The following is a 144,179-nucleotide window of genomic DNA, read 5'->3' as shown; positions in this document are numbered from 1 at the left end:
TCCCTTTGAGTTCCACTCTATGGCAAATAGGTGTACAGACAGAATCAAGTTGCTACACCTGAAGAATCTAATAGTGAGCTTAGCTTCAGGGATCGACACTAAGCTTTTCCTGCTCCCGGCCTGCCTTTTTTTTTTTTTTTTTTTTTTTAATGTCATACTTCAATTCTTCACGTACACACAAACAGAAGTTATTGTAGGTCAGTACTCACAGCAGTGCAGAATGTATTGTGAGAATTGATGATTTTGGAATCCATTTGTAGTTCATCTCTTCGCTTGAGACTGAGGAAAGTCTGGAAGAGCGTTCTTCTCTTATTGCTGTAGCAAAAATACTGCAGAAGGAGAAAAAACTACCCATGCAAAAACATTACCTTGACATTCTGAAGAGAGATGATTTACAGGTTAAGCAATTCATATACATGCTAAATCTGACAGAAAAAATAAGATCTACTAATTAAATTGGGTCTATTCCTACAGCATCTGTAGTAGTTGTGGGCATGGCTTTGATGTAAGTAGTGAGAATATCAATAGATCTCTGCACATGGCCACCATAGTATATATCCACCTGATTCTTCCACAGAGATAAAAGATCTTATCAAAAAGCACCAAAGTCTAGAAAAACTGTAGAGACATATTGTGAAAACACTTGCTTACTCTTGATCAGAAACAGCCTTCACTATTTAAGCTGGATTTAAAACCCTTTTTTGTTGATTCTTTTTTAATGTTCTACTCTTATCATGTGCATTAGCTACTTTCTCACATTAACACACTATGCTGTTCCAATACCTATGCCAGCGCAAACATCAGTCCTGTATTCTGCTGTCAAACCAAGAAGCTTCCTCAAAAAATAGAGAAATAGTTATAGATATTATATAACTTTATATAATTATATAATAACACATTAGCCTGAAACATTAGCACAATTGGTGTACAGGACTAGTCAGTATCAGTAGCATTAAAGGGAACTTCCATCAAAGCTTATTAAAACTATATCAAATCAAATTATGTGCAAATGTGTGTGCATGGCTGAAGGTACTACATGTCTGTCGCACACATGCAGGTCTCTTTTTTTTCTGTAAGTGTACATCCAACTGGGTATATTGGAAGCACTGGTCGAAACATATAAATACCTGGATATAAGTAGGTATATTTAATCTCCCCATCTTTGTAATATGTCAGTTTTCCTTAAGCATAACACTAGCTACAGTTGTGTCATGCTATCTAGTAGCCTCTCCTTTGGGGAGGAACTACCTAATCATAATCTTCCATATACAATTCAGGATGAAGAGTTCATAGGTTTGGAGTTATATTTTTTTTCAGATTTATCTATTTGTTAATCATACATCAATGACGAACAGGAAAATTATATTCTTAGATTCATGCAAAGTAAAGTACAATAAACTTTTTGAGATGCAAAAATCACGCTGGTAAAGAATGCACGGAATAATTTAATTTTCTGAATACAATTTATGAAGGTAAATTTGTGATTTTAAAATTAACCATCTGTCATTCTGCATGAGGCATGGATGTGCACTAGGACTACGAAGAGAACTAACACTGAACAGCAAAGGTGACCTTTATTACATCTCTTCAAAGTTTCATCACACAAGAGGACTAGATCAGAGAGCATAATCTAAGTAATGCAAAGTATTTCCCTTCTTCTACAGTAAATACTATTGGCCTCTATATATTCACCTTATTGATTTTTTAATGATATGCACAGAAAAGTGATTCCCAAATGTTCACTCTGTCACTGTGACTAATCATTTTCTCCCTTGTCTAGATTTTACACCTTGAGGAAACAGTTGCATCAATGATGCTTTCCATTAAAGTGTCCTGCAGATGTCAAGAGGTACGCATTAATGGCCAGATAAACCTTATAAATAGCAAGATGCTATTTAAATACTAAATAAAACAAATAGTCAATGAAGAAGCTGGAAGTAGAGTATAAATTTGCCTATTTTAAATAATTCCCTGCAGCCATATAAAATGCAATGGTGACTTATTAGTCTCATTTTTTCCTAAGTCCTTGAGTGAAAACTTTTTTATGTCTTCCTCCTTATCACTTCCTTCTTATGGGTCATTCTAACGTTCATACAAATGTAGTTCATACAAATGTAGCTTTTTTGAATGTGAAGTATTAAAATGTTAGCTAAAATGATATTTGAAGTATGGTGTGCATCCTTAAAAGTAAATAGCGTAGGAAGAAATAGTGTAGGAAGATCTCTGAAAAGCAGCTTGTTTCCAGATTATTGGAATGTGCTCAGTTTTATTCTAAGATACTTAAAGAATTGGCTATAGTAATTTCTGAGTTCTTTATAGTTAACTCTGAGGACTTGCAATGTTGCCAGAAAACAGAAAATGGGAGAACAGAGTGACAGAGTGCTTGTGTTAAAAAAAAAAAAAAACACCCAAAAACCAAAAAAACAAAAAAAAAAAAAACCCAACAAAAAAAAAAGAAGTGAGAAAGAGAGAAAGGAAATGAAAAATTATAGGCCAGGCAGTTAACTTCAGTTTCCCCAAAATTTTTTGCAATAAATTACCCACCTACTTGTAGCCATCTAGGAAGTACTACAGAAAAATTACAGACAGTATAGATATGTCAACACCAAAAAACTCAAACCAATTTAATTTCCTTTTCCAACAGGCCAGCAGATCTTCTGTGTTTAAGAGACAGGAAATAAATCCTCTTACATCCTGATTTTAGGGAAGCTTTGACAGCATCTCACTTGACATTCTCATCAGCACTTGATGAGCACACTGGCCAGGTAAAACAGAAAAAAAACCACATGCAAAACCTGACTGAGCAACTATAGCCCAAAACAAGTTTTCCATAATTTGTTACCAAAATCAAAGGACAATTATCTGGCAGAAACCTTTTGGGGTTTGTATTTGTCTGTCATTTTCTTTAATAATACTGACTTAGCTAAGTGTGTACTTGCCACAGTTGAGGGTAGCATGAGGCTGGGAAGGACTGCAAATATATGGTAGAATTAAAAATTATCTTTGCAAACTGAAGGTTTGCATAAATTGGGGTAAAAAATTAGGCTAAGTATAAAATATGATGCGTGAGAAGAAACATCAGCTGCACAAATAAATCTCTGCATAAGAGTTCTTAAAGTATCTCTAAGGGGAAACAACAATGGTAATGGTGAGTACTCACTTCTGAAATTCCTGTTCATACTTTCAAGCCATAATAGCTATATATATACTAAAATCTAGCAGATGGGTATGGAGTAGTGCACGGAAAGAAAAAAGAGAGGAGAAAGCCCCTTAATACTTTTGTAAGCGATAATTTGAAAGCTTTTGGATTAAATTATTCAGAACTCTTTCATAAAAAAAATTAAGACATTCTTCTGTTCATTGTCAGTCAGCTGCTGCCAAATTAAAAGCTTGTTCAAATAGAAATTATTTTGATCTATGGTGGCAGCCAAAATATAATAAGCAACATTCCTCAGACTTCAAAGATAAAATTACAAATGTATATAAAATACAGGAAAAAGTATCTGAACACCAAGATGCATTACTATCAGTTATTGAGAGAACACGTGTATTTTCCAGCAGAATGCTGACAGCACTCAAAGAACAGCAAGCATATTCATTCCAGAAATAACCACTGAAGAAAAAAAGCAAAAGAGCAAAAAAGGCATGAAAAGAATCAGAATACTGTATTCACTGGGCAGAATTTTCACCAGCCTTTGCAAGGGTATTACTACTAGGACCCTGCTGGGTAAGTGGCATGTTATACTTGGCATATAGCAATTATGAGAAACAGCTTGATATGAGATATTCAGAAACTAACTCTTTAATGCAAATGATCATAGCTTATTTGCAAATCAGGTTATTTGCAGAGCTGCTGAAAGTATAGCGTGTAAATGGACTGGCCCATGGCGAGTTCCTGAAAGTACTATGATTTACATACTCCTATAGTCCACAATACTTATTTTAGCAACTTTCATTGATTTATCACTAGATGCAACAGCCCTCAACCAAATGTAACTCCAGGTCTAGAAAGGGCTGAAAATTGGAGCCATGGCATTCTGTTCATGCCAACACTGTCAACGTATTTTCTCCAATATATAAATAGATGTGTAAACCTGCAGCAGCACAGGACCACTTTTCCACCATCATGTGAGCTCCTTCCCGCCCAAGTTTTCAGTTAGTGAATTTGTATTCTTGACCACTGCTTAGCTCACATTCCATGAATAAGGTTGCCACAAGCAACTACAATTGAGCTTCATTTACCTGGCAGAACTATGTCCACTCCACATCCAAAACAACCCCTGACACTACATTCTATTTTCTTTTACTAGAAGGGTTTGGTAATTTTAAATATTTTCTCCTGTAAAGATTAACATAAAGTGATTCTCTTGTCCCCTTTCCTGATTCCTTTCCTTTAGCTACTAGACTTCAAGGGTGCACCTACACTGGGAATTTCATTGGGGTCAGGAGTGTATTTTTTAAGTGCATCTCTAAACTGTCCCTGCTTGGTATGCTACTTGTTTTGCACTGTGAAGAGGGCTTTCAGATGAAACCGAGGTGATAAAAGGATCCCAACTTCTAACTGGCATTCAGCCCACAATAACAGGCTAAGCAAGTCCGAAGCAAAACTCTGCAAAATGACGGTGTGGATGTCAGGTTCTCTGCCCCATCTGATCAGCTCTACAGACCAACAGAGAAGTTCATACAGATCACCTTTGTTGAAATCACATTACTTGCTAATGTAGACATAGTCATACAGTCTGGGAAAGAAAATCCCACAGAATTCATTAATTGTTTTGGGTCTTTGTTGTCATCCATACCAAAGCTGAATTCAAAGAAATTTTTTGGAGTTCCATCACTACAGACCACACCAGGGGAAAAACGCTAGCATTATTCAATATATTGCAAGACTTTCAACAATTCACTTGCAGTCAGTTCCATGTTTTTCATCTGGTCTTTAAAAGGTACTTGAAACATCTTCAAATATTTAACTCTGGGGAAAAAAAAAACCAAACACCAAAACAAAAAAAAACAACAACAAATAACCAAACAGCAAACATCTTGACCAAGCTACTATTTCTTATGGAAAGTTTTGAGCTGCATTGTGATTTTGTCAAGGTGATTTGGGTCTCGCATGTGAAATACAGTTTCAATAAGAGAGGTAGCTACAGAAAAATATGTGCTGGAAAAAAAAAAAAGCTATCTAGTATTTCTTCATGTTATTGAAGTTGTAAAATATTTAACATTATTCATTTGATTTTAGGCATAACAATTGATCTGCAGCCAACAGAAGAAGAGAAAGTTTTTAGTAGAATTCTGTCCTTAACTCTTCAAAACCTAATAGAGTTCTCTCTTTATGAGGAATGGGATGTATGTTCTTTCATACATTCTATTCCTACAATTTTTCTTCTCTTATAATTGAACTAGGTATTACACCCTACAAATAGACTTTGTATGCTTATATTTGAAATCCAGAGAAATATATTCAGAGCAGCTGTACCATGTATGAGAAAAAAGATGAGGGTGAAAAGGCATCTGTTAGAGAAGGAAAATATAAAATCAGTGTTCAGAGTCAATTACTGGGTGTGAAAAACCAACAAACAAAACCAGAAAAATAATAACAAAAAATAAGTCAGGCAAAGGACATACAATATATTAAGAAGAGCTAACTCTCAGCTTCACTGAAGTAATTTGGAGTTTTCTCATACACCTCAAGGTTTCTAAGGTGAAGATGTGTTTTTTGAAAGCACAATTACACACACAAGCTATTCTCAATTTAAATCCCTTTTCTGGGGAGCTAATGATTTTTAAGAAAGACCTGGTCCCTAAACAGGTTCTCTCGTGGACATTTAATTACCAGTCACTTCTTCCTGTTGTTCTCATTCCAAGTATTACTATTTACTATGAATAATCTATCACCCTCTAAGGAGTCAAAATGGGTCACACATTTATGTTTGTGCTCTCAGATCCAATTGAGCTACAGTAATACAAATAATAATAATTATTCAAAAGGCATTATATGATTTTTAAGGCTGATATAATTATTAATCATTTAATCCAACTTTGCTGTGCACAGTCTCAAGATCAGTTTAAGTATAGATGTCTAAACTAATGCACCTTTGCTTTGTTTGTAAAGACAGAAGCCTAGCAGCAATTGAAATACCTAACAAAAGGTGATCTGGTTCCAGAGAAACAATCATACACGGGGGAAAAAAAACCAGTAGGGTTTGCTGGTAGGAGTGCAATAGAAAGGTTCTGAAACACGATTCTCATTCTTAATCACCAGGGCTTTTAGATTATCCACAGTCCACAAATAACTAATACTTCTTCAAACAATTTTTCTAGGGTTATTACCTTATGAACTGCACCACAGTTAACTTTATAAATGAGAATTTGCCATCAGAAAGTGACAAGCTAAGGACAAAAAGTAATCTTTTGCTAGTCATATGTGGGACTGAGCAGTATAAATGACCTTTTACTCCTGTTTAGAAAGTTTGAAGAAACATTTTTTTCAAGTCTTAGAAGAATTTTCCTTTAGCTCCGTGTAGTTTTTCCTGGGGTCTTAATGGTTCGTTTTCCTGTGTACACAACACCATGATTCACTCATTAACTGGTTCACTAAGGTTAACTAAAGACTAATGTCTTATTTAAAAATATTCTGTCATTACCCTGCACCCACATACTGCAGCTCAACAGTAGTAGAAGGTGTTTGGCTTCCTGCAGTGTCATTTGAAGACTTGTAGAAATAGGCATAATTTTATCCTACGCCTTTTATTCACCATTTTAGTGTGGGCTTCCAGCTTTTTTTTCTTTTTTTGAATGTACTGGTAATTAAATAACTTACTCATTTTAAATAAAGACTATGACAGGATTTATTTTAGGTAACAAATCCAAGCTTTTCTTGTTTTATTTTGAGAACTATAACATGAAAAATTTTTAGTCTTAGTCTTTATTTTTAAAAAAATGAAATGCAAAAATCTTTATTTATAACAGCTTTAAGTCACAAGAAAAATGTCACAAATATCTCAGTCATAGAATCACAAGGGAATAGGGGCCCCATTCAGCCTGTTTTGATAACATTGCATTTCCAATCTTTTTCACTTTTTAAATATTTTTTTTAAAAAAAAACCTTTGACTTAGAATATCCAGGCAAACAGTGTGCTTGTAATCACAGGAAAAAATATTTTCTACTGGTCTTTTTCCCTTTAATTTCCAGATAGATAATTATAATTCTAGATTTAGATCTCTACATGTAATATTTTTTTATTCCAGTCTCAACAAAAATAAGCAAGAGGAATCTGTAAAGATTGGAATATACAGGGTCTTATAGATCATGAATCAATTTCCAGATTACGGTTTACTTTGACATAGGCAAATCAGAGGGCAATATACACTTAAATGAAAACAATTAAATAATACTACACCAATAGAAAACCTATTTTCTGTGTTATAAACAATTTATATTAGGGGAAAATTACACAAAGTGTTTTTGTAAGTATTGTGCTACAGGATTAAAAAAAAGAAAAAAGTTTGTGGAAAGTAGAAGACTAAATCTTGTAGCTGTTTGCTTATTAGGTCCTTAGCCGAAGAGATGCTGGTGAGCTGATAAAGGTTTTGACCTTAACTTTATCTTGCACTTGCATTCTGTTTCCAATTCTAGAACAAATAAAAGGTACTGAAAAGATTCCTGGGGCAACTGGCATCCCATCAGAACTTTTTGGCAGATTAGAAACTGCTGGACTTGCCAAAAGGCTGTTTGTCTTCCACAGGGAAAGCCTTTCCTCTCAGGAACAGAAAATGCTTCTACTTGGATTACAGGAAAAACCCAAGCCATAAACCTGCACAAAATAACCTGTGGCAGATGCACACTAAGAGGCCAGTTAATCATTGGAAAGCAGAAGAAATGAACATGCACTGAAAGGTAAGTGGATATATGAAAATCCAGTTCGTTCATATTATTTAGGAACTGCACTATATGTACAGATATTTTTTTTTAAAGCCAATATCTAAACTTTCCACAGCTCATGCATATGTTCCTGTATCAACAGCATCTGATCTTCAAGGATCAGAATGGCAACTGGTCAGGCTGTGGAACAATGTGTGGAAAGCATTCAGTATAGTTCATTAAGTAGCAGATACAATCTCCTGTCTCAAAGACATTATAATCTCAACTCCATTGCACAAATCTGAATCCCAGCTGTAAATCATTTGGATCTCTCATTCACAGTCATTTCTAATATGGAATAAAATACAACAAGACATATTTGGTGCCCTGGAACTATGCCATACTTAAAAACACTGAACATCTAGGACACACTGTCTTGTGGGGGAAAAAATAAAGAAAAAAAAAGTGCAGTAATTTTTTCCTCAAAAAGCTAGGAGTTCCTTTTTCTTCCACAATTCACACCTCCTTAATAAATAGTTTGCAAAACTGATTAGCTGAGCATAAATAAAAGAGGATTTCATACATTTCCAAGCTATAACTTAACTTGAAAAGAGCATTTTTTTTAAACAAACAATGGAAATCATGTGAAAGTAGGGCATGACTGTTATATGCATCAAAATAAACAATACTAATATCACTGTGAAACAGTTCTTCACTGTTTCAGATGCTCTATTTTTATTTCACTGTTTTGGTATTCTTTTTCAACATGCGAGACAAATCTAAGAATATGGACAATACTACACCTAGACTACAAATAACTGCCACTGGCATTTTTTAACCACATCGTGGAAAGACGTGATACTGACTGTGTATGGAAGGGACCAAAAAAACTTTACGAGTGCCCTTAGCTGAAATTCACCATAGCCCTGGAAGCATCTCACCCAAGGAAAAGTAAGTGTAATGTACCAGCACATCTAAATATTAATATTATATGCCCAATTTTCATTATATAAAATAATCGCATGTTGTGCAGGACATCCGTTAAACCAAACTTATGAAATGATCAGGCTTAGAAAATCACACAAGGTTGAAAATGGGTAGTTAGTCACTGGTTTTGTTAACAGTACAGAATATGTTCCCAAAGCAATGGAAGTTCAATAATTTTAGTACTTTGGTGGGTGAGGATTTGTTGTTTTTGTTGGGGGTTTTTTTGTTAGTTGGTTGGTTTGGATGTTTGTGTTTTGGGGTTTTTTATTATTATTTTTAATAATTCCCAGTATCCTGTTAAGTTTCCAGTCTGTTGAATAAAAGATAAACGACTGAAACTATAAAAGCAGACTGTGTCTTTAATTTTTGCCTGCTGATTCACTAGGTTTAGAAATCACAGGAAATTGTGTTTATCTCTTGCCTATGAGCCGTTATTCCTGATGTCTAAACTGTTTGTTGGGAGTACAAGACTAACATGTGTATCTGTCAACAAAATGGGTCACCTCTATACTCTTCTATATTTTCTTTAGTTGAAATCAATAAAGAAGAAATCAGAAATATCAGACACTGGAGGGCAGGAATGATGAAGTGCTTAATATTGCTCCCTGATGTCTGTATCCCAAGACACATGGCTGGTTCACAACTATTTTAGCAGTTTTCTTTTACCTGTTTGTGCGTACTCTAGCCCTTCTAACTCTTTTGCATGCCAAGACGTTTTTGTCTTTGTCATAAGGTTATGAACAATAAAGCTGAAACAGATGATTAATTTAATTTGAATGCTTTGCATAACATTAATATGCAAAGAACATACCTTTAGATTACAACTCCCATGACATATCACACATACACAAATCATGTTGCAGTAAAAACCCCCACACTGTCAGCAAAATAGTGTTAGTACTATTATAACTAATGTGCATAATTTTCATTGACATGCAAATGAAGGATGGGTTATAATTATTTCACTGTGAAAATAATTATCTTCAATAATTTATATTTTTCTAATCATTTAACAAAGAATCCTTTATAACATAAAGTAAAAGCCGTGTTTGGCCTTCCAGCGTCAGTATCATATCACATACAGGGGAGTGAAATATAAATCAATATTAATGCAAATTAGACAAAGCAGCAGCAAAATCACATAAACAGTAAAGGAGAACAAATTTTCCCCCTGCCAGAATGCATCTCCTGAGTATGCCTTGAGTGCAAGGTCAACAACTCCAGATATATAACCTTAAAGTATTAATAATTGGCAGTGATGTCACTACAGATGTTTAACCTATTAACAGATTATGACACTTGGTAAGGAACAGAGGTAAATTTCAAATTTACTAGGTGACTAAAATGGAGTATTTATGGGAGCTCTTCAAAAATCCAGCAGAAAACTGCACGCATTAAGATGCTTCAATAAAATGAGAACAATAGAACATGTACAGAGAACATTTTCTGGCTTACTACTAATTTTGTCCTAGATTTTTACCATAGGAGAAAACCCACAAGAAAATAAAAGGTCAGTCCTGGTGGAGAGGCAAGTTCATATATTTAAATTTGATATATTTGGGTATATGAAATATATAAATAAAAAGTTTTGTTCAATATATATTCAGGATCAAAATCTCAGTTTCAATCAGTGATTCTAAAATCTGGACCTGGATTTCAAACTAGTCCAAATGTCAGAGGGATTTAGATATATGCATTTTGATTTAGGGTCATCTCAATGCATGCTGAAAACATGGGGAAACAAAGCAAGATGTATAAAGTGTGCAGCCTGGAGCACACAGAGCTCTGAGGGGCTGTGATTTGCAGTATACAGCTTACAATGTCCAGTCATATTTTGAAAAGGCAGTCGGTAGGGGCAACCTCCACCTACACAGGATCGTAATTCAAGTCAGGATTGGGCATTACAGTCAAAACCTGCAATCCTGGTAATACAAACAGTTGTATTTTATTTTAAAAGAGTCATAAGATATTTACACATTTCTGACAAAAGTCAGAGCACAGCAAAACGCGTCTGTATTTTTGATATTGTAGTGAGGTACATTCAGTCCCCTTTGGTGAATGTGACGGCAATCCTCAAACACCATTAGCATTACGTAAGTATGTGCATAGGAAATAAACTTCTTATAAGCAGGAAGCAATAACAACAAGCTGTTGTGATGCCAGCACTGTTTAAACACAAGAACAAAAGCAGAAGGTGTCACAGAGCCTACTGAGCACCTAGGACTGTGGCTCTGCTACAAAGGACCGATGCACAGGTTTCTAGGCATATTTTTCTTAAGACTGAAAGAAATACAAATTTACCACTAAATAGGAAAGTCTCAAAATTACATGATAGATATCTTTTTTCTATTCAGTTTTTACCATGAAAGCAAGGTATCAGCACTATTATATTGTAAGCGATGGCAACTGCCACATTGGATGGTTTTTCCTCCTCTAATCCAAACTTTCATTTATGTTTGAAAGGGACAGATTTTAAAATATTCCATGTAATATACATGCAGCTTAGCAAACTCCTCTGGAGAAAGTCACACACATAGTCTTCCTGAGACAAGGGGATATAATGGAGGATCTAATAAGATACAGCTGGCTACAACCAGATCTCAATTTTTAAGCGCAAAACCCAGGATGATGGTGACTGCCAAGTCTCTGCTTACTTTCTGATTGCCCCCATGTATTTTCTTGAAGAATCTGGGAAAACTGAAAGCAGCAATTGCTTCTGTTAATACTTTCAAACTGGTCAATATAGTAAACACCATCTGAACAGGTTGTGCTGTGAACCTTTTAGAGTATATTTGGCTAGATTCCTACCCAAATTCTGTCATACTTTCAGCTATTTGAAAAATCTTGGCAAAATAACACGATCATCATCTCATGGAGATCCAGCGTTGTTTGTTTCCACAGAAAATCTCTAAAAGAGAATGTAAGATTTATCTGCTTCTCACAGACATATAATGAAGAGTTGAAATTTTAATTTCCTGTTGTTACTAATAGCTTAGCTGAGGGAGGAAGATTTAAATATTATCAAAGGAAGATTTTTGGCAACTACTTTAAGGAATGTCTGCTACTTGCTAAAAGGCCTTAAAACAATGAAGTTGGCAGTGGTCAATTAGTCATCCATGGACTTTAAGATCAGCCTGAGATACATTTGTTTGAACTGTAAACCAGTAGTTCTACATGATAGAGCCTTAACTTCTCACAGTCTTCAGGCAGTCCGAAAAAGATGATTTTACCAAAAGTAGAGAGCCATTACTTCTTTCATTAGGCAGTGGTAATTGCATTTTCTTGTGGACTAAAACCAGTTCTTGTATAAGAAATTGCCTGTTTCTATAATTTGAGCAGTTTACAGGATGTTAAAAATGGCATTCTGCATGGCCTACCCTTTCGTTATCTTTGTATGCTCCTTTGTTTCTCTTAGAATCTGTTGAGGTGTCAAGAAAGGAACTATTGCCAGTCTGATGTCCATATAATTAGTCTACTTAATGTAGATTAATACTGTTCATTTCAGTAAAAAAGATGCACTTAAGAGTTGTGGTAGGGTTGAGTAGGTGTTTGTTTATTTCCCTGACAAACCAGTGCCTTACCAATACAGTACACTCTACTCTATTTCTCACATTCTTTTTGGGGGTAAGGACTGTCAAAACTTTGGGGCAAGCATTTTGATCCCATTACATGCACACACACCCCTAATCTTATTCTCCAACTAATTACCATGGGGATGGCATCCACAGCATCCATCAGACCTGCTCCATAAAAATATCACTGTAATAGCTGTTCATTTAAAAGAGGAATAAAGTATTGTGTAAGTTGACTTCTTTAGCAACAGATATATCTACAGAGGGCAGTGGAGCACAGATGAGCGTTGCTGGGCTTCCTCCAACATGCTGCTCTGACTCACACTTTGCATTACTATGTAAAGGTATCATCCTGCGCCCTGAAGGAGTCCAGGTACACAGCCATAGCTTTGAACTGGAGCTCTTCAGCCCTTCTGCTCTTTTTTCAGGTGTCCCCACAATATATTTTTGAAGGGACATGACCAATATTGTTAATATTTGTCATTGAACTTGACTAAAAACTACCTTTGCAAAAATTTTTATATATGAGTTGGCCATGTTGGACATGTGCACCAAGATGAAATTAATTGTCAAAAAACTTAATGGCAAAAGTTTAGGTTTTGAAAGAAATCTCACAAAATTTTTAAAAACAGCAAAATATTTTAAAAAAATATTTAAAAGATATTTTGAAGTAAATAAAAATATTTTTTTACATATTTTAAAGATAAAACTAAAGCTAAAAAGTTCCTGCAGAATCAGACTGGTGTTGCCTTTTTCATTCTTGAACTTTCAATAAAATCTATGTGAACTTGTATTTAAATTTTGAAATCTTTGTGCCTAATATCTCAGTATCTGTCAGAAATAAAGAATTCTTCTGAAACATCTCTCAGTTTTGCTAGCAACTTTCATATGTAAAGGCAAAAAATTTCCTTTAACATATCCCTATTGCTAGTACTCATCACCAGTTACCAGGGGATCAAAACAGAAACCACAGAGAATGCCAAGGGAGAGCATTTAATAGTTTAGAAATTTGTTTAGTCTAGTGGGAATTTTAACACCAAAATATGTAATTCCCTGCTGCCCAGATGTATTTGAAAATCCTTCTGAGGGTTCAGAACTAAGTACTTAAACAACTTCAATAGATCAGTCTTAATGCTGGAAACCTCAGTACACTGAAAAAAAAAACCCAACCCCACAATTCAAAGCACATTGCAGTGTGCTTTTCATCTGACAACAAAAGTGGTTAAAATATCTCAAAAAGATGCAGATGTCAAACATTAATCATAACCATAACACACTGCTATGGTCCAGTAACTGTTGGTACTTAATTTCAACAAAATCACAATCCTCTCTCAACCTTTTCTACGTGGCTGTGTAAACATGACAGCAACTTTAAATCTTGTTGACAGTGACTTCCATACCTGTCAGCGGGCAGGCAGCTGTGGTGCAACCAGTGCTGCACAGGGAAGCACTTCCAAATTCCCACCCTGAGCTCCAAACTCAGCAATGTATTTTGGGACACAGTTGAATGCTAAGTCAAAAATGTCACTGCTTTACAAGCAATTAAACAATTAAAAAGTACAGCTATGAAGCAGGGGACAAAGGTTAATTAGAAAGGAAAATCAACCGGAATTTGAAGTAGGACAGAATATTTTTTCAGCTACCTTTGGAGATAATTAAATCAAACTTGTAAACCTCACAAATGTATGCAAAGGATATATTCAGCAATATACCCAGATTATCATAACAAATAGGAATATGATAGACAGATAACTACTTCCATGTATATTACACATACCGGACTACACGCATAACAGTTATCACCCAAACTCCCTGTTAGTAAGTGAACTGGAATTCAATCATTATTTCAACTGCTTTTACTAGACAGGTTGATTCAAGAAGGCTGGGAAGAGTCAAAAGACTAGAAATAAATGGTGCATGAATTCACTAGCCATCCTATGAAGTTCTGTTCCTTAATTATTTTCTTTAGTAATATATCTTACATTGTTTCACTGAATACAATCAGGATTTTATTATTTCTTAGGTCATGTATTTTTTCCTTAGCAATATTCTGTTGATTCAAGTCATTCCAAATAACACCACACACAATAATGGGTTCAAATAGAATGACCAGAAGGACTTCTGGATTCTACAAAAACATGTGACTTTGTCCGCAGGCAGAACAGGATTATATGATAAAAGATTTCAGAAGAAATGTTAGATGAAGAGGATACATCTCCTAAGATGGTCAAAACAACATATTTCATTTTGAAGCCTGACTTTTCTGTGTATTTTGGTGCTCGGGTTTTTAATATTTGTAATATTTATCAATGTGAATAACATGAAAGATCAAACTGAAGTAGTAGTTCTGTTTGTCTTTTAATATCTCAGCTCTGCTGTATTTTAATATTCATCCATCCCCGCAGAGCAATTTCAGCCACCAAAAGCACCAGTGCCCACAGGCTTCTGTTTTAGAGAATTTCTATTGAAAAAATTTGGCATATTTCTAATTATATTCCAATCCTCTGGAGAGAATCTCTGCATTGTAACTACAGCCTGGTGTTACTGTCTGCAGTTTCCTGAACTAAATAAAAAAAGCTTTAGCGATTTGATTAGTAGAACCTGATTGCTTTCCCTGAACATTACAGTATGTTAAATGAGAAGCTGTATAAAATAAATAAATGAAGCAGGTGCATGTCAGATTCTGATTTGGAAGACTGCCAATTGATCAACTTCACCAAGGTTTTATTATCTAACCAGAAACACATTTTGTTGATGCTTAGATTTTTCCCTCAAGAATAACTTCTGCCAACACTGGAAACAGCTCAATGAACAAAATTCTGTAACTATTGAAGATTCAGGTAAATGCTCTGTAGGAAGCATTGTGCCCAGCAGGCTCTTATCCCTCTGTATATGCATACAGACACATGTGCAGGCTCGTCTGAAAATATATTCTGATCTTTATGCCAACAAAAAAGCACAAAAATGACTACAGGACATCAAAAAGAGAGACCGTGTTTTTCCATGGTCTTTGTGATAAACATTAAAACAACGATTGAACATAAATTCTCATATTTGGTAACTTGGAGGGCATATTTTCCAACTGGATAGCTTCCTTTGGAACCTACTAAACAGCTGGAAGGGATGGATAGAATATTTGGTAATATTGCCTGCTTGGCTTTTCTTCTCCTTTCATCAAACTTTTAAATGGTTTGCAGTGGAAAAGCATGACCATAACATTTTATATTTATGCCCAGTGCATATCATTTGCAAGAAAGTCAGACAAAGTGACCTGCCACACATTCATTCCACGACAAGAATGTTAACAATTTTAATTGACATTTTAATGCTGCCTCTAGTTCTCGTAAATTACGTATTGCAGTCCTGTCTAGGTCTACACTTGCACTGCATCTCAGCCCCTGGGCAATGTTTTTTTTTGCACCCCCCCTGCTTATAGGAAAGATGTAAATCCTGCTGCTAATACAGATGCTCAAGAATTTGCTGTCTTTATAGTAGCTGTGGATTTACAGAAACATATTTTTAAAACACCAAAATTGCTAGCTTCAAGAGTATTTAAATCAGCTCAAATGCTGAGATATTTCTTCCACTCTGCATTATAAAACATTTCAACCTGTTTATTGCTCCTGTTCTCAACTCAAGGATAGCACTCATCACACACTAGCACCTAATAGTACCCTTCCCTTTGGGGAAAGATTCCGTGAATACTGATTAAACATAGATTTTAATATATATATATCAAGGGGAAAATTCACAAAAAACTGTTTATAGTAGAAGCCTAAACTGAATTGTCCTTCAGCAAGGTACACATATTTTGCAAACTCTATGTCAGATTTGATAGTGGAACCCATGTGTTTTTTATCATTCCCAGAAAGTTTATAAAAAAGAAATCTATAGCTTTTCAGGGAGAAAAATGCTCAGTCCTGAGTGTTTTGTTATTGTATGGGTAATATTTGCAGAAAATAATAGAAAAAATAGTTGGAAGAGACTTCAAGCAGTCCCCTACTCTCAGACTGCTACCACATCAAAGGATTAAAAACACCTAACCCATTTTTGGAAAATAATTGTACATCTTGTTCATAAAAACCCTTAGTGATGGAGATTTCACTGAATTCTATGAAACTTATACAAGAGAGTATCTCCTACTGCCCTTACTTCGGGAAGTTTTTATTAAGACTTTATATAAATCTCACTTTCTGCAACAGAAGCTCAGCTGTCCCTGGGGGGTGGGGGGTTTCTTGCTTTTCTCTTCAGTTTTCTTTAAAGCGTTTGAAGACCTACCATGTCTCAAGTCCTCTCTTCTCTATTCTTAACACCCACAATAACCCTCCATTTCTTTTTTCATAAGTTACATTTTCTAAACTTTGGATCCTTCCTTCTCTGCATCACTCGATTCTCCCCAGTTGGTCCCTACATTTCTTGAAGTTTATGTCAAAAAGTGGCAAAAGGACTCCAACAGAGGCTTTATTAACACTGAGTAGAGCACAAGGATTACTTCGTATTTCAGAATACACTCCTGCTTTCACACCCCAGGGTGAGGCCTGCTTGTTTCCACAATGGCAGAACATTACTGATTCATATTCAGTTTACGATTCGCAAAGGGGGACTTGTAAACCACTAGGTTTATGATAGGAATATTGTTATCCTACAGATAGTTCTTTAACTTTTATACATGAATTTTCTCCCCTAAGAATAGTACTTTGAATTCTCCTTAATCAACTATAGCTTTTCATATCAGACCCTTTGTTCAATTGGACAAAAAAGTTTTGGACTGCCATTCTGTCCTACAAAGTGCTTGGATCCCCTCCCAGCCTAGTCCTGTCTGGAAATTTAGCAAGCAATTCTCTATGTCTTCAAAGCCATAAATAAAAACATCTATCACTTGAAATATCTGTGTGATGCCAATTTATATATATAGATATAGATATATAATTTGTTTATTTTTCCCCAAGGACAGACTACAAGGCTTCCAAAAGAACTTTTGGAAGGAAAAGTTCTGATCAGTCAGGTTAAAGAGGAAGATACTGCAACTTATTTTCAGAGGGTAATGTAAATTATGAGACCAGTTCACATTAAGTTCTAAATTTTTACGATGGTGTTTTAGTGTTTCCTTATTGGTGCAACTATTATGTGAGAAGAAAATTGAAGGTACAGCAAATCACACAGTACTGTCTTTGCAAATACCCCCACAGCATGCTATGCAAGATGCAGCTCAGGCTCTGTTCATCCATCACAGAAAAAGTCTCTTCTATCATTCACCACACTGCTCCCTCTAATTTTTATTATGTAAACTGCCTTAGACACAGGATTAATCCCAAATCCCAGCTATAACCGCAGATTAGGGAATTACCCAGCAGACTAGCTCCTTTATATACCATGATCTGATTCCTCTTCTATGTAATTAACTAGTACTGTCCATTATTAAGATACATTAAAATTATTCAGGAGTTTAAAAAAGTCATCAATATACTACTCTGATTAAAATTCTTAATAAGTTGCTAATATTCTTGAAGACCTGGAAATTATTAAATTACTATCTGTATATGATAATAATTCTTAAACAAGAAAATCCTCCTGTGAAGAGCTCTTCAGAGATATATTCTGGAAAAACCCACAATCTTACTGACAGCATATGAGATGAAATGAAATTAAATCAAATAAGAACATAAGACCAGCTGTGCTGGGTCAGAACAAAGCTCCATATAGCCTGTATCCTCTCTCTGACAATGGCCAAAAGTAGACTGTCAGGAAAGGCAAGTGCGTAGTGATATTTCTTTCAAATTCTCTTATGCTTTAGCAATACAGTTCTCAGAAAGTTCTTGAGGCACGGGTTGTATCTTTTTGTCCCTCGGTGGATTTTTCTTCCATGGATTTGACTAGTCACCATCTCTCTCTGTACACTCCTGCTCTAAAGCAATACAATAAAAACCACACACCTTTAAGTATTTATTCTAACTTATATTCCCATTATATCTCAGGCTGAACCATTTCCCCCATCCTTTGAAGCCAAATGTATTCCAGTCACAAGAATAGATAGATGGAAAGACAAATGAATTAATTACACTCCCAGAAAAATCTTTGCTTCATTTTTACTCCAGCTCTATCTAGCAAGAAACACAATTTAAATATATATATATATATATATAATTTTAAAAAATCTTACAACTTCAGACCCAAAGGGTTTTAGAGGGACAAAATGCATGTGTTTTGCAGCTGGTATACTCTTGCTTCTTGGGCCAGGCCCTTTTCTGAGTATGCATGCATTGGCCAGCTGCCTCATTTTCTCCACTGAGATCTGATTGTTTACTCTGTAAGAGAGAAATACAGTAAACTGCATTTGAATAAAACTGATATTAGCAATGGAAGACTGGGTCATCTCGTTATCACCTTTCTCCATAGGGCTGGTCTTTACCATACAGTGTCTCTCTGTCCTTTGCCATTCCAGTCTTAACTGATGGAAGAATTGAAACATCTACAAACAGTGACAGAAAAACATCTCCTACGTTAACAGAACCATTTTTTTTTTGCTTGTCTTGTGGAATTCCAGCTTCACATTTGTGTATGGACAGTCCTCACTGCTCACTACGCCACAGCTCTCCCAGCAGTCTGCATAAAGGCAAGAGTCACTGTCAGAAATGCCAGTAACATGCTACATCAAAGGCGTCCCTCAGCTAGGGAGGCTTGCTTGTGAGCCTGCTTATATGAGGTTTACTTTGGGGTGGAGGAAGAAACCCTATCATTTTCTCACTTTCTAAAGCATTAAATTAATAAGAGGAGATGCTGCTACAGAGACAATGTCCTGGGGTGTCCCTCTGAAAACGGTCCTAGAAAATCAGTCCCAGCAGCCTGAACTGCTGAAACAGCACGACGCCTTGAGCAGCTGCTGTTTTTTTGTCACGTCATTTGCTGGCTGGCAGTCTTTTTTAAAAATGCAAGAAATGCAGTCAACACCCACTCCTAAAATCTTAAAGCTACTGCCTAAAATAATACTTTCACAGCGAGACCAGTGCTGTTAACACCTTTATGTAAAAGATACCTGCCCTGCATCAGCTCACCCCTCCATGCAGGTTGAAAGGAATCTTGCACACCTGAACATTCTGCAGTAAAGATCAAGCAAGATGCTTTCATTTGTAACTGAAGCCTGATTTAAAATAGCATGGCACAAATTGTACCTTCAGCTAGAGTTGTAATGCATGGATATAGCTTTGTTTGAAAGACGTAATTTCGCCTCAACAAAATGGGGGTGGGGGCGGAGTGTGGCGGCAGGAGGCAGGAGACAGACTCATGCAGAACATATATAACTCAAGGTGAACTTTACCTGGTACACACTTCCTAGTAGAAGAAAGTGAAATATGAGCAAGCTCACAGGTAAGTTGGGAAAGATCCATAACAAAGGATAACCTGGTTGTGGGGCTCAGGTTTTCCTGTTACAATCTACGTATGACTTGAGGAGTGTGACCACACTTGAGAATTACACTCCTTATTTTTCTGCATTAAGCAGAAGGAAAGAAAACATAGGGAAAGAAAACCTTTACCATACCTTAGATTTAATACAAATGACTTAAAACTTCACTCTCTAGATAGAAATAGATCATTTCTAAGAGGCTTCCTGAAACTGAACTTTTCAAACAGTTGGAGAGAGAAATCCTACTGAGAGCCAATTTCCTTTGGCTTAATAAATACAAGTTTGTAGTTTTGGAACACAAGATTTAGGATTTTTCCACGGTCTCTAACTGCCATAACGCAGATTATATTTTTGCGGTTTTGCTTTTCATGACACTCAGCACAGAAACACCGTTTTTCCAGTAAAGTCCTGAACACTGAATACTCAGTCAGAGGCACAAACATTGAAAGAACCCTGAGGAGTGACTCCTTACCTAATTTTGACTTGAAGAGAAGGTATGTAGGCTCAGTTCAGCCTGTTTAACACTTCTGTGTCAAGCAAAAGGTTAACAAATATTCTCATACTTAAAAAAAAGTTCAACAAATGGGGTCATAAAACCCAGATACAATAAAACCAACAGCTTTGCTTGTGCTTTTTTTTTTTTTTTTTTTTTTTGGGGGGGGGGGGCGGGGGGTGGACTGGAGAAGTATGCAGCAACATTTAGAAAAAAACCCAAAACATTTATTTCTCTTGTACCAGTACAATAGACTGAACTGACTCAATGTAAACATACAAAGAACATAAATGGCAAGTACAGCTCCCTACTGATCTAGGATATTAGCATACCCTCCACTCAATGAAATTCATTTCAGCAATTAGGCCAGGGGATTTATTCTGAACTCCCAAATAACGAAATCTAATAAGATGAAACACACTTGATGTCACAACAGTTGCACTTATTTACACAAATGACACTCCATGTCCTTTACTGACTTTGTAAATGCGAAAACTGCTTACCTGAAATTACAAACTACTCACTAGGATATCTAAATTAAAAGGATGTCAGTATCACATGATATTGAATATTATATATCCAAAGAGAATACAAAAAAACCCTCATCATCATACAAGCAAGATACTGTTACTGAGTAACATCTGTGCACTGCCAGAAATTTGACTGCTTCCAAACGCTTATGGTAATGGAAGTGAATAGTAAGGGTGACTGCAAACCATATGATGCATTCATATTAAACTACCCCATTATAATACTTATGGCCACATTGTCTAGTGAGTCCCATATACCACAGACATGCAGCCAGCAGCAGCTGCCACACCATATCCCACAGTGTTTGATATCAAATGATGTGCTACTGCCATCAGAGCAGCAGACACTGTGAATATGCAGTGTGGATTGAAACAGCAAGTCACATGCTTCTGGTGTGACTCCTCACACGCCAGGCTAAGCAAAACCAATTTATAATTCATGACTTCCCTAAAGTCTAAGGGATCCAGGATTCACCTCCAACAAAAATCATTGCAGTTTGGCTTAAGGGCACACAAACTTTTGCAAACACAAAAATTAGAGGGATAATTTAAAGCATAAAAGATCAAAGGGATAAGAGGCAAAAAATGAAAAACATTAAATAAGATAATCTCTAACTCCCAATTACAAAAGTGCAGTAATGATAAAAGAGTCTTTTCAAAGATATTTTCCTTCAATATTCTGGCTAACAGTTTCCTTAACACGACTTTAAATCAGGACATGAATATGCTGCTTGCAACCTTTGTAATGACCTAGTGGCTGCTGTACTTGGTCTGTTCCAGAGGTACTCCAAGATAATTTTTTACACAACCACAACTTCCTCAGGGAAAGAATCTATCAGTTGTTAGACAGTAAAAAACAATTTACTGCCTTCTTCATCCTCCTCTTCACAGGACATCACCATTAGATGCTAATTCAGGTAAACTTTTTCTGTATGGCCCTGAGGGGCAATGAAATCAAGCCAGCCACGAATCCCAGTAATTCGTAGAGCATAAACAGGCTTCAGTCTTGAGAAGTTTGCCTGGTTTTGAGATGCCGGACTGGAAGTTTGCACTGCCTTATTCTGCCCCCACCATTCACCCCCTCTTCTCCCCTAAACTGAGAAAACGTAACCTGTGCTTTATGCTTGCTGCTCCAAGTGCTTTACGCCACATTGGCTTTGCCATTTGAAACATGAAACTGTGTTAGGGCATTGGTTCTGCGGTGTCTCTGAAAGGATAAAACTGTCTGCTGAATCAAAATGTATTTTTCTATATGAATAATAGCAGAATTTACAGACATCACCACATCTCCTCTCTTTTCTATTTATGGCAGTGACCACAAAGACAATATCTGCTTTGCATAATCAAACTCTTTATGCTTGACTGGCCCCATTGTAAGAAAAAAAGGGATCTGGGCTTGTGAAGATAGTGATTTGTTAAGTAACTTGCTTAGCTGTGGTTCGTTTTAAGACATATTAAGGCATCTAGAAAGGGTTGCTTTTTCAGAATACAGCTCATTTCCACAGTGCATTCCTAAAGCATGGTTTCATTTGGGATTTTACCCCAGGAGTGAGTTAAGCCAAGAGATCTAGTGAAGGCAGCCCAAAGATACGCATTTATTAAGTAGCAAAAATTGCAGTGGAGGGGAAAAAACATGTATCTTTATATAGACAAGAAAACCTATTGCTCAGGAAATAAGTTTATGAAGATAAAGGTAACTATTATGATAATCGAGGGAGAAAAGCTTAATAAACCTAACTGGCAAACAGAACAAACACACTGGTCATCTTCTTACACAAGTTCAGTAGGAAAAATGTTTCTAAGCTTTATAAATGACTGAAGTAGACCAGGAATGGGATGATATTCTAAAAACTGGGCTGCCTATTGTTTCTGTTGCAAATCATATGTATTAACCCAAGAAGCAACAGAGAGCAATGCAAGTGTCACTCTGACTTTTGTATTTGCAAAGATGATTTTACATATGAAACATTGGCATTTGAAAGCCATAAGCACCATAAATTTAAGAGCTTGGACAATTTGCAGGGCTGGTTTAATCCACTGGGAAAGAAATGGCAAGCCTTGCTCTTCCTCTTTTAGCAAGACCACAAGCAAGACAGAATGAAAAAAGCCAGGTGGATGACTGAGAGGAAGGAAAGGTAGTAATGTACTCTTTGTATCAGAGACACACATCCCTATCCTAAAACATGAAAACCTGATAGACATTTTAACATCAAACTGAAGTCTCCTGAGTCACTCCTGTCCCACTTCTTGCAGATACTACATCCCACAAGCCATTTAATAAGATTCTGTAAACTTGTGTTAAAATAGTGAGCTCTGCCACATGTGTTTATCTACTTGTCAAGTTACAACATCTAAATTCCATAACTCCTGCCATGATTATTTATTTGCTCTGTGCAATCTTGGGAATGAGAGATGTTAATTGTAGTGAATGAGGAGAGAAACGCAGCTATTTTAAAAGCTACTTTCCAGAGGCTGAGCTGTGCCACTGAAAATTGCTTGGTGATAAAAGAACTGGATAAGTATGTATACAAACGCATTATCATCATTCCAGCATATATAGAAACACCATCTTCTGAAGCAAGAATGTCTTTTAACTATCAAACCTTAAACTCACCCAAACAAATAGACCCCCTCCTCAAGTAACCTACAGTAATGTCAAAAATTAAAAGAAGAAAATTAGAAGCTTATAGCTACGTTTTAGAATTTTCAACCTTTAACCTTTTCAACCAACACCATCTTCTAGTACAGGAATATTAAGGAAGAACATCTGTTTTGCAAACATAAGCTGAGTTTTTCTAAACATGAACTTGCTATAAACAACATGCCCCAAAGTACACTTAGAATAACACACATAAACACATTGTGTTTGTACTTTTATATAACTCCATAGAGTTCTAAAAAGGAGAAAATACATCACCTACTGTAAAGTGATCAACCACCTTCCGTCTATCTGACTGTTTTTCTATTATGAAAACTCCACTCCGTTTTATAAAGAGGTATAACATCTCTGGAGTTTGTAGCATGAGTACTAGGTTTGTAAACAGGAGGCAGGGCATAGCAGTGGGAAACAAGGGCCAGGGACTAAACCTGTGATAGATCTGTTCCTGTATGAGAAACTTTCCTTCTCCACCCTATATTTTGGTCAGTATAAGTACTTTAGTTTACTGCCAGATCCCTGCACATACTGGGAGTACTTCTTTCCAGACTTGTGTTGCAATATAGTTCTGCAAACATGAAGCATGCATAAAAACAGACAAATGAAAAGCAGGGTCCTTAAAACTCTAAAAATAATATAAACCAGTGACTACAAATACCACCATCTAGGTTTCTTTTTGTTTCTAAGCATAAAGAGAAACTTCTGGTTTCTGAGCATATAGAGAATCCTCAGGGTTTTTTTCTACACAATGCATTTATATCAAAATATATTCATGTAACACCAGAAACCTGATGTACTTTTACAATCACGTTCTAGCATTCAAAACCACCTACATTCAGCAACAATGGTGAGAACTGGAAACTTGCAAACACCTTCACACTTGAAAGTTTTGATTAAAAACACTGTCCTTCCTGAAGGCACAGAAGGTTCAACTGATTCAATTAGAACATATTTTATTCAAGGGGAAAAAAAAAGGTAAAGAATAAGCCTTATTTTTCTCATTTTTAATAGAGCAAATAAAGAAGAGAGGTTCAGAGGACCAGATCTACTAGTGCTGCAGCTCTGATCTGAGTAGCTCAGCATTTTAACTGTACAATATAACCCCTGCATAACAAATCATTTGGCATAAATTTGTTAAATTTCCTTAAACAATTCTATGAACACATGTAAACTTTTATAACTAATAAAACAAAGCACAAAATAATTCCATAATTCCATCTTAATTTCCATTCAAATTCTAATAAAAGAGCAATTAAAAAAGACTTCCGCCAACAGTAAACAGCAGGAAGGTAAAGCATATATAAAGGCAAAATTGCTTAGAAAGACAAAAACTGAAGTAGTGCAGTCTCCTAGGCAGCAAAAAAATTCTGTTTGGTTTAAATGCAACAATCAACTGAAAATTTATGTACCGGAAGGTTCTAAAAAGAATAAGAACCTAAAATTACTGCAGAGAAGAAAAAAAAAAAAAAAAGCAAGCTACAGTTAAAGAAAAAGGCCAAATACATTATTAAAAATCAAATTCCACATTACTTCTGTAAAACATGACTAGACCTGATGATTTCAACCAGTCCTCCTTTAACAGCTTAATATATAAGACCGCTTTTAAAGGACAATTAGTAGAGAATCAAGCACTCAAAGGTTAATAAAAACTTCTGTACACAAGGAAAGACAAACATGTGAGTGCTCTAACATAATATTTAGACTTTAAGTCCCACAAGCAAGACAATGCCAGCCTGCAGATGGAACGCAAGATCTTGAAAGTACTGATGCATACAACAGAGATTTGTCATGCTCCTGAACTGTATGAAGACAGCTTTTTCTTCAAAGAACAGCACTAGCCCTATGCTTTCCCTCAATTGAAAATCCCAGCTCATAAAACCAGAGTATTTCCAACTGCATAGATTACATATTTCAGCCCATGGATAGACACATAACGTTTAGTAGCACCTTCATTGTAAGCTTACTATGAAGATAATCTTAAAAACTAAAATGAACGCCTTAATTTAGACTAATAAAAGCAGCCAGGCACAGTAATGAGTAGATTTCTAATGGTACTGAGTACTCAAAAGAAGAGATTAAAATAAAAGAAGCTGGTCTGGTCTGCACAGGTCAGGCAACGGTATATTGATATTAATTTGCTATAGAACCCTCTTGCCATGAAAGCCATCCACATGGACAATGACTGAAGAGTTAACGAGCATCTACCACGCTGCTTTGTTCAGTGACTCTTTTTAATTCATCACCCACTTAGTCTGGCAGCTGTAGGTCAAGGCTAGCTTGGCTGTGAAGAAGCCAGGGAGCTCTGTAGCGTTAGCGGCTGCTGTGGGTGCCGGCAGATGTCACTGGCGCTCAGAGGCTGCGGTGCGGCAGCGGGACGGGGAGCGCCCGCTGCCTTCCTCCGCCGGGCAGGGGCTTCCCCTGACCCCCCCGCTCGCCTTGCCACTGGCTTCACACACAGTAACGACAGCGTAGTGTAAGTGACAACTGTAGGATGCCCTGCCTCTATCGCCCAAAGATATTTGGTCTGAGTATAATTGATGGTCAGTGCTTACACAAGAAGCATTGCCAAATTTCAGTAATTATTAGAGAACTAGCTAGACATGGAAAATAAAAGTTTCTATGCATTTAAACAGTGCTCTGACATTACAATAATTAGGTTAGTGATTCACAGCAATTTAGTCTCTTCAAAGTTTCTCATAATGGCAGCAGAAGTGAATTTCTTTTTTTTTTTTTAATTTAAATGAAATAAAATACTGGCATTTAAATGTGCTTTCAGCTATCAGAGTTGCTGCTGGATGCTATCCATTTTTTTTATTTAAAGAGTGACAAATGTTATAAAGCCACGTGCTTTATACTGTGCAGGAGTGAACTTTTACTTTAATCAACAAAACAATAGTATGTTGAAGAATTTATTTAATACTGTGCTTATTTTGAGAGTATAATGCATAAAAATACAATCAGGCAATATTAATTATTTCCTTGAAACTTTAAGAAGAAAAAAGCACTGTATCAACTGTTTCTGATGATTTTGGCAAGCCAAAAGTGGTTTAAGGTTTGCTTTTTCCTTTCATATGTGGGTGTATATTGCTGAACATCTTGTAAAATCAGCTGCTAACCACGAACACAATGTACTAGTACCCACAAACAATGTTAAAAGCCATGTAAGAAAGTGCATTTAGATGCTCACTGGACAAACTACATCATCTTGTCATTTTTTGCTATGATGACTTCAGAAAGCTCCCAACTTGGACTGTGAAGATAACACAAACTGAGAGGTACTTACCTTTAAGTTTCAGTGAAGTCACTGGCCAGGTAAACCGTTTAGCAGACATCTAGATGCTGCTCTTTTCAGCACTGAGCTGTATGTGAGACAGACAGAAGGCTGCCAGACTTTGCGCTGCTGGTGAATGTTTCCACCAAAACTGAAGCCATTTTTGTTAGAATTCTACATAAACCCCCAACCACTATTAAAAGGTTGTGATTGTTCACACTTCATACAGATTTTCAGAATATTCATTTAGATTTGATATGGCCTGGCCATTGTTTCCCTATGCACAAAGATGGCACTAACTCCACAAATGTGCTCATCCCAAGGTTCTTGATGCTAAACCACTGCACCCTGGCAAACAGGCTGGTGTAACAGAGGAAACCAAGCAGTAAGTGCTTCTGGTGGAGCTTGGGGCTGCAATGCAGTAACTGCTTCCAGACACAGAGCAGAGTACACACCAACATGCATTTTAGAGCAAATCTACCAGGTCATGTAGTAAATCTAGCTGTGCAGAAGTAACAATGGAGTCAGCTTCCGCTTTATGCAGACATTAGTCAGCACCAAGTCGTTGCGCTGCCATTCTCCATTCCAACAACGAAAGACCCACCAGAATCTGCTGTTTGTATCCCTTTCTCTTTGCTCCTCTGTGGGAACCATCCCCTGTTGGGGCCCCCACCTCCTTCATTCTGTGCAAAACAGCTCCTCTTTGAGCAAAGTGCTGACTGACACTCGTTTAACCTGTCTTTAAGTCAATGAGCAAGCAGAAACCCATTTGTCAGAATAAGTGAACTAAAATAGACTCAAAAAAAGTTGTGATGTGTGCCAGAAATGATGCAAGGGAGAGGAAGCATGTGGCAGGAGGAAGGGATACACCTTGAGGCAGTGAAGCCTCACTGGCTAGGCGAGCACTCAACAAGGACTACTAGCTCTATTTAAAGTCCATTGAGGTTATGCATTAAACCACAAAGATTTAAATCTAGATGCCATGTATACAAGCAAGTGCTTTGAATCACATACTCATTTCAGAGCTAACATCACACACTTTTGGTTTGTTTTTGCACTCATTTATGATTGGCTTTAGGTTAGGCTGCAGACTTGCTTCTCACTTTACCCAGCGTTTCATTCCTTCTACTTAGAGTAACTCAAGGGCAAATTCTGATCTGTCCCGTCATCTTCACGGCAATAGCTATGCTTCATAGATAGGTATACACACAATCAATATGAAGATGTGCAGATCCTTACTGGAGCTTTCCTTCAGCTTTACAGGGCTTGAACTTTACAAACATTAATTGAACCAGAAAAATTATGTAAGCTTAATATAACTTGCTTCTTTACTGACTTTAACTTTGCAAAGTAATTTATGTCTGCTCCAAATGGGTTCAGAGTACTACCACATCCTCATGGGGTAACGATTTATGAAATGTTAGCACACAGGTGAATATGTGTAGTGCAAGAACTTGCAGATTCAAATCCTTTGTTTCCCTTTGTTGCTATTTAATTATGAGTGAAGTGGAGGCAAAGAGTTTAAATAAACCTAGTCAAGTTTACATTGCCAAAGAAACACTAGAGAATTCAAGAACTTAGTATAACTTCCCCTGTACTTGGGCTTTGTTGCTTTTTCTATTTGGGTATAGCCCAAATCTTGTAACTTCTCCCACGTTCATTTCACTCTACCCTTTATCAGATTATTTCCTATTTATTTTGCAATTATGCATTTTATTCCAGGAATTGTTTGCTCACTAGCACACTTCTGAAGCCAGGCTCAGAATAAAGGGCCTTACAGTCTTTCTTACTAAGCAATGTTTCCTTTCCTTGGTTTTCATTCTTGAATGGAAAACACAGTTTCGAACAGCATTCATTAAGAAATCAAGAAGCTAAACGGTCTAAAGACAACTTATAGCTTGTCTAGTTACTGTTGGTCTCCAAATTAATGAAACTGCTGCCTTATCCTGTTGAAATAATGGGACATGCACCACTGCTCTGCTCTGCTAATAAGCAGATTTTACAGTAATTTGTCTTATAACTAACCAGTAATGGATATCTCAAACTTTCAATAAGATTTTCATACATGTCAAAATAATCCATTCCATACATGTTAAAAAGAGAACAGTTTTAATAAATAATAATAAAAAACCAAACAAACAAACAAAATTGAACATGACAAACAACACTGGCAATATCATTACATGCTTTATTCCTGCAAGATAAAAGGTTTGCATGTTAGATGATCTGTCTTTAAAATATTATGGTGAAATATAAACCTAAATCATATTTTCTTATAAAGGAATAAATTAATTGTTACCATCAGTATAAAAATTTGTATCAATCAATCCAAATTCTCTATTCCATGGCATTATCTAGGATATAAAGCTGTTTTCATGTTAGCCTATGATTTTATATTCCAACAAATGCTATTTGGGAAATAAGATTGAAAGATGAAGCATGGAAGAAAATGACATTTTGTGTACCATCTAATTACCAATTATGTGCCAGTGGAACTAATCAAATTGTATAAATTTAGACTGCAGATTCATCAACCAGTTACCTTAGAGAACATGTTATGCCCCTCATCAGCAATTCAACCAACAGTCCAAGTATTAAACAACTTACAATGGATATTATAGGGATCTATTTTATTCAGGCAAACACATCCCCAAGCACAGTAATTAAAAGCTGCTGTGAGTTATAATATTGCTAAAATATCACTATTGATGTAAATGTATTTTAAAAGTCTCTAATATTAATTTAAGTTTGTTACTTAAGCTACAAGAGATGAGTAATTTATGATACCAAATTAAAGCAAATTGAAACCAATGTGCTATATTCTACAAAATCACAGTTTTCCTAACCTATGTTTATGACACAGTACAATAAAGTGATGAAATACAGATAGCAACTGGCTTCTAAAAAAGCTTTCATGCATTAATTTAGGTGCTTAATTTAGATTTAGAAGAAATTATTTGGAAATACAGTATGTTGACTCTTACCTGTGCGTCATTTTTCTTTACACATAAAACATCTTGATTAAAGGTAATTTTATTTTCATATCCCAAGAACTTTACTTGAATTAATGGCAGACATCAGTTTGAAAACACATCATCTGCTGGTGAATGACTTTCAGAATGTATCTCAAAAGAAGAAAAAGAGGAATATGTTTTCTTTCTATTCATCAAACTCCTCACAAAAATATACTCTAGTTAAAAGCACTACATGTTTACCCATGATAATACCATCTGAACTTTCCATCATTTTGCCTGACCATTCTTATGGAATCAATTTCTAAATATGGTTACAGCACTATCCCCAACTTTTCTGAGAATTACTATTTCCATTAATGAAAACATTAATAATCTCTAGATGCTCAAACAAACAATTGAAGATTTTGCAGAAAAAAGTTTTTAACTCATACAGCACTTCTTTCTTTGTGCAAGCCACTAACTGAATTACATGTGGATAATTCAAATATTTCTTATTTGATGGGATATCGAGTATTGTACTAAATATACATATATATTGGTTTATGTTCAATCTTTATTCGATTAATGTTTAAAAAAGCCAGCCACACACCTTTGCAGACTGCTGTGTGCACTGCATTAGGAAAGAAAGTCCCATTCAGCCAGGGTGCAGCTCACAGATTTCCCCAGCCAGGACTATCCTACCTTGCTCTTGAATCTCATCTATGGCCCCAGGACTATCAACAGAAATTAATGAAAATTACTCTGCCATAATTCGGACCTGTACTGTGGCTGCATACTGTAGGCCATCGGCACAGGCTTTGTGATTAGCTAACAATAGAGGCTGCAAGAATTGCCAGACTTGCTTTGCCTGGACTTGGCTTGCCAAGAGCTTTGGTTTAGCTTTAGCTGTAATGACAAGCTTCTAATGAGCAGGTTGCTATTGCCTAATTCATTTTAGTTTTACTTCGCTTCATGTGGTTGCCTATCATAATAGACACATTATTAATAATTCTGATACAGATAAGAATAATAAGGAATTATCCTCTGTACAATGAATTATCTCAGGCACTAAAATTATGCTGCTGCATTAAGAAGCGCAGCCTGTGGCGGAGGCAGGGGTCTTGGAGATGCAGCAGCCAAAGGACGAGACCTGCAGCTGTGAACAGCTCGGCAGTGGTAAGTTACTGGTCATGCATGCTTCAGAGCTGGACAAAACCAGTTTTAGGGGTAAGGGAAAGGACACAGAACAACAACTGAGCATACTCAAAAATACATATAGCAAAGTCAGGTAGAATGTGGAGCTGCAGGCCAATGAAAAGTGGGGTGTAGAGTTTTTCAAAAAACACAGAAATGACCAGACCTTTGGAGAGGAGAGTAAATGTTCACGTGATTCTCCCAGCAAAGAGGAGGAGGAAGAAACCTCCATCAGTAACATGATTCCCTGCAGGGCCCCCAAAGGCTGCTGACAAAGCAATGCGATCCTGAAATGGCCTCCAGACCGGGAACAGCAGCAGCAGGTTGAGCACAATACCAAAAAGCAGAAATGTTCAATAATTCATGAGGTTGTTTTTCTTCTAACTTTTAAACATAACTAAATTATCTATATTAACAATAACACTGTGCATAGTAGTGTCGTTCTAACTGAACTAGCAATCACTGTTTGTTGTATTTTGGTCACACTCTTAATCAAAATGAAAATAAATTCTTAGCTTCATATACCTGATGTGTTTCCCCTTGCTCAAAACAAGCCATTGAGCACAGGAATACATAGATGCAGAGAGGATATTTGTCCTGTCCTGTTTTAATCCACTAAATTTCAATATGTTGCATACAATTAAGTCCATATGTTCCCAGAATCCATTTGGAAATAGCTGCTTCCTCCGAGTGCTCATTATACCCAGACAAACTGTTTCCTACAAACATCCTAATCAGGCAGTGGTTATCCAGTTCCCTGACGCCTCTCGAAATATCACTCCTTTCTCCAGCAGACAAGCAAAACTATAGCAAAGCTAGGTCTAATTTCCCAAAGCTAGGAATACAACCAAGGAATTAGGTTTCTAAAGTCTCATTCTGTTGTTTTTTTTTTTTTTTTTATGGAAAAGCTCACTTTTTTAAATATAACTTTTGCTGTCTTCCTTTATGAAAAACGTGCATGTTTTGGGTAAGAAGCAGTTACCAGAAGCGGTGGTAGCTGTACCTGCCCGGCACACGGTATCAGCCCCCCATGGCCTCAGACTGAAGGCTGCAGACCACCGTGTTTTCCATAGAGCTGACAGAGAGAAGGTTTGGTGCGCCTATGAAATCAGACCAAATTAACTCGTACTGTCATTCTCTTTACCCAAAAGAAGAATTGAGCTATGGGCCCTGCAGTCTGAATGGGAATGGCATACACATTAAAAGTCAGCTTTGGGAATTCCTTTTCTATTATTACCCTGAACATAATATCTCCACATCTCTCTTCTGACAATATTGTCAGTAATAGTTTGTCTAGCTATAATTCCTCCTTTGGGAACCAAGTACACAAAGATGACAGCTTTACAATTTAATTAAAGGCAACAATGGAGAAAATATAATAATAAAGTGAGTTTAACATTTCATGAGAGTCAGATACAAAGGCAGAGATTGTCGAGTATCTCATCAAAAAAGCACTGAAACACTTTTTACAAATTACTCTAGAATAGCAGCCCTAGAGGTTCATGCTGATATGTTGAAGGTCCCAGCTTGTAGGGTGTCTTTACAGTTTTGTACTGTGTATATATACAGCTAGAAAGGAGATAATAAACATAATGCCTGTACATCTAAGAACAGCATAAGGTGCATCCTACTGGTAGATAAGCATTAGTGATATTGCAGAATCTAACTATATGAGAAATTTTTTGGTAACATCTATCTGCTGAGAATTTCTGACTTTTGGCTGCAATTCCAGCCAGAAGAGAGGATTTTTGGCAATGAGGAAAGGTGCTTGGTCTTTAGAGTATGTATTCTTTCTATTTAACTACAGCCGAAAGCCATGAGACTATGTATACTGTTCCCTAAAAAATTACTCAGGAAACCATTTCTCTGAGACAGGTCCAGTTTCCAAGTAGAAGGCTTGGCAATGATGCACAAAAGAGGGAAACAAGGACAACAGACAATTTAGGCTAGTGCATTTTACAGGGGAAAGCAGCTTAGTTCTGAGATGCAGTCATCAACTGTAAAGTGATTTTAGATAAAACAAATAAGCACAAGCTAGAGGAGGAGGCTGTACCATGGGCTTCCTCATAGGCAAGTAGGCAGTGCATCCACTTCCCGTTCAGTTACCTTTCCTAGCTCCTTCTCCATGCAGGTACAGAGCCTTCAGACAGCTTGTTTCAATGTCTTGAGAACTCTATCACAATAAGTTTATTTATCTTTACAGGGTTCACAGATTTTCAGTTATTCCTCTTCTGTCACCTGATCACTTCTTGCTACCTTTGGGCCATATCATCCTATCAGTCTGTGGGTCTTGGAAACAGAAACAAACAGCACAAAAAAACCTCCCCACTTTTTCCTTTCAGAAGGAAGATGTTTAGAGTCTCCTTCCACTCTGGATGATCACATGAAATAGAGTTTTTTCTAGCTCTTCCTTGTCAGGTGAGCAAGGACTCAGTGTGGGTGCACACCACCTCTTGTGACTAAGGACCAGTTCCCTGGGCTGCTGCAGGCTAGTCCCTGCCCTACACTGTTTACCAGATGCCTTTGTGAACAGCCCCTGGAATGTGCTAGCTGTCACTGCTGAAGTGCGTGGTGCCGCAGGGCAGGCAGCCAGCAGGACACAGGGCTGCACCGGGCTCTTTGCGTGGGGAACACAGAGATGTGCAGATGCAGGTGCATCACAAACCTGTACAGCATCACTAAACCTGACTGTGCGGACATGGAGACACACATGCATGGGACTTGCAAAACCAAGGTTTGGAGATAGGAGATCAGTTTCAAGCACTAGCATTTCTGCAAGAGCGACATTTTACACTGTAAATAGTAAGAAAATAAACAGAGCATCCATGTTTCCTTGCCTTTTATTTCACATTGAAGGCTGTTACACCTTCTGTGCCTAAGACATACTAATGTATCAAAAAGCTCATCAGACATTGCCTCCATCAATACCACTATGTCATCAATGATGGGAATAACATCACCAGACGAAAGCAGCTCCAGGATACAAATTGTACCTTAATTTATGTTTGTTTATTTTTTTAGAGCTGTGGAAAATGTTATCCTGAGATTCCATCAACTATGGTAACTAATTAAAAATTATACAAATATGTATGATTAAAGTGAATATTTTCCAACCAGTATTTTTCACACACCTGTTCTTTCCCAGCTATGAGATGCAGCAGCTGGCAGCAAAAGAAAGCAGAGAGAGGAAAAAAGTCCTCCTGTGTAACAGAAGGAATGTCCATTAGCTAAATGGAAAAAAACAAGATGACAAAGGGGAAATTACAGACTAGAAAGTTCAAGAATCCAAATTAGTGTTAACAGTTCAATTTATCTTGCATAATATTACAGTAATTGGATTTTGTCTATCATACTGCTGTTGTGACACACTTGGTTTGCTCTCTTTGTTCCTGACAGTTTCCCACAGAGACCACTGTGTGATGGAGATCCCTTTTTCAAACTCCAGCATCTCTGTTCTCCTTGCTGCCATAGCTGAAACGCATGTGGCAGGCTGCACTTACACCACCACTCAGAAGTCATGCATACCTGTGTGATCTGGATGGCTGCTCTTCACTACAGCAACATTATGTATACAAGATGAAAAAGTTCTTATATATTAATACTTTAAGACTTAAGGCAGCTGCTAAGAGTGTCAATGCATATTTCTTTTTTTGGTGGTTTAGTCATCAGCAGTGAAAGGTAAAGGAGTAATTTTCATCAGCCACAGAAGACTGAATATAGGTCACGGTGAGTTCAAAGACAAATAATTTAAGAATCAGAGCCTCAGTGGAATGCATCAGAGGTAGTGCCAAGTAAATCACTGTGTCAGTATGATTGATTAAATATTAGCAAAAAATGTGAATTGATCTTAAAAAAGAAAAAAATAAGCTTTTTTTTTATTATGCTATAAATATTTTTTCCTGCCATGCTACCATTACCTTTTCCATTTATTATATTGGCCTATTATAAAACTATAATGTTTGCTTCAATAAAGTTAAGCAAATTTTAATTTAAAATCTGTAAAGGTGAATCTCAAGTAGAAACAATGCGCAGCTAGCCAACATTGTATAATACTAATTTAAAACACTGTAGTCTTTTCACATAACTAACAGAATAAATTCTGCAACTCATCCTAAATCTCAAAAATAAGCACTTAATTTCATGTGATTAATGTTAAGCAAATTATACTGTTTCAAACGTAACAAGGAAATCTCCAATCTCATTGTCTCAATATCACAGATCAGTTTAAAAAATGAACAAAAGTGTGCTAAAAATAGCAGGTAAGAAATGTTGATATAGAAAAAGAAAAATACATCCCTTACCACATAATGCATAAAAATACAGTTGATATTTCTCTGGTTTTGCAAATTTTTCAAAATTCTAAGACATCCCTTCTAAACATTAAATCTCAGTAAGCAACATCTTTTAAAGTTACCGATTTAAATTGTAAACATACTGGGATTTAGTAGAAATGTCGTCTTGTGACATCAGGGAATAAAAGAAAACTGTCCAGTCTGTAACTAAAATAACAGCACTAGAGTCACTGCAGAAACTGGTTAAAGGGAAAAATACCATGACAAATATTAAGAAATTCTTTCAAGATATACTCTATTATTCTAAAGACTGCATGTACATATAAGAGAATGTAGTGAACTACCACATTTTCAGAGTTTTAAAAGTGCTGTAGAGGGCTAGTGTTGAAAACCCTGACTTGCAGTTAGTTCGGGGCCCAAATGAGGCCAAAGATGTTCCCCTCTGAGCAATACTTAGTCTTGGGAAGAGCAGGGATGTCTTGCCTAAAACTCAGTCTGGGCTTTGAGATAGGACAGTGAGCAAAGGAGCAGTGGTCCAACACCAGAGCTGTCTGAGGAACGTTGCAGCTCTTGTGGGGCAGAAAACACAGCAATGTTGCGGCAGAGGAGGCCACATTATAGAGCAGGGTCTGGGAAGACCATGAAGGGAGATTTGGGCAATATGGGGAATTGAGAAAGAAAGTGCCTGTGTACTTCTCCACTCCTCCCTTCTAACTGATGAGAGCAGAAGAAGAGAAGGAAAAAGAGGAGAGGAGGAAAGTGAGAGAGCAGTGGACAATCTTTTTTACCTAGAAATACCAAACATTTCAGAATCTCCTGGAGGAGGACTGCTTCTTACCCACCTAGTATCAACTTGTTCCGACCAATGACTCCATGCTAGGATACAACAAATCTTATTTCAAAAGCAGCAGCAGAAAAAGAAAGGCAATACAGGCATCCAATACATGAAGAATATTCCAGGAATGAAGTCAACACATCAGATATATTAGGAAGGTCAATGCTGAGACACAATGCAGAAGAGAGGGCAAGAATAAGAACAAGAATGGTGGAGCTCAGGAAAAAAAAAAAAAAAAAAAAGCAAAGCAAAAAAAAAAAAGCAAAAGAAGAATGGGATGAGTGGGTATCTCAGTATAAATGAGAGGTTCTGTCTGCACCACTAGGGAGCAGAGCATACTGCACTGCTATATGTGAGTTGAAGGAAGGGTGAGAGAAAAAAGAGAGAGAATGGTAGACAAAGGTAGGACTGATATCACAAAGGTAAAGAGCAAGAACAATTCCAGAGGAGATGAATGGGAAATGTTCAGACAATTATTACATTGATTTAGAGTAGAATGCTTTTCCTCATCTTGCACAATTGATCATAGTAAAAATTCCTGGTTTTTTTCTTGAAAGAAGAGACAGGTTGGCCATTTATAAGTGATGATCTGTCCACTGTAAACAAATTGCTTTTTCTTATACTAGCATCTTCATTACTTAGCTAAGCAAGTAAGTCAAAGGGAATATTACCAGAAAACATCCTTCTGTGAATTTCTATAGCTTAGGAAACAAGATATTTAGGCAGACCTCTCCTACAATAGAGATATTTAGAGATCTAGAAATAGCAAGCTTACCGGCTACACAAAGGACCACTTTAATGTCCAAGTAAATGTAGACTCCTTTTGTTCAGCAGCATTTAGGCTGGAAAAAGCATCAAAATTCCTCTCACTCTTTGGACATCTCATGAGGTTTCTCCTGCCTCAGGGCTGCAGGAGCTAACTCTTTGCTTGAAGGTGGAGGTGCACATTAAAAATATGAACTGAACAATGAGAGAACTGGAAAGTTTATCTAAACTGCTCTTAAAATTATCCTGTAACTCCTGCATCTGTATTGCTTTTATATTTTTATATTAATATATATTAAACATATCCATACATATTTAATATATGTATTAAACTTATATTAATTTATATAAATTTATTTATATAGGCTGACCTGTTTGGTTACTTCAAGTCAAATGCCCTCTGGACATTTGTCGATATACCCAAGCTGAACTATTAACCTCAGCTATTTGGGCAATATCTTGACAAACCAAACCTCTAAAGTCTAATTCAATATACAATGCTATAGTAATAATAGATGAATTAATTTCACTAAAATTTCACTCATTATCAACCTACATCCACAGCCTGAACACTCATGAAAAGGCAAGGTTACTACAGTACTACCTTTTATATCTTCCCTGATTGTTAGCATGTCAACATCTGTGAGAGAGATCTTTGCCATATTTGAAATCAAATACGAAATCAAATTTGATTTTCATGCAAATTGTTTATCTCATCATGTGATACTTCAGGGAATGATTCTAATTTGAACTGAGGTACTTTTAAGAAGCATTTTTAACGTCTAGCTAACTTAGGTCACATACGAAGACTATGTAGTCGTTGAAATGTTTATACTTTATGTAAATAAATCGTGCAAATGTACCTTGCAATGATTTAACATTCTGGTATAATCATTCAAATAAAAGATACATTCAGTTATAACGTTTGCATAGCAATTATTTCACCTTGGATAACTACAAATTCTGCATTCTTCATTTAATTGTATGTTAGTCCTCTAGATCTCATAAATGGTATGCAGATATCCTTTTTACTATCTAATATTTATTTTTCCCTGTGCTGTGTTTAATCTCTGCTTCATGTTTTTCTTCTAGATTTCCTTTAACACAGCAGCACATGATAGCTTTGTATCCCAGCAGAAAAAATAAAAAAAGTATACAAAGGAATATTTTTGTCCAACCATAAAACGATGCCAGAAACCCAACAGGGGCCAAACACCATGTTGGAACAAAAATAGTCCAGAGATACATTTTCAAAGTTGAGCACCTGCTGTAAAATAACCATCTGTGTTTAACTGTAATTTAATTATAGGTTCATTCCTTTTGTGTACACTGGAAGGGTCTCATAGGTCTTCCCCAGTTGGTCTGAAATCAACTTCTGGCATTTTGCAAAAGCAACAGACATGTTCTCTTAATAACACCTGCTAAATTTTTTCATTCCCGTTTCAGTAAAAGTCATCTGGGATTTTACAATGGTGTTCAGAAACAAAATAAAAATTATTAAATCTGAAACAAAACCCAGCATTAATTAATCGCCTGACCTAAAAAGCCATAATTATTGGCTATCAGATATACCACTTCCCTTTCCACCAAAGCAACCCAAGTATCACAGAACTAAAAGATTATTTATTAGTATTTTTGAGGAGAAAATAAAATCAGTATTCTCCAAAGTTCCCCAAGGTACCATGGCAATCTATATTAATTGAAAACGGCAGCGTTCTGCACAATACCTCAAAGCAAAATAAAGTGCATAGGCATTAATACCCGCTGAAGCTAAGCCTGTCTACAAGAGCTTTGTTGCAACTAGAACAAAAAAGCAGCACAGCACCTTCTCATGGGTAAAGGATCCAGTCAGAGACCCCAAATTTAATCTTAGCATGGACACTTTATAACTGTGATCACCTCATTAGGACAAATTCTTCAAATTAACTACCTAATACAAGCTTGATTGCAGATTTTTTTTTAAAAAAAGCTATTGAATTGATTATTTCAAATAATTAATTACAAGATAAGGGATTAAAATGTCTTACATTTTCAGTGTATTTTTATATATTACTTAAAATGCAAATAAATTGTTACCTGGTGACTTAAGTCCTATAGATGAACCTTAGCAGCAAGCAGCACTGAAGCCCTTTAGGAGTATTTTAATACAGAGTCTAATAATAAATTGAACATTCAGCCACTAGCAGGCCCATTACTGAGCTTTTACATAGATAAGAATAATGGCAAAGATACATCTTCTGTTAACAGTGGCTGACAGAAATATCAGCATTAGCATGGTACAGAAAGTTTCATAAAACATTAACTATTAAAAACTATTTAAAAAACGTAAACTATTAAAAACTATTTTAAAAACAATATTTTTTCCCCACTCTGCCAAAGTGAGAGAGGTATTCTATAAACTCAGGGATGATGCACAAGAAAAAGACAACAGTGAACCTGGAGCTGGGAATACCACTTTTGTGATTTTTGTGTTTATGTGTTGCATGATGTCTCCTGGTGCAAAGCGGTGATTGCCTTTGCATCACTTGTTTTTTTATGTGGGTTTTTTTCTTCTCTTATTAACATGTCTTTATCTTGACCCACAATTATTTTATTTTTTTTTTTTTTAACTTTTCTGATTGCCTACCCTATCTTTTGGGGGGCAGGCAGGCAGGGGGCCATGGGGCAGTAGGTGAGCAACTGGGAGGAGTCTTTGCTGCTGGTGAGGGTCAACTCACCACAGAGCTCCTGTTGTTATACCTAGCAGTTTTCCCAGTGACTGCCATCTCAGTGCAACAAAGTATTTTTCTATGCACCTTCTGGAATATGAGTATTTTGAAAAGTAACCTACACTCTGCACCTTAGTAAAGCCTCTGACACCGTCTCCCACAGCATTCTCCTGGAGAAACGGGCTGCTCATGGCTTGGATGGGTGTACTCCATGCTGGGTTAAAAGCTGGCTGGACGGCCAAGCCCAAAGCATGGTAGTCAATGGAGTCCCATTCAGCTCACGAGTGATGTTCCCCAGAGCTCGGTACTGGGGCCAGCTCTATCTAATATCTTTATCAACAACCTGGATGAGGGGATAGAGTGCACCCTCAGTAAGTCTGCAGACCACACCAGGCTGAGTGGGAATGTTGATTTGCTTGAGGGTGGGAAGGCTCTGCAGAGGGATCTGGACAGTCTGGACTGATGGGCCAGGGCCAACTACAGGGCCACTTCTACAAGAAGTGTCAGGTCCTGCACTTGGGTCACAACAGCCCCACACAACATTACAGGCTTGGGGAAAAGTGGCTGGGAAGCTGGAAAAGGGCCTGGGGGTGTTTTTTGATGACCAACTGAATAGGAGTCAGCAATGTGCCCAGGTGGCCAATGCAGCATACTGCATCCTGGCTTGTATCAGAAACGGTGTGGCCAGCAGGACAAGGGCAGTGACTGTCCCCCTGTGCTCGGCATTGGTGAGGCTGCATCTGGAATACCGTGTTCAGTTGTGGGTCCCTCACTGCAGGAGGGACACAGAGGGGCTGGAGCGCGTCCAGAGAAAGACAACGAGGCTGGTGAAGGGACTGGAGCACAAGTCTGATGAGGAGCGGCTGAGGGAGATGGGGCTGTTTAGCCTGGAGAAAAGGAAGCTCAGGGGGGATCTTATTGCTCTCTACAGCTACCTGAAGGGAGATTGTAGGCAGGTAGGGGTAGGTCTCTTCTCCCAGATAACAAGTGACAAGACAAAAGTTACCCCAAGGGAGATTTAGATTGGATATTAGGAAAAAAAAAAAAATCATTGAAAGGGTGGTCAAGTATTGGAGGTGGTGGAATCACCATCCCTGGAGCTGTTTAGTTCTAAATGCATAGATGCGGCGCTTAGGGCCATGGTTTAGTGGTGGACTTGGTAGTTCTGGGTTAATGGTTGGACTTGATGGTGTCAGAGGTATTTTCCAATCTAGATGATTCTATGATTCTATGTTTCTATGATTCTAAGAGGAGACAATGCTGTCTTGGCAAAATACGTTAAGAACAGGTTAGCCATATGGAGCAGCATCTAAGATGAGCCTACAGGCAAGTGCAGGAGGACACGGCCCTAAGACAAAAGGAACAAGAGTACAATTTACCAAAGCTAAAAAAAAAAAAAAAAGTTACAGAAAGATAAAAACAGTGGCTCTCAAGCAGAGGAAAAGCAGTTAGAGGGCAAGCAGGACTCTCATCTCTTTTGTGAGTGTTTTTTATGCATCTCTGTCTAAAGAGACCAAAGGAAACTGAGTAACATGATTGATTGACTGATTAACATGTGGCTGGGCACATGACTTCCAGAGTTTTCTCAGGATAAGGAGGCTCACTTGCAACTGCATTGCAGTAGCAACACTTCCATCCTGTTTTGTGAATCCCAACACATCTCTAACACAGATTAGGGCAAATTCTTACATTCAGGGCATAGAGTTTCAAAGAAGGGTAAAAAAAGAAAAAAAAAAAGTAGATAATTTCAAATGTGCAAGATGAGACCCCACCCATAAAGACCATGAATTTGGTCCCTGCTGTGGAGAACCAGAAATTTTATTGCATTTGAGACATTCACACTCTGCAAATACTGAGAGAGGGACTCATTAGCTAGGTGGTGAATGTCACTCAGTTCAAGGGCTCCCCTGCCCCTAGCCAGTTCAGCTAGTAGTTTGTAGGACTGCAAAAAACAGAGAGATGAAGTTCTAGAAACAGGTGCTGTTTGCATGGTCAAGGTCAAGGAATAAGCAATCTTAGAGAGTGGAAGGAGAACGAAAACCCTGAGGAGAGGTAGATATGGGTGCAGGGTCTGTGACTGGGCTCACACAGGGGGGAGAATTGTAACGGAAAGGAAGGATTTGGCTCTTGGCCACCTGAAATGGCTAATTCTTGCACAGGATCTAATTTAACAGGTCGGTTGGAGCCACTCTGTACTTTTTCTAAGTTGTTAGACCACTATTCAGAATATACTAAGCTGAACCCAGAATCCCATCTACTAAGAGGAAACTGCAGGAGATGAAAAGGACCTCCTGGACCACCAAGTCTATTCCCATGTTATCACAGGCAGCTGTTTTCATCGCTCCAGTAAAAAGCCATGCAGTTTTTGCTGCATGTGTTAATACCATGTATAGCAAGCCTAGCAAGCAGAATTACAGGGTGGGAAAGGCCGGACAACCAGAACTGCCAAGGGATGTGTCAGATCAGACATTTTACAGGTCGGGACATGAGTAAAGTCTATCTGACAGACTTGCTGGCTGCTGCTGCTGACACCTCTGGCATTTACTACTTTCTGCGTGGCTATAAGCTATCAGGGGACCATTAGAATAAATAAATCTTACTCTGAAAGAGCGTTGAAGACACAGAGAGGGAGTCTGAAGTATTTTTTACATTTAATGCACACACACACACACCCCCTATTGTCTGACACCATAATTGAGGGGGAGTTACTTGTTTTCTTCTCATTGTCCTCCTAATATGTATGGGCTAAACTTGGGCCATACCACAGAATACAAATATAACTTAATTTTCCAGCAATTATAGAATGTTAAACTTCACAGTTCCATGTTTCATTTATTTCTTCTGCTATTTAGTTAATCCTGCTCCTTGCGTGAATGATATCTGTGCTAAGGTCTGCCTTTCACATTTGCATATTTGAAAAATACAGTTCTATCAAAAAATATTTTTTAAAGAAGTCTTGTCTCTTTTTCTGGTAACAGAAACTTTACTATTAATTAAAAGCAAGGAACTGGGAAGATATAAATAAATTATGCCATTACTCAAAGAAGTAGTAAGCACATCACCACAAGTCTGCTAAAGAATCTGAGCTCATGAAAGATATGTTGGTACAATACAGATAATCAATCTTAGGGAGGCATCCACCAAAGACGTAGTTGTAGACAAGATGAAGAAAGTAATGAGACCCATCCTTCTTCAATCAAGTGAGCATGGTTCTAACATGGCACACTTAAATATTACTAAAAAAATCTCACTTTGGCCAGTTCTTTCTCCATAAACATATATACACACAAATATAACCAATTACAGAAAGTAAGTTAACACTACTTGCATTTGTAAGAGGGTAACATTAACAAAAAAAAAGAGTGAAATGAAAATTCAGTGGTGGTCCAAATAAAAACCAGAGAAAACCAACAAAAATGAGAACCAGGACAACTTCTGTAACAAATGTCCTGCTGTATCAGCTGAAGTGTTTTTCCATGGTTTAGGAAAAGTAAGGGTATTACTATCAATACATTTCCTCTATTTTAGAACATTGTTCTCCATTCAGAAGAAAGAAAATCATTTAATGCTTGGTAAAAAAAAGTAGTGGGTAGTAAGACACCACACACCCTAGTTCATGATTTCTAAGTGGAAACATGCACAAAACTATTATCAGTAAAAAGTCATACTGAAATTTTGGGTTACAATAAAATTCTGCTGTATGACATTGTACAAACCCTTCCTCAAAAAGTGAAACCAGTATGCCACTTTTTTTTTTTTTTTTTGCATACAACAAAGTCAGCAAAATCTAATATTCACACTGAAGACTTCTGTAAGTCTGTGGGGGCAAGTACGTTATGTCATATACTGTTCAAAAGTTAATACCACTCAGAAAAATCTATAATTTTTTGATAACATTGATACTTATGAAAACCTCAGGGAATTCATTGATTGCCCCAGAAACACTGCTAGGAAACTTGTTACACTCTTTTCTGAAAGATGTACAGAGTTGTGAAATAAGAATGAATGTTTTAAGGAATGGATTTTTCAGATATATGTGATTAATCGTGCTATAGAAAGCAGTACTTTGTCAGGAAAAAAAAAAAATAATGTAATGAGCTTGCATGAATGTTAAGCTTACCAGGCAATACAGGTTTCACAGTGTTAAGGACACAATTTATGTGATAAAACTGTGAAGTTGCAGAATACATGGTTAAAAGTGCACAAGTTTCTTGAGTACTTAGGAACAGTCTCAAAATTGCATATGGATTTGGGATAATTGTGAGGTATGCATGAAAGAGTAAAGATTTACTGCTGCTTTGGAAGATATTAAAAATCCCTCAGATAAAGATTTGCATTACTTGGCTGTAGGTTACATATATTTATTTTAAATTAAAGAAAAAAGTACAACCATCGGACCTTTGACTTCTGATTGGTTTCAAGTTTGACTGGCATGTTTATAAGGGACTTTAATGAAGTTATATACTTCAAATGTGGTAAAAAAAAAATCTTCAGAATGAAAAATGATAAAAAATGCACTGTTTTCTGACAAAATTAATTCCTTCTTCTCCAAACTTCCATCCATTTAAAATTATTTATAACCATAGCTATTAAGCTTTAATTTAATTAAAAACTCAATCCATGCAAATTGACTTTGCCCCTTGTACTGACCACCATTCCAGCTATAATTGGGATGCAGCAGAGGAGCCACAGAGAAGAAAAAGTCAAAACATATCTTAAAGAGTTAAATACAACAGCATGTAGCTGTAGCTGATTGGCACTGAAGGGGATATGAACACACAACAATTTGCAGTATACATCTGTGCAGAGAACTGAGGAAGATATCAATTACTTGTACTTTTTTTTTTTTTTTAACTTGTTGATAGACAATAGCTGCCACAACCGTGCCATGGCACCTTCTCACTCCCAGGTAAGCACACACAGAGGGAACAGGTTGGCAGCAAAACCAGCTGAAGTCATGGTTATATCCTCCCAGTATATGGCTCGAAAGAGCAGAATCCCCCATGTCCCCTGTAGGTCCAAGCTACACTTCCAAAGGCAACATAAATAGGTCCTGCTTTTACTCCGGGTCTTTTCAGAACTGCCAACTGAACACCGAGTGTTCATCATTTGTGTTGTATTAGTATTCATTATATTGATGTTTTCACAGTGTTTTACTGCTGTGGTTTTCCTCAGAAGGGCTACTGACGGGCAGAGATTTCTCACCTGCTATTCCCCCTCTAGACAAAATTGTACTCTAAAGTTACCTGAAGAAAAGCAATATTACTTATTATATACCTGTGGAAGTTGAACTTGCACGTAATGATGAGGTATTTAAGTTTCACAATGCTCTTCCCCACAGTATACAACAAATCCCTGTTTTTATGTTAGTTTATGATTAGCTAGGTGTGGATTAAATTGCTTCTGAAACCACTTTTTGTTTGTCTAAACATAGATGCATACTGCTATGCTTCAAGCAGAACACTTGCCTCAGCTTTCAGTAGTTATTCACGGGCTGCTTACCCAGTGACATCCAGCAGATATTTCAAAATCATTTGCTAGAGAAAGTAATTGAAACAAATCAGTAAATGAAACTGCATATAATTGTTAGACACTCTGTCCTAACAGTTCCTAATTTGCTTTTCATCATGGATCAGAAGGGATACCTGAGAAGGAGCAAATACCAAATCTAGTTTCTTCGCATTCTGAAGAACAGCGGACATTAAACAGATTCACAGTTTAGCTGCTAAACAATGAAAGAATACTCCAAACACATAGATCTGTCCTTTGATTGTCATTCACTTTCGTACCATTTCAATTTTAGTAATAAATCCATTGTAATCTTATTTTAAGCTATTTTTATTTTGCATTTCGCCACCTCCTGCTTCCTCACTACTCCCTGGTCACACAATACTTTTATTTTTATTGTCTTTGCTGCTACTCATTTTCTGTTTTATTAGAAAGAGCTTGTTCACACTTTTCCCCGGTGATAAAGTCAAGAGTAAATACTAACTAAAATTTACTCATTTGTAACGTAGGCAGTGAAGAACCCCTTCTTTCAACCCAGCATGTACTACCTGACAAGTGAGTTTACTTTTTACTTACCATGAAAACGCAGCTTTCTGTTATGATCAAAGGTGTTACATATTTCTATGTAGTATAAATGGCAGCCTTGCTTAGCCAAGCCACTGCCTGCACCCACTGATTGCCAACAAAGATGTGTACTCAGACTTAAATAAAGCAATAGTTTCCTCAAGACCCTAAATTGTATCTCGGCCCTTCTCAAGCCTTACTTTTTTTTTTAGCTTTGCAAATCCCTAGTTACTTTAAGCTCAGACATACATTAAGCAAACATCTGAAAGTGAAAACCTATACTTTTCAGGCAACATAACAGCGCCAACCGCCATTCAAATCAGATGCCCACAGTATTTCCCGTCAATATTTCAGTGCAATCTTCTAATCCTGAAGTGGATTTGATGTAGTGGAGAACAGTGGCCAAACCCAAATTCATATCTAAACCCAGATGTCATTGCAAAAATCCTTCACTTTGTTCACTGAGTTGAGTGAGGCATATTGTTGAATATTACTCTATCCTGTGTGAAGCAAAAATACATTCATCAAGTCCTCTTCTCCATTTGGCTGAAATATCTTCCACAATACTCTTATGGAAATGAGACTGGAATTAAAGTATTCCACAGGTTCGTTTTTAGTTCATTCTTTTCAAGTTAAAATAGTACAGAACTGTACAGGACAATTTTTACTGGGCTGTTAACATTTTCCTTAATTTGTCCTGAATTTCTGGCATCGGCAAGCTATACTAACTTCCTCAGTGTCACTTTCTTGTAAATCTAGCACAAAATACCTCTGATGTCTCTCAAATGTCTCAATTTCTACTTGTACCCCTCACAGATCCATAATAATATTTCAAAAACTCATTAAGAAATGCCATTCAGGTGGCATATGTGCAATCCTACCTACAGGTAGAGGGGTTCCTCCTTGAATTGGTAACAAAAGTGGGGATCACACCATGCAAGCAAAGTACAGATAGGATTCAAATGAAGGAAAAAAAGCACCTTGACTAAGACTTTTACATGTCATCAAAAAAACCAAGCAAACGGATGCAACTTTGCTTTCTTCCTCTTTTTTTTTTTTTTCCTGCAACAGCTGAGAACAAACAGCTCTAGACTCGCTTGATAGCAATTCCATACTCATAAGCAGCTGTATATATGATAGATTTAGTCCAGTTGCTAAACTAGTAGAAAACAGGTATTTTATTGTAAGTCTGTCTGAATAATGTAGTAAATACGTTTTTAATAATAACTGAAAATTTAACATGTTTTCACCTTACCATTCTTTGAATAATCAGCATTTCTTAGAGAAAGAAAAAACTGAAAGAAACCCTCACAAGTTTAGGAAAGCTGGAACTGCAGTAACATCATCTGCAAACCAGGAAAACTATGTTTTACTATTTTCTTAGTACCAATCTTTTTCTCGCAAGACAACCCTGACCTATGGATCCACAGGTCTAACACCTGCAGCTGTTTCAAGGTGGTCTTGGCTGAAGGAGCCATAAGCTTACAAAATTGAGCATGCACACTTTAGGGACCACAACAAAAGCCACCCCAACAGCCTTCCCTTGTCTGGCTGCACACGTTTTCCAGGACAGTCTCTATATTACACAGTTCCATACCTTATTTTCCACAGACATGGTGTGTATTTCACAGTGACTCAGGTCACATCTTACAGGAGGTTAATTTTGTACAGAAGATATTACAAGCCTCTCTTTACTATAGAATGTGGTGGAAGATCAGTTAAAGTCTGCTACTACAGGCTTAAGGGAAGAAGCATAAAATCAGTGTCGAAATGACTGTGGGGAGACAACAATATATATACAGGGATGAGAGCAATGCTACAGGAGTCAGAAATCCAGAAGACAGTAAAGGAGGAGCCAGGAGAACACCTACTGCTCTGCAGAGGTGTCTAAAATTCTGTTTTCATCACTACTCATTAGGTTCCTTCCCCAAAAGGATTTTTTTTCCTCTGGTGAGGAAATATTTACTCTAGTCAGGATTTTTACGAGTAAATATAAGGTGCAGATGAAAATGCCTTTACAACTTCACAAATTACCCAGTAAATGAAAAAGTGAAATTATAGTCTCAGGCTTGCAGCACTTCAGTAGTATCCAGGAAAACACAGTTACACAATTTTACAAAGCCGAGATGGTGTTTACACTGCACCTTTTTTCCCAACTAATTATAGCCTCTTCATTTTCTGGGTGCCCAGCAAGCAATACCTGGGCTATATGTACAGCCTTTCTAGATGCAGTGTTTAGCTTCATAATGTAATTTTTAATTTTTCTGTTCGATCGAAGGGCTAGAGGTCTTTTTGGCTGTAATAAAATATTACTTGTAGATAATCACTTCCCCCTCCTTCCCTCTCAATTCCAACAAAGGAAAGTTTTTGTAAACCTTTTAAAAGCTCAGTTATTTGTAATTCTCTCTTTTTGCCTTTAAGAAAGAACTGTGTTTTCTTCAGTTTACAATATTCACTTAATTTCCTTACAGCTAGGATTGATTAAACACATAATAACTAAACCTTCTCTTGAAAGGCAATTTGCAATGGCTATGCTGCCATGCATTTCAGATTATATTTTTAAAATAACTGTTTCCCCAAGGGTATTACCTAATCTCTAATACCACTAAAAATTTAAAGGTTTGCATTTAAGAATTCAATTTCATATACAAAAATAGCTGTTTATTACAAACCCACTCTTCGCATTTCAGTCAAAACTGTTCAGACTCTACCTCTAACATGTACTCCCCACTCTGTGATCATGAAGTTATTTTTTAACCTCAGTGGCTTTGATGAAATACCAGATTGAATAAGACCTCCCAAAGTCTTTCAATACTATTCTTAAACTATTTCAACAGAACTTTTCCAGGCTTTTCATTCACAACAGATGTTAACTGGTCAAATTGCTTCCATAGATATAATCTGTCACTTATTGCATGTTACTCTCACTTCCAATGACAGCCTTAGCTAAATTACGTTTATTTACATTTTGCCTGAATGCTCAAACATATAATTTCTTAATGAAAAGTCATATGTAAAAAGCTGACAAAATAAAAATGAATCAATCCCTGTAGTCACACATAAGAGTATATTAGATATTAAGTATTTTAATTCAAAATTTTACAAATGCACTTCTTTTATTTCATGCAATACTGCATACATGCATTAGGAATGGTTTATTTAATTGTTTGGCATTTTCACAATTTTTGGTGAGTTTTAATTACTAAAGCAATTAAGAAGAACCTAGAAAATACTTATAATGAGCTGAAGTCATATGCTTTAGTGTCACCCTGGAGTTTTAAGGCACCTGCCATATGTTCTCTTTAATAATTGCTACTTTTGCTTTCAGTAAGTAAGAGAATTATTAACTTGTAGAAGCTTTTGAGATATATGCACTTGTGACTAGAAATGTCACAAGAAATAACGTGAAAATGTTATTTCAGTCTTAAGCAGTCTGAGTTAATACAAGGTTATACTTAAGGACAGGGGCTAAATTGACACATTTCCATGAAAAAGCAGACACCAGATGAAAAATCACTGTTTTAAAAATGTATATGAAAAATTAAGGAAATTCTTCTGAATTTATCAGTCATGGGGATTACCAGATCTAGTATGTCTGATTGGGTTGAATTACACCCCTAACACATTTCTGAGTTGTGTTTTCTCTAGTACTACTTTATTTATCAGTATTCACTCATTAAACAACAGAGTTTGCTATGCTTTACATTTGCATGTTGCAACAAGCTATATACGAATGTATGAAATTGATACTTGTATTTTTGAGCAGAATTTCTATCAGATTTATACCTGACATTTAAAAAAAGATCCCTACACATTATATATGCTTAAATGCTTCAATTTAAACAAAAAACAAAAAACAAAAAAGTCATATGACAAAGAAACAGATAGCTGTCACACTTATTAGGGAAGTAACTGATGACTAAAAGCTATCCCATACTACTCATATCCACCACATAAAAGAAATGTATTGTTTTATATAATGACATATGTAATTTATTGCATATCCCGTCATCCAAAACTAAAGCTTTAGAGAGATTGGTTCTAAATTAATTGCTAATATAGCAATTTCCTTTTACTTACTTTGCTGCCCAATAAACACAGCAAACAAAGTTTTTAGTACATCATATTTTAATATTTTGGAATTGAAATTAGCATCAGCTATTCATTTTAAAGCCATGATGAAATATTTCAGCAAAACCATATGCATTTTCTTGTGCTGAAATCTGGATTGTACTGAAGTAAATGAAGGGTTTGCCATTTACCTCAATGGAGCTGGAATTTCATGCTAACATTTAAGGAAAGAAGCCATCAATCATGACATATTAAAAAGGAAAAGTCCAATTTATGATTGTTTTTCTCATCAGAGGCCTCATCACAGAGTCTGTTAAAGCAATTGGCTTTAAATGATTTTAAATCCTGCTCTTCTTCAGGAGCTTCACTGAGGAAAAAACATTCAGCATATCTTAGTATTATTGGAGAAACAGCAGGCTCAATTGCCCTTGTTAAGTACAAAACAGGGGTTAACAACAGATCACCCATGGATCTATATATCTAATCTACATTTTTATGTACACCTATTTATCTTTGTGTCTCTCTATGCATAAATATTTGAAGACAGCAACAGAAGGAAAAGTTAGTATTTCTTTGTACAAAGTTTAAAGCTTTCATCAGTGAAAACTGCTAGAGTTGATCCATTCTGATAATTAGATGAATATTAAATAGGGCATTCCTTCAGCAAAGCAAAAGTGCCTCTATCCCAACCAAGCAAAAACATCACAGAAGCAACATTTCTAGCATCTTCATATTGTGATGTGCTTTAAAAATATTCTTTTAGCTTGATGTTATAAGAGACAATCCAATTCCCAAGGCTTTGACACCTGCACTCTTAGCAAACCTTTGCCCAATGTTTTTATTAACTCAATTTAATGGAACCTTTTTTATGGTGACCTTAAGAATTTAATAACTCCTCAATGCAAGGACAATACCACCTGCAGGCTCCTCTGGGATTAAACTGTGGTAGTTCAATATGTCTGCAGGAACACATAGAAGAAAAGCAGAAGAAAAATATTCGAGAACTACACAAATCAGTCACTCATTGCTGAGGTTGGGTATTATGCCTGGTTATGATGTCTGCTCCAAGACATGTGACATGAAACTCTGCATCAGATATATGCTGCAGCCTACTTATTGCTGCTTAATAGTATTAATCTGGCTTTGATCATGTCAGATGTGCTAGCAATTTTCAATTCCAGAGTGTCTTCCTTTCTGACAGACACTATGCATATCTTACAGATACGATCAATACGTTATTAGTCAACAACCTGACAAGAGGCACATAAATTAATCCCTTTCTGTCAACCCAGCAGTTTGTACTCTAGTGAAACCTCACCCTTGCAGTATGCATGAGACTTATCTTAATCCAATTAGGGTAAAATGAACTTTTTTTTTCCTATGGCTCTCTCCATCTATGTTAATTCCAACCTCTGAAGACAGCTGCTCTGAGGAAATAATTTTATGCTTGACCTGTTATGGGCAAGGTTAAAATCAGTATAGATACATATATATGCAAGGAAAGTCAATGAGCTCTCTCTCTTACTTCCCCCTTTAACCTCCACTAGCATCTGTAAAATAATGCCAGGGAACACTGCTGATTTCAAAGTGACAGGGATGTATTTATTTTAGTTGCATAAAGGACTCTGTCACTTTGGCTTTACACTTGGTACAACATGTACCTTTGTTTTGCTGAGGGGGAAATTAATATGGAATGACAGCCCTGTCTGTTGTATTGCAGAATTTGACAAGCAAGGGGTGTTAACAGCCTAGAATATGCAATACAAATAATTTCTTCTCTTTGTGATAGTTATCATATGTAATGACAACCACCATTAAGGAAGGAAGATTTGTTCAGTACTATTATTTCTCCAGCAGAAAATACTTCAGATTGCATTTGAACTCTTTTTGGTGGTAACAGAGAGGGGTGCAGTTCTGTAAATAATGATACAGTGCATGTCGAGGAGTCTTTAGTAAGGCAGTACTGACTGATGTCTTTCTTTACTCAGTTTCTCTTACAAGAATACATAATATGACCAATGTGGGCCATGACTGTTCTTCTTTCACCTACACTTCCACTAAATATCTCCCCTACCCATACCTAACTGCCCTGGGCTATTTTACATGGCTAAACTCCACCCCATCCCACTGCCTAGGCAGCGGAAGGAGGGTGCCTAGAAGATGGCTGCAACTACAGTGTTGCATTTGTGTTGCAGGGGTCCTGTGCTGCTCAGTCAGCTTGGCTGCATGATTGAAACCAGGGACAGGAAAAGACAGAGAAAAATGGCTGCTGCAAACTACAGTAACAGCCTTCTCATGGGAGCACCTGGGGATACCCTACTTGTGCCCATTTTCCTTACTGTACCATCCCACAGCTGTGCAGAATGGAGAGACTTTGTTTTGCACTAGTTTGGACTACTACAGGTTGTGGAAAGCACCATTTGCATACATGTTGTGACAAGAGGCAGGTGTGTAACCACACTGCCCTATATTCTTTGGTCCTATCTAGATAAGATGTATTCATATAAAATGCTAGCATATGATAACATTACCTAACAGCTGAACCAAAACCTTTAGGTTTTGCAGCACAAAGGGCACCAGACTCTTTTCCAATCTGGATTGTTTACATATAACATTATCCCACTAACAGACAAAAGACCCCACAAAAAAACCTGGTCTCTGAAAACTCCCTGAGGCAAAGAAGATGAAGCAAAGACTGCTATTTCTGTATCTAGAAAAGAATGATTTTTAATGCCATTTATGGGGCACTGCAAAACAGACTGTAATCATCTTAAAATCAGCCCAAAGGTTTTCTGAACTGCAGCTTTTAGCCTCTGCTTAGTCAGACATAATTGTAAGACTCATGCCTTACTTAAATCTTTCCCAATTTTATTCACACTAAGAATTTAGTCCTAAGGTTTGTTCCACTTTAATATTATGTTTTTTCTATCTGAAACAAGCAGCTGCATTAAATCAGGAAATCCTTATTTTCCAGCATAATTAAAAAAATAAAAGAATTTTCTCAAACACTTAAAAGTAAAAATCTCAGCTCTGAGAAAGGACAAGCAAAGAAATCTGCAGATCAAAAGTCTGAGGAGTTATGGATGTGTAACCCCTATGCTTATGTCTCATCATAGTATCTCAATACCCAATTCCAAACCTTTGAAACTTTCAACATTATTGTAGCATATCTGTACTATGAAAGGATAATAGGCATTCTGGGTTTGAGCAAAATATTTCTCCAGCTAATAAACATTTACCTTTCTTCATTAAAAGTATATCAACATGCATAATTATATCAAATGCCATCTCACAGCACCCTTTCTAAGCAAAACTATGTGTCAAATTCAGTTCTCAAAAAAACCTAGCTGAAAAAGAATCACATGCCCCTGGCACTAAGTGTCACACCATGAAGGATAGGAAAACAAAGAGGTGAGATGAAAGGAAGTCTCTTTGAAGAAACATTTCCTAAAGGTAAAACTGCATTCCTCTCTTTTTCCTGTACTTAATTCCAGAAAACTTCTTGGCAAGTTGCTCTGTAGATGTTCCTGAACAAGAAGCACCAAGTTCACTGTCAAAGCATAATTCTAGTTATCCTCAATGCCAAAAGATTTAGCCATATCCAAAACCTGTAAGTTCAGGGAAGAAATTATTATTGTTTGGGAATGTTCTAGACAGATTAAAATGAGGTAGGAGCTTCATAACCAAAACCTTTATGTATAACAAATGGTCAGAAGTACTGCTGAAAGTTTTTTCTAATTAGTGGTGGCAGATAGCTATATTTGTCTGACTTTGTAGATTGCTCAATTCCCAACATATTTGATCATATTCATTGATATGTCATCTTGCAAACAGGGAGCTAAAGCAGAGTTTCCAAGAGTCTGCCACAGGACAAAATATTATCTGCATACAGATTTTTACATACTGATTGATATTCACGGGGCTAACATCTGGATTTACACAGAAATGCACCTATGTAGATAACTTATCAGGCCAACGTTCCAGCTAGCAAAACAGAAGTGGTCAACAGCCCACTGTTCGGAAGGACACTGCATCCAGTTAAGAATACTTACACATACAGCAAGATGTTTCATTCATAATGCCTTTCCTTGATAGTGGGATGCCAATGGAATATACCATAAACACGGTGTCAACATTTTAAAATACGATGTGAATAAGCACACGAAAATTAAGGAATCACCACAAACCTAAATAAAGCCAAATCAAACCATTATTTCTCTAACCTGAATCAAATCCTGAAAGAGCTTGTGTCCCAGCTTGGATTTTGCTTCTTCTTCCATAAAAGTGTGAAAGTACCTCAGCAGAGATCCTGATACCTGGATTTGTTGGTCTGGCTCATGTTGGAGTGAGCAATGCTGTCAGGAAAGGCTGCCTCTCCCCACAGCAGGCACTAGTCTGCACACTCACTTCACAGATGTATGACAAGTGGAGCTGTGGCCATTGTGCTAAGCCCAAGTAACATCCAACATTGCTAAAGCCTGCAGCGAATACTGCCTTTTAGTGTCCTCTCATTCCTTTATCTCATTTGTACACTTTATTGTTCAGACATGCACTACTGTATGTATATGCCTGTTTCCATACATTTGCATATACAAAGCATTTAATGGTGGAGAAGTATTCAAAACATCTCATTTCTTTTCTGTCACCTGAAAAGGTACCATCTCCCTTTTCCTTACCATTGTACACTACCATTTGTTTTGGGTAAAGTATGATTTTGCAACTTGTCTCTAAATCCATGATCTTACCAGAAAAGTTCAGAGAGATGGATGAACTGACAGTGGTGATTACACCCTAGTGAAAATTCAAAAGTGGGGACTAAATCTGCACCTTCACAGCTTTCTCCATCTCGGATGTTACATTTTCTGATGCAGATAGATTACACCACAGCAACTTGAAAGTGTCCGGGTAAAACTGAAACTGGCTTGGACCGGCACTGAACCTAAGTAGTTTATAGCATAGTTGAATCTGAATCAGAACTGAACTGAAAAAATTAGTCACTTGACTCCCTGTCAAGAAGCCCAAACAAATATTTTTCCCAAATACTTTCCCTATAACTTAAGTACACTATGATCAGCAGAGAGGTGGTTTTGTTTCATTTTACATATTCATTGTATTGTAATACAAAGTTTAATTATAGTCTATTGCCCCCAACACATTCTGAGTTCTATTTGTGAATGTCCAGTGTTGTTTAAGATTTATGCAAGACCACTTGAAATACCCCTACATACAATCCTTCTGAACACTGTAATATTCTGTCTCATAGATGGCTGGCATTCACCTTCCCAAGGAGAAAATTTTCTCCCATTGTAACATTCATGTTTTGTGCGTGGATGGGATGCTTGAGTCAACCTGTTCAGTGATAAATTCTGAAGGAAAAGGAAAAAAAAAAAAAAGTCTTCATATTGTATTAATTTAGAGAAAGAGACTGTTAATCCACTTAGAGGCATTTTTTTAACCTTTCTGAAAAGGTCTCAGTTGCCCTTCCCTCAGTCCAAGTGCCATCTTCATTACCCTATTTCTGCTGCTCTGATACACATCAAAGTGGGTAGTACTCACTGAGAGTTGAGCATACAATGCAGACCCCCCAGTAAGAGGATAACTGGCACATGTCTTCAAGTAACAGTGACACCTGAGGCCAAGAAGCAGTGGAAGTTCAACTGGACTACTTTTGGAGGCTGGATATTGATGGGATATTAATGTTCCTTATTTATCTGAACTGCTATATTCTCTAAAGCACATACAAATATTAGCACAAGACACTGAAGTAAAACAAGTTCATTCTCCTCAAGATGCAGTTTCTGAGGGAGGAGCCTGAGTATTCTATCTTTACTGCTTTCCAGGAGGTAAGATGGTATGAAACCTGAAGGCAATGGAAGAAAGCAGTCAATGCATAATTTTTTTAATTGCTATAGTTTCCTGTTTATTGTTTGAAGAATGACTTTGACTGTAAATATTCTGTATTTTCATACAACAGAGGTACACAGTCTCTCAGCGCCAAAACATTCTGCTGCCTGTGTCACAGCAGGAACTCACCAAAACGTATGTTCCAGTACCAAAAGATGTTTGTGGTTTGTTTTGGTTTTTTCCTACAGAAGATGCTTTCCTCTATCATTTCATGCTCCTCTGCCTAGAATTGAGAGTGTTTTTCTAATTGGAATAGAGACTGAGAAATCCTGTCATGCACTGAACAGAAGTAAGAATCTCAAGTGCTTTAAAGTCAAGAGCAAATTTCAATAACATATAAATTAAAATATCCTACTAAAAATATCCTAGTAACAAATTTTAGCAATCATAGGGAATTAAATACATTGGTAGCAAGTAGTAGCCATGAAATGAATTTCAGATACTGGCTATTTCTGAACTAATAAATGGAATGACAAAGGAGGCCTCTCAGTACTACAGCCTGAAACGTATTATAGCAAACAATTTCATAGCTGCATTTTTTAAAAGCACTATTCACAATGGTAGAATTGTTGCATTTCTTAAAAGATTTCAGCAGTCTTGGGTGTCTCACTAGATACTTTCTCTGTCTTATATTTTAAAAAGTTAAGTATTCCAAATCTTAGAAAAGGACAGGCCATTGTTACTCATGTACACTTGAGAGCTATTTAATACATCACTTTACAGAGGAGGGGGAAAAAAAAGGAAACTCAGAACCATGTCTGCATCTCCTTGGAGATAGCCAAGGCACAATAGACCAGGTCTCAGAAAGGGCAACTAACACATTATCGCAGGCTTCAAAACTCAACAATTACTTTTTTTTTTTTTTTTTAAATCATTTCAAATCTTTTCTGAAGTTTTTTTTTGTCAAGAATAAAAACAATTAAGCTCTCACCATCTTTTCCCTAATGGCATCTTGAACTTTTACTGGAAATTTCTGATTTTTCTGTGTGCCCAGTTAAAAGGAAAATACAAAGAAATTAATTTAACCTTTTCTTTCATTTCAGTTCACAGCTTCTATAACAAGGTCACTGGGAGAAGCGTTCTTGTGCTGGTTTTGGCTGGGATAGAGTTAATTTTCTTCACAGTAGCTAGTATGGGGCTATGTTTTGGATTTGTGCTGAAAACACTGTCAATAATGCAGAGACATTTCTGTTATGGCTGAGCAGCGCTGACACAGAGCCCAGGCCTTTTCTGCTTCTCACCCACCCCACCAGTGAGTAGGCTGGGGGTGCACAAGAAGTTGTGAGGGGACACAGCTGGGACAGCTGATCCCAACTGACCAAAGGGATGTTTCATACCATATGACATCATGCTCAGCATGTACAGCTGGGTGAAGAAGAAGGAAAGGGAGGAGACATTCAGAGCAATGGCATTTGTCTTCCTAAGTAACCATTACTTACGCTGGAGCCCTGCTTGCCTGATGGTGGCTGAACACCTGCCTGCTGATGGGAAGTGATGAATGAGTTCCTTGCTTTGATTTGCTTGTGTGCATGGCTTTTGCTTTACTTACTACATTGTTCATATCTCAGCCCTGGAGTTTCACCTTTCTCCCTAGTGCTCCTCCCCATCCTGCTGGGGAGGGGAGAGGGGGGTCAGTGAGTGAGCAGCTTTGTAATACTTAGTTGACAGCTGGGGCTAAATTACAACAGTTCTCATTTCTAAGCCTATGCCACTGACATACAACATTGAAGTATTTTGTTTGTATGCTACCTGAACCCAAGTAGCTACATAGAAGAAAAGAAATCACAGTTCAGCCAGCTCATCTCTCCTTTTTTTAGCTTAGTTTGACATCCACCTAACGATGTCCCATTGGAGCAGTCAGAAGTTTCATGAGCATTTAATCAATCTCAGACAGATTTTCCAAAGATCAACATGCTGATTTTTACAGTAAACACAGTTGGGAGGGATGACACAGTCTTAATTCTTCCTTTTCTTTTACCCTACTGCAAGGAAGCAGTTTAAGATGCCCTTCTTTTTCCCTATCCCTTTTTTCTCCCTTTCTTTTAAAATAGACTAATAGAAAATATATTGTAATATTGAAAAAGAAAGTAAACCAAAAAAGTGGGAAGTGGGGTGGGGGGTGGGGAGGAAAACACACCAGACCCAAGAAAAGCAAATTATTTCGCATGGGAAAGTTTATTTACATTTATCGTCACCTTACTTTTAAGAAAACTGATATTTCCCATCAAACTGTCCTCTAGTCAAATTCCAAAGGGCTTACCATGTGAGCAAAATAATCCAAACTTATTTCACTACCAACTAACTATATTACTAATCAAAATACAGTGAACCTGTAGCTGCAGTAGGCTTTGGAATCAGCATGGTGAAAACATGAAGATTATTGGCTAATAATAGATACATTTTAGCATGTCATTATATTTTATTAGCTACCCAGGATATAAACAAAAACATGCTTGTTGCAAAGCCAAGGAGATTTCACAGGTCACATTGAAAGCAAAGCCCAGTTGCCAATCAGGTAAAATGTGCTCCTTCACATCATATTAAAAAAAAAATAAAAAAAAGACTCAAACCTGGATACTGACATATCTTTCATTCCCAGTCAGTCATAATGAAATATAATCTTGATAAAGATGATATTTTAAAATCACAGAATATGGCATTTCAAAAATGAATAGTATTGTTTGATTTAAAATGCAGTAGCACTGCCTCAAGCAAAAGTAAATCTACTTCCAACCACAAGTATAAAGGAAAAAATATTAGTTTATGTAAACAATACTCATTAATGAATTTCTTCTTAATAGCAGCATTCCAAGGAGTTTAAACTATTTGCTAAAAAATAATAAACTGGTGAATGGTATCTGGTATCTGGCCTTCCTCATGAGTTGTACTAAGTACATTAAAAAGGAATAAATAGACTCTAGAAACTTTGGAAAAAAAACCCAAGCATTGTCAGGTAACTAGTAACTAGTAATTAAACCAGTTTTCAGTCTTGTTAAAAATCTTAATGATTTTCCACTCTGAAATGATATTACTTTATCATTGGTAATAAAAATTCTTAAAAAATAAATACTAAAACTCTTGATAGAAACTGAAGTAAAGGAAGATTAATTTTGATCCAAAATGGGGAAGAGAAAGAAAGAAAGAAAACTGGCTGGTCTTCTCTATCTGCACGGACCATGTAAGCCCATGAAGGGCAGAAAACAGGTAAGAACAAATATTTTTCACCTTTCCCTTCCACTTATCTTTCCTATCTGATACAGAGGTTCATACTTCATGCTCTTCTGAGGCTAACAAAATTTCAATTTCTGGGTACTTCTAATGAATTTAACATGGCATCATCACACCAGAACTCCAATATTTTCTGCTGTGGTGTGCATTTTTCCCAGGAATGATTCTCAAGGTTAGGTCAAAACCACAAGATTTCATCAAGTTCTCTCAGCAGAAATGTCAGCATATTATTACTGACCAAGAAAATTTATAGCAAAATAAATATCTCAAGGGTAATTTCTTGTTCTATTAACCAAGAGAATATTATTACCAACAAGAAGGCTGATGTGATAGAATACAGTTATGGAATTACAAAATGAATGATACAAAGTCTCCAGAAAGATTTTTTTTAAAAGTGATTCAACTATTGGTGTTCTTGATATTCCAGAGAAAACTCCAGAGCACCATCTGATATGCCAACATGTTTAAAAATAATTTTTTGTATGTTTTATATTATTATTTACAACTAGAAGCCAATTAGTATTGAATACAATGAGGAACAAATTCCCATCTTCCTGGCAAAACAGAATTATTACTTTTCTATATTCCTTTCTAGGAAGCATATCACAATAAAAAAGGGAAAAATCTACCCTCACGTTTAAAGCATTCTGCAACAAACTGTGAACAGCTCAACGTCTCCTAAAAAAGAAAAATAAATATTTTATGATAGAACTCAAATAATATGTAAGTTTATATTACTTCTGTATACATGCAAATCATGCAGAAAAACAAATTATTATTGTTATATGTATATTACAGGCTTATCATAAAGCATTTCTGCACTGTTTTGTGGACCCCATTAATAGACACAAAAATAAGTGTTCCTTTGATCATATTACTTGTCATCCATCTGTTTAACCGAGACCTTTGCAACAACAGCTTAAACATGACAACCCCATTTCTCAGATGCTTCTACAAAGTCTTCAGTAAATGAGCAACACAGAAAGGAATTATTGTTCAAAATCTTAAGGGCAGATTTTATGCTTTAAATAAGTGGAAAAGTTTAAGTTGGAAGGCACATCTGAAGGCCTGCTTAAAGCAGCTTCAAAGTGTTATCAGGTTGCTTAAGGCCTTGCTCTGGCAAGTTTATTCAATCTCTAGGGATGGACATTCCACATTCTCTCTGGGCAACCTGTTCCAGTGCATGAGCTAATTGCTACTTTGCCTCATACTTTAAAGAATTTCCAGTAATTTTCCTTTATTTATAACTGTGTATTTTACAATTTTCTAGCACTACTGAAGAAAGAAATCTAAAAATATGCTGATAAAAGTGATTGTGATAACATAGATAAGTGTGAAAAACTTAAGTATAAAATATACATCAGAAAACCTGGGTTTATTAACTTAATTTCAACACGCTGTTATTGCGGTGTCCTATGCTGATCTTTACCATGCCAGTTACTTGTTGCAAATGTCAGATATTGCAGTGCATAGAATTTAGGTAATTTATTAGTTTGGCAGACACCGGAAAGAAATACAGTAAATGGACAGTTGACTATTTACAAAGATAAAAAGAGTTTCCAATCTTTATGTGTTTGAGAGTGTCTCTGATAACCAAAGTTTAGCAGGATGATACAATTTCTCTGATGGTGACCTAGTAACATGTATAAGTCTGCTGTGAGGGAGTGCTCACAAGAGCAGCATGCAAGGTCAGCATGCAACTTGAAACGTTCCTTCTATAGCCACGTGTCCAGTATGCTTTATACTCTGTGTCCTCTTAGAACCTGCTTTCCTTCAGTGCATTCTCCTGCTCAGTTCAGAAAACATAAGGGCACTGAGGAAATGAGATTGTGTTATAAGTCCCTACAAAAGGGGCAGTGCAGAAAGCAGGAAGCTGACAATGATGCACGTTACATTGGGAAGCACAGCAGGTCTCTCATCTCCTGCAGAGTAAAGCATCTTTAAAAGGAAGAAGATGTACAAATTTACTGGTTGCTACAGAGAAGGGTAAGAAAATGGCCTCATCTCCTTCCCTTGGAAGACCCCGGTATAAAAAAGTTCAGTAGCCCTTAAAATTAAAGGCAGGCATTTAAAATACTGTCCTTTGTGTTCTGAAAGTGAGACAATATCTAAAGTTCTTATTTCTTCTGAGTTGTCAGAAACTAATCACCTCTTTCCAAATTTTCTTCATGAAATGAGTTCCTCTTTTGCAGTTGGTTTCATTTTATTTTGAAATGGTAGGTTCTTCAATGAACTAAAGTGTGTACAACAAGGTAAACAAATGCTAATCTTTATCAGAATAGCAAAGCACCTAGCCTAATAACTAACCACAAATACTTCTGAATAAGTCATAACAAATGCTGAAATTACCCAGCTACCCAGCACATGCTCCTGTATTCTACTCTTTTCAATTATTCCAGATGATATCCTTAACACCATCAAATGCTGAAAGACACCGCCTTCCCCAGATAGGAGATATCCTCTAAACAGGAAATGTTTGTAGTATTAATTTGGGTTTGTTTGAGTTTTTAAAGTTTTCCAGCAATAGTGATGCCTTGTCTAGTACTGCCAGCCATGGGATCCCTATATACACAGAACTGTTTTTCTGCGGTGTCAGAATGAGACAAAGTGACAGTTAAAATGTGAAGGGATGCTCAGGTCATGAGTCTTCACATGTTGCAGTGTGATCAATGGTACATGACAATGTGCTTGATTTAAACAAAACCCAAACCCACAGTCTCTAGAAACCTGGTTTTGTATTCTTATGGCTCCTAGGTTTTGTTGTTGGTTTTTTGTTTTGGGTTTATTTTTTTGTTGTTGTTGTAGGTTTTTTTTTTTTTTATCTAAATTAATTTGTGATTTAGGAAATCACCTGATTTTAAAAGTCTTTGCTGTTTTCAAAGCCATCTCTCACACTTACCCTTCTAACTCTCTCTCACCTTCCTGTCATACCATACACATAGTTTTTACAAACTCGCCTTCATTTATGTATCTTCTAACAGCTTCTGAATTGATTAGTAATATTAATTGACTGCCAGAATCTGCATGAATAGTCTCATTCTTTCTCCCTGCCTCTTTTTAACAGTTCAATGTTCTTTTTACTTTGTTTTACACTGATTTAAAATAGCTTTTAGTACAATCCTTTGGCAATAACTCTTTCACATTTAGTCAAGGGTCAACAAACGTTGGCACAGAACTGCTTTCAAACCAGAAAGGGCTTACCAGGCTAGAGGAATGGCTGTGTTGCTGGATCTCCCGCTTCTCTGTCCAATTTCCATGACTGTATTATTGCAAACTGGATTCTGTTCCTTCTGCTTGCCCTCCTTCACACCTAAAATAAAAGAAGAGCATACATCTTCGTTTTCTAGTGATGGTAGCAGGATTGTTGTTTCTCTGTGTATTAAATACTTAGATACTTTGGCTTTCTTTAGTCAGCAAATTAAAATTAATTCCTTTAAACCTAGTAGATACATAAGATATACCTTGATTTTTCTTACTATAAATCTGTCAGGTGCAGACTTATCCAAAAGGTGAGTGACTAAGAAGCTTTTGCTTTCTTCCCTTCTCCATACAGTATTACTTAGCACAAATAAAAAGACAAGTGACCACACTGTAGGTCTGGAAGCTGAAATACTGTGCTTCACTGCCTCTAACCTCCCCAATTACTGCTGAATTTTCAGTCAAAAACCATGACTGATTTTATAACTCAAATACCATTTTATGTTCTTTAGTTGTTATTTAACAGTGGTTATTTATTCTTTGCTACTTGAGAGCCATTTTTCAGTAAAATCAAATGAGCAAACTGAATATATTGCAGGTAATCCAGTGTAAAAAATCACAGCATTAATTTAATGAGAACTCTGTTATCCGTTTGGCAAATGAGACAGTGGAGTGGCACTGACATATGTAGAGCAGGGACCAGTCAGAGATGAAAATACATTGATTCATGAGTGGCAAAGAGCAGCTTAATGTGACTTGCTGATAAAACTGTCACTGATCTTGCTCTCTATCTGGCATTCCAAGAGAAAATGATGGGAAAGCCATTCTGTGCCATTAATGACCACTGAGTAAAATGTGCCAATGAGAGCTAATAATACACCTGCATGACACAGACCATTAAGCAGCCAGCTACAACAGTCTCAAATAACACAAACAAATGAAAATGACATTTATGGTCAAACCCTTGTCTTATTAAGCTGTTAAATGCTTTTCAGAATAATTAATATGACCTGGAACTGATCATTCAAAATTTTAAACAACTGGCTTGTCTGCTTTCTCCTAGTTAATAACTATTTAAACCACCACTGACAAAATGTGAAACAGTAACAAGCAGAACTATGCAGAAGGAAATGCTTGCGGATGAAATTCAGAGAGGCTAACAACCCGCAGAATTTAACAGAAAGGACTTCTACCACCGTGAAAAGCCACTGCCATAATACTCTCCCAGGTATGTACATAAAATATGTTTTGAGGTTAAAAGCACCAAAAGTATAAGAATGAGAAATAAATGCAGCATCCTATTTATCATTTCTTTTCCCACTGCACTGGAAACATCTGTGAATATTTTGTGATCTACTGATAGAGATTTTTGGTTTTTCTAAATAACAAATCTGACACAGTTGTCCCCTCTGCACACATGGAGCTGATGCAAGATCTATCTGAAAAGATTTGGAGATACCATTCCTGTGGTACAATCACCTTTCCTATGCCTATATGAGGAATTGTATTACATTCAGCCTTGATCACAGGAAGGAAAAAGACAAAAGACTCCTGAGCAATTCCTCCAAGGCATGTGATACCTACTTACATACGCAAAACCAAAAGAGAGCTGTTTGCATTGGATGTATTACGTCTTCACGTATTATGTTTTTTAAAACCTCTCAGATGGAGGGTGTTGACAGGACCACAGACAGACAGCAGCCCCCTGTGAGGATACAGTCCTCCCCTCTGTGTATGTCCTGAAAGCTGCACTGCCTTGGGCCCATGCAAAGGAGGACACTGTGCTTGCTCCTCTATAAAGTGTAACATTATCAGCTCCTGCTAGTCTCATTTCAGGGCTGGGAAAATCAGGTCAGTTACCTTGGCTAAATTTCAGAATCAAGACACTTGGAGATAAGCACCCAGCGAAAGCAAAGTGACACACACACAGCTGACACCAACAAAATGATGCACACCTAAAAATTCTTGAATGCTGAGACAGGGGGCAGGGGCTGGGACACAAATGTTTCTTAGGAAGTGAGACTAAAGTCAATACTTTAAAAAACAAGGGCAACCCCCTAATTAAAATAAATTATAATCTCTCAGAAGTCTTAAAAATCACTGCAATTATGTTTAATCTCACCCCATAATATATTTAAGGTGCCTTTTTGCATAACTCTGCTCATACTGATTAATATTAAAAATCTTATCGCAGCAGACAAGACTGATAAACTAAATGTACGGGTAAATAAATGCACAATTTAAATAGTTCCAGTACTGGAATTTAGTGTCATATTTTTCAAACATCATTTTAAACCCAACTATTCTTAGTAATTTTTGTTGTGAGAATAATGATAAAATGTTTTTATTAGGAAATCTTAGATTTTATTTAATGCCAAATCAGTTCAGATGTGGAAATGCAATCTTATTTCTTTAAGCAGACCGATAAATTTATAAGCCTTTGAAAATGCACTTTACTGTATAACTTTTCATTAGGAAAAAAAAAAAAACAAATAACCACCAAAACCCGTTAAAATCAGAACTATAGAAATTTAAACATTCATTTCCAAATAACAAAAGTAGTCTTTTCATTTACTTAATCTAGGTTAGTAAGGGTCTTGACTCTATTTTGTGTTATAATGGTGTAAATTCAGTGTAACTCTATTCACTTCAAAGAAACTGTACTAGAATAAAGCAAGAGATAATAAAAAATAAATAAATAAAGCAGAGGACAAAGTTTATGCACATTCCTTAAAATTAGAAGATAAAATTCAGATCTCTTTTACTGTGCAGATTCCTACACAACGTAACCTACTATCTTCCCACTTTTCCCATTTCCAAGTCTATTAAAATAATCTGTTAAGTGAGAGGTGCTTTAAATGACTCTCTTGTTCTCATCTTCCATTGCAATGTCATGTACTTAACTTGGTTTAGTTCAAGTGCATCTTTATCATTCTATTCAAATCCAGCCACCTTGCTTTTTTCCCTTGGCTTGCTTCTTTTTTTTGCTTTTGTCAGTCTGGTTGTAGATTCTCTTGGGTAAAGAGCAGCTGTTAATATGCACAGCATCTCCCTCTGTAATCAGTAGTTCTGAAAGGCTGTTACTAATTTTCTCGAAGGACTACTACAAATCATGAATAAGTAGAAAGCCTACACCGTTTCAGGAAAGCTCTGCACCCTGGATATTAGATTACATCCTTTTTATTTTCCACTCTGTGCATCAGTTCGTACACTAGTGACAAAATAAAACCTTGGTCATGTATATACAATTTAACCCAAAATGATGTTCAGCTGTCTTCCTATTTGATTCAAATGGGTCCTTTTTCCTTAATGTTGTGTGCAAATCACTGCATTCTGTGACAAAAAGTGAAATTATCTTGCTTATCTACTTGTTCCCTTCAGGGACACATTTCATTAAAAGCCTTTCTGGTGAAGTATACTCTTTCACAATCCCTCCAAAGAGATGTAAAAATGATCTGATACTGTAGCTTTTGCACTGTCTCAAAAAATCAGTACCAGGATTATTGATATTATTGAAAACAATGCAACATAGAAGCAAATCCCTTTATTGTGCCAAGTATTTTATGAATTATTAATTAGTCCAATACACTTTTGCCTGCAATGGAAACATTAAACAAGACAAAAGTACTTTGGAAGGTGAAACTTCAAGTGGTCTTGCCTGGCAAGCCTACAGCTGCATTCATATTTACAATAAAATCTCTCTATTAGTTAAGTTTTATCTGAATCATTATATTAAAGTGTATAAATAACTGTAGATCTATGGGGGTTCAAAAAGGTGAATGCGTAACAGCAATACATCAGCCAGTGAGAGGATTCAAATAGAAAAAGGAAGAAGACGATAGACATATTTGGATGAAGCACAGCTGCAGTGTCTAAAAATATCTCTGCACAACGTTGTTAATGGCTTACTGCATTGATGTATTCAATTTGTGATGTCTAATGAAATATAGCACTCATCTCAATATTTTATCATAAGCTTGTATTGGTTAAAAGCATTTGTCTAAATGCCTAATATTGATGATGGTACTCCTGTGTTGTATTTCACTTCACAGATTTGCAAAGATAATGGCACAGATAAATTCTAGGTATTTCAGACTTTGGAAAGCACACTTTGAAAGGCAAAAGACAGATTAGTAACAGAAAAGGCCAAGAGGGTAACTCAGTTTCTAATAGAAATAGTGCAAGTAGCAAATAATTGTGCCATAATTAAAGAAAATAAAACATGTCATCGTACTTCTAGTGGAAAAAGCTGGAAAGCAATCACATCTGGCATTAATAGTTCCAGTGCTCTGTGCAGTATAAATCTAACAAACTAGAAACAAAGGCTATACTTTTAGAAAGAAAACATTTAGGTGTTCACACTGAGACTTTGCAAGTCTTTTTCTTGCCTCAATGTCCTCATCAGTTTTTAAAATTTATATAAAGCTTGAACAGTCTTATAAAAAATGCATTTATAAGCAGTTCAGTGTTCACTAGATTGCATTTGTTTATAATAAGGTCCATACATTATGTTTTTATAACACAGAGAAAAATCACTATCTCTGTTCTTGGTGGCAATGAATAAAAAGTACCGTAAAAACAGAACATATTTGGTGCAGTTAATAACCTGCCATCATCACTGGACTGTTGACCCAATAAAAATATCTTTTAAAAACTGTCAGCAAAACAAACTGTTGTTTGCCCAGCTGTATTATGGTTTCACTGGAATTCCAAAACCAATTCAATTAGCAAATGCATCAAGAAGGCCAAGACCAAAATCACATTTACCTAAATCTGAAAACATTGTCAAGCACAGGTTCATCTCATAGCCTGGTTCTTGGTTTATCTGTTCTGTATAAAATACATCTCGAGACTTTCACTCAGGTTTAATTTGGACAAAACTTCAATTAGCATTAGTGAAATGTGCATGATTCAGAAATTCTAGATTAGCCCAGCATGTGGACCCCATAAGATCATAAAAAAGTAAACAATTCAGAGAAACCATTGGGGAGACCATATTTATGAATTAGAGATTAAGCTTTACAAATAGTAGCAACAACTAAATGCTACAGAAATGCAAGGTTTCAATGACTTCACATAAAGTTGTTTTACACTCATGTGGACTATGCTGCCTTTAAAATATTTCTAAAAGTCTCAGAGCACAAAAGTGTCTGAGGGCAATGCGATCACAGTGTGCTGGTCTTTGGTATTAGTATTTCTGAAACTAGTTTACTAGTTGCATTAGAACTGACTCGGTTTGCTTTAAGGACTATTAGTAGCTGAACAGCTGAAGAACTCTACCTTAAGCCTTTGGCCTTCTATCAGCTTTGGCATGAAAAAGCATAATAAAACTGGATATATATAGAATATATAAATAATTCACTGTCTGTATCACATAGCCCTGACTGTATTATATGGGTACCCATAACTGCATCAAAATGAGTTTTTACATATATTTATAAGAACTACCAGTAGTATCTTACCCAGTGAAACAGTCTATTTCTAATTCTCCAGCTACTCCAGAAATGACTGAAGGAAAACACCCCACTCATTCATTAAATCTCTGGTGTTCGCCACTTTCAGTTACCTTATAGAACCACACTGAGAGAAACGTTTTAGGACACTTAGGTGCAGAGCTGCTGTAACAGAGTAAACTGGCACAGCGTTGCCTTCAAGAACAACACAGCACCACAGACTCAAGTACAAAGGAAATATGACCTTGAAATTCAAGTTTCTGTACAAAAATAGAGTCACTTAGGATTCAGGGCTGAGCTTTGGTCACAAACCTCCACTGTAATCCTAAAGCAATTGATTAAGTTCCAAATTTTGCCACTGACCCATCAAAATGTTACCTCACCCTTGTATAACTACTTGAGCCCTAAATAAAAGATTTCTACAGAAGAAAATGCAGAAAAGAGCAAAATTGTCCCTAACTCATGTGGGGATAGAACCATTACCTGAATGCCAGACTTGTCCGGCTGGCCCATTTAGATATTAGTAGGATAATCTATTACTGCATGTATGTGCGGTACTCAATGAAACTAAGTGCCAATCTCTATGTAGAGACTGCATGTACTCGTGTAATAGATATAGAAAATGAAGGGTTCGGGGGAAAGAAATGTTAAATATAGAAGATACAAAATAAAAACCTACACCACCAATTCTTAATCACCCTGCATAAACAAAATACTACTATTTCTAATCAACTCTACTGCCCAGACTAAGAACAGAATATTTAGTTTGGAACTAGCATCTATCAACAATTATATTAAGCAGTTTGCACAGGAAAATGTATTTGTTAACAAAGACAGTAACATTACTTGTAAAGTGTTGGGTCCAAACTAATTTTCCTAAAGCCCTCATGATTATTGTTTCCTGGAAACATTTAGGCTTCTCTTTGACTGCAGTAGGAGAAGAGAACTCAAAATCTTTCACCTTCCAGTGCAATTTTTTACTTAAACAAAATAAAAATGTCTCCTTCCTAAGGAAGAGAGATATTCACTGGTACTTACAACCATGTTTGCTTTTCTAAATAATCCCCAAATATACAGCATTGCTTTTAGTTTGTAAAATTAAAAGTCAGGTACGGGGCAATATTTTCCAGACAGATGGTACAGCCCTTGAAGGTTCTGTTCCCATTAGATGGTAACACACACACATGCGTCACGAGATGCAGTAAATCTCAACAAGTCAGTCAACAGGCTCCGCTTTGTTCACAAGTAAGCCAGTATGAAGGACACCATTACCTGAAAAAGCCCAGCTGTGCTATAATTTGAAGAAATACTTTGTTACAAATCTTATCCTGACTCATAGGCTGTCAACAAGCTTGAGAGCAGGTATCACTGGGTACCTCCATGCATTAAAGCACAACCTACTTTCTCATCTTTCCTAACTGTCTTAAAGTGCCCTGAAGTTGTCCAGCAGAGCGCTCAGTTAGGTCATCTGTTTCGGTTCTGTAACTCCAGTGATGCCATAGTGCTGGCTACCCACAGTCCTATGCCTGCTTTCCTTTTAAACCCCATCTCATCTGTAGGCTTGGTTTCCAGCCCCCCAGTTTAAAGCTCTCATTACTCAAGTTCTCTTTTGCTGCTGCTGAAAATTCATGGTAGATTTTTATTTCCTTGGCATATGAAAGTGAAGTGTTCCCAAAGTAATAATCCCCTCTATATGTTGCTCCAAGCTGGTGAAGCAGTGGTTGCTGTTATCCAAAGGACAGCAATGAAAACATGCAGCCCTGGCTTAGTGTATTATTTTTCTGCCTGCACTTGCAATGTGCCCAGAATCCTTGTTTTCCTTAGTTCCATGTCAGTAGCTTTGTTTAAAGTACAAACTTGACAGTTTATTTTCTTTAAGGAATTTTACTTCAGGATTTCTGCTAAATTTGGAGTCTGTATAATTCATTTACAGATAAAATTCAATATTATTACCTTCATGTTAATATTTTATTTTGATATTGCAGCATTCAAGCATGTAACATTTAATTTGCACCTGATGTGCTCAGCCAGGCTGGAAAGGTTATCAGTAAGGACACCTCCCCCTGCCCCAAGTCATTTTTCTCACAGGGAATTCTAAAACCTGCAGTCTGAAATCAAAAAAGGGACAAGAAGTAAAAATACTTCCCTTGGCTGAAAAGGACATCATGTTTTAAACACTAATTTCTGACATACTTAGTTCCCAAGAAACCCATACTGGAGAACTGAACCACTTGCATAAAATGGTACCCTATAAGAACGGCATTACTTAGCCCAAGTTGAACATAGAAGTAAACTTATTTCTTCCCTTATGCACCAAACATGGGAAAATCACCGCTTAATCTTTGGCATTTGCTCTTTATCTTGTAAATCATGCCTCAGCAGGGAGATTTGCTGCTTGCCCCCATAAATGTAACTTTCGAACAGAATGAGCTCCCGTTCTCTCCTCCCTATAAAACTGGAATAAAATAACTACAAAAATACTGAATTTTTATCTTTACAAAAATCCTGAAAGAAATTGATCACTTAAAATACAATTAAAAACCAATAATTTTGAGCATTCTGTCTCTGAAGTACCTGATAAAGTTTTTTTCCTTTACATTTCTCATGGAGTAGTTTTCAGAACTAAATCAAACCTTTCCAAACTAATTCATTTGCTCTGTTCTCTTGTATTAAAGAAAAATTCTGTATACCCCAATCGTTAGCTGAACACTACGTAGCTATTACACATTTTGCATGCATGTGTACTCTGTAGATCAACATGTATCTTACGCTTAGCAACGACTGCTATTCCAAATCCATAACTGTGTGCTGCTGCTCAGGGCAGCCTGTGGTCTGTTTTCTCACTGATGCGCCTTTGCACACACCTTACAGGTCTCAGACATTAGGGATTGCTGTCACTAGAAAAAAAAAACAATCTTGCAACTAGTGTGGGAAGAGTCCTGTAACAGCAGGCATCAGCAGGCAGAGTTATGTGCACACATATTTTCAAATAACTCAGCTAAATGATGTTAATGGAGTTTAAAACATTCCCAGCTGCTTCTGTGTAGGTGTGGCAACATTTGTTGTTTCAAAACCTGCATTCAACCTTTTTTGCTGTTGCTTTTTTAATCAGGCACCCAACTTTCAACAGACATAGGCCAAAACATTACAGCCAAAATCCCAATTAATTTTAAGATTTCAGCTTACCAACAATGCCACAACACATCAACATTGTTGCCTTGATTGTTATTATTTTTTCCTAGTGGAAGAATCTAGAATTTTTTAAAAGGACAGCTGAGGAGGCAGCCTGTCTCAGAAAGGAAGCTACTGAGCTGCAGTGACTATAAAAGAGGGGAAACAAAGAAACATACTCCTTTGCAGAAAAAAATAATAATAAAAATAGGCAGTTAATTTTTATATGGTAGCCTATTAAAAATTAATCAGAGCTAATTCTAGGTCTATATTAAGACACAGATTTTCAGTTGTGTTCAGAGCATGTTTGCCCTTTTTCTTCAAAAAACATTAATTAGTGATCAAGATAAAATTTATTAACCTGTTGAATAAAAACCTGTCTGAGAGCCATACATTAACCAGTTTAGCTTGAGTCAGCTGCACTTCATGTTACTCTAAATAAAGTTTTAGGTTAAACTGGAAATTATCTCCTGATCATGTTTGTTATCCATGAAACAGAGAGTGGTCTGGATTGACAATACTGGCAGGTTTCAGTACAGTGACAGCATCACTGCCACTGTAGGAGGTACTCTGAAAGCTACATTCTCTCTGACCTAGATCCTAAGGCCAGTCAAGATGATCAGTCAAGGAGGAGTGCAGCAACGCATCTATAAGGAGTGCTGCTGCTGGGACCAAACTATACCTAAACTGCACTGGAATATTTATACTTCCCACATTTATTTCCCATGCTTTAAACTCTTGGACTACATTAGAAACCTGGAATAGATCATTCCAGTTCATCTTAAAAGAGCCTCTTCTCTCATGCAGTACCATGGCAGTCTTCAAGTGTCCAAGACAGCATTCCAAAAAATCAATGCAAAGGACTGCATGTCTTTGAAAACTCGCTTCTAAAATTTAATGTGTTATAAAATTTCTTTCAAAAAAGTTTGACCTTCCAGTGTAAACGATTTAGGATGTTCTAGGTAGGCTTTCTAGCAAGTATTACAAAGCAAGTTTGTACCCCAAAATAATTTTCACTTATTCTCCCTTTGGTATCGTTAGAGTCATCTCTTAATTCTCTTAAATGTAGAGAAAATGTAGTTGCTAACATGGATGCATCAGTTATGCTGTCTGAAGATAGAAAACCTATGTGTTATTATAGTGTCAGAAATAATTCAGTTACAAAGCAGTCATACAGGAGAGAATGCTCTTAACAGAATTGCTTCAGTTTTACAAAAAACAGCAGAGAAAGCTCATTGCAACTTTTCTTAAGCTCCACAATAAAACCATCTGAATACACATTTAGGATCATTTTCTTCTGGATCTGAACCATTAGGGGCTCTACCTATCATTTATACCACTAGATGCCTGTTATTATAGCAAATGCCTTAATATGAAGAGCTATAAGGGATTTTTAAAATTATTATCTTCTTGAATTACTTTGGAAGAATTTTTAGGCACTAACTGCCTAAAGCAAAGAATCAGGTAATTTTATTACCATCTCTAAGTCATTTTTTTTATGTTATCTTTCTCTTAGTACCTAAGAATTAAAGAAGTAGCAGAGCTAGGTAGAAATCCAGTGATAGGTGAGCTGTTGTAAGGAGGTTCTAAGCACTCTCATGACACTGATGTTTAGGGTGGAACACCCCTACTATTGTCTTCAATAACTCTTATTCTCACAGTCACTTTGATAATGAAAGACTAGCTATGCTGCCAGTAGCTTTTGGTCCTGGTTGAGCACAATTCAGAAGTTCCTATAAAAAGCGTTTTGAGAGTATTGGTGGTTTGGAAGAGGAGTTATCTGCAGCAACACTATGTATCATCCATTGTCTGCCTATCAGTTTCATTACAATAATCCTTCAAAAGATCTTGTTTTGCAGTGTGAGGGGCAGGCAGAAGGTAAAGTTCCAGTAAAGTCAGTAGAGCTTTGAAACGCCCATGACTGTAATGACAGCCAGATCCTTGTGAGGTCCTAGAACCGTCATATATTAAGCCATGCAGTAAAAATATGGACTTGTTTTATATCAGAATATTTTATGGAGTTAAACACAAAGACTCCAAGTCCCTACTGTTCATACTATGCTGAATTGTTACAACCAGGCATAAGGAAAATATATTAGAACATGTCAGAAAAAACAAGCCAACTTGCAGAAAAGAAATAAGATGCATGAAAAATTAATTTCCAAAGAATCTGTACCTTTTAAAAACTGACACGAATTTACAGCATTGCATAAGCAGAATTAAAAGACAACACAAACTCCAAACATGACCAAATACATGAATTAATATGGCAGAAGACAAAATAACATCATACTACTGATGAGAGATTAATGCTATGCAAAGACAGAGCCTATCTAATCTTTATTACTAGTGACAGCTCTCAGTTACAACCATAAAAATCCACTGAGCTCCATAGCTCTGTTCCTCTACGTACACATGGACTGAACCAGTCTGCTAGAAGAAAAGCTCAAGAATTCAAAATGTTCACAAGCCACGCTGCTATCCAGCATCTTTTGTATGCAACAAGTACTAAGATGCAATGTCATCAAAATCTACCTCTTATTTCATGTATGAAGAACACTATCGACTTTAATTTGCTAGTTCCATGGATTTTTCTATGGAATTCAATGACAATTGCTTTAATATGACCTACTGTGGCTGGAGTCTTCTATGTAATAACCCAAACAATTGCTAATAAGCGATCACACACTAGAAAAACCTGTCTACCTGCTCTAGTGACCCAAATTGTAACAAAAAATTCACTATACAATCAAGAGCTAAGAGTGAGATTGGACTCCTAGGTCTTGAGGAGCAAGGAAGATACTACATTTTCCAACTACTCTAAAAATATTTTTAAGCACTGGTTTTAAATTTTGAAGGTAAATTCTAAATAGAAAAAGGATATTAAAACATTTTTAAAATAATAAAAATCAATCAGTTGTCTTTGTAGTTGTTTGATATCCCCCTAATCAGACAGTTACATTAAATAATGTGATCAATTTACATGTAATTTAATGTAATATTTTATGTAATTGAATATAATGAAACATATTAGAGCTTAGGTGAATAGTGACAAATCATAATTTTACTTACAAGTACAGTAATTACTCTTATTTCTAAAACAAGAAGTAGCTCATTTGAGGGTGGTTGCAAATATAAAGCCAAAACACAGAAAGCAGAAATTCAGCCTTGGATACTCACTTCTTAAACATAGGTATAACATTTGAGGACTGATTTTCACTCAGCTCTCTACTGTTTTCAAGGAGATTATCATTCAGCAAAAACACTGAACTACTTTACGGTCACACTTTTTACTAAGAGAAAGCTCAGTAAAAGAACCATATATGTTTTTTGAAATGGGTAGGAACCAAGGTCATCTTGATCGCAGATGGTAGAAGTTAACTTAACTAGCAAATTCCCTTTCCAGTGTGCATCTTTTTAAAGTACGAGCAAATCATGATGAGCTGATAAAACCTTTAAATCTGAGGAACCTTCTTAACTTAGATTAAAACCTCACTTTGAAATAACGGGAAAACAATCTCTTCTCACTTACCCATCTTCTTTTACTGCAAAAGTACATTCATGTACTTAAACAAGCAACGGATTTTGCATATGTGCTTCGATTTTAACTGTGACAAATCAGAACAACTTCCCCACTGGGGCAAGAGCTATGGAATTTAAGTTGCAAGTGAGACAAAGGATGAAATGCTTGTCCTTTTGTTATGGTTGTGTAACTGGATGTCAGAGCTGTGCCCACATGTACACCCAGTGCACTTAATTCCCTGGATGGTCCAGCGACTCCCCAGCTAGTCATCTACACTGTTAAGAGCAGAATAGCTGGAGACAAGACTGAACTCCTAGCTGCCCTCAAGACAAAGTGCTACCCTATGCAAAAAAAAGATTCAACAACTTTCTTTAAACAAATACTCTGCCCATGAGCATCTAACATGATCCAGAAGGACAAATTGAATGATTCTCATCCTTGAGCTTCTGCAGCAAAGGAAAAGAGAGCAAAACACCCTTTTCGAGGTGATACTGAAAAGGACTGCCAAGTCCTTTAATATCATTGTTCTCCAGGAAACACAATACATCTCTGAAGAAGGGCCATGAAGGGTTCGCATGCCCAAACCTGAATTTTTACAACTATACCAGTTGTTAATAAAAGATAATGCCTGAATCAACAATTCTTGTCATGCCTACCACCCTTAGAGTTCCAGAGTTATACTAAAGGACCATTAAAAACTCTTTTCATAGTAGATCTAAAGATCTGGAAAAAAAGTTCAGTGTTATTGAAGTAGGGATGTGAAACCATTGTCTAGATAGGTTTCCTTCTCTCAATTTAGAATGGCAGTTCAATACAGTAGAACCAGCTCTTGTACTGATAAAAATAACTTCCAAAAGTGTGTGACTGAAAAAAACTAAAAGACTCAAAAATTTAAATTAAAGTGTGGGGGTTTAGTTTTTGTTTTAAATGCACATACATTAAAAGCTTTACTCCTTTTGTTATTATTTAGGGTCATTGAACAGTTGGAATCTTGCTTTAACATTTTACCTTAAATATGCAGGTCCTAAGCAACCTTTTCTCACATATAATATAAGTAAACAGTATACCAAGTGTATCAGACAGGAAAAGAAGTTCATAAGCCATTATTAATAATCATTAGTGATTCCTATAAAGAAGGAAAATCTGCAGCTTTTTTTTTTTTTTTTTTTACATTAATTTTTAGCTCCCACTTGAAACTTCTGACTTTGAAACTCAACTGTTTTTTTCCTGTCAGGAGCACAGATTAACAATTTCACTATACAGAAATTATGTTATGTTGATTTAATTAAGACTGCAGGATGATGAAGAATTAGTATGAGAAATTGCGAAAACAAGCAAGCAAAAAAAAACCCCCAAAACCTACACTGGTATCTCAAGACAGAGTCTTAATATTCCAAAAATTTTTCTCTTATTTCATATAGATTACTGACCCAATATTTCATAAGCACAATTAAATTAATATATGAAAACAATCTAAAGCAATGACACAAAAAAAAGAATGCTAGTTCATATTTCTTCCAAAATTCCTCTTATCAAGTCAAGACCCTATCATTTTTGCATGAACCAGTTTTGGACCTCCCGAAGGCCATGTCACCCATCATGCAACTCTGTTATCCATTTAATGAAAACTGTGCAATTACTTTCAAGCATAATGTGAAGACTATATTTTACTTAAGCTAGTAATGAAGTGTGCAGGTGAAACTATTGGTTCTTTACAATATAACTTGGTTTAGTTGAAATCAGCTCATTGGATCCCTAGCTTGATATTAAGAATCTAACCCTAACCGAAGTTTGTGAGAAATCTATAATACATGTCTAAGAAAATGCAACTGAGTTTCTGAACTAAAGCTTTTATAATTTGGTATGACACTTTAAAGTCCATTTTGACTGCTGCTTCCATTATTTCAGGATTTCAATCTGCATTTAGAATCTGAAAGTGGAGAGAGATCTTCAAACCTAAACTTGAAGAGTAGACTAAATTCAAAGGAAGATTTGAATTCCAAGCACACCAAAGTTTTTGTACGTTTCACTGCTTTTTTTTTTTTTTTTTTTTAATGGCTGCAAGAAAATTCTGTTGAAAACAAAATAGTTGTCGACAACATGTGTCCTAAAGAACAGTGGCCAGAAATGTACTTTAATTCACCTCTTTACAGAAGGCTAGAATATGCTATACATTATTTGAGGAGACAACAAATGTTATAATAATGAGCTAAGGGAAAACCCCTATGTGTGGTATTTCTCTGAAACAAAAAATCCCAAACCAAAACCCAACCCCCACCATTCTTTTTCTCCTCTTCAGTTTACCGACAGATGTCAAATATGGTTAACCTTCACTGATTTTCATCCAAAAAAAAAAGTGAGTTTAAATAAAGGGCAAGTAAAAATATCCACTAGAGGGAATACAAGCATTAGCACACAGAGGTAACAAAGAGAAACAGTGACTGAAGAAACTGAAAAATCAGCATCTAACAACATCAAGGAATTTTAATATAAAACTTACAGAGCAAATTTATACAATTCAGGTTTAGAGATATGACTACACTTCGATTTTTACAAACCCATCTTTCCAATAGAAAGAAAAATACTCTTAATTGGCACTTAAAAAGCTCTGTTTGTACAGATCTTTAATAATCCTTCATAAGACACAAATGACATTTTTATGGAAGGGTAAGGGAGCATGTTTTTATGTAATTTTACATTTATGTAAGAGAACACAGTTTTTTAAATGAATTTCTAAAGTTACAATATTATACTATTATAAAAGTAAATTTAGCGTGCTGAACATTTGGAGAGAAAAACAATACTTTGGTTTCAGATTGTTAACAAGCCTTTTGCTCCAGTAACTCTTATTTGCAATTCCCACATGAATAAAAACAATAATATTTCCAAAAGTCTAATTGGAATACAGTTCCTGAAACTTGACTTATTGTCCTGTGCATCTTTTAGTCCTTTGATAAAACTCTAGAAAGAGCTTTTACAAATTGTTAATTCCTATTTAATGTGACCCTAAGAAATGTCACACTGAATTTACATTAATTTTTCTGGGCATGATATTACAGTGGTAGCATACCAACTGCCAATACTACTAGCACTGCAAGATTAAGTTCTTTCAAGATTATTTCAGTCAGAAAACACCATGCCTCTCTATATCCGTCATATTTGCCAGCATAATTTTCTTATCTTCCTCAGTGCCATAAAATCAGTCTCAGACTATTATTTCTTAGAAATATCCATCTTCTACGGTAACTACTTTTTTATGAAATTATCTGAATAATTTACAACATCTGATGCATATATCCTCTATAGTACAGATGCATTCTTTTTTGTCACTTGACTTTAGGGTAGGACAGAGATGTTAAAAGCTAAATCTGATTAAAAATGCCTATAAAACAAGGGACGAAATTTAGGTATGTAAATAAAATCTAGAACCCTGAATGTGGCGCTGAGGGACTCAGCAGACAGTGATGTAAAAATCTGGCAGAATTCACTTTCAACTGCACCTCAGATGCTGAGCTGCTTAAACTTTGTATTTTGTACGATAAGCAAATAAGGACATTGAAGCCAAGTGTCCCACCCTGGAAGTATGAAGCAGTATCTCTCTAACTTTGATCTGCATACCTACATTTCCTCTAAAACCAGGTACCTATTCCCTCCTCCTCTTTTAAAAGACTGAAGGAAGAACTATTTACCTTTTTCAGGTGACGGTACTAAGTCTAATAGTCATAACACCCGTACAGGAAATAGAACAAGGAATCATCTCCTCTGTTTTTCTGAGATACAAACCCAAGTATTTTCCTGTCATCCAGCATGGCTTGGGTGAGGGCTATTCAGTTTTCCAGCTCAACCTAAAACCCAGATGACAAGTCAATGTGAAATTGTATTCGTATACTGAAATGCATTCATTCTGACACACAGCGCTGGTTTGTTCTTGTAGTTTTGCTTGGGTGATTATAGAAAAATAGGACAAAACACATTTATGCCTTTTTCCACAGAATCTCTGCCACAGCAGGTGTGAAAAAATACCTATTGAATGTCTCCTGCTTTAGCCACAAAACATATTGAATATTTTCTGCAGCTGAGTGGTCTGAAATGGAACACACCCAAATGGAGCATGTTATAGTTAGCCCCTTAGTACTGTATCAGAGGTAAATCTGGTTGTAAGGGAGCTAGTTTTAGTTACTCACTGGCAACCAGGTTCTCACACTTAGGCTGCTAAACAGGACAATTTCTTTGTTCTTTTCAAATGTCCTTGCTAACACCATTGTCAACATTTCTCTCAAATCCAGCATAAGTGTTATTGGTGTAGCCATGTAAATATGACTTTTGCTGTTGCCAGTAGAAGGCCATAGTTTTTTTGTGTCCCGGAGAGCAGGGCCGCAGGAGCTGTCTGGGCTTGTACTGGCCAGAGCTGGATGAGGCTTACTGTCCTGTGGCCAGTGGTCTTGAGCCCATGGGCTCCTTAGCTCTGTGAGTGCCAGGGCTGGGGAAGCACCGGCACCTGGGGGTCAGTGGGTGACCACCCGCGACCTGGTGCCGGCTGAGGCTGGGGCACGAACATGAGCAACTTCCAGGCTGTGGCTGGGAACCACTGGGAAGGCAGAGTGATATGAAAATAGGTAAACACATGTAGCCAAGACCGCAGGGGAGCTCCACCCTCCCCAATGTACATTATACATTTCTAACAGAATACATCATTTTGGAGGTCTAGATTCTTGTATTGGGAAAGCAATGAAAGCAGCTTGGGAAATTTTTGGGTTGATTTTCCCATGCCTTCTGGGAAAAGAAAAAAGGAAAACGAGTGAGTTTCAGTTTAAATGTCTGGTCTGCATTCAGCCTCTCTTTTCTATTCAAAGAACATGAAGTATAAGGAGGAGCAAAGGGAAGGTCTACAATATGCCTTTGCATTTCAGCTTGGTTTCCATTGAAAAGTTACTGGAGAGGAAAACTGAGACACTTAAATGCCCTGAGTTACCCAGAGACATCACTGTTGGGATATGCTATCCACTTCCTAACAACCAACTAGGGCAACTTCGAACTTCCAAGTAGCTTTTTTTAAAGACTTCTGCTACAAAACACTACACTGGCTTGAAAGACATGCTGTTCAAAATCAGAAGATTGATCAGAACTGCTGCCATCCTGACTTTGCAACAGTTTACCCTTTCAGAGCAAAGTGTGCCATGTGGACCTAGTGTCTCCTCATCATTGGATCAGAAGCTAAGACACATCTGACCTAGCAATTTCTGCATCTTTAAAATGTTATTAGTTTACCCTAATAAAACTAAGAATTATGGTATGTCTGGCATACCATATTTATTCCATATTCTGAACACAACAGCATTTGTGTCATTCTGCCATTATGGTAATGAGGTACCTATTACCCCTAAGTGCTGAAAAACTCTGGTAATACTGTAGAAAAAGACAACAAGAAATTTCCATCCAAATAATACTGTCTTACAAGGCTTTTGACAACTGCACTGTTGTGACTCTGAAAGACAGTTAATCATAAGTTGCTCTTACCCATAAAATATATCAATTGAATTTTGAAATGTGACATAATTCTAAATTTATGCTGCTTGTTTTGACACACGAATGATTTGTCACATTTCTATCTGGGAGCACCAGTTACCTTTAGGGGAGGTAGGAGAGAGGAGAGTAGTTTCTGTATTTTGATCCAGAGTGGCTCGGCTGGCAACTGCCCAGCCACCCTCCAGGTATTTCCTGAAGGAGCTGCCCTTGCAGTGAGCAGGGAGAAGGGCTGTAGCTCTCACTTGATGCATGAGAGCTGGTTACATAGTTGGCAATAGGCAACTGTGTTGCTACACCGAGTATTTAGGAATATGGAATTGTCACTCTAATGACTTATGTGTGATGTTATCTTTAAATTAATACATCCTAAATTCCTTGTGAACTTAAAATACAGTGTACTTCCATATGACTCAAAAGCCCTGTTCTGTTAATTAAGAGCTACAGACCTATATAATGTGTTAACTTAGGGCTGGACAATTAGCTTTACATTGTTATAGGAATGGAACTGTGTTAAATGAGCGAGAAGAGCACAGTATTTTGTGGTACATTGACACCCCAATCTATTTTCAGTTACTCTGGTGTAATTTGCTGTAAATTTATGATGGTGTTAATTAAGATCAGAATTTGGACTTTGAGGTTTAATCTACCTTGTTTTGTGTGCATGTCTCATTATAACCGAGCATAAACTGTTATTAAATTATTTCTATGGTACAGTACTGATTAAAATGCTTGGAGTTTAGTTACAGGCTTTTTTGATGTTGCATTCCTCTGAAAGTATTAAATGATGATTTTATATTTTATTCATGTTCACACTTGAGAAAAACTGTATGTCCAAAAAAAGAGAAAGAGCATTTAGAGAGGGGTAATTACTCACTGTAATTTAACTATGTTACTTGGTCTAATTTCCTTGAGCCTGATCCTATGCCTACTAATACAAACATTATTCTTGAAAGTAGAACTAACAAGATCTTTTCAATGTTTAAAAATGATACACAAACGTTTCACTTCCCCCCACCCAGAAACTAAAAATTAAATTGTATTGTAACTAACAAGTGAATTGAAGCTTAGATAAACAAAAAAGTTCTAACTACCTAAGATTTAGTGTTATAGAACTAATTCCGTTATGTTAGAGTTTGAACTTGTGAAAGACAATATCTGGTTTTTAAAACCCCATTTTATTAGTGTAATTTTAGAAGCTTTCTCCTTTCACTAAGAAAAAGATCTTTCTGCTCTAGTATAAGTTCAAATACAGTTTCCAGCCATGGGTTGGGATTTTTATGGAAGTAGCTCATCTTCTGAAGGAAGCAGAGGCAAGGCACCTATCATTTCACAAAGTTGCAAATCTCTGGCAGGTACTCCTGGCCTAAAATATGGTGGCTTAAATAAATAGATAGTATAAGCAATATTTCTATCCATTTGCAGCCTTTAGGAAATGTAGTCATTATTACTTCCCAGGCAGATCTTCAGTTGGTTTCAACTATACCTACCAAGTATGTCTCAGAAATCTAGATCCTGGTCCTGCCCAAGCCTGGAAAGTGACGGTCTGGGAGGCTGCTCACAGGTACGCAGTGGCAAGCACTGCAACTCGTTTTCCCTAGCAAGGTACCAGGTCCCACATTCTGACTCGGATGCCAATTCTGTCTGCAGCATAGATCAAATTATCTTACAAATCAGAAAAAAGAGAAAGGAATAACTAATGCCTAAGGTTAAATTTCTCCATCAGTATTGGCCACATGTGCAAACTAGCAGATGTTGAAAAATGACGAGATCCAGCATCTTCAAGCTCTGTCTTAAAGATATATTGGTACTTTCAAATGGCCACATGCTACTGTCTCTTCCCACAGCACCGCCTCAGCATAGAGCGCTTTGCTCTGGGCCCGTCAGCTTTGCTGGCACTACCCTGCCTCATACTTATCAAATAGTAGGAGTTTCTTTTTAGCTGGGAAGCTCTTGAGAGAACAGTTATTGCTGAGGAAAGGTTATGCCTGCAATTCTTGTGGTATTTTTGGTTCCTACTCCTGGTTTTCTTTAACATTTTCTCAAACTATTCTACATCATGAAACACTGAGCTTCTTAAAAAACATCCAAAATACAATCTTTTCTTGGTGCTGTATTGCTGAAGCGAGCAGAATCCAACCTGTACATGACACATTAATCAAGGAATATTTCTGAAACTGGAAAAAAAGGATTTAAGTTCTTCTCTCAGAAAAATATGTGGGGATAGCTCAGAATGTTAACACATGTTATAGATACAGTCAGAAACGACAAGAGCAATACGTACTCATGTTTTCCTTTACACTTAAGCCGAGCTTAGGAAAAAAACTGGTGCTAAATGCACTCGGTTAAAAATGTGGAAATTCTTTTTTCTGTCAGGATACCAACAGAGCGAAGTATATAGTATTTCCAAAAGCTTGAAGCACACACAAGAGGCCTTGACTTAGTATGATCACTTTTCATATGATGTGGCAGACAAAGGTCATGCAAGTCACACCTGCCAGGTACTGCAGTGACCAGTCATCACCCACACATCGCCTTGGATACTATCTACTCAGCACACAGGGTCTGAGGCTTACTCACAAACAGTTATTTTGAGCACTGCCTGTACTTACAACATATTCCAATGCAGAATTCAGTCTGGATAAGCAAGACTTTCTATCAAAAGTTCGTAACACGGTAAGCTGCCACGTGACCTTTAACAAACCTAACCATCCAGGGATTTATGCCTCCTTGGAGCATTTGCTTGATGCACATGCAGCAAATGTTTGCTCAAACTGGGAGATATTCCAGGTGCTGAAAACACATATATTTATTAATCATTCCCTAGAAATCTATGGAGATATAAATGTGAAATTACATAGCTTAGTTCAGATCATATATTATGTTTTTGGATGCAGTCTCAAAGCCACAGAGCAGTAATTTTCTTAAAAAAGATCTACAGGAAAAATATGACTTACAGAAACCAGGGCTTAGACGCCATAGGTAATCATGCCTATCCTAAGTGAGCAATATTAACCATTGAATCAGGTTTAACCTGCAAAGCTGAACGTATGAGATACTGTTGCTAAAAAAATAACATCCAGCTTTTGGAAACAGATGAGAAAACAAACCAAAATCCAAAGAAAACTTTTTTTTCCACATGACCAATCAGAAAGACAGATCTCATTTTTTTGGTCATAATTTTGATGTCCTTGTCTTTATTCTTAAAGAATACATCAGGTCATATTTCCTTAGACAAAGAAGAACTCAAAACAGAAGGATTTTTCTTAATACTGTGCCTCTTAGAGTCAGCAATGAGCCCCAAAACAGCCACCTGCCTTTTCTGTCTTGTTTTGAAACACGACACTGATGCTGTTAATTCCTCATTACTCACTCTATCTGCCTTGCAGAACTTCCTGTTGTTTTCCCTCATAAACACATGCATTTTTAATCAGCACCTAAACCGCATGTTTATTTTATCAGTCTCCAGACCACGCACTTCAGCCTTAACTCAACCCTGACACTTTCTATTCTGGACAAAATTCATGACAGTTTTCAGCTCTTTTACAGAAGTAGATGCATATTCTTTTGTACCTATAACAGATGAAAAGGACCAACATGTCCCTTTCTACTCCTGATGATAAACTGGTTATTACATTTCCAAATGTTCCAATCAGTGGTGCTGAGGTTTCAGAAACATGTAGCAATACAGGAGTAATTTTTTTTTGTTTGTCGTCTCTGTCACAGCATACTATTTCTTTATTCATGCCCTGTTGCCCGTATGGCTCCACAACTGCTGGATATCACAAGGACATAAACAAGACGCCAGAGACCAAGGAAGGGACAAAAAGGAAAATCTGCAAAGGGAGGTCCTCAGTCTGACATTGCTGCCAAAGATTTCCAGCTACAGCCTGGAGCATGAGCAGCACGCAGCATACATTGACTACGGGAGCAAGACATTATATTTCTCACCACAGCAATTTAAGACCCCAACTTGATAGTGGCTCATATAGTTTAGGGTAATTTTGATGTTTACCAGGTAGTAAAAGGCCTACCAAAGTCAAGCCCACAGAACAGCAGTTTCGCACCCTACATCCCTGATACTCACTTACAGTCCCACCACACCAGCTGAGGACTCCCACATACCAGAAAACTCTTAGAGCAATGAACCATTTTCTTGCCCCTAGTCATGCATTAACAGACAAGGCTACGTAGCAGCATATGAACCTGTAAGTCTATCCACACATCTAGATCAAAGCCAAGAAGACATTTGTGTCACAAGTAATTATTTAAATGTCTTAACTCTAACAGGTGAGGCACTATTAAGGTGATTCCAGCAAGACTATACATCTCCTTTTACATGAGGGTTGTTTTCCCTATTAATTAAAGTGATAAAATCATATAGGAAACCAAGCTCTGTAACGAATTAGTAATGGACTTCAAGCTTACAAATACTCTAAAATAAGTAGGGGTTGAGGTTGCCACCACCACCCACCCCAAAAGACTTCACTAGGAGGCGGAAAGGAAAATTAAATTTACGCAAATATATCCAGCTTGCAAAAACAACTGCAAAATTTATTGTTCCCTCTTCTGTTTGTGTGTATTAAGGATATGTACTGACTTTATGGAATTACTTCAGCAAGCTGTGAATGATGATGCATGAAATGAAAAAAATTCAGTCCAGTGCACAAGAAGAATACAGAGAACAGTAGGCAGTCAACAATACACTTTTTAGAGAAGAATGGATATACACCACACCTTTTTGGATGCAACTGTGCTGAATTCAGTGACAATATCTCACAGTAAGTAGGGGGCACTTCCAGGTTCTCATCAGACAATCAGATTCCAATTCTGCAAGACAGCACTGAATAATTAATTCCAAATTCATTTTTTAAATCTAATCAAGCAATATTTTGTCTCAGTTGCAGGTAGTTGTAAATAGAATCAGCTGGAAGCCTAACAAAAAGATGCATGACCATTAGATCATTGGCCAGAAAAAAATAGCTGGTCATCATCTATATTCCATGTATCTCTATTTTACTCATCTGTTTAATTGCAAGAACAGGCAAATTCCAGGTAACAGAGACAAATGAATAAACCCTCTTTGCAAACCTCCAGCCATTGACTACAGTCTCGGTCATGATACAAAGACCCGTCTTTTAAAAAAACCCATTCATTAAGAAGATTAAACATTTCACCAGGCAGGCATCACAGAATACCTGTTACAGAAGGCAAAAAAGAGACTTGGATGAACTCCAAAGCAGTGGCCTCTTTTCCAATTCCAAGACACAAGACATTACTCCTGCCAGTCAACATTTCAAGAAGCAAGATTACCTATTACTAAATACTTGCCAAAACCAAGATAGGTTGCTTTGAATGCATTCAATTAAAAAAAAAAACAAACAACCAAAAACCAAAAAAACAACCAAAAAAACCACCAACACCAAAACAAAACAAAGGAGAAATCCACCCATGCCTATATGAGATGACAGATTCGAAAGCAAAGACACCGAAAGAGGCACTCCAGTGTTTTCATTTAGACAGGGAAGATTTGTCTTCCCTTTGCCTTTTTTGGAGTGTAATGTATTCTAGAGATATAGTTGTTTGATGCCATAGGCCTTCAACACAGCTGATCTTTATGGAGGCTGCCTGAAGGTATAATATGAAGATTCCCTGTATGTCCATGTTCCAGGTATACTTGAGAGTGCTGGAGCTTGAGTCATCGTGTGATTAGATGCAGGTTTAGAGCAGCTGACAGAAGAGATACCTTTCTCCTTTAGTATGGAAGGCAATACACAGGAAAGCGAACTGACTAAACATATTTACCTTCGCAGAAAAATGGTCTTTCTTCTCTTACTATTGAGAAGAACATTCAGAAATAAGTGTCTTCCAGAAAGCTGTCAACAATATATTCTAATTAGAATCACAGACACCATGAGGGTACACAGTGCACACGTGTAACTACAGATCCAAAGGTCTTGTAAAAGGAAGCATGATGCTAATCAGCATCTCATTGAGTGTGCAAACCTCTGCCGGTGATGTGTAATGAGACACACATAAATGGCGCTGCCTGAAAAGCCAGGCAGATGATTTCCACTACAACAAATGTTTCTTATTATTTCCATGCAGTACACAAAAACAAACAAACAAACAAAACCACCACAGTTGAAGTAATTTAAAAAAAATATATAATTATTCATAGCCTACAAAAGAAAAACACAGACAACAGTAATGGAAAGGGGCTCAAATATTGTTTGTTTCTTTATTTTGTATAATACAAACTGCATGAAATTGCCACACCATTTTTGACACGCTTGCAAATCAGATAGTGTAACACATCTTGGGAAATTTGCAGTTCAAAGACACAAGAGGCTGTTTCTACAGAATTAATGCAGTCTGAACTTTGTGTGTGAAGAAAGCTAGTTATCCATTATAGCTCCCATTTAAGACAAAACCTGGCAGATAAAGAAAAGCTCAAAGTAATTGAAAAGATACACATTTAAATAAACAAGATATAGACTGGAGTCTTTAAGAATATTTTTAAGCAAAACTGGTTCCCTAATATGTATCAGTATTTTACTGGTAAAAAACCCCCACCTTTGACATATAAAACCCCATTCCATTAAAAATGCTTCTATAGCATTAAAATAACATCCCTTTCTGTCTTGGCTGAGATTGAATGAGAGAGTATTCTGCCCAATGGTTGTGAACATTACCGTGTAACTACTTCCAGGTTCCCTTGACATTAGGCATCACTCTGTTCTTACAGACCTGTTGGAGATGCTAGAGCAGGACCTTAAGTTGAAACCCACCTGCTACATTTTTTTCCTTCATAAAGCTGCTAGAGTATCTGCCTGAGGGCAGTTTGCTAAAAATCTTAGCAAAAGACATAAATGAATACCACCGATGAGTTTCAGATTTCAACTAAATATATTACTAAGTGTGTACAAGAGAAGCAGTGGAGACAATAACGTAGTGTCCTACATTCACACTCACATTACAGGGACTTAAGAGACATATTTAGGACCAAGTGGACAAGACCTGAAATATGGACTTCAATTTTTAATACACTTGCTAGAATAATCTTTTATAAAAATGTAGAACACAAGCATCAGATGGAGAGGTGATTATTCTACTGCCAGTTATTCTGTCAGCCCCTTACAGTCCTTGAGAGAGGAATACAGTTGATTGCTGCTTAGCACTGAGAAAGGGAGAGGACAAATCCTGGATCCCTGTTTAGGATGTAAACAGCATTAGAAAAGAAAATTTAATTGAAGCAGGGTAACTGAAGCATTGAAAAACTGCTAGCAAAGATTCGTTATTGCTCCAGCAAGAGAAACTGTAATACACAGTTTAGGCCTTAGCCTAATATTAAATATTCTACTGTGAGGGTTTGCGTTTGGCGTTGGTTTGTTTGGATTTTTTGTATTGGCACTAGTTGGGGCAGAAGTCTGTGAAGTCCTGGGAACCTGCCACTGATTTTCAGTAGGGACATGACCTCCAAGCATCTTTTCAAACTAAAGCAGATGTAGCACTCTAACAGTGTAGCTGTACGGCTCTCCTCTCTCCCTCTTGGCCAAAGGCTGTTCTAGTACTCCGTTCAGAGCAGACGGTGTTCTGGCAAGAGGCAGAGAGCTTCCCCAGCTACGTCACCGGAGCCTAGCAAGGGGGATGCCTTCTTGTCCCTACCAGTGAACCTGGACAGGGTCCCAAAGCAGTTCAAAAGCCCTACTGCTCAGCCTGTCAAGGAGGATTTGGGTCATGGCCAAAGGCAAAAATCTCATTTTCTAGAACCTTCCTGGCACAAACATGGGAACCTTGAAAGATTACCGCAGATTTTGGGGTGGGATTTTTTTTGCAGGATGTTGTACTTCTCTTCCTGCTTTGCTTTTGTCCAGGTTGCTTGAGAGTAATGTTGTGCACGAGGATTAACTAAAAAGGCTAATTTTTCAGCCATAAAGTCAGATCAAGATGTTCAGCTACAAAATAAAAATGTTTAAATGAGAAATAATAGAGATTGTGAGGGGGAACTGAAAGATTGTTTTGCATCATTTTGTTTTAACACAAACATTTTTTTCTGCTACGAAGCAGGATTTATTTTTTTTTTAATTAACATTAGACAGCTGCATCTATCATTTACATTGTTTTGCTTCCACCATACACACCACCACCACCACCACCCCTCCCTAGCATCTCAGATACAATAATCACATCTGAGGAGAGGTGGGGAGCAGAGCAGACATAGATGGGACAGCAGAAAGCACTCTAGTTGGCATGCTTTCCCGAAACAGCATCACCTGTTGCCGCTGGCACAGGCTGGCCTAGACTATTTATTTCACCCATGTAGCAGAGAAAGAAAACAAAATGAGCTTAATAGCCAGTCCTGCCTGAATTTTTATTAAAACTTCATGAAGAAAGTTGCAGAAATTCCCTTCTTTCCATATTAACTGAGAAGTTATAAGTTCATCAAAGCCTTGCAATTCTAGTAAGCAAAGCTTACAGAGAAAAACCAAACTCAGTAAATGGAAGCTAAGGCTTTTGCTCAACCACATTGTAGCCCAGGAAAAATTAATCCTAGCGCTTCCACCACTGTGATCTGTTCCGGTTGAATCTTGTGACCTACATGCATCACAGTGAAATAATGCTTTCAGGTTTGTTTGGGTTTGCTGGGGTTTTCGGGGTTTTTTTGGGGGGTGGGGTTTAATTTTCGATAATCTATTATCAATCTATTTAGCTTTTTAGTAGTTCCTGTTCAACTGTGAAAATGGATTAAAAAAGACCAACTGTTTCAACTGTCTTGCAAGAGAAAATAACTTCAGTACACCTAACCGCTGAACAGAAAATAGCAAAGTTTTACTACCTCAGATAATTTTCATACCTGTTTATTTCTAGACCAATAAAGGAAAAGATAATGACTTGAAAGTTTAGAAATACCAGATATGTTAATTTTTTAATTAATGCTTTTAAACTAACATGGCATTAAAACTGCCATACAAATGTGTCAACCATTACTGTAGTAAACATATATATACAAAACATACATAAAACTCAAGCAATGAGAAATGCGAATGGCTACTCATGCTTAAATTAAAAACATAAATAAATATCCTAAATCAAGATGTTAACTAAATATCAGATTCAAAAGTCTGTTACCTTTCATTACGCTTCTCCTGTCAAAGGCTGGCATGTATAACAATTGTTCCGGAAAAGTTTCTTGCATTTTTAAAAGATGCACAGATAGCTGGAATCCCTGAAATATTTCATTGTTAACACATAGGTAATCACTATGATAAAATCCTAAGGACATCAAAGAATTTAGAGCAGAATAACTTGAATAGCTAACAGGTTTACATATACAAAAAGAAATCCTGGCCCTGGTCATGTCAGCCCTAAAACTACTATAAACATCAAGATAACCTGAATTTCATCCTTACTGTTTGACAGCTTTGCAATATAGATTAAACAGTTCCCCAAAGCATGTGATTTTTTGTATTTTTCAAAATTAAATCAGTCATTAACGTAAATTTCAGAAAAAATATGTGGGTTTTTTTTTTGTTTAGTTTTTTCCAGAACATTTATCCTTAGGATCTTTTTCCAGATTTCTACAGAGCCAGCAGTCCTTCCACTGACTTCTCTCAGTTTTGGATCAAGTATTTAGTGATCTACATCTCACATTAAAACACTTGACTTACATGATCAAAATACGTAGGGACTTTCGAATAATCACACAAGTTGAGATTTCTGCAACAGTTAGCAAGAGTAGTGTGAAACCAATGAGACAAATACAATTTTAACATAAAATTGAGTTCAGAACACAGCTGCAGACCTTAGGAGGGAAGATGTAAAATAAGGGTGGAGTGGTGTGTTGTAAATACGCAGCAAATACTTCTTAGTATCTCCAAGGTAAAGTGAATAGTGAAATTAAACGACAGGAACAGATCAGAGACAACAGATGGAGAGAAGAATTTTGCAAGAGACGGTCAAATGGAAAGATCAAGCTGTGGTTCAGTAAACACAGAATAATCAAAAGCAAACCATGCTAATTTTGAAATTTCACGTTTCAGTGTTTGAATTACATCCCTACCCTGCAATATATCTCCTCAAAAAATCTAAATAAACCAGAAATCTGAGCTAATAAAATCTTTTACAGTGTACCGATATATTAATTTATTTTTATATAACTTAAATTTGTGAACCATGTACTATAGATAAACTGAATGATTTTGGATGTCCTGGTATATTCAGAGATGATTATTGAGGTTCCTAAGGGATACTCCTTTAACTTTTTAAGTAGATTATGTATAGATATCTTACCATTGTAGACAGGTTAAAAAAGGCACCAACTGAGCATATTCCCAAACCACTACAAATTTCCCATTAAACCTTGCTTGCCTGTTTGAACTAAATGTAACTAGCACTGATACCAAGGTTTTGGGTTTTTATTATTCTTATTGTTGTTTAGAGTGCATAAGAATAGAGAAAGTACTGAGTTTAACGTCATCTCCTTTTCAGATATTTATTCTTTCAGGTCTCACAAGCTGTACATCCACTATTGACTCTGTTACAGCACTGGCTGGATTATATACTTCAAGTTTACCATCCGCATCTACTATTTGTTCTCGTGGGAAAGAAAACACTATATTGCCATTACAATACAAGAAAGAATTAGACATCTCTCTGTCAGCTTACAACTCCTGTTTGAAAGCCCATCATACTAGCAGGTCAACTATACCCAGCACATGTACAACTGCAAACACTAAAACCATAGGAGAGCAACTTTTGTAAAACCAAAAGTTTTTTTTCAGCTTTAACTTTCCACCCAGAAAAGATACTCAGATCTGAAAAGCCCTTCTACTAAAGGTGTTTCCAAAAAAAATTCTGACCATCTTCAGGAGTCATTCTGGTATCAGAGAAGATAAATTGCTGGAAAGAAGACCATAGTCTGCTGCATTCTAAATCAACAAATGAGAAATACTGAGTTATAATTATAGCTCCATACAGATGGTAACTAGTGTAAAATTCCATTACAAGTTCCCCTTTGCCTAATTTGATTTCTCATACATTAAACAAAAACCTTCAAAAAGACTGACCAAAATATAGATATGATTTGCTTGCTTTGGAAATAAAGTTTGACAGATAAGGAAATCTTGCACCAGATCTCAGTAGATGTTAAGACGGCTAACTTTTATTACTAGTTAATCCAATCCAATGGTAAAAGCTTATTGCATGCCATAACAATAAGGTGCACACACACTGAGAATGAATGCACATCTCCATATTTTCCAACTTTAGACCCACATTGTAGTAAGTATAGAAGACAGTAGGTATGATCTTTCCAAAGCCTGAGAAAAACAAAGGCAAAAGGTTGTCCGTATGCAAACATTATCACCAAATTGCTGGCCCAGGGCTGGATATGCTTACAGACCTCACTGAAAAGCTGTTCAGGTGCACACTCTGCTATGGTGCACAGGAGAGCGCAAAGCAGCACAGACTTTACCTTGTACTCATCACACTTAGAAACATTGAATAATGGACAGAAAAATAACGTAAATCATCAACAATGGCTTTGTACTTTTATAGTCTGAAGTCCAGGTTTGTGCTGTATTCATAAGAGGCCTGACATGCCTCGGCTTAAGCTCGAGTTATGCAAATCCTGGCAGACTGATCTGCAGAGGTTTTGTGCAAGTTTCATTACAATTCACATTTGTGCAGTTCCAGTCTCTGCTCACTGAGTCTGGAAATTTCCGCTTGTTGGAGTTGAATGAATGGTTCATAGCCAAGAAATTCTTCACAGTTATGGTTACTTAATTCCCTTAGGCACTTGGAATTTACATGTGAAATATGTGTGCATACATATGTGCTTGTACCACAGGTGTCCATGTGTATATACCACATGTATGCACAGAAGGGCAAAACTGTGAGCATCTGACATAGTCAACATTTATAGAACTCTGGCAATGCACAGTAAAATATAATTTTGTTACTACTGATGATAAAGTCACATGCCAAAGTTTGTGTTCCTAGCATCAGTCTTCTCAGAATTACTGCCACAAACACTTGCATACGAGAATTTAAAACACTAGTAGCCTCTCAACCACATGACTGAAAATCTGATTTCCTTTAACAGTTCAGTTTGATTTTTATATTGGTTTCAATCAATATTGTTATGATGCAATTCTCACTCTGCTTTATCTAAGCACATCTATTCACACATGTGGTCAGTTCACATACGTGGTCAATTTAACAAGACTGTCAACTCAAGAAAACCAGCTGTGATGGAGTTGTACCTACCTCCAAAATCTTCCCAACCCACTGGTTACAGGATAATTTGTAAATGCCCTTGCAACAGGTGGCACCATGATCTGCTAATCCTGATTTCAGACAGGTCTGGGGGAAAATCAATGAGTAGCACTCACGCTGAAGGTACTGCCTCTGGCAGTAAGTTCGCATAACTTTATCTTTGATGAAAAGGCACTGGGATTAATAACACTGAGAACAGAGACAAGACGTGAAAATAGTTTTTTTCTTGCTGGTTTTGCTGTCAGTGTTTAAGCAGGACTACTAACCCTGGTATGTCTGATCCTTGGATCATCCCTTTCCTCCTCCCCAAAATTAAACAACAAAAGTGCATCTCCTTAGAAAAAGTGTGCTTTCACAGGAGCTAGATCATATTTTGTCCCTCTTGGCCCTCCCCTGGGGAGCTGAAGTTAGTGAACTGACTTTTATCTTAACAGCACAGCTCCACAGTAAATAAAACACTTGTCAAAAGAATGCTGAAAATTAATGCAGAAGGCAACCAAGAAACTCAGAAAATGCTGCAGCTGGAGGTTAAATGTTCCAACTGCAACTCCCTGAGAGCCTCTGGCACAGTGTTTGACCCCTGCTGGCTTCTGAAGTCAGCAAGAAACGGGAACTCACCTAGCACATATGCAGCATATTACCCTGACTGTTAGCACAACAGACAACAAGCCACTCAAAATCTGCCTGTGTCCCTCTAGCAAGCTTGGTTACTCCATTGGGTTATTACCCTGCTTGGATAGCCCTTCTCCAGTATAGATTTGCTCTACAGTTGCCTGGGTTCCAGAAATGAATGCATCCATTTTGGAAACAGTGGCTGAAAACATAGAGATCTTCAGATTATTTTCCTAATTCTAGTGTTTGGGTTTTTTTCCAGGCCCTTTTAGATTAGCTGTGTTTCTGCAAAATTTTTATACCTTAAAAAGTGTCAGGAAAAAATGAGACAATGTTCAACGTTCGTACATTTTAGTACCCTAACAATAGCCTTTTTTGAGCATAACTACTTAAGTAGAAACTAATACTGCTTAAGTCATTCAGATACGAGCTAAAACTGGAATGCCAAATCATCTAACTTTTGGAAGGCATAACTGAAAGAAGTGTAGGGGGAAAACAGGGAGAGTTTTTGTTCTTAAATTCCTAAATAAAAAGCCCAGGTGCAAGCTGCTTCCTTGAAGTGAGACTAGCCCTTAACTTCGTGCAAGTCTAGATACCACCTTTTACTCATCACTACCTACCCTTGAGTGATATATATATCTAAAAATACAAGTCTACATCAGAAAATGAGACATTTTACGTATAAAAGACATATCAAGAAGTAGTATCATTTCTCTGTAGAAGACTGATAGCAGTTCCATTTAGAGAGGTCACTTTGAACCCACGTCCAGAGTGTGATTGTAGTATATGATTTAGTAGTCAATATCTTTTCTCTTTTTCTCCATAATACTTCTGTAGGTAAAGTATCCACTTTTAGCTAGAACCTGAATGTCCCAAGGGAGAGAGTTTACTCACTTACTCAATTCTTCATTTCTGCCACATTTTTAGCATTTCTGTAAAGACTATGTATCTGCAAATATCACGTCCTTTCTACTGCATACTGAACTTCTGAAAAGAAAATGGTTGAAAAGAAAGATAACTTCACACAGATCCAGATTTAAGAAGGTATTCTGGGGAAAGAGGTGTCATAGGTTTGTGCTGGGTTTTTTTTTTCAGAATACTTGACAGTTTTTCTTTGGGAAGACGGAGAGGGGAAACAGCACAAGGACATCCTGGCAAGCGTTTCAAAGTATGGTAAAGTTAGGGCAAGAATAGTTCTTCAAGAATCCAGGTAGCATCCTCATTGTGCAGCAGGAAAAGAAAAAAATTCATACCCAGGAGCTATAAAAGTCTGAAAGGCATGGAATTTAGTTCAGTTACCAGTGGCTTTTGTAAGTAAAGAAAACTGAGTTCCACTAAATATAGAATTTGGAACTGCAATCCAATACCTATTTGAAAAAATACTGTCTTACAACAAGATTTCCATCTAAACACCATTTGTATTATGATATTTTTCTTGAATTTTAAATGAGCACTGCAAACATGATCTTTAACAAATCATTTACTACAGTGTAATGAACAATCCTAATTTATAAAGATTTGAAGTTATTAATTTTGCTGTTTAATTTGTTTAGAAACACTACTTCAAACTGGTATTAACAGTGCTGTCTCTTGAAATTTATTAGAAAAACAAGACTATATTTGGCTATATAAAAATTATTTACATTTTATTATGTTTCCAATTCAAATGAATGAAAGCCAGGATATTTGGTAGAGAAATTTGACTTTTTCATAAAAACTTCTCCAAGTTTGTAACAACCTTTTGCAGAGTCTGGCAGCAATATGCACCCTGTTTGTGTGTACATATATATGTACTTTTTTTTTTTTTTTTTCCACTGAACAGGTATGTAGGTTTCAATAACATAGCTTGAAAGGTCTTTCCTTTATCTCCCTTTAAACTCTCAAAGTCGTCCATGCATGGGATCTGAGAAAAGTTCCTACTTTACCCTGACCAAGAACATGTTATCGAACCAGAACATGTAGGGAAGGAGGCAGGAAGTTTTGCCGAGTTTTTCCTTTAGTCCAACGTTCAATGTATACATAGACAACATTTCACCAAGATACTGAAACTGAAGTTTTCAGCTAGATATCAATTTGTTTAAGATCATCACCAGAATGCAAGTTCGAAGTAATGCTTACAGTCTAACAAGAGCTCATGGAAACATTTTCAATTCCCAGTATTTCTGGGACATTAGATGTCACAGCCATTACAGAATGTAAGTCCTCCATCTTGTCACACTAAATAGGACAGAATGACCTTTTAAAATCAGCTTTCCCAAAACAAAAAGCACATAATAGTGACTTTGCATTATTTAACCTTCATTACTATTCACTGGATAAGTTAGTACTCTGGGATATCAGTCTTGAAAGGCTGTACTGTTAATGCTCACCTTTGCCAATCTAGACAAAAGCACTCCTCATAGCTGAGGGTCATTAGGAAATACTACTACACCTTCTGCTTCTACAACAGGCACCTTAATTCCTGCAGAGGTACACACACTATTTCACAAAACAGCCTTACTAAGATGCATAGCGCACAATGCAAAGCAGATCCACTTGTGATAAAATTCATTCATGGTAAATTTTTGGTGTGCATGATCAATAGAGAGTGCACAGGTTTCCCTTTTACTACAGAAAAGAATATGAGGGAACTTTACCCTACTGATGTTGAAGTCACTCACTCCACTATTCTTAAAGCATCCAGCTACCATAGCAAATAACAGTAAAGAAGATGAAGCAGTAGAGCAATTTTCAAAGTCAAAGCTTTCTACTGCATATTCTGTCATCCAGTTTCACAGCTCTTAGCCTGTGCAGCTGAAAAGAGCAAAACTGACATATTAAATCACGAAAAAGCTACGCTTTTAAACAGTTTGCTCCAACAGCCACTGAAAATCCAACAAGCGCTAGATCTGGGAGAAAAAAAAAAAAAAAAAACAAAACAAAACAACCAAAACCAAAAAGAACACAAAAGATGACCTTTTTTTTTGTAACTATGTAACAATTTTAGGTCTTTAAGATTTCAGTTCTTCCTTTCAAGTTGAACGGACCTGTTGAACAGGTTCAGATATTACTAGGAACAAGTCAACAGATACTTATACACAGCAACACATGATTGTAAATCCCCACTCTCCTTCAGAAACAAAGCTGAAACCACATATGCAGAGCTTATCTTGCTCAAAGCCTTCTGTACAAAAGGACACCCAAAAAAGCCGTAGGGTTCAGTACAGGTCTGCAGCCACGCTCTTATTCCTGTGGCTCAGAAGCTATACCTTAAAAAACCACACAACCATCACCCTAAAATATTCTCATTGCAGACACACATTTAATGACCCCTACTAATACAGTACACAACAGTATTACTTTTTATGGCCTTTTTATTTCAAACGTAACAAAATGACTTGACTCCTTCTCATGTGACGATACCAAATAATACATTTTGAGTAAAAATACACATTCAAATAGATCAATGACTTAGTGGCTAACTGAAGTAAAATCCAGATATCATGTATCAAAAAATGACATACCAGAATAGTAACAGTGTCACAACAAGCAATGAAGATATACAAATTACTTTCAGCTGAAATTAGATTCAGTTTTTCTCTAAAGGATGACAGGAGGTGCTTCTTCCATTTAATAAGCCATACATTAACTGAACAATACTAGTAGCTAAATTACTTATATGACCAACATAATGACATCACTTAAAAATTAAAATTCAAACTACCTCTAAGCACAGAAGTACCAATCAACTGTAGCAACAGCTATTCTTATAAACCACAGTGTTTCTATCACTGCAAAAAATGACAAACTTTTTATTTAATTCTTGGGAACAGCAGGTATTTAGAACCAAACTCTGCCAAAGATTAATATGCAGAGATATCAATCAACAGCAGTAAGACTGTAAATCATGCCAAATTTCCATTGAATGTAAAACCTAACATCTATCTATGAATAGCGAAAGGAAGAAACATAGAAAGTCAAAGCAAGATATTGAGTAAGGTAATTAAATACAGAAGCAAAAGCAATTGCCATACTTCTTTTAAAAGAAGCAATTGTTTTTTCCTTATACTTTAGAAAAAAAATTCTTAAATGTATGAATTAAGATTTTTTGATTTAATTAGAAAAAAACATATCCAAAATCTTCCATTTCAACACATATGAGGACTGGGGATTTAAAATTCATGTAGATAAATGATGAATTGGAAATTTACTTTTTTCAAATATTTACATATAAATGTTGTCTCGATTATTCACTAGATAACCACTGACATGCATTCTTACCATGCCAGACATGCGTGTCCTCAATTAAGAACACGCCTATGCTTATAACATCACATTACGTTGTGGATTGTTTGGGGGTTTTATTTTTATCTGAACCATGCCTGTTTTGGTTCTAGAAAATCCATTAAACTTTGATATTGTTCAAGGTAATAAGGAAAAGCAGCAAATGTTATTATTTTAATTAAACCCTAAGATGTGGATTTAGGTTAGGAAATAAGCGTTTCAGTAAACAGAATCTTAGAGTGATACGAATTAATTTTGCAGGTATCCCACCTATTCAATGGAATCAATTCACAGTATATCAGGTGACAGAGCAAATAAAAACAATGACAGCGTAGGAAGTACAAATTGCAATGCTCTTCACTAATTTACCTACTAAAATGTAAAATCAAAAGCAAATCAGCCATATGAAAGTTGCAAAAAAATGCTTATATGACAGTAACTACAACTCCAGTTTTAATGATGTCACTTTTTTCCTCTAACTCTGGAAAAAAAGTAGAATTTAATTGGTTTAAGTTCAATCCTCTCTAAATGAATTAAAAACCTCACAGCAGTCAAAAGTCTGTAAAATTGTTCAAAAGTCCATGAAAGGGATGCTAAATAGAATATTAAGTAGAGAGGACTGCAATGAAGCCTGTTGATTTTTTGACCTACAGCAGACTGTGTTGTTTTTTCATTGAACATGTACATTTCCAACGTGAGTGAGTGTCTGGTCAATGGGAATTATTTGATCAGCTACCATAGAAGACCCAAAAGATGCACTCACAGTTGTTTCCCTTCCTAATTCTATATCATAAAATATACAATTTACAGTTTAATGGAGTGCTCAGCACAAACCTTTCTGAGGTATCCCATAATCATGGGAGAAGTAATTTTCCAGCAAGTTAAGGAATATGATTAAAATCCACTTTCCAGCAATAATTCCTACTCAGCATATTACTCAATATCTTTCACAGATTCCTTGTATTACTAAATTAATTTTTACACAGCATAAATTTTTTTTGTGATTAAAAACCCTTGGCACTGTGTGCCATAATTTAAGATAGAAACATTTCCATTGAGTATCAAATGCAATGGCTCAATGTGTAAAGAAAACTGAAATGGGGCGGAGGGAGTGGGATGAAGCAAGCTTCCAGTAATAATTTCAATATTAGTTTTCGGCAGCATGGATTTAAAACCAAAAAGTGTGACTTTTAGGTTTTCTTTATGTTGCTATGACAACTATGCAACTACATAAGTGGAAGTGTTCTAAGGATGCAAAAAAGCTCCTTGACCTGTGGCAAAATTTTAAATTCTCCATAAGTGCTCTCCTTGTAGTGTCCTATTGGCTCAGATGAAACTTAAGCAGATAAAATTCTGTCTTTTCATTTATATCTCTTGAATTTCATTTGAGTCACTAGCACTACACATAGGGAAAAAAAAGAAATATCCCCGTTGAGTATTATTTAATATCATAGAATCATAGAATCATTGAGTAAATCTCAGTTTTATTTAGATATACTTCAGTGGCTTATCATTGTTATTAATAATCTAAAAACTTATTTCCAACATCAATTAATTTTAACACTCAGCAGCCTTGTAGTCTACAATATATTTATTCCTGGAGCTAACTCTCATTAATAACTCTCATTAAGTACACACTTAGAGATAGAAAACTTGCACATAAATTCACAGAAAAATGATCCATTTTGCAACAGACCATCTTCAAGAGCATGCAAAAGTCTGGAACAAATTCTGCAGGAAAAAAATAATTAAACTAGTTGAACCTGGAAAACAAGATCTAACGCAATGCAATTTGTCGGCTATGGATCACACTAGGCGAACCTGACAGCTTTTCTTCAATAGATTTTCAATACAACATAAGTGAGGTACAAAGAAAATCTTGTCTAACAGGATTTCAGGAAAGCGTTACAGATGGTGTCACATTAGAGCTAGTAGTAAAGTCAGGAAGCAAGGATTAGCAGCAGAATTTAAAACATGCAAGGAATTAAGGATTTGAAAGGAGAAGGAAAATGACAGTGAAAGGGAATGCACCTGGTAAGAAACAGGTTATTTCAAATTCCTCAAGAATTATTCTTGTGAAACATTTTGTTCAGTGCTCTTGTCAATGGCATGGACAGAAACAGGAGTAAGTGACACTATCTTTAGCAAAACGGAAGATGAAATTATCAAAGAGATGGAAATCTTGAGGATTGCAGCAAGAGAAGCCGCAAAATTCATATTATAAGAAGAAAGCCATATACTTGGCTAACTTGGAATTCATGCATTGAAAGCATCTGGAGAAAGTATGAGGAGGAAAGTTGATCATAAAAAGGCTATGACCTATAAATGTGATACAGCTGCAAGAGAATCTAATATGACCTTAGACACACTGAGCAAGGAAAATAATATAGTTATACAAGATGTTCTCTGGATCAATGTATATCACACCAACTGTCTTCAAGAAAGACTTATTTAAACTAGAATTGGTACAGAAAAGGATCCCTAGTTTGAACAGGAAAACAAAGAGCTGACAATAAGGGAGTTTTGTTGTGGATTGTTTGGGGTTTTTCGGGGGTGTTAAATCTAAACAAATTAATTGTTACAAGCAGGGCCAAGGCATACGCAGCTCTAAAGAACTACTTTGATGCTAAAGGACAATGCTGACCAAAAAAAAACCCCAAACAACAACAAAAAACCCCAAACCAAACAAAACAAAAAACAACCAAAACAGATATTGGCTGGCTGTAATTTTAGGCTTGAAACGAGAAAAAAACCCTAACCATTAGATCAATTAGGTCTTTCATGGTTTTCCTGTTTTAAACATAAGACTCACTAAATTAATGAAAGGAATTGCATGACATGGAATTTGTAGTATTAGAGGACAAAACCTGATGACATTAAAAGTTCCTTCTAGCTCAGTTTATCCATCACCTTATATCATGTTAGGAAAAAATAGTAACTTCTTTTTACACTAGAAATCAGAGAGAAGCATGTATAGCTGATTTACATTTAAAACCTGTCTTCTGCAGTAGAGGTCAATCATTCTGTCCAAAACAGTGACCTCGAGGGAAAAACTTGCCATTTCACATACAGAAAATACACTGTTCAGACACAAACCTTTTGAATCAGCTGCATATTTTCAGCATTTGCAGCTCCTCATTATTTTGAGACTATTTGTAGACATCTTTTAGCATCTATCTATGGCAAGAAATAGTCATGACAAATGCAAAATAAAACTTTTCCTGATGAGTGGCTGACCTAAAACTTCACAGTCCCTAACGTACTGAACAGTCCTTGTTCACAACTCATTATCTACAATATATTCCAAAGTGCCAAGTAAATACAGTAAAAACAATGAATTACAGTTCTTGTTCTACTAAAAGGAAGATGTTGGAGATCAATTAGCAACATTGTGTGTAGATGTTATCACTTAGCAATACTCCCTTGAATATAAATTAGTATTTTTAATAGATACATCACCTGTTTATTTCAGGTAAAAATAGATGCCAAAACAAAATTTTCTTTTCTCCTATCCTTGTTTCCTACCACTATTTCTTTATTTAACTCATAGCCTTCTCTGCTACTGCTATTTACACTTTGTTTGTTTCCAGTGGTCATAGCTCTTTTTCTCCCAGCTCATTCCACTCTGTTTTTATGCATGTAGCATTGGAAAACATCTTAAATACTCTGCCTCAAAAGCTCATCCCTCTCAACAGGTACTTATCTAGACCAATGTGGTGGTCTGACCCTGGCTGGATGCCAGGAGTCCACCAAAGCTGCTCTATCACTCCCCTCCTCAACCAGAGGGAAAAAAATAACGAAAGGCTTGTTGGTTCAAGATTAGGACAGGAAGATCACTCAGCAATTACCATCACTGGCAAACCAGACTCCATTTGGGGTAATTACTTTAATTCATTACCATTCAATTCAGAGTAGGATAATAAGGAATACAAATAAAAAATTAAAACCACCTTCCATCCACCCCATCTGCCTTCCTGGGCTTAACTTAATTCCCGATTTCTCTATCTCCTTCTCCCCTCCAAGCAGTGCAGGGGAATGAGGAATCGGTGTTATGGTCAGTTCTATCACACTCTTTCCTGCTCACACTCTTCCCCAGCTCCAGTGTGGGGTCCCTCCCACAGGAGGCAGTCCTCCATGAACTTCTCCAATGTAAGTCCTTTCCACAGGCTGCAGTTCTTCATGAACTGCTCCAGCGTGGGTCCCTTCCACTGTGCGCAATCCTTCAGAAACAGAATGCTCCTTGAACAGGTTCCCCATGGGTCCAAAAGTCCTGCCAGCAAACAGTCTTCAGGGCAGGCTTCCCATGGGTCACAGTCTCTTTCAGGCATCCAGCTGCTCTGGTGTGGGGTTTTCCCCAGGCTGCAGGTGGATATCTGCTCCACCATGGGCCTCCATGGGCTGCAGCGGCACAGCCTGCCTCACAATAGTCTTCACCATGGGCTTCAGGGGGATTCTCTGCTCTGGCATGGAACACGTCCTCACCCTCCTTCTGCACTGACCCTGGTGTTTGAAGAGTTGTTGGTGTATGCAGTTGTTGCTTTCACATGTTTTCACTCCTCTCTTCCACTGCAATTTTGTTGCACAGATTTCTTTTCCCTTCTTAAATATGCTAGCACAGAGGTGCTACCACCATTGCCGATTGGCTCAGCGTTGGCCAGTGGCGGGTCCATCTTGGAGCTGGCTGGCATTGGCTCCATTGGATGTTGTGATAGCTTGTAGCAGCTTTTCACAGAAGCCACCCCTGCAGCCCCTCGACTTCCAAAACCTTGCTGGGCAAAACTGCTACAACTCTGTGCAACATTACTTCCACTGCTATCATGTATACACATATATGTGATATATGTATAATCACTTCAGTCACTATTAAGTTGCCCTCTCTTGATACTGTGATGAATGCAGAACTTGCCGGTCTCCACAATATAACAGTTTCCATCCAAATTTTTAAATCCTTAGATTTTTAAAAACATTTAAATTTTTAAAAAAACATTACGGCAAGGCCTACCTTCTCTCATCATCATGGAGCTCCAAGTTACAGTGAAATAAGGGGACCACGAAGATCTCCAAGCCAACAGAAACCTTTGCCAGGAAACCCATGCCGCTGGGAATAGCACTGCATATGAACCTGCCAACTGTGTCACAAACACAGTATGTGCATTTTCATGGAGGACTCTGCTCAAGAGAGTGTTCCATATGCTACACTAGACCCCCAGCCCAGAACAGTTTGTCTCTCTGTGCAGTTGTTTCCCTTGTTAGCAGTTCCCTTACTAAGGAGCAGGCTTTCACTGCAAACACCTCTTAAAATCACCGTGCTTTCCACAGTACAAAAACATGGGACAAGTCTTTGGTCTTCTGTCATGTGAAAAGACCCTGGTCCCTGTGCTTCTCTTCCAGCCTATGCAAGCAAACCTTGTGAACAGTGTGGTTCTCTATTTGAAAAAAAAAAAAAAAAAAATCTCCCCTCATTTACACTTTAGCTTTCATCTGGAAAAAAATTATAGATACAACCTAAGAAACAGTTTATTAAGTGCACACATTGCTTTGAAATAAGAAAATCTTCCTAAGCCTATTAGGACTATCTGAAAAAGAATATATTTTATTTGTACTTAGTGAGCAGAACGAACAGGGAAAGTCTCTTATGTTTGTAAAATCAACAGTAATTTGACCCTCTGTCTCTCTAATTTTTCTTACTGCTGATGCAAACATTGTCTCTTAGCAGGCATTTGGCCTTTCAGCTGAGCAACAGGCACTAGGAACACACAAACGTTGTGACACTTACACCTATGACAATTATTCTTTACAAACATAGAGGTGGAGACTGTCACCAACCCCTTAATGATCAGCAGAGCCATTCATCCTGTGTGTACTGAATGAAACAGGATGGGAAGAGAGACAGAATTTGAGAAAGTCCACCCTTATTATTTCTATGGCCTTAATCTTTGAATCATTGCCAGGAAGTAAAAGACTGAAAAAAGACAGGGGTTTTGCCTCTCCCACTTTGTTCTGGATCAAATCACAAAGCTCGTTCATTTACCCAGGTCACCTATTCAGAAGTGTTACCACAGATCTTTGCCTTCCAACTCTACTGAGGTACTTTGAAGAATCCCTCTCTACAGCAAACACTTCTCCTAAAGTATGTGTGGCTGGTAAAGTCTCCTTTATATAGGAGGAAAAATGAATTAAAATTCCAAGGGCTGCTCTGCCACTTGTATTTGTTTCAGTCTGTGCTCATGCTATGCTCCAAAGAAACTGATAAAAGCAAAAGAGCAGGTACATTCTGTACCGTTATTCCATCAAAACTGCATTAGAGATGAGAAATAAATCTCAAGGTGCATTACTTTGTTAAGCATGAAAAGAAAATCATCTCTTTCTAAAGTCCAGTTACTCTCTCATTTCTAAAGCAGCTTCACATTGTACAATTGCCCTATTTCTGAGCCACCAGTACAAGAAACTTTAGTTTTGTGCTGGGAAGGGTTTGGGTTTTTTCCTCTGGGGTGATCGCTACATGTGGTGTAGACCCGTAACTCACAGGGGATTAGGATTTTAGGAGTTCATCGAATCTGTGTAACAACCTTTAAAACATATAAACAAAACAACACCCCAACAACAACAACCACCACAACCCAACAGCCTGTCTGCTGCCCCCTACCTGAAGCTCAACAGCCAGGAAAAATAACAGCCAACAACATTCATAATTTTGCAAGAACCACCAGCTTACTACAGGAAGAATCATTTGGAAATGTGCCAGGGAACCCTGGCACCTCTCTCTTTCAGAACAACACAGCTGGGAAGTGGCAAGAAGGTGATAGATAGGTAGATTAGTTAAAGATGTGGTCAACCAAAGTTCTGGCACTTTTCAGAAGCATTAATTTTTTTTTTTTTATTATTCATATCTTCTGATTAATTTCTGTCAGTTAAATTATCAGCACACTGCTAGGGCACAATACGTCACTTTAACAAGGCAGAGCAGGTTAGAGACCAAGAATGCAGCTCTAACACAGAACTGTGCACTGAGTTCACCAGATGAAAACAATGTACCTTGTAGAGGTACCACCATCACTTATGTTTCTTTGTAAATAGCCCACAAACACAACACACACTTCCCCCATACTAAGAATGCATTTCAGAGGAGTGAAAGGGAGGCAGTAAAATATTTTCACATACTTTTTTTCAATACTCCGTTCTCACTTCTCTTGAAAGTCTTGAAACTCTTCCCAGGTTTTCTAGCATCCCTTACATACTACAAAGTTCATCCACTCATTTTTTCCTCTAGTAGAATAAGTCAGATTCTCTGTCTCTGAAATCAAAGTGTTGCTGCCTCCTTTTATGGGGAATGTGGACTCTGCTTCCTAAAAAGAATTTACACAATCTAGCTAGAAGTTGTTTTGTGTATTGCCATGGCCTCCCTGATCTCAGCCACAGATTACCAACTGCCCCAAGGATTGTGAAACTACCCTGGGAGCTGAAACATCTGACTTAACAGAAAAGTTGCAACATCAAAAAGTAAATATAACAAACTTCAGTCCGGCTGATTCAGCTCTGCACACATCACCTTGTCATTTGATCCAGCACAAGGAAAGCGTTGCAAGAGCAGGATGAGCCTTCTGGAGTCAGATGTATGTGGATTACATACATCATGAAACCACAGTCTAAGGAAACCAATTGGAATGCAAGTGAAGGACTAGCAAAAATGTAGTTATTAGAGCAACCTGGTCTTTAACAGAGGGAGCAAGAACACTGGATACATACTCACACACAGATTTTGATTTATCTTGTTTGCTGAGACTGCATGCTGGAGAGTTGAAAAGAAGTTAGAAAAATAGTGGGGAGGGTGGGGGTCTGGTGGGAGGTGGAGGACAGAAACCAAACCCAAATCATTCTACACTCTTCAATTTGGCAGTAAAAATAAAATATCTGACCTCTTAGCCAGAGGAAAAGGAGCAGCTTTTGAGGAGGGAGCGGCAGCACATTTTCTCTCAGCATTTCTTGAAGAGCTGACTAGAAAGGACCAGTGACCATGAGATATGTTGGTACAGGGAACAGGAGTTGCTGGTAACAAGCAATGCAACCTCTAGCAAAACATTGCTAAGGTTTCCAGAGTAAAACATCTGCTCTAAGCAGAAAGAGGGATACAGACCTCAGAAGCTGAACAATGAGACCGTTTCTAAACACAAAGAACAAACCACAAAGCAGTACAGCTGAGGGAGGAAGAAGGTGACCGGCTACCCTAGCAGCTGCTCAGCTAGAACTACAGCCAGTGCATACTTCAGAGGCAGTAATCCTCCTTACTATGTATTGTTCAGTTTTAAGTATTTCAACCACTTGTTATACCCAAAATCTTTTGTTGCACAAAACTAAAACATACCTACTATGAAAAGTCAATATTTTTTTTTTACTACAACTGAGATGTTAACAGTCTAATCAAAGAATTATTATTAATCTAACTTTATTACAGAAAAAGGAAAAAAATAGTCCACAGGAAAAAAAAAAAAAAGTCTGAACACTTTCAAGTTAAATTTTTTACGCACATAGCTGCTAATACCTACCCCTTTCCCCATTGCTATTAAGCATAGCAATGCTTCATACCCTTGCTCTGTTCCTCTGGGTCCTAATGTCAGCAGCTTCAGTGCAGCCATGGGAGATGTACAGTGAGACATATGCATGTCAGGTCTTTCACTAGGAGGAATATGATGGTGGTCGTTTCTCCTTCGTCATTCCAGGATCTGATTTGGGTTGTTTCTATATGTTTCCTAACACACTTTTTAGACATTGCTTTTTCCTCAATGGTCTGCAAGTTCATTTTTTATATGTTTACTATATATGGCATGCTTTATACATGTTAGTTACTATTTCTTTGTATGCCTAAAGCCAATTTTGTCCAATTCCCATACCCGTATTTCTTTTACTGAACCCCGGTGGGGTTTTTTTACAATTTCAAGGGTCTCCAGTGTCAGCTTGTGTCTGTCTCCTGTCATCCCCTACTTGTACTCTACTGCTCTGTATCCCATGTCCTCACTTTCAAGGCCTCTGCCGTCATACCAGCCCTGCATTTCTACATTACTCTAGAGTCGTAAATATCTCATTCTACACTTCTTACTATTATCTATATGAAAACTAATTTTGTACCATGCAAAGATATGCATAGGTAAAACAAATTTGGCACAGCCACTGATCAGAAGAAAAGCTGTTGTCATAGCAAGTCCAAGTTAAACCAAAGCTCCAAGGAAGCTGAGTTCAGACAAAGTCTAAGAAACCTCAGTCCAAGGGCCTTGCAAACTTAGCACAACACTTGGGGTCTGTAGCTAGCAATGGCTATACAATATTACTGTGCAACAGGAACATACATTTCAATCCCAGTCAGCCTCACCAGTATAACATCAGTTTCACATTAAAACTAAGATTCATTATTTCAGCAGTCTCTGGCAGGAATTTGTTCATGGCCTCAGCTAGTACACAAACACAGGGACCTGTTCTTTCAAAAACAGCAGTAGACAGAAATACCAGTGGCACTGTCGAGTAGAGTGAAGAGAAGCAGAAAAAACATCTAGGCAGCTCTGCACTGCATCTTCTCTCATTCATGTTCCTGTTCCAGATACATGTCAAAATCGTAACTGATGTTAAGTAGTGTTTTACTACTTAACCTTATTTAGTAAATAAATAACTTCAAATTATTTACCAAGATCTACATTGTTAAAATGCCTTCTATATGCTTTCTGAGAGCATTTGATGTAAACGCTGCCTGAGAAATGAAAAGTGCTGAGCCTCTAATCTGGAAATTTTGTTTCTCTTGGGCTACCCTTAATTTCAGCTGTTGGCAGTAAATAACTACCATGTGAGGGATATTAAGAAACAATCATTCAGGGTAAGCCTCATGGGTGACAGAGACTGTGTTGCCAGAATTTTGTTTAAAACCGGACAGACACAAATATGTAGAAAATACAACTCAGCTGCATGGATTAATAAGATAGAAATAAAAATCTGGCTAACAAAATTTAATATTCTGACTTATGTGTGTGTAATTTTATTAAATATGTGCCATTAAACTTGTGAGTAACATATTAGAAACATTTTCTTACAACATGTGGGCATGCTACTGAACTTAAAAATTATTTCTAAACAGTTTTAAGTCCTGCACGTAGAATGTTTTAATATGAAAATAGAAGGTTTTTTTCCACCCACCATGCCAGTCCCGACCTTTTCATGCCTGATTCTTTTATAAAAATCCAAAGAGATTTCGTAACACAAAAATGAAACTGGTTTAGATATGGTAATAATCTAATGCTTTTTATCCGATATGTATGCAGAAATACCAGAAGTCAAACACTTCTAAGCCTTCCCCCCCCTACTCCCCTGAATACTCCCACAACGGTTCTTTAAAGCTATGCTGTGGATTTTGAGGCAGAGTAATGCTGTGGCTGTTTCATGGCATAGCCCGAGGCTGCAAATGCTCTCAGTCCTCAAACATTATCCTTCAAAGTTTTTAGAAGTTTCTCAATTTTTTGTTTAGCTGTCACATGGAGTCTCACATACGTTTCACGCAACCCAGCACTGAAAATGATTAAAAATCCATCTGTCTTTATAAATAATTCATTACAGAAAATGCAACATGTATCATGCTGGCTGTATTTCATTGTTAAACTAGAGGTGTGCATTTTGCTAGTGGGCATTGAGGGCTGCTTTCTCAATGAGTGCATAAACATCACTTGATTGACTTAAAAAAAGACATTTAAGGCTGAACTGTCCCATTTCAGTTTATAATTGTGGGCTAACCAATTAAAAGCGATTCAATAGGATTCAACCTGATTAAGTTTCTGCATTTTCCTTCAAATGACTAGATGTGGATATGAAAAATAACACAAGTTTCAAGAAAGTAATGAAAGAGATACTTTTGAGTGTAAGAACTATTGGATATTAAGGGCAAGGCAGACGTCACCTGTATTTCAGCAATGATTATCTGCCTGTACATACACAACTTTATTTGGATAGGGAAGTTGTTATGTCTCTAAATTCAGAGTAAAAATATAATGTGAGAGTTGCAGAAAGAATTAATTATAAAACAAATCAACGGCTGATGAGAACAATTTTTCAAAATACATCTTTGATTTTCAAAGTTTTTTATATTCTGAAAGCATAATAAGCTAACAGGCATTTAACACTTATTTATTTAAAAAATAAATTTAGCAATCTCATTTGAAAGCAAGTTTGATTTGTAGCTGGACAAAAAATAACCCAACCAAAAACCTTACAAGCAAAGTTAAGTAAGCCAACAAAAATGCTGCATTTTTTTCTTTATGCTGCACATTCTGTTTCTGAGTTATGGGTTGTCATGCCACTGGGGTGGACTCATTCTGGTGACCTGCACCAATAGAAAATTACCCAACTTCAGTGAATTTAAAACCAGAATATTACTTGTGATTCATATTTGGAGAAGGATCTGTAATACTGAAGATTAATAACTGATAAATTAATAAGCGCAGCTGGTATTGCTTCTACATTTCTATATAATGGCAGAATGAAATTAGTAAGACAGATCTGTTTTACTACTGCCCATTCAGAATTCTCTGGCAGCAGTAAAACCCTCAAGAATTATATCAGATTGAGGCTGCTGCTCTGAAAAGCTACCAAGAACAAAGGACAACTGAGATACAGATATAAATATTATATCTTTCCCCCCTTCAAGGCAATGAGAATAAAATGTTTTATATCAGGTGCATCCTCTTCTCACAACAGTGAGAAGGAACACAAAAAAGACGACAAGATCTCAGCAAAATTCCTCCCTTTATGTTTTGAATGCAGCCAGGTGTGCATCTGGCCAGACATCAGTTAAAGGACAGACTTAGGCAGAACTGCCTGACACCATCCAGACCCTGCCTAAGACACCCAATATTGGCCCTGAAGGGGAGCCACTGGATTTCCACAGGCTTGCTGACTAAGAGGATGTTTGGAATCAGGTGATAAGCAGTAACTGGCTGCCTCTAATCCTATATATTCTGGCTGTGAACTTGCTTGTGGAATAAGAGTTTGCAACCACGTCTTTAAAAGTATCCTCCTTCTGTGTAAATTAACTTTCCACTATCAAAGTCCTACCCAGCAAAATTGGAGACAGGAGAAATATGTCTCATTAGGGACATACTGTGCCAAGTGAAAAAATAAATAGGACAGATTTTTATCTCAGTTATTCTGGAATAATTCAGCTATAATTTCACTGACTTACATAGTATTGCTATCATTCATTAGTTTTCTGTGGATGCAATCCAGCATAAATGAGGTTAGGCTCAGACTCATCCCAAACAGACTATAACATGTCTTGTAAAGAGCTAAAGTATTAACCATGCTGATTCACTCTCAGTTACTTGAAACTTTAAATAGTGACTTGGATATATAAACCCAGTATGGCACTGCTTGCATTTGTAGGATTGGGAAATTAATTCATTTTTCAAAGATATTCCTTTTGAGCAGAAGTAATGTTTTAGCTTTCACTAATCCTAAGCTTTCAGTTCTGATTAAGGAGATCAGCATCAAAACCAAATGAAAAATTGAGCAATTTTACTTATTTGAGTTTAATAACTTCTTAATTTAAGATAGGATATTTATTTTCACATAAAGTATTGGCAATCTTTTGGATTACAATACTTTCCCTTTTAAAAATGAAGAAAAAAACACTCCACTTGTGATTGCTTTGATGGTATATTACTCCATCATGTAGAATAACTTGAGCTCTCCAGACCAAAGCTGACATTCAGAAAGCAAAATGATCAAGCCATGTCAGTAACTTAGCTCAATTTCTAAATATTTATTTGGGCACTCTGCACTCTTCGGTGCTTTTAGTTGAATACAAAGACTGTGAAACCTGCCCTCATTCTTTTTCTGCTTTACTTTTTTTGAAAAGAACTTACTTAAATTGTTAAGTTTTTGGATATTCACTATGATTGTCCAAAATGTTAGACAATGGTAGACAATGGAGTCCAGGAATTTTGCAATAATCATAGCATTGATTAAAGAAAAACTAGTGATGAAAGAAAGCATTTCTAGTATTATGGGATGAAAGAAAAAATTGAAATAATAACCAGTCTCCTTAGACAATCACACTCCCTGTAGTCAGCACTGGTGAGGCTGCATCTTGAATACTGTGTTCAGTTTTGGGACCCTCACTACAAGAAAGACACTGAGGTGCTGGAGTGTGTCCAGAGAGCAACAGCAAAGCTGGTGAAGGGTCCGAAGCACAAGTCTTTTGAGGAGAGACTGAGAGAACTGGGGTTGTCTATCCTGGAGACAAGGATGCTTAGGGGAGACCTTACCACTCTCTACAACTACCTGAAAGGAGGCTGTAAGTGAAGTGTGTGTTGGTCTCTTTTCCCAAGTAAGAAGCAACAGGACAAGAGGAACTGGCCTCCAGTAGCACCAGGGGTGCTTAAATTGGATATTAGGAAAAATGTCTTCATGGAAAGGGTGGTCAAGCATTAAAACAGGCTGCCCATGGAGGTGATGGAGTCACCATCCCTGGAGATATTTAAAAGACACGAAGATGTGATGCTTAGGAATATGGGTTAGACTTGGCAGTGGCAGGTTAATGGTTGGACTTGATCTTAAAGATCTTTTTCAACCTAAACAACTGTATGATTCTGAGATAGAGTTCACAATTCCTGATCCAATGCTGCACATTTCTGCTTGCTTACATCTGGAAACTATTTCTTGATCTTTTTAACTGACCATTATCAAAGCTGTGGCTTGATTTGTTGCTGTAGAAGTTTTATTTAAAGAAATTTCTCATATTCTTATTACTGCAGCTAAGAAAATGGGAAACAGTCCTTCTGAGAGCCTTTGTCAGGTTTCATGTTCATCACAAACCAGCTGGTGCTTAAAATTAATTACAGTTGGTTACCTTAGTAACACTAAATCATGCTTGAAAGTTTCAATATTGTTTATCCTTAGTTTCCACAGCAATTTCAGTTGAAGAGTAAAAGGCTGGGGACCCAATCTCAGCAGAAAAGCAATATAAACTGACCCCGCCACTGAATCAGCACCCCTTTCTCTCTTCACCTTTCATATGAGTCTTTATACCTTGTTGCATTATGTCTTAAAAACATTTGAACTTTGGGTATCTGCTCTTAAAAGGCTGTTCATCAAATGCCTACTGTTCACATCAGACACCTACTGTTCAAGTTATAGATTCTTAGATCTCTGCTAAATTGATATTGATTTCAGATGTTCAATTAAAAGCATACAATAACCGGGTTGAAAGCAAAGACTGAAGAGCTTGTTATGTTGTTTTTAAATAGGGTAGAGAAGAACAAAGCTACTTTCAAATACATCAGGCTATTCCCAGCAGTCCAAATTCCCCTATTATTTAGGATAAAGAAGCATCAGAACATTAAGTCTTACTCAGTTCCTTAGATTTGGAAGAGAAATTTCATTTTATTAGTTAGATGGGCTTCTCAGTACATAGATTTTCCTGCAGGGTGAAGGGTAGAGGCTTATAAACTCCTAAGTGCTTGGGTATATATTGATAATCCTCCCTTTTCTACCTTAGTTTTAAAAGGCTTTAAAGGTAAAGTTCTTATTTATTCTGCAATTGCCAAATGTGTAGCTTAATTTTCTACTTGCTACAGAACTGGTTTGAGTCTTATCTCTTAAATTCTGTATAATATTTTCTGTATTCAATGAACTATTTATGTCCCTGTAAAACATGAGCTGATACAGTCATCCCACTTACCTGTTATATGATCTCTCTACCATGAAATTTACCTCTTTCACTGAAATACGAGGAAAAAGTAGCCTTTTTTTGGATATACAGAATTGTTTTTTTTTCCCTTCCTACAGCTAAGGCACTCTTAACAACCCCACCCTGCAAACACTTTTCCACAGTTACTTCTTTCTCCTCATCTTTTGTTACAAGAATTCAGGGATGAGGAATTACACTAAATTAACATACCCTCTCCTTACAGGTCTGCAGGAGAAAACTGGGAGACAAAGCTCAGAGTTTCAGCAAGCCATGAGTCTTGAGAGCTCAGATATCTGCCTCTCACATAGCTAAGGCTTAAGGTAAGAAGAAAAATGGTTGAAGTTGTCAATAATAGACCTGTAAAGTCTCACTCATTTTTCTCCTTATCATCACTACCTTCACACTGCCACTTGCTGAAGCATTCATAGTGAAACACCCACCATTTTATCTTCCTGACCCATATGACAATAACCCATGCTGGACACTTGGAGTGGAAGAAATCACATTTGTATGGTGTAGAGAAAGCACCTAGCAGGGCCTCACACCCTCTGAAAAGTAGATCCTCTCTCCCTCCCAAATACTTCGTATGGCCCATCACGGATGCATGCACTCATCTAATGAACCACACAAATATCCATCTCAGACATTCCCCTGATAATGAGACCAAATATAGGCAGATGCATGCATTGCCACCCAACAAATTGCCACAGAATTTCACTAAATTCCCTAGCTCTTTTAGAGCCTGGAGTAAGGACAGAAAAAGTAAATTGACAACTGCTGAGCTGAAGAATACAATGACCTCCATCAGTAAAAATACCAGTATAAATCAATGTAAAATAACGTCTATTCAGAAGGTGAAGGATGAGGTGCAATTAACCTTACACTGCAATTGAGGCATGCGTACAGGCAGATTTCTAGTACCCATCATGAAAGCAAGTAAAAGGCCTTTCTTGAAAAGTGCTATTTAAAACGCGCCCCCTCTTTCATAGTAAGAAGCGAAAAACGTGCTCTTCGTACTTTCTAGTTGCATAGAGAATTGCCGCCATGGAGACAAGGGGCTCCATATTAGGCCAGCACAGCAGATGGAGCACGTTAACATCCCTCTTTCTTTTCTCATATTATATGGAAGTTTTCAGGTGTTTCTTTTGCAACTAATACAACATGAAACCAAAATCTTTAACTATAACAAACTATGCATTGAAGTGTAAGTACTTAACGGAGTAGCAAAGTTCTGACCTTTTCCTGCTCTTACTGCTGCTCTTACTGGCACAAACCATACAGAAAGAAGTCGGCTGACCAGAACACAGCTGTAAGAACAAACATGGGACATACAGGGATAGAAAGTCTTTTACTGTCCATCAGGAGGAGAAAGAAGTGGGTCAGAAAAGCACGTAATTAAACACTCGCTACATTCCTTCTGAACAGAGACAAAAACACGGGAGTACCCGGTGGGTGAATTAGATGCACCTTTGCTTGAAATGATTAATTCATACAACAGCCTGTTAGTGGCTCATTAACTCCACAGATCTGGGGCTGAGATGTGCAGCACCGCTTTGCCCTTTGGATGCTACTCCATTCCAATGCAGTCTTTCATTACAATTAATATTAGTTAAGGACTAATTGACAAGAATAAAGATTGAAGAGCTGAGTCACTGTAATTCATGTATTATGTTTCTGCAAGTTTCAAGGGTCGACACAGTCTGCCAAAGCCTGGGGAGCTTTTCAGCTAAGTTCAAATTCAAGCCTTTACCTAAAACTTATCTAAAGCCTACCTTTTCTCATCTCATATTGTCCCACAACACATCTTTCCTTGGCTAAACACAGCTGTCAAGAGACATACAGAATTTTACCCCTATAATACCTGTGCCACTGCATTGTTCACAAATAAAAGGAAATAAATAGTTTTTAAAACCTGATCAATTTTTCATACGGCTCTTCTGTGTCATGTAAAATCCACCAGCTACACAGCTATTTCAGCCAGAGATTTCTTTATAGGAGAAATCACTAATCAAGTTGAAATGTCTGCTAAGGAGGATGACATCTCAAAATTTGTCCTTGATAATGAACTTAAAAACTGCATCTTCAGCTTAGATCTTCTGTGTGACAAGCTAACACAGTACCTTACTGGTCTGCCTAGTTCTCTCTTTCTTGAAAATCTTGATCTTACGTTGCGTGTATAGATATCTGCCCTCTGTATGTGCTGCTCATGAGATAACACTAGGTTGCTATAGTGATTGCTTAAAAAAAGAGAAAAAAGTGAAAGCTGAATTGTGGAGAACCCTGAGGCTAAAAGATGGATAAATGACCAATCTTGAAAATTAAACTTAAGTACCGTTTTTCCTGAATTCTGCTGCAACTGTTTGTAGGGGAGGATATTCTCCTTTACGAAAAAAAGGCAGCTCATTTCTTCTATTAAGTCTTTCTGATTGGTACCTATGTTGGAGGGGATCATAAAAAAGGAGTAAGTTGAAACAGGAAAAAAAAAAATATCTGTAATATTAATTCTGTACTTACAGAAGCAGATTTTTTGTTCCAGGATCAAAAAGGGGGGGGGGGGGGGGGGGGGGGGCGGTAGGGGAAATTACCCTCATGTAACACAAAGTGATAAATATCACAAGGAAGTTAAAGAATGCCCTAAGGCCAAAAAGGGTCATTGCTTCCTTAAACCTGAACTCCATCACTCTACATTACTGTTTCAGATAAAGCTTTTTATGTAAAAGTCCTTTACTTAATAAAAAGTGGATGCACACGGACATGTGCACTTCAGCTTATTAGGTAATAGATATTTATACAGTCATATAATTTATAGAGAAAACACAAAATTAGTACTAAATATCCAACCAAAGCTAACATTTAAGGCCTTACAAGTTTAAAGCTTAAATTGTCACACAAATGTTTCCCTTGGTGAACCTACAGAACACAGCCTGCACTGGAGTATGAATGTATACATTACCTGGATAGTGCTTCATCAACCACCATGGCCCTCTAACTCCATTTGCCCTACCATGGCCCAGAGGGTAGATGACTGCAGTTCTCAGGAAGAGCTGAGAGTCCCACAGTGTTCAAAATGAATTAGTGAAGCCTCAGAACAGCAAGTCTTTACACAACAAAAGATAAGAGAGGAATAGAAGTTGGGACCCAGAGTCACTGACATAAAAGGCAGCATCAGCATCCCCTCAGGGAACCCCGTGGCTTTAAAGAATTTCCAACAGTTAAAACAATCACTTGAAAGCTATGACTCAAACTAGCCAACTTGCTGCAAGTGGAATAATTAATATGCTATTACAATCAGCCATAGAGATAGATCTAAGGATCAGCATCTACTTATAATATTCTATTTCTTTTTTAGCCAAACATTCACTACTGCTACATGAACTTTCATAGGCACGAATATCTCTAGATCTGAACGACCTAAGTTTGGTGAATTATTTCAGGAATACAGGCATATTTGAAGACAGTTCCAAGGGAAAACTTGAGAAACCAAAGCCTAACTAGACCTTCATTACTGGCTTCGTTTCCTTATAGTTCTGTGTGCAAGAGAATTTAGCTGCCTATCACTAGCACCTAAATCGGTGATCTTCATAGTTCTAATTTTAGTGGATTTAATCATCACACCACTATTCTTTTTGCTTTAGAGGTTCATCTACCAGGATATGTCAATGCTGGCAGCAGGTGACGAACACCACAATGTCTGAAATTTGTACTTAAAGGTAAAATACTTGTGTGCTGGGAAACTGTTGGGGCTTTTTACTACAATTTTATTCCTTAGTCACAAAAAGTTTAGGGAATAGTACCTGCTTTTCAGCAGATGGAGAATGTGCAATAGCTTTCACTTCATTCTGTTTTCTTAATTAATGGTGGGTACTGAGTCTCTCAAGATACATAGCCTTTGTTCTGATCCTTGATTGAAAGGACAGGTTGTAAGCTTTGTAATGCATAAATTGCCTGTTAAATAGTCATCATCTTCCAGTCTCTGTAAGGATAACCCAGCACTGATTCAACCAGGGCATTTATACAATATTATGCTCTTCATGAGAATTTTCAAACACAAGAATTCTCAGATACTGAGAAATACCATTGAGATACCTACTTCAGATAATCAAGGAAAACTATAACTTTAATGAAACAAAGGAATGATCTGAAAAATATTTGGACAAAATTTCTAGTAAATGACACAATTTGTTGTCATTCTGATGATGATCTAATTTCAAAGCTCAACAAAGAAATGAAGATTTAAGTTTACTGCTTTATCTGAGTGCAAAAATATTAAAAAAAAAAAAACAGAGAAAAAAATACTTAAAAGGTAGAAACAGGGCATGTGAGTAGGCAGGAGGAAGAAAAGAAACTACTTGGCAGCAAGCAGGAGATTGTAAAGCCCATTACAATTCCAAGACAGAAATTGCTTCAGCTACATTTTAAGTAGATGCCTTCAGGTACCTTGTGTAATTTGTGGACAGCTGCAAGTCTAGAAGCATCTATGACAGCCACAGAATTACATTCCTCTAATGAAGTTAACTAAGGGTATTTAAAATGTCATTTCTTAATCTAAAACTGAATAAAAGCCATAATTTCTCTTATGGGTATTTACACATCTGAGATGAAGTGACTGCACAATGGGAATTCTAAAAGTAATTACTTCCCATACTTTTATATTGCAGCCCAAAGAGTTAGTACCTGTTGGTTGCCTTTCCTATAGAGAATTACTTGAAAGTTTTTTGCATGCTCTCCTAGGGGTGAAATACAATAGGAATCTACAGAGAACATCAATTTTCTTTGCTTTTCTAAGGTTTACAACTTCCCTGTAGTATTTATCAAGAAAGACACAACTCCCCATAGTTAGAGCTGTGCAGTCTAACAGTAGGAATTCTTGGTGTTGATGGGGCTATTGATCATACAAACATTAAAATTATGTCTCCTGTGGTAAACGCCAATAAAACAGAGGTACATTAATCAGGAAATCAATATGCTTGTCAATAGAAAGGCTAACTTTGACAATGTAATGCAGCAGGCAGACCTACTGGATGGCGGACCAAAACACAAGTAACCCCAGTAGTGACCTTTTCGTTTGACTTCTGATTGCGCTAAACTACTGTATGAATCACTGGAATGTAAGGAATTAAAGGAGGGAGGCAAGGAGTTAGCTGTTTAAATAGTTCCATGGGAGCAAACTTTAATTTATTGCTACAGTGACCTTTAGTTGTTCACTTATAAAAAAAAAAAAAAACAAAACAAACAAAAAACAGACAAAAACCCCCACACCAAAACTGGAAGAAAACCACACACACATCCCCCCCAAAAAACCCAAAGCAAAATACAAACCAAACAACCAAACTCCAAACTTCTGCCTCATGCTTTTTAGTAGCTCTGTATTAAGGGACAGCATTAGCAGCATAATATTAAAAAATTATTGTATTCTTGGGAAGCAAAAAAGGCCACATTTCCATCTTTATGATTTTTTCTTTAAAACATTAACACTATGTTGTGTAATAGGCTCATTATTTATTCTTTCAAAGCCTTAAATAATTAAGTAAGAAAACGTACCTCAGGTGTGGTCTGACCATTAGATTGGAAACAAAACAGCACACATTTTTCTGGACAAAACCAGCATCTATTTTAGCACCTTTTTCATATGGGTTAACAAAAATTACATATTTGAAACCCTGTGAACAAATTCTAGACCTCACGAGACAGCACAGCATAAGTGAGCCCTGTACTCTGAACAAATACTTCTAAAGTTCTTAGACTGAGCACTGAGCTGCAAGATACTTTGGGACAACTTAGTTTTTTTCCATTTGTTGAAGGACATAAAGTTACTGAACAAACATTTTAAAATTCGTATGTGAAAAGCAGAATTGTATATGAGTTAAATAGGAAAGTTATTTTTCTGAGTTACATTTAAATATTTTACCAAGTATTTGATGAAAAAACATGGATTAATAGAAAAAACAGGTAGTAAACAGCAGTTCATTACAGCCAATTTTATAATTCAAAACATTATTGCAAGAAGTTTTGTTATTTGAGCTAACTCTGTAAATGTAATGTTGTAAAAAAAGAAACACATAAAAAATAGATTTTCACAAAGGGAGTGCTCATAGAAGATTTCCAACATTAATACTTTTCATTTGTATGTCTGGACTTATGTTATAAAGCAATAAACTTTTCAAATATGTATTACTATTCCTGATGCCAAAAATCGTTGTTGGAGCCAAAGAGAATAATTTAAGCCACATAAAATTTACTCAACCCCCCACTCCCTCACCCTCCAAAACCACACCAAAAAAAAAAAAAAAAAAAAAAATCCATGACAAAAATATCTCTCCCCATCACCATCCCGAGCATTCTCCAAAGTTAAAGCTGTCCTTGTCTTTAACCTTCCCATTATAATCTGGGAAGAAAAAAATAAAATAAAAATGGTCCAAATCTTGGTAATAGTATCTAAATCAGAGTTTTCCACAGTGCAGATCCACATTTTAATTCATTTATTTTAAACATTCCATGCTGAGACAAAGTCAATTCTTAATTTTATAAATTCCATATACAGAACTATTGTAGACTGGCTAGTGCAGTCCTGACCACTTCATCCTCTATTGCTGCTAAATATATTAAGAAAAGACCAAAAGCTGACAGGAATTAACGAGCTAGTGTTTGGGTATAGATGATTCTGTCCATCCAATTGCAGATCAATTACTAAGCTTCTGTCAGTGGATTACTTGTTTTGAGAAGGAATGAAGAAAAAAGAGATCTGCTCACTGACTAGCTAAATAGTACTGGATATATGAAACAGGTAAATTTATCAAACAGCAAATGAGCTAAATGTTCTACCTAGTGTATCCAAAAAGAAAGGGAAAATAAAAGAAAATAATTAGAAATATAAAAAAAGAAAAAGGTTTTGGCCTATCAAAGACAGAGGTAAACCTGCTAGAGAAAAGTAACCCATATATATACATGCTTGCTAGATAGACCACTGAGGTGGTACCCAATACACACGTGGCAGTATCAATAATAATATTGATAGCATATGAGTCAGCCACAAATGTAACCTCCCCCCTTCAAGGGGAGAAAAAAAAAAAAAAAAAAAGAAAAAGGAAAGAACCCTTCCCCAGTGAAACAGAAAACCCCCAAACCTCAAATAAGCATCTCATCTTGGACCTGTGATTTACTTGTCATTACACTGATAAAAACCCTAAAAATTATAAAGTTGTGGATACATTTTAGGATTCCTTTTGCATGCATGTTGAAATAAAAACTGATCTGATACAATCTAAAGTATATGGGAAAAGTACAACATAATGTTAATCCTGCACCTTGTTATTAAACAATATATGGTGGCAAAGTTTAGATTCTTAAAATTATAGTGCAACATCTCTAAATTTTATTCTCCTAAACTAAGTTATGAAAGTGATTTTCTTTTCTTTTTTTCTCAATTAAAAAAGCATTGTTTTGTCTCTCACAGCTCTCCTTTTCTCTCTTTTCCTGTCTGTGTTCCTTTTCTCTATTATTGCTTTGGTGCTAAACATTAACCAAGCCATAACTGGTAGCAGCCTAGACAGCTATTTTGATGGCAATTTTGTTTGGCTGTTTATGAGCTTATAAAAACATCCTTAAGTATCAGAAATCCATTGTTTGCATCTTACGATGTTCTGCGTTCTTTCAGAGTGAAATCTGGAGAGTATTCAGACAATCCCACTTAACAAATAACTCCAAAGTCAGATGCTTTATTCAGCAATAAAGTATGACTTTGTAAAAGAAATAAAGTTTGGAACATTTTTGTTCCTTTAAGACTTAATCACAAAGGAGACTGGCCTTGTAGCCTGATCTGATTTATCAGTAATGCTAGTGATGGCCCCAGTGCTGCTGGAATACAAAACCATTCCATGGCACTAGAACTGGATCTTTTAACAAAGATTAATGTTGACCGTTGTGCTAACTCCTCTCTAGTTTTATTTACTTTTCCAGCTGTGCTGGGACATGGGACTGTGAAGCCATGCAGTTTCTATCCTTTCCAGTATTTTCTTATTAGACAGGGTCCTCCACTTTTATTTTTGGTCACCTTCCTTCATTTTCAGATATATTTCCACTAACACCTGAAATATGTTAATTTTTGTGAAGATATTTATGGAGCAGCAGTCCCCACACAATCTAGGTGCTATAGATTTATTTTTATACTTACTGTATTATTTCCTTCTCACACGGTTACATGACCCAGTTATACTGCAGAATTAATATGTACTTCTAAGTGAAAATAGTCCTGGTTTTGGAAACTAAGTTAGATAGACTTATGTTGAAAATTAAGGTTACAAACTTTTTTCTAATAACACTTAATTATAAGTGCATTTATCACTCACCTCTCACCATAAAAGCATTACACCACTATCATCTACTTCAGCAGGTCAATAGTGAGAATATAGCCAGCTGATCCCTCTATTCAGCACTTGTCAGGCTGCACACGGGGTACTAAGCCCAGTTTTGGCCCCCACCATTCAGAAAAGACTGGATAAGGTCCAAGAAAGAAGGGCCACAGAGATTACCAATGAGCTAGAAAACCTAACCTTTGAGGCAAAACTGAGGAGCTAGATCTTTTCACCCTGGAGAAGAGAAGGCTTAGGGGGGAAAATACATCACAGTTTTCTAGTACTTAAAGAGCAGCTACAACAAGAACGGGGGGTCTCTCACCACAGGGAGCCACATGGAGAGAACAAAGGACAACATGTACAAGTTGCACTAGGACATATTTCATCTCAATATAAGACAGAAATTTTTTACAGTGAGAACAATCAGTCACTGGCACATGCTCCCCGGGACATGGTAGAGTCCCCATCAATGGAGTTTTTCAAGACGCAACTGGACAAGACATTATATCATCTCCCCTAGGCCCTCTTTTCCACAAAGGTTGGATAAGATGATCTGTCAGGGTCCCTTCCAACCTGGGCTGTTCTGTGATTCTATAATCAGAGCTTTAGCATGCTTGGGTATGAGTTCAATAGACTCTAAAACCTGCTGGCAGAAAAGGAAAGCTTAGAAGGAACTTGCAATTTCTCATGTCTGTCCTAGTGTCTCTGCAAATTCCCATAAACATTTTAAAGTTGTGTTCATTGCTAGTCGCAGAAAACCATAGGCCTAAGTCACATAAGCTTAACTTAAACTCACTTCTTCAACTTGGCTATCCAAAATCATCTGCATCCCTCTTGACAAGAGTAGCATAGAGCAAAATGGAGAACTTCAAGGTGAAAACATAATTATGATGCTTAATTCCTGGAACGATCACTTCAGTTAAATGCAGAGTCACTACGATTGTTTGCCTATTAAAAGGTACATACAAAACTGTGAGGTATGCCTTGGTAAATAAAACCCGTGTATAATGATACATCATAACAAAACCAGACCATTCAGAAAAATATTCCAATAAATTTGTAATTAAAGATAAAAAGGCCAAAAAAAGAGCAACATTTACATCCTCCCAGTGAAACTGCAAAGTTAAAGTTTGCATGAAGAGTAAACAAATAGCATGGAAGTGGTTGCATTAGATAGTAGAAAAAGTATCTAAGTAAGAGAAAATGGGTATGGAACTGAATTTCATAGGGCTAAAAAGGAAAATATTTATGGTAATCGGAAAAGGAGATAATTGTCTTACATGAAAGTGTGAAGATAACATGTTGATTAGGAACTGAGGAAATACTTTAGATGACATTCTGGAAAGGAAATACAGTCAAAAAAGAAAGCAAGGTAAGTAAATAATTGGAAGACCATTTTTAATTTTCATTCTGTGCTACTCAAGCAAGCTTACAAAGGGTAAGTGGAAAAAGAATTTTGTCATAGAGCAGGAAAATATACATTTTCTTCTTATCCCAGTTATTAATTTTCTTCTTTCATTTCATAGTTTTAACTAAACACAAAAAGTCTAACAAATTAATTGAATGACCATGTACATGAATTAATATAACATGTTACTGAAATTGAATTGTGATGTATCAATAAAAATGTGATTTAATATATATGATTTACCTGATATTTTATCCCTTGAGCATTTACTCAGAATAGGAGACAATAAACATTGCCATAGCCATGCTTCCTTTAATGGAGTACCACACACGTATTTACTCAAAAACCAGAGGTTTTTGAAAATCAGAACTGTAACTAACTAGGATTTTTGCACATTCAAATTTTAAGGTATCTGTAAAGCTTCTTATTCAGACATATTTTTTTGCATCAACAAAATCCTGTGTAACTAGAAAGCACATGAAAATGAACACCACCTTCCAGCTGTTTCTGACCTCTCATTCAAAAAGGTACCTGCTTTGCAGTCATAGTATCAGTTGCAAAGCAGCAGTGATTTCTAGTAAGCATCCTACAAACTATACAAAGAGAAACAGAAGAGTCAAAGTCCATTTATGTACAAAGACAGCTTTTTCTTCCTACATCTTAATTCTTCAAAGCTTCTGGAGAAATTCACCAGACCCCTTCTATAAATTAGGCTTTCCATCACATCACACCATTGCTGACAGGTAGATGTTGTAATTACCTGTGGAGCATCTAAAGCCTGTAGAAAGAAAACTTGACTGCTAAAATTGTTATTTTTATTTATCTCATCAAATAACTGTAAACCTGCAGTGTACACCACAAACACATTCAAACTACTTTAAGAACTGAGTATCTGTAGTTACCATATCTGTCCTGCTGTTTATTATGGAAAGGTTCAGGGCACTAGATTATGATTCATATTTTTTTCTTGTGGTGACAGATTAAATTACCTCATGAAAGAGAGTCCACTTGTTTTTTTTTATTTATTTGAATGTGATTCAGGATTTAGGCTGAGATTTGAAAATTTATACCTTCTCACAGTACTGGCATGAAAACATGCATTCTGAAGAAGAAAATTATGATGTAAATATATAAAAATGCTATCCCTATTTTTAACTGCACTAGAGGATAGAGAGGTTTTTCTAGGAAGTGAATCGCTTAGAGGCTGATTTAAAACTTGTAGATGACAGTAACATACACAGACTTTAACTGAGATAGAAGTTCTGCTGTGCTTAGCACTGTAGAAATGCACGGAAAAGACCAGCTAGATTGGAGGGAAATCATTTCATATATATAGAAAAATAAAGGAAACATCAGGGAACAGCAAGGGCCTCTAGGCAGATAGAGAACAAGACTAGCTAGGGTTTTTTCCCCTACAGTAAAGCAAGATTCAGAGGGTCTGAGAAATGAAGAAAAAAAAGTGTTGTTTTTTCTTCCTTCTCCTAATTCCCCCTTGACTCCTCCAGCTGCTTACTAGACCTTTGCTTGCTAGAAAGCAGTTGTAAGTCTGAAAATATCAGTGAAGTTGGCCCAGTCCAAATGTATTTTCACAGCCTAAAGAATTTAACTCCCACATTACCTCAGCTGAGTTCCTAACAAGTTACCTTACTATGAGATCAGTCTTAGGTCGATAACGAGTCAGACTGTATTTTCAACAACTAGGGCCCTGTAATCACAAAGGAAACAGATTCATTATTAGCAGGAAAATGAATTTGTGGATTCCCACATGGATGGTACTGATCCTGCACTGCCTGCAGCTAGGTAGCACATTTTGGTAACTATGACAAAGCTTGAGCTTTCTAGTTACAATGTCCCCAGCGGAAGTCCCATTCCCCCTTAGGAGAAATTACATTTCAGAAATGTTTTCTTTTGACGTGGTTTGGGTTCTTATGACCAAGGAATTCATTGTACTTTAAAAATGTAAGCCTGCCCACACTGGCAAGTCCAATAAGTCCAAAATCTTCATCAGATCTGCTATTTGTGTATATCAAATTCAACACACCACATAGAGCATGCAACCCATCTGTATTTGCACAGCAAAGCCAACATAACCTGGCTCAGTCAAACTGATTAAGACTGGTAGAAACCCATCACAACACATACAGATCATGAAATTCTTCAGGATAGATTGATGAAACTAGTTGAATAGATTTTCTTGGTTATTTCAGCACACATGGCTACTAATGTGCTTTCAGTGCACTTCTGTTTGAATTCTGTTAAGGTTTTTGCCAGCAAACTAGGATTTAAAAAAAAAAAAAAAAGTAAAAAAAGAAAAAAGTTTTTTAATTCTTGCTATTCTCCATGATAAGATTATGAAAATATAGTATCTAAAAAAAAATGATTCAAAAGTGAGGTGATCGATCCACTATCATACAGCATTGGAGCTTCTACCACACAGAAGTAATGTCTATTTTAGAAAATAATTGGCATTCATGATACATCAGAGGATATTATTTAAACAAAGAATCTCATCACCATAAAGAATGGTTCCTGTAGTTATCTCTACTCACAGAGTCTGGTGCTAAAATGAAACTTTTCTAAACTAGCTTGCATCCCGTAACAGATAAGAGAAGAGCTGCACAACTCATCATATCTTCATAATCTTAACTATCTTATATTTGAAAAATATGGAGTGAAGGCAAATGCAAGGTTTATGCATGATCTTTGCAGTAATAGTAACTGCCCTGAATCCTCAAATTCCCACTAGATATCTTTAACAGAAAAGAGAGAAAACTAGAAACAAGAAAAGCTATGCTCTTTCTAGTAATGGAAGAGAACGTAACACCAAGACGTACATTAAAAAAAAGGAAAGAAAAAAAGAGAACAGATATTGGCTCATATGGAATCTACAGAGAATGGAACAGAATCAATTTCATCTACTGAAAATAAACACTCTGGCTGATTAGAGACCAGAACAACTATCTGCAAATGACTGCTTTAATTTATGCTGAATTTTGCCTCATCGCTATTCTGCACTGTATGTGTAGCCTGAGAGGAAAAAGAAAATATAAGTGGTGAATAGAAGATAAAAAGAGATCAGAAAGAAGAAAACCAGCGTCACTTCTTTGCAATATAGAGATGCATTTCCCCCGCTTTTTTTTAAAAGCATAGAATTTATTTTGTAGGAGAATTAGCTGAAATAAAGCTGCTCAAATAGAACAGTCCAAAAAGGGTTTATTTAGTTATAAAGCTTGAAAATCCGCAACAATAACCAACTCATTTTATACCTCATATACATTTTCACTTAGGCAGTAAGCAAAAAAACGCCCCGTTCAAATTACATTCCCTCAAAACCCAGAAACAAGTCCTACTCTGTACAAACTGCTATGGCACCATCAACACTAGCAATCTTTTATTGTTAATACTACTAATGTCTGTATTTTGGATCTATGTTCTTACAACATCAGCTTCAGAGTAACTTAATATTTAAATTAAAAAATCAGATTTCTTTCTGTCCCTTTTTTTCCCTGATATTTATGCAAATACTCCCTAAACTTTTTTCTCCTACAGCTGCATTCAGCTGATAATCCAAATGGAGTAACGGGGAGAAGCTATGAACATATCTACAAACACTAAGTTTAGGGATGCTTGCTTTGGTATCATAGAATCTATTGATATATTTTACCAAAAAATGAAAAACTTGGGAAAACACAATGGCATTTTATTTTAAATGTTCAAAACTTGATAAAATTTAAAGTATTATAAAATAACCTGTGATTCCTGTAGTCAGATAAATATGCTAAACTAAATGGGGTTATTCTAGTAAAAGATCTTTTTAAATAGAGAAGAAAAAAAGAAATTAATATATACCATTAAACTACCAGATGTCTTTTAAAAGATGTAAAACAAACAAACAAACAAACAAAAAACCCCACAGTTTGAGAAAGACAAGTTAATGAGACTATTTTGGTCTGTTTTTCAGAAAATACAAAGTGATTTATCTACGTTTTAAAGAAAAACAAGTACAAATTTCAGGAAGATACCCAAATAATGGAATTTAAATATAAATCAGAAAAGTTATATTAATAATCACCTGAAACTGGAAAAAACACACTAACAAATATATAGTCAAATATTGCATGTATATTCAAACTTGCTCTTTTGGCTCATAGACTAAATTGTTTTGGAACTCTGGAAAGATGAATGAGTGTAAAAAATTCAGCAATCAGTACCATTTAGTTCTGCAGACAGCAAGGTGAGAGGAAGCTGAGCAGGCTTCCTGTAAACTCTACAAAAAAACATCTTCCTCTGGCTGGTCTTCCAAAAGAATAATTGTAATAATTACAAAAGGATTATTTGTTCCTATTGCAGTTCTGGTAAACCCCAATGTCAAGACACAGAAAGCTGCTTACACAGCCTCGGGGCAAATGGGTGTTTAGACCAGGCAGCATACCCTTAGTGAGAAACATGAAGGGTTCAGAAGACAATTCCTAAACAGCTTTCTCAACATTTCTTATCACTGAGGTGAAAATATGGCAGCAATTGGTTTCTCAGTTTCCCCAGAAAAACAGCAGTCAGAACAATGCAGCAATCCCGTGGAATCTGCTGGTTTGAAATCTTACCACTCTCTGTTCTACACAGGTCATTTTTGAAATCAAATTAAATGAGATTTCAGCACTAAGCTTTCTTCTTGATGACTAAGACCTAGTAGTATTTAAGGTGAAATGAACCATTATTTCCTGTAATTATGTCTTTTCTACTTCATACTACTTTACAAGTTTATGCAGATAGTTTCAAGTTGGTGATGAAACAATATTTTCTGGCCCATGATACGCAGAATATCTAACAGTCACATTGTTCTACATGGTCTTAACAGTAAATCAACCTATATCCTCTCAAAGGTATCTCCAGTCTTGATAAAGTTTTCTGCAGCTTAGAATCAACAACTTGAGTCTTTGGGTTTCTCTGAGTACTAATGTACAGTTCTTCTGATCACCTTATTACTGTACTTAGTCATATGCTAACAAACCAGTGATAAAAATATGCATTTCAAATTAGCCAACCTTTTCCTTTTCCATTTTAGTATCAGACAAGCAAATGAAAACAGGTTTCAGTTCACAGTAAAAGGACAAGAGCTAGTTGAGTTGATTGTGATACATGTCTTATGTAAAAGGGGCATTAAACCCCTGTCTTCTCCCACTAAGCTCCTGTGTCTGTACTGTTCACATTGCTGGAAAACATCTGAGGTCTTGACAATGTGCTTTTCTCCTAACATCCTACAGAATTCCTCCAAAAGCCTTTTTAACTACATAGTTTTAAAAAGATCATGTTCTAAAGATTATAATTTCCTTCCAGAATTTCCAATAAACAGCTCAATAAATTTTTCTTTTTTCTAAAATATTTTTTTTCTTTTTTCACACATGGAGACAACTGACGTTGTCAGGCTTAACGTTATATTTTCTGGCAGTACACTGCATGACAGCATTAATGACAATTTTGTGTGTGCTACCTCAGCACCGCTTTAAGAATCACATAAGCATCATATAAAATCTTCTTTCTAATAAATCTGATATGAATCGGCTTTCTTTTACAAGGCCTTCATTTAGCTTTTCAAGGCTTAAATGCAAGTATTTTCATTTAAAAACAAGTGGCTCAAGCACAAGGTTTCCTTTTGATGCCAAAATGGCACAGAGTAACTGCTCAGAGACGAATTTTGTCTTTAAGCAGCAAAGGTATTTATTTCGTGCAGCGTTGGGGAGCTAGCCGATTGGCACCAGACAAACTAGCTCCAAAGTTTTCAGTGAAAAGTCAGGTATTTTATACAGTTTTCGGGAGAGGTTACACAACATCTTTACATATATACTCATTTGTTTTTGACATCTATTCATGCCATCCACAATAGGTGGGATCTAAGTGCAGTAGACCTTTCAATTTTCTTTGTTCAATGATTTCCTGACTTGATGGTCTCCTTATCTCATTCAGTTGCCCACCTTATCTTTTCTAATTATTTAGAGTACATCCAGTGGAACCTTTTCTAATTATTCAAAGTATATTCCTTTCTCAACACAAACAGAGCATCACCCAGAGCATTGTACCAAACTCATCCTGACTAACTTTTTTTTTCAAGACCTTGTTCTGTTTCACTTTCACATTACATTTCTCTGACTATTTGGTATATTAAAAAGGTAAGTTTTTATCTAAATTTAACAGACTAAATCAACACATTTTTTTTTATTAGCTGATCATTTCTACAATAACATGGTGGCAAAGAAAGCTACCCACAAATCCAGTTATCAATGAGAAACCTGCTTTTCTGAGCATCTGTTGGTGATCTAAGTATCAAATTAGCAACACTGTCATAGGTTCAGCTTACTGTTATTGTTGCCAACAATTTTATAACTACATTTTAAAAGGGCAATTACCTCACAGCTGTTGATTGATGCTAAACTAACATCATCATTGTGCAGTTTAAATACTTCAACTGTTGCACCTGTTTCCAGTTGAATTATTAACGTGAATTGTGTATTACAGCTATCTTTTCATTTGCTTCAGTACAACTTAAGGTAACAACTGCATAAAATGCCTGACTCTTTTTAACTTTTATTGTTCATCTTTTAAATTGTATCCTTCTAAATTATTTTATTTCAGATACAGAGAATTCAGAGACTTACAGAAAAAGATCTTCTTGCTTGCATCTACTACTTGCCTGCCTTCTCCAACATGTATTTTCTCCATACCTGACAGCTCCTTCACATTCAGAAACAGGTTATTAGTAGCAGACACCTCTATAAATAACAGATCCTGTAAATTCCAGGAGAGCGCTTTTGCAACACATACTGCTGAGCTACCTACCAGGACAGAGTGGACAGAGCATAGCTGGCTTTAATTAAACTACTAACACTTTATTTCATGTTTGAGAATTAGTTCAAATTAGAACAGACTGACAGGATGATGGGGGAGCAAACCAAATGCTTCCTATCTATCACTTTTAGTATAACTGGCCAGTAAACAGTGTTTTGTCTTTTCCTTCCAAGTCTGTAGTTCCTGTTGTCAGAAAGGTTATAGGCCTGGGCAGGCAGTGGTCTAAGCTAGTAAGACCACTAAAGTGGATTGGCATGACCATGACATGCTGACTTGCCTGTTCATTTTCAGATTCCAATAATCATTACCTTACAGACAGAGAAAAGATTACATAAATGGTGTCATTTTTATTGAACTGTAAAAAAAAAAAAAGCCATATCAAACACCAGCTATATATATATTAAAAAAAAAAACAACCAAAAAAATAAAACCAAACCCCACACAACAAAAAAAAACCCCACACAACAACACCCCCCAACAGAAAAACCCCAACAACTTCAGTAGAAAAAAGGATTGAATGTGCTGAGAAGTTGCTGCCACAGAAAATTGAGTGCCTCAAGAAAGAGAGTAGGCACTGATGTAGAAACACTTTAACAGTTCCTTTTAGTTTAGAATTTACAGAAACATGTTTAATAGATGTGACATTTGCGATGCATTTCATTGAGATTACTACTTTGCAGCCAAATGGTTTTGCTTGTATTTTATTGTCTTAAAATTATAGATGCTTCAACACTATCAAAGCAGTGATCTCTATACTTCTTATTAACTTAATGAATTTAACAAAATTAAGGTGCTCCGTAGCTTTGATTAAATAAAGGTAATAAAACTAATTAAATATATTTTGATCTATTAACAAGTGACTCAAATCATTACTTAAATTTTTGGTAATGTTCCAACGTTACCTCATCAAGCCTGTAGGTACTACTAATTTGTTCAAACAAATACCATTGTACATTCCCCTTATTTAACTAAATATGTGAATTATGTTGTTCTTATTATCTTAATCGTCAACAATGAAAATGGACGTGTCAATCTCTCTGTCAGTCGAGTAAAAACCCTATAATCTTGTGACTTTGCCTTTTAATGGCTAGGTATATTTAAAACCTCCAGAGTAGCCAAGTTAATTCCACTGTATAATAGTCACTGTTGTAAAATTTGACTTTTACTGCATTCCAATTCTCAGAACCAATTAGCGCACTTTATGACTCCATTTGGAACTGCTCCAAGTTTACAACCATACCACTATAGTTCATTATTACTTTATTTAAACAGTCTTACTTAGACCCTTGCTACTGTAAGGTGGTCTGCTATCAAGTTCTGGAAATATTGCATATATTAAACAGATGTCAACACTACAGATTTTTAATTAGCTGCTCTTATGTTGTAACATTTACTCAAGCTCCTGAGTACCGGAACCATTTGGTACCAGACAGATATGACGTCCTTTAAATTGGACAAGAGGGGCAAAGAGGTCATGGGAATGAAAATAATAAAAGGTCACAGTCAAGTTTACAAGTCGAGTAGCTACAAGACACTTCAGGTAATAGCTTGATAGTGTAAATGGTGGCACACAATAGAGAGGTTTATAGCCGATGGAAATCTTGTAGGTTTGTCCTTGGTTTTCAAGCACACAGAAACTCAGAGATTTTGATAAGTACCTTGATCTTGTAACTTGCAATCTGCTACCATGGCAAAAATAAATAATTAAAATCCTTTTATCAAGGTCCAAGAAAGTAGGCAGAAGAGCAGATTAAACATGCACTGGAACAATACTGCCCCTCACCTACCCTTTTCCTTAGCCCAGCAGTGTTTATTATGTTATTTCCTCATATGAAGGCTAAAGAGAGAAGAAAAGTAGGTCATTCAGAGGCTCAGACTTGTTGCCTCTGAGGTTAGTTTACCATAAATGCATTTGCAGCTCTGGTTTAGATGAGCCAGAAGCCCAGTGGGATGGGTATCCCTCTCTGATAACTCCCTGAAACCACAGAAAACATTCCAAATCACTTCACAAATCTCTCCCTATATTCAGCTTTCTGAAAAGGTATAGGTCCATGCCACCGAAAAAACAACCTGGGAACTGAACAAGACATTTCTGGTAAGCAACTAACTTGCTATTGTTCTTTCTGGTTTGGCTTTGTCAGTCCAAAAAAGCTCTCCACTGTAACTTTTGTTGCAACATTTCAGACCAGTTTATAATCATTTCTAGGAAATTAAGTCTTAAGTTTGCCCTTTGGAAAAGAAATTTAATAAACAATTTTGTTGAGCCATGTCAACATGAAAGATATGAAATATTGCATCAAGAATCTGAAATGAAACATTTCTATTTTCCCCATATTTTTTCTACCAACTGTAATTCTCGGTTTGCATTTTGAGGAGAAAATATACTGACATTGTGGAAAGGATCTGAAGATACAACAGTTCCACTTCTGTAACAGCAAAACTTATAGGTTTCACCTAAGGAAAATTAATCTATTTTATATACACACACACACTACAAATAATTATTAACGTATAGCAAGATGAAAGTCTGGATAATGAATGAGAAAGGTACTAGAAGCTTGATTCTTCACCCATTGTTAAGGCAGCCAAGATGAAAACATTTTTAATCTGGAGATTAGTTTATATATAAAGTATATAATTCTGACAAACAGATTCATGGGGTACTATTTTCTGCTGGGTGTCAAAAATGGCTGTAAGATGGGGCTTGGGTTTTTTTTTGCTTTCACACTGAAGGATTCTACTTCCAGGCAATATTAGAATCTATGAAAAATACTAAACATATCTACCAATGCCACAGGGCACCTACTTCCGAAACATCAGTACTTCATTTTTATGATTTTTTTTTTTTTTTTTAGAACTACACAAGTAATAATATAAAGATTTACTTAACCTCTATCACCTATCACTCTAACTTGCAACTTGGTTAGGGAGGAGCCAATTCTGATTTCACTCATGCAATATCTTGAGAGAGTAAAAAAAAAAAACAGTGGTCAGCAGGGCTGGGTTATCCCACATATATTAAGATCCCCCTTCTTCCTGCAGTTTTATGCTGTGAAGCAGCCAAAATGGAAAGGACCCTACTATATAACGTCTTCATCTTTTAAAGAGAGAAAGTGCTGTTGGCAGTATGCAAGCTTAATGAAATTCCGAGCTTTTTATAAGGACCATAGGATCTTTAAAGCACCATTCAGCCCCAGAGCTAGAAGGATCTAGCACAGCAGCACCTGAATGAGAACCCATGTACCATGACCACTGAACAAGAGCTGGAAGAAAGATCAGCAGTGAAGAGAGGACAGGCAGTTGCATCACTGAAAAGAGGCTCTACCCTTGCAGCCTCTTAAAAGCAAGTGCCAGGATGAAAACAACAGCCGCTTCTAAAGTTGTAAAGCATTAGTTCTTTTCCCTGCAGAGGAAGCAAATTGTAGATGAGGAGGAGATAAATGAACTCAAAATAGTCAAAATTCACCAGCATAAAGGTCTGTGAAGTTCATAACTCCCATGTGGATTTTCAAATGATCTTTGCAGGTTTTTATCTTCACACTAAAATTTAAGAGCAATGTAAATTTTGCTTCAAGTTACCTTTTGAAAGACCTGGACACTTACTGAATATGTTTCAAAGAAATAGCACAATACAGCTAAGCTTTTAAACACATCATGATTCACAAAACCTAAAACTTCACTCTTATTTTTAATCTATTTTCTGAAGTCAATAAATCCCACAAGAATACACTAGGTTTTTGCATGTTTCTTTCTCTTCCTCTCACTTCCTCCAAAAAAATAATTTTCTAACTTAGTAATACATTTTTATCAAACCTGAATAGAATTAAGGTTTTCAAGAGAATAAAATATCTACTGCTGTGAAAACCTGGTAGCCTGAAAGACTACTGACAAGACCTAAGCACCCTGCTGGAGGAGAAATCTTGATGTGTGAGTTCCCATTCTGTCAGAACAGACAATCCTCATGGAAGAAATTTAATAGAATCACAAACTGGAATAAAAATTGAGATTTGAGACCAATTTACTGCAAGACAGGTACACTGGAATGTGTTTAATTTCTAGTGCTGGTAGAACTTCCCCCCCACCATCTAAACTACTTTATCTATACTGAAGATCTGACATTAACCATTTCCCTACAGCTATACTATTGAAGTTTTCTCCCTATTTGTTGTTTTCCTTTGCTAGACAATAGACGAATATTTCTCAGGATTGTAACAGTTACAATTTATGAAGAGGGGGAGGGGGGGAGGTTTAACTTATTTTCTCAGTTATTTTGAATATTTTGTCACTTTCTTAAGGAAATTGAAGCATGCCACAAAAATGTTTAATAGCTTAAAATAGTTGCAAATATTTCAAAAAGCACACTAGGGCAGAATATCAGCTTGATTACTAGCTTTGTGGAATATGAAGTAAATGTAAATAAAATTGTTATTAAAAAAAACCCAAAAAACCAAACAAACAACAACACAGCCCTAATGAAATTGATGTATTATGCATGTAACCTGGTAACAAAACAAAATTTTCAATGAATGTATGGTAAGCCTTGACCAGGGCAAATATTTCTGACAAATCTGATCATCTGTTTTGCTTGGAGATATGATTATTGACTTAGCAATAAAGTCTGAGATCTCTTGATTTAGTTTGGAAGTCTTCCTCCCCCGGCCCAAGACACTTTAGCTCTATTGTTTAAAGAAATATAAAAAATATTGTTAAGCAACAAAGCTATTCAAATTTAACACATAAGTATTCAACTTCACAATTCTATACATACTCAGCTTGCTCTATTTATTTATTTTATTATGTATCATGTGTCCATCCTATCTTTTTCAGTTCCTAGAACTACAATGACAACACACAATCTTTTCTGCCAGGAAAATTAGAAAGCAAAAAAGGAAAAGAAAAAAAATCAGGTCAACTGCAATTTTTTGGTGGAAAAATATGTAATGTAAAACTGGCAAGGTAGCAGTGGGGAAAGCTATGGGGAGATTCAGGAAGTAGGCCAGCAAAGAAAAACATGTGTACCTCCTATAGATGGTAAAAGGGTCAGGTAGCATACAAAGTGGGTATAAAAAGATCAAATGGTAAAAAGCAATTAACCCCTTGGCACTGGGAACTGGGATTTCCTGACACCAACTGCTAATGCTGGCCCTAAGGGGTTATAGGATCAAATAATAATAAGCCAAGTCCTGAAATAAAAGCTATCGTTCTAGGCAGTGAGGGAAGGCATTTCAAGTACCTTCTGGGCTGCCAGACTAGAATGGTACAAGAGGAAAGGCACAGAGGAGAAATACTCTGAAAGATAAATGGTAAAAATAGTTTTCCAGATTTGGACTCAAACAGATTTCTTCCAACCAAGCTTTTATTTTTCTTTCTGAATTAAACACACTGGTTTGCCCTATATATCTGTGATCTGTGACCTCATCCAGCTCTTCTCTGATACACAGAGAGATTTAGCCTCCATTTTCTGAGCAAGTTCCCTCTCATTTTGTGATTAAATTCTGAACATTGTCTATATTAGCTGTAGGTGGTTTACTTAATTGCCTTAAACATGGTGGTTTTTTTTTTTGTTTTTTTTTTTTACTTTCCTTCCACACAGAAGGGGAAAAAAGGAAAAGAAAAAGGAGGAAAAAAAAAGCAAATGACAACAGAGAAAATCCTTAACAAAACCACCAACATGGGATAATAAACTAATCTGAGAAATTACATGATTCTAACAGCCATTGTTTGTTTTTAAAGAGGTCAGCTGTTCCAGCACATCCCAGGACCTACACTTATAAACTGATATTCTACTGTTTATGTATCTGATAATTTATAGCTTTAAATTACTGCAGAAAAATTAGATATTTGGTGATTTATAGTACTGAAACCTTATGAACACAGGATGAAGCTGTTTTTCTTCAGTGCAAACTAAACGTTTAGATGATGTTATATAAATACTGATCTTATCACAGAACTTCAACTGGTGTAAGCATTCCTAATCCTTTCAAATTAGTGAAACTTCATTGATCTCCAATATTTGAAAATCCAACATGGTTGCATTAAAAAATGTGCAACATTTTTCAGTATCACTTATTCTCTTACCACATGGGAAAATTATAAGAAAAATAACCTTCGGCATACACCAAATTCCAAACAAAATACTGAAGTTTGTAGGTACAGGATTCTTCTCTGTCAACTACCTGTCTGCCTGAGGGCATTTAAAAGGTGCACATAACCTGTCTGCTACTCCGTTCTCTCTCCCTCTCATGTAGTTGCCCGTGTTTGGTCATATCAGCTAGCCTGCATATAGTCACACTATAATAGCCTGCATACAGTCACACTATAACTGCCTACAAAACAGTACCTAAAAAGACTGAAATTACATGCAGTATGTATGATGAACTAGGTATGGTAAGACCCAAAGGTATCATCCCTTTTGTATATCCCTTTGTACTGTTCAAACTTCTGCAAACTTGAATTGAGCTCACTGAATTCAGTGAAAACATCTCCATCATCTTCAGTGGTACTGGTCTGAGCTCTGATAGACCAGCCCTCGAAGTACCGTAAACAGAGGAAACAAAGACTGATGAATTCTACAAGGATTAAGAGCAGTGGAGAGGAGAAAAGAAAGATAGAAAAGATACAGAAAGAGATAATACAAAAGAGAAATTAGGAGGAAAAGAGACCAAGTGATCAAGAATCCCACTGTAATATAGTACTATACAAGACAGTTAAAAGATACCTGTTAATATATTAACCTGAAATGGCTGCTCTAAAAAAACCGAACCCAAACCAACCCAAACTAATATATATATATTCTGCCAATTGGAAATGACAGATTGCTTACTTTTAAACAGATAAGATCAACATATCATGCCCTTTCAAAATAGAAAGCTACACCTGGCATGCCTCCTTGCTAGGTGGCCTGAAAAGATACAGAGGCTGGTACTTCATGCAAAGTTATGAATTGCTTCTTCAGAACACTGATCCCAAAATGGATATCTGAGGAACACTAGTTGTCATCAGGTTCCTCTCCCAGAGTCAGTACCCAGCCAAAATTTTAAATTCCTTTTAAGTGCCCTATGAAAACATTCTTTCAATGAAACTTCATATCAAATTCTTTACCGTACTCCAGAAAGATAAGATCTCTTTTGTTTCCCTTTCTATCATGAACTGTAACATATTTTTTTTTGCTGCTAGGTGAAAAGTTCGGATTAAAAGATTTATTTGATAAAATATTAGCGTATTAGGATTATTATTAGGAACCTACCACTCTTCACAGTATTTGTTCTCCAAACCATATTTGTGAAGTTAAAGAGTTAGGAAAACCTGATCTCCCATGGCCTGAGAATATAGTGTGATTTATTTCAAGTTCAAATAAAGTTATGCCATTAGAATATAAGCTCAGCCTTTGTGTTCCCTCCAATTAACACTTCTGCTCTGAATTCAACAGCTTCTAGGAAGCAGGGGAAGAAGATGACAAATGAAGGTCATGCGGTAAAGGATCACACAAATCTTAAAGTATATAAAGACACATATTTTACAAATATGTAAAGCTCATTTGAAGCTCCTCTAAATAACTCAGAGCGATAATACTTTGTGAAAGCCTGCATGGAACCAAGACTAATTTCTTTGAAATTTGTATTTTTCATTTATATATTGTAAACATACTAATATTCTTATATAATGCAAAACAGCTTTTCAGTGAATATTTTAAGTCTTGGACTATACTGTTGTTGATAAATTGCACCATCCATTAAAAAGCAAGTATCTGTTCTTTCACTGTACCATTAAGGGCAGACAGTAGCCAGCACAATATTGATTTTAAACTCTATGGACCAAATGACCGTATGGACAAACTGACCATAAAGCTGCATCTTGAGGCAAGACATTATAGATGCAAATCTGGAAACACGGGTGGGAAACTCATTTTTGCCCTGTTTTCAGTTGGTTTGTGAACTAATGGATTTGTATGTGAAAACTGGAGCTTTGGTGGTGACTGTATCCACTACTATGAATAAAAGACAAGTTGGGATTATCTGTTTTCTCCAAGTATTTTTCTCTGTATGTATTTTCTCTTTTCTCTCATCTGATTATCCTAAGGAGATGAGTGATTATAACAGTATTGTGTTCACATTTCAAATGCCATTCCCTTCCCTTCTCTCAGATACTTCAACAGCTGGTGGACCATTCATGTCCTAGCAAGCAAACATGCTTGCTTCTCCTTAAAAGTTACTGCTATGAATACAAAGCTGCCCGGCATTTGCCACAGACTGACTGTATATGAAACTCATCATGTCTCAGCTAAGGGGCAAAAATTTCCACCTGTGTGGTGGTGATTGCTTAAAAGGGTACACCCAAATTTCCAGGACAGCATGAACACGTGCTTGCAGAAAACAGTTAAAAATAAACAGGAAAACAGACATGAGTACCTTTCCATACTTGGTCTTACACCGACTATTTAACTTTTTAAAAAATCTTATGGAAATATGAGGTGGTCCTGCTGAAATTCTCATTCTTATACCTACTATATCCATGATAATAGCTTGATGAAGCTGCCCAGCTTCATTCCCAATAATGCCTCAAATCACGCAAAATCACTCTTTTTTTCTAGAACATTTCCTATATACACTATATGCTGAAGATTAGTAAAGCGATGCCCGTTTCGTATCATAAAGCACATATATCCCTAGTGACATGAAGATGAATTGAGAAAACCCCAAATTCAATCACAGTTTTGGCACAAAGGCTGAGGTGTTCTTGTCGCTTAGACTGCAAACCTAATTTGTGCCTGATAAATTACTTCTCTTCCACTTAAATTTTCTCTGCTTTTGAAATTATTTCTGCAAGCTACCAGAGGGTATTGATGATGCTAGATTAGGAGATTAGTAACCTTGATTAATTCTGCCACAATGAAAGGCAAGACCTTGTGCAAAGAACATTTCAAACAAATTTAAGTGGTCTGAACCATCCTTTGGAGGAGGGGCCCTTTCCTTCCCCATTGACTATAACCATAGATATCATGACAGGTACTCAAAACAGAAGATTTAAATGCCATTCACTGCTACTACTGACAGAGTTTTCCCCCATAATTTTTTTAGAACTACAAGCAAGGTAAGACCTCATGACAAGGTTAAGCAACTGCAGTCCACATGTCGTTAAGAAATCTTAGCTGATCAGAAGAAAAATCCTTTCAGCTGTAGATCATAGAAAAGCAACAGAAGCTAAGTCAAAGTTTTCTCCCTTATATCCTGAGGTGATTGGGGTGGTATTCCTTTTTGATATCATTATTGCTAGTTAAGAAACAAGGTGGTCAGTTAACAAACGAGGCAGACAGATCTCCCAGCTTTAGAGCTAAATCCATTCCTAAGCCAGAAGAAGTATTTACTGCTACAAATCACTCTCAACATTTAGATATAGCACATACAATCTTTTAATCAGTGATAAGTTTTATATATTCTGAAAAATTTGTCTTTCTGTGCCAAAAGCTCTTTATTTCCTGGCTTTTAACAGTCTGCAACTCCTTCATTTGTTCAGGATTGTGGATAATTGGAAGTCACGCTATCCTTGGAAAATATTTGTCATGTGTAATCTGAAATATGTAATCATAAAATAAAGAAAATATATTACCAGTTTCCAATGTAAGACTGGTGGATTAGCAATTGTTAAGTTTTATTCTAGAATGAATAAACCTGTAATTGCACGGTATAATTTGGCAGGGATCAATTAGGAAACACTGTATGAATACACATTACATTACTCTAATTTCATATAATATTTCCCAAATTATGTTGGTATTTCTACAGAGATTTCAGGGGGGAAAAGAAGAGTAGCTATGTGTATCTGGTTCAAAATATATTTTGCTTTTATACGTATACCGTAGTAAGGAGTTTCTCCCCCATAGTTATCCTTGTATTGCTACAAAATGACAGCTGTAATTATATAGGAGAACCTTTCCCCCTCCCTGAAGGACAGAAATTACAGCAGGATACAGTCTGAAAACCAGCCAATTGCTTGTTGCTTGAAACTGTTTTAATGCTTTGCAAGTGAGGTGTTTTTCAGCTGGGGTTCTTCTTTCAACCACATAGAAAAATGTCTCATATAAATGCAAAACAGGTATGAGAAATGGGCAGAATGGTTTCCCCAATCTAATGCTATTAACCATCTGACCCAGTATTGGCAGGATGCATCTCAAGAACGTCACCACTCCCTCTGACAGAGCCCAAGGACCCAGGAATGTATTGTGAAAGATAAAGGAGCAAAACAAAAAGTATATTATGAAGTCCTGCGTGCTCCTAGGCAAAGAAATATATTGCAGCAAAACTTTTAAAGCATTTTTTCCTGTTTTATGCAGCCTGCTCTTTACATAAAGAAACCAGGAGGACAAAGTCCTCACACACACACACACACACACAAAACCTTTAAAAAGCTGTTTGAAAAGCTTTACAATTTCTACAAAGAGGCTTCCTGCAGCCCTTTGAGAAGGCAAACACTGCTTTTAAGTGCTATATTTTTATTCTTTTCAACTTGTAGATAAAAATCCAGGTCTGATGGAGAACATCCCCCGCATGCACTGGTTTTGCAAGGGAAGTTAAGATAATTTTATCTCATTGATAGCATCATAAGCATGCAGTGGACAGGAGAACGTATGTCACAATCTCACCACAGTAAAATGAACACAGTAGAATGAACACTGTCAAGCCTGCAGATGTGAGGACAGCATCAGACAAATACAATTCAGGCAAGACAACACAAACCAGTCCAATAGTACAGTAATCATGCTCCTTACACACAAAATAAGAGGTATGCAGATGCTTATAAGGATGGGATCAAATACCTTATTAACATCCCCAATAAGGATGTTTTCTTCACTTAGTATCTAAGGTATCAGAATTTAACCTCTAATCTCAACAAAATCAAGGAGTTTCCTTGAAAGGACACAACATTTTCATCGTGACCTTAGTTTCTCTGAAAAGTTCCATTCATGTTAGTGGAGACTTGTCCCTGGATGTGAAGATACAGTAACAGACATCTCACATCTAAATAAATGTAAACATTTCAACAGTACTTGCAGCTAAGCATGCTGGACACTGTATTCCACATGCCAGATGGCACTTGCAAAATCCTGATTACTGTCCTTGACAGTACAGCATTACACAAGGTACTGTAGATGTTTACTTATTTTTCTCCCTTCTGTCCAGGCAGTATATGTCACACAGGTTAAATTTAAGCGAACACCTAACTGTTAGGGAAAGTATGGGGGCTATCACATCCTGTGCCCAATAACATGCAATTCCTTTCTGTAGTCTACTACAGATCTGAACTGGAACTAAGGCAAGGGTTCAACAAAACATTTCAAATCCATGAACCTTACGTTGGTGTAAGTTTAAACTACAAATTTCTACTGCTTTTTCTGGCTCTTTTTTTTTTTTTTCAGCTGGGACTTAGGACATAAACTTTAGCTTACAGGGAGAGGACTATGATTCTTAACCTTTGCTATCTGTTACAGGATGAAACTCATCAACACCTATGTCTTCTGTGCTACTCATATAGCATATTTAATATGAGCACATGCCTTCAAACCTGTTGATTTTGCTGAAATAAGATACAGTTAAAGTTAAAATTTTAACTTACATTTATTTCCATGGAGCTTCAATGCAAGTCTGCATTCTGCAGGGTGTCTTTCACAGAAAAAATATCAATATATTCCTTTTTTTCTTCAGAAGAGCCATGAAATATCCTAAGAGGATATCATTTGGTTATATACCCATATTTGCAACTGGAGAAAGTAAAAACAAAACAAAACAAAGAAAAACTGGCATACATGTCATTTAACATTGCAAGGCAGAGCAGGAAACTAGAAGGTGACAGATTAAGAGTTTTTTAATTGGTTTTAAATTCAGTAGTATTTTCTGAAGAAACCAAAACTAGACTTCATGTGCTAGCCCCAGTGTCAATTACTAAGTTTTTTTAAAAAAAGTATTAACATATGGAAATAGAACACATCAAGGGATAACTATGCTGTTTTAAAAGTGATTATTTCCAGCCTGTGTTTCCACCTTACATAATGCAAGTTACCCACTAACTGATTAATCTTTAAGACCCAATTCCAGTTTTAGCTCCAAGGGAGACATTTTTGAAGACATTTTTTTAACGTATTAAGGTAAATATGATGTATAGCATTAATCTAACAAGACACGGAATTATTTTAGGCATGCAGGAAATGAAAGTCAATTTCCAGATGTATCAAAAATGCATGCGGGTTAAAACGCACAAAACTTACCTTGGAGAAGGCTGAAAATCAGTTACTCAGCTGACCTAGGAATATGAAATGAGACTTTGGTCAATTATTAGAATCCTTTCTTGAAAAATCTACAGATAAAAGCAAGCAACTAAATATTCTTAAAGCACAGATATCATTCTTATAGAGCGTTGTGTGGCATCTTCATTTCACATTGTTATTTAGAGTCATCTGGAATTAATCCTGCATTTTAAAGTGGAAAGTATCTGCAAGGAATTTATTTTGATCAGTAATAAGCATATACCACATAAGTTTGTGTGAAAAATAATTCCTGTCACCATCCCAACCCTTCCCCTATTATTTTATTTTATTTTGCTTTAAAGGTCTGTCTCTAAGCCTGAATCTATTTGCAAACTCTAAAATCCTGGACATAGCAATTTTACTTAACTTACCCATATACTCCTATTGTTCTACAGATGCATTTTAATTCTCAGATAAAGATAATTCTTTACAGTTTATTAGCAAATGTAACAAAGTTGTAACTAAACATCTTTTAATACTTTATGTCCATTTTCTCACAATAAATAAGTGAAAAAAATCACTTTTACACCTGTTTTCAGCCCAATGACTGCAAAACTTTGCACCCATAAATCTAAAAAAATATTACAAATATAAGATAAAATAATGAAAAATAAATCAGGGCACTGAGTTAAATGGAGAAAAAGAACAACACAGACTTTTGACAGGGAATGGATATTAGACACACTGATTTATTTATTACACACATTTGCCTTGCACATGTTTTTTATGTTTACCAATCCATGGTTTGCATACTGACTAGTTCCTACTCTCTCATTTTCCACTGCACTAGGAGAACAAATACTTGCACACTTATCCTTTGAAACAGCACTCATTTACAGAGAATCTAAAAACAGGTGTGTTCATTGAAACTGCAACATATATTACAAATGGCAAAATGGGGCAGCATGCCACTATGTATTCCACTGGGAGTGGTGTCTTTCACCATAGGAAATTCCTTATCCTCTAGTCTGTTAGGAATGAAAGGATGGTGACTTTCTGCCATAAATTTGTGCCCTCATTGAATTCCTGCCCTCATTTCTGTATTGTGCCTGAACAACCTTTATATATAGGCATAGGTCAGGCAATTGTGAAGCACCATAAGTTTTTTCTTTTTTAATGAATTCTGTCAGTTTTGGGTATTCTCTAAATAAATATCTATATGTATTTTAGGAGTCCATGAAATCATTAAAGGTATACCTAAGAATGTGCGCATGTTCTTTCTTTTCTCTGATGCTACCACAGCCATCTTTGGGCTACCCAAAACAACTCCTTATACTTCCTAATCCATAGGTGACTTTTTGCAGAGAAGAGTGTCACAGAGAAAGTGATGCACTTCACATGCAAGAGAGAAGCAGCAATATATTTTCTTGATATAAGACAGTGAGTTAACAAAGTTCCGTGGTGAATGCAACAGTGGTTTAACATGGTTCAATGGCCAGGTACATGAGTATTTACTGCATAGAGGACAGGCTCAGACAAAACTGTTAGGGAGACACTCCCATTGAGTCAGGTGGTTCAGAGAGGACCCCTTTACATTCTAAACTCATTCTCAGAGAGGAATCTAGGTGCAGCTCTATCTATACCTAGCCCAGTCTTGGTCAACAGTTTATGTCTAAAGGATTATATACGCACAATCAATCCTTAATGTCACTTAGCTAAGATTCCAAAGTTTCAGTGCTTATTCCCAGTTCACGTACTGAGTCTCTGACAGGATAAGGATTCTCTCAGCCTCAAGGAGTACCCTTAGGAGTCATCCCTACTCAGCAGGAGATGCTAGTGAGCAGCCCACACTGTAGGAGAGCTCAACAGACCCTGGGCTGCCCACTATTTATGATTATAAATCAATTATCTTACTCCATATTTGCATACCTTGACACACACGACAGCCCTTGGCTACTTCGTTGCCAGACATCTCTCCAGAGTCCAACTAAATCCAGATGCAGCCATTGTGATTGGCACTGCTGGTTATTGCTGAAGGGGAGTGGAGGGAACAGAGCACGCTCACAAAGACAGTGAACTGTTCTGACACAAGAAACTCAAAGCAATGGAGTGCCAATAGGACAATTCACATTCTTGTTGAGTTTCAGATTAAAAAATTGCTAAATCATTGCTTCATATTTCTTCTGCTTGTCCCATTTGCCAGTTTTGCTTATGGTCTTCAGTAGAATGAGGGGAGATTTGCAATATAACAGATTAGTACAACTCTGCACCTGAATTTCATCGGGATTAGCCATATTCCCACCTTGGACCTCAATGGGCATTTTTTATGTACAAGTTCATGAAACTATTCAGTATTTTAGCATTAAAAAAAGACAAAGGCAATTTTTGGTATAACTAATATCAGAATAAATGATCAAATACAGAAACATGGTGGTAGACTTTGATAAATCCAAAGACAGTTTCAAAGATAATCTTCAAAGCAAAACCAGATAAAATGCCTGCACCAATAATTTGATTCAAAAAGTGATCTTATGTACATACTTGCTTATGCGTATGCTATTACAAATTATTCACACATGAAACTACTCTTATTCCAGAAGAGAATGCCTTTTTACCGATTAATATAATGAACTTTCAAAGTAGCTCAAATTTAACACAGTATGGTGACATGAGTATTAATAAAGAACCAATATACTTTGTATGTGCATCCTACCAAAGTTCACACTGATTTGTATGTTCAGACAGGCTCGTATAGAGCTGTAACTTCTCCAAGGAGAAGGAAGTAACAGTAACCAAAGGATGAATCAACATTAGGTATTAGTGCTCTGCAATAAGACCACACACAGTTGGATGCCCATCTCTGTGTGTTGTATATGCATGTACGTATAGAAATGCAATAGCTAAACCTCATCCATCTACTGAAATGCACAGTTGTTCTCAGTACAGCTAACCCAGAAGGCTCTGATGAAAATTCATACAATCTCGCAGTAAGACCTTCCCTATTTAAAGTGGTTGTGCTGCTGGTTTTATCTAGTTCAATCCAGGGATTGAACTAGACTTTAGTTCAGTTTAGAAATCAAGTCAAATATTTAATGTGCATTTTATCAAACTGACACACATGGATACACATCATCAACCATGCAGTAGTAAGTTTATTCTGCTTGCAGGGGGATCACAGAAAAGCAGTTGCTACTACATGAAAACTGCACTGTTATTTGGCAAACTATCATATAAAGAGCCCAGTAGCTATTGTTACTAAGTTACATCACTTCAGTGTTTAGTATGAAGATGAGTGACCTGTCTTGCTTGTAAATTTGCAGGAATGAACTTAAAACCTTGCTGAATGAAGATGCATTCAAAGATTTATAAAAACCAGTGACAACAACAAAAAAATCCCTCATTTTTTAAGCTCATCTTGCTGGAGTGTTCTCAGCTGTATGATTCCACAAGAGAACAAAGTGATTTACAATCTTAGAAAAAGCAGAAATGTGATCACTGTCAGCATGTGTAATCATGTAGATTAATATAAAAGGCTTTCTACCTCTAAGTACAATATATTTAACAGTGTATCAGAAGGAAAACATTGTCATAATGAATATTTTGTATTGTCTTTATTTATTATAAAGGTTATTCAGCACATCATTGGATGCTAAAATTAACTCTACACATCCAGAAAAGGTATGTGACGTTCCCATTGGTCTCTCTAGGAGTTTATAAAGGCACATGTCTACACAGTTTTCAATGTAAAATGGTGATCTCAAGTATGACATGTAGTGAAGTAAAAACCAAAAATTTCCAGTTCC

This window comes from Falco cherrug, chromosome 12 (genome assembly GCF_023634085.1).
Source record: "Falco cherrug isolate bFalChe1 chromosome 12, bFalChe1.pri, whole genome shotgun sequence".
NCBI lineage: Eukaryota > Metazoa > Chordata > Aves > Falconiformes > Falconidae > Falco > Falco cherrug.
The sequence above is the reverse complement of the archived record's forward strand: the minus strand, read 5'-3'. Positions refer to the sequence as shown.